Source organism: Mastigoproctus giganteus, chromosome 12 (genome assembly GCF_048544385.1).
Source record: "Mastigoproctus giganteus isolate SK-2022 chromosome 12, ASM4854438v1, whole genome shotgun sequence".
NCBI lineage: Eukaryota > Metazoa > Arthropoda > Arachnida > Uropygi > Thelyphonidae > Mastigoproctus > Mastigoproctus giganteus.
The window spans coordinates 137,220,373-137,364,551 of NC_143586.1; the positions used below are offsets into that span (position 1 = coordinate 137,220,373).

General features: G+C 39.1%; 1 protein-coding gene across 1 annotated transcript; it reads left to right on the forward strand.

Annotated features, from left to right (window-relative positions):
- The first annotated feature begins 20,293 nt into the window (after positions 1 to 20,293).
- On the forward strand, positions 20,294 to 119,694 carry LOC150077449 (LIM domain only protein 3-like). The gene is made up of 4 exons (XM_090386098.1): positions 20,294 to 20,479; positions 108,919 to 109,189; positions 114,842 to 114,967; positions 117,668 to 119,694. Exons 2-4 carry the CDS (start codon positions 108,924 to 108,926, stop codon positions 117,876 to 117,878), a joined length of 603 nt encoding a protein of 200 aa, XP_090242224.1. The 5' UTR covers positions 20,294 to 20,479; positions 108,919 to 108,923; the 3' UTR covers positions 117,879 to 119,694.
- The last annotated feature ends 24,485 nt before the right edge of the window (positions 119,695 to 144,179 follow it).

Genomic DNA, 144,179 nt, shown 5'->3' on the forward strand with positions numbered 1-144,179 from the left:
GGAGGTGCAGTACCCATGCATAAACCAACTTCTTCAATATTAATAGAGTGAGATTTCACTGTCCAATCTCAATCAACATAGCCAGGGCTCACATCTGGTGAGTATGGACTTGGCACACCCAGGGTCTTGAGCTGGATATCATCATTCTTCTTTTTCTTGGTGATTCCCTTCTATTTCTGACTCTTGTTTTCTCTCTCTCTCTTTCAGGGTAACTTAGAATTTTTTTTGCTGGTGCAGCATAAGCCTCAGACTTACTTGCACCATATGGCTAATAATAATTATTAATTTCAAACCAAGCTATGTGTTCAACCATTGTCTTCACACAGCTTTCAAATCCTCTGTATAGATTTTTAATACTGTCTAATAGCAACTTCCTCTTTCCTTAACACTTCCCATAACTTTCTTCTCACTACTAAACTACGACTCGCGATAGGTTTTATGCAGTCCAAGGATATTTGTTATTCAGATATTTAAGAAATTATATACTTAGATGTTTCCCACTGGAGAGTAATATTTTTACCTTTACCTCTCTTTAATATGGCATTCTGAAAGACACGTGGAGAATGGTTTTATTAAGGAAAAATCACGTTAAAGTGCTTAGTAGGCTATTTTGACACAATCACTCATGGGCTGAATACAGGGAACAATTTCGACATAGTTTACTTGGATTTTAGCAAAACATTTGACTCGGTCCCTTATGAGAGATTACTGTATAAGCTTGAACATGTTGGGATTACTGGTAATATTCTAAGATGGATCGCTGAAGGGCAGAAGGTTGTGATTAATGGATTTTCTTCAGATTGGTGTAACGTCAGGAGTTGGGTCCCTCAAGGATCGGTTCATAGACCACTGCTGTTTCTTATTTTCATAAATGACATCGACGAAGGGATAAAAGCCGTGAAGTCAAAATTTACAGATGACCTAAAGATAGGCAGAGTCGTTAATGATCAGTGTCAAGCAACTCTCCTTCAGGATGATTTGAATATACTTTAAAGATGGCCAGAGAAGTGGCAGCTATGTTTTAATGCTGCTAAATGCAAGGTTGGGGAATAGCAACCCCAAAATAAATGATACACTTGGTGGGATTGAATTAAAAACAATGGAGGAGGAAAGAGATCTGGGAGTTACAATATGGACAGATATAAAGTTTTGTGTACAGTGTAAACAGGCAGCCAGGAAAGCCCACGGTGCCCTATCGATGAGTTATCTAAAGTTGTCCTGTAGAGATAGGGAGGTCATAATCCCACTGTATACGGCAATTGTAAAACCACACTTGGAATACTGTGTTCAGGTATGGAGACCGCATCTAAACAAAGACATCGAGCTTCTTGAAAGGGTCCAAAGACGGGAAACTCGAATGGTGAAATCGGCAGAAAGATGACTGTATGAGGAAAGACTGATTATGTGAGGTACAGAACTCGGCAACTAGTCACCTGAGAGGTGACCTGATGGAAGTTTATAATGCTTTGAGAGGGATTAGTAAAATGAATGAAGGCGAAATTCTCACTGTTATAAAGAATTCCAGAAATAGGGATCATATATTCAAATTACAGGGATTGAGGTTTAGATTGGATTGTAGGAAGTTTTCTTTTAGCCAGCGGTTCGTTGATTTTTGGAACAAGTTGCCCTCGCAGGGGTCAACTGGGTAGTTATCTGTGTGAGGAGGGGAGCATATGATTTGTATTTTCTTATCTACTTCTCTTTTTTTTTTTTCTTACTAGTGCAGCAAAAACCTGTGGCTTCATTGCACTATATGGCAAATACTATTTACCGATATTATTATTAATAATAAGAATAAGTTTCATTTTTATTCTTTTTTATTCCAGGCGTAATATTTGTTTATTACTTTTATTTGAATAGGAATGAATACTATGCGTTGTTTCCGAACCAATTCAATTTAGTTTCGTCTATAGAAGGAACTTTACTGCCCTTCGATAGTCAAATCCTCCGATATATAATGAAAATTAATTTCTATTATTTCGAAATCCATTTGAAATTAAGGTAGAAAATGAAGCAAATTTATAGTTGGAACTGATTGACTTACAGTGAAATGAACGTTCTGAAACGAATGCATAATTATTTTTCACTCTTTTTTACCTGAAACAAATTATAGTGACAAAGGATTTCGCTAGAGAAACAATTTCTGTTTTTGAAAACACCGTACATATATTGCGAACAAATATTTTCAAGGATAAAAAACATAAAAATCAAAAATATCGCTCAAGATTATCACACAAAAATTTGGAAGATTTAAAAAAAAAATTTAAATCGAACATATCTCTAAATTAGTTGGAAGAGCTTACCTGTTAACGTGATCCGGGAGTGGAGTCTCTTGGTCCAGTTGGGGAAGACTGGGGTGGAAGTAGTGGATTGGCTGTTTACTGTTAGGTTGGAGTTGACTTGGTGTAGCCAATTGGAGGTTGTTGTGTGGCAAACCTGAGGGATTTTGAATACAGGGATATATTATGGAGGTAGATTAGGATGGTTAAGGGGAGGGGACGGCTCCCCCTTTCCCCCTTAAAAAGATCCCATCATTGATAACTGTTACCCGTCCTCATTCAGCACTACTTCGATCAAAGACACTTGAACAATCAATTTTATATATATCCCTGTATCAAATTCAGATACCAAATTACTTCAGAACTTTCTACAAACTTTGGGAGTTTAAAAAGATGGCTGAGTACTGCGTAACATTTACGTAATGTTATAGGTAATTTTTCTTTCAATGATTAGATACCATATATTGCATGAATGCTATTTGAAGACATCGTGTAAATTTTGTTAGTTTTTCGCAACCCTCATTCCAGATCGAATAACTCAGTCACTGTGTGAAAAAAACCCACAAATTCCTTCCATCAAATATCCTGTACTACCCTCGAAGGCTCTGAGATTGTACTCGCTTCAATAATACTATTCTCGAAGTGGAATAATCTTCTCCAGTCATCATTATTCCAAGGAATTCTTTTCAACTGATGTTTCCCACTGCATCTAGCAACCGTACATTTCTAGGCCCCAGAAATAATAATTCTACGAATTCACTTAAAAAATAAATCGATGTGTTATCTTCTATTAATCATTAGAAAGTGTGTGCCTTTCACCTGATTCGGAATGAGGGACTTAGTACGTGTCAAACCTTCAGGTTTTTTCCTTCCAATTTTCGCTTGCTGCTTGCACAAAGGAACCTGTGACTGCCGAGTATGAAAGTTCAAATACCGAGTGTGAGTTTTATTAAAAAGACTTTTTAATGAACCCGTCAAAATAAATTAACGCATGGTTAACTGCGCCCTCATAATACGTTTTTTTTTTGTTCCATCTCACGTTCATCATTTAATTAAAACTGGGTTTTTCGCCAGTCTGGAATATCGCACTTAAAATATACAATGACTTTTGACATCTTTAGAGGCTGAAATTACAATCTCTCTCGAAATGAATTTTTCCCAACAACCCAATTGTCAACTACACTCTTCTTTACATATTAATAGAATAGCGAAGTTTCCACTGCATTTTAATCAGAAAATAGAAAGACTCCTGCGTGCATTTGGAAAGGTGATTTATCACCTGAAATATCGAGATTAATAAACATTTACACAAAGATGACAGTGAGGCGTTTTGATGGGAAGAAAAAATAAGTTTTTTCCACATTTTATAACTTGTCAGAGAACTACATCCATACAAATAACTTTCAGAGGCGTTCTCCCTGCATTTAAAATGGTTATTTAAAAACGGCATTTAAAGGAACTCTCATATTCTGCCTTTATTTTTAAGTGAAGTAGCAACCATGAAACTTAAAGCCTTCAACTCTGGGGAATGTCCTCCCTCATCAAATGGCGTACTTTAAGAATTGTGCAAGCTGCCGACAGAAAAATGCGATCTTTATATGAGAAACTGCGAGAGATTTTATGATAGCGCCATTGGACATTCGTGCAGTTTATGTGATTCTTGTTTTTCCCCCTTCGCATTATCATTAATGACTATCATTATTATTATTACAGGAAATAGCTAAAGCTGATGATTATACTTAAACAAGCACTATAATAATTTCTTCCCTTCTCTCGCGATGACTGCAATACATGTTCTCAGATTGATTTCTTTGCTTGACAGTGGAAAACGAGTTCCCGGAGGAAATTCTCCCAGCCACACTAAGGTTGAAATAATGTAACTCAGTAATAAAAGAAGTCCATAATAAAAATAAAACTGTTTCTGTTAAACATATGAGAGTATATATATTTTTTTCAGTTCTTAATTTGTGGCGCTATCATTTTCGCCTTGGCTTTCAGTTATTGCGCTACCGCTGTAATGAATTTTTATTAGCCTTGAGAATAAGCAAATACAATAAACTGAATCGTCCGTTTATAATCTAGAATGGCCACGCAGGGTTAGAAAAGTTCCATCCATTACAAGAATATTACTGTATTTTGTGATAGCACAAGGGTTCAAACGTGCTTTATTTTTGAACTTGTACTTAACCACCAGGCCATGAAATCTCGTGAAAAGCATTTTCTTTTGTCTTTATTATGGGATTCCTTAAGAAATTGATTGATTGATTGAGAGAGAGTATTCCGCGAAACAGACAGTTGTCAGCTCATTACCAAACAACAAAAGTTTCCTTTTAAAAAGTAACTATTTGTGGGACATGTTGATCTGGTCGTAATCCAACGTTCCAGTTCATATCACCTATGAGATGAACTGGAAATTCGGATTCCAACTGGAACTGGAACCCGTAGCAGTCCATAGGGTTCAAATCAGAACTCTGCTTCGGCCATTGCAACTTTTGTACATTCATATCCATTAACCATTCTCGAACAGCACTACAAGTATGACTCTTCAAGTGCAGTGAATGCCCTACAGAATAAACCACAAAATTTCCATCCACTTCTCACACAAATCACATCCCAATTATGTCACCTCAATAAAAATAAGCTGATTGTCATGTTTTGCTGGATACCCAGCCACGGTGGAATTCCAGGAATGAGATGTGGTCTGAAATGTGGCATAATCAGATAGCCAACAAACTTCTTGAAATAAAACAAAATCCACAGCTATGGAGATCTAGTTCCCGATTAAACAGGCACGAAGAGATCATGCTTGCAAGAGCACGAATTGGCCATACGCGTCTAACGCATCTGTTTTTACTGATCTGTCGTTCCATTCTTACAATGAAACATATCATTGAATGTGCACACTACGATTCAGCTAGAATCGAATGTTTCAGATCTTTAATTAACTCACAAAAACCCTTGCAACTAGCTCATTTACTTGGAAATGATACCAACCTATCAGAGCTGTTTAATTATCTAAAAATTATCAACGTATACAGTCACTTCTAGAACTAGAACTATTTCCTTTCATATATTGACCAACATTCCAAAGTAATAAGCGCAATTTGGCCATAGCAGCCCTTGCGCCAATAAATCCCACTCCAACCAACTGGAAGTGTGGACTGGGACACTGTCCTGTAGAAACAAACAACAAAGGCCTGTACCAAAGAGCTACTACATCGTAGGGAGTACTGAATTGTCCAAAATGTTAAGATAGGCGTCAGCGTTCATGGTTCTCCACATAAACACCTAATGTCCGAGACTATACCATGAGAAACAGTCACACTGTAACCTATTGCTGGAGTACTTTTTCCAATATCTGGGGTGTGGAAGAAACCCGGCTTTTTCCACACCCGCAGCAATCCATCTGATTGGAATAGGCAGAGCGTGATTTGTAACTCCATTAAACCGATTTGCAATGTAATGGAGTTCATTGCAGCATGCAAGATGAGATCGCTGATTGCCGTGTTATTGTTGTTGGGTTTTATGCACGGCAGTGACTTACAATCATGTTGTACCATTGTGTGTTATATTTGAATAAGTATGTGTTTGTAGGCCGATCTACATATTGTACAGGCTGAAAAACCCGGAATAAATCAGGGGGAACATCCTACTCCTTCTGCCTGAGATCGGCTAATTAAAGCCTTAACTGTAGAAACCTAAAGAAATTCCCCAAAACTGTGATGGGAATCAAACTCAGACATTTCCTGACGAGAAACTTCACTGATTGCTGTTGATCGTTTGGTTTATGTGCCTGTGGTCTCCCACTGAGGCTGTGACCTTCGCTGGATGTTTAAAAGTAATACGGTAAACTTAATTAACCTGCTTTATCTGGAAAGCGAACAACTATCTCTCTCTCTCTCTCTCTCTCTCTCTCTCTCTAACTACGGACCAGTAGGACATACAGGGAACCATTTTACATAGGCATATCAAACTGACTGGGCTTTGAATATACGCCTTCTGTGTGGGCAGGGAACGCAGTAACCTTGGGTCAGACTGATGTTCCTGTTCCTGTTGCATATATCAAAAAAGGTTAAGGGATCACAATTGGCTTCGCCACCGACAGTGAATTGTCAAACATATTGAAAGGATTCTTCATGTAGTTAATTATAAGAGAGTCTTTCTAAACTTAATTTCTGGTGGGTAATTCTTCTCCCAGAAATTCGGACTGTCATCTCGCAAAAGTGGCAAGGCAAAGGTATTACAGATTTGATGATGGTATTGGAAATTTGCCGACGATAAGAAGATAAGAATGTTGTCAACGACGACAACAAAAGCATATTCAAGAGGACTCAGGTAACTTATTTAACTGCTATTAAAATGGTCGTAGTTAAGATATACCATTCGCAAATGCAGGGTTCTGCATTTACAAATGGTACATCATAACTACGATTTCATACTTCAGTATCAGAATCCGTCTTAAGGCCTAGGTTGTTGGATTACATCAAATTGTTTACGAAGAGAAGGGAAGTAATCGAAGAAGCTACTACGCTTTTTATACCAACAAAGAAATACTGTTCAAGGCCTAAATGGATGTCAGATGAAATATTGAGACAAGTGGCAGAGAAGAAAACTGCATGGGATGCAATTAGTCTGTAATCATGTCACAAAGCAGGTTAGGAAATCTAAGGCAGATTATGAGAAGTCTCTGGCGAAGAATGCCAAGATAAATAGCAAAGACTTCTATGCTTATATTAACAGCAGGAGGAAGGAGTTGAATCACATTGGGCCACTTGATGTCTATGGGTTAACTGTTGATGACGCTGCTCAGGTTGCGGATAAATTTAATAGGTATTTTGCATCTACATTCACACATGAAGAATTCTTTAGGGAAGGGGATGACAGAAGTTTATAAAACTCTAACGAGGAGCTAAATGACTTTGTGATAATTGAAGGGAAAGTGGAGGAGAAATTGTTGAAGGTGGACATAAAAAAAGGCACTTGGGGTCGATGGAATCTATCCAGTTATATAACCCTTAATATGAAGGAAGATGGTAAAGGCGGTAAGCAAACCCTTATCTATAATTATGAGAGCATCCTTGGATTCAGGAGCGGTCCATATGGACTGGAGAAGTGTGAATATATCCCCAATTCATAAAGGGCAATAAAAATGCGACATGAATAATTACTTTAAATTCTGTGACAGGGAAATAATGGAGTCACTGGTTAAAGAAGTAATGCAGGACCATTTGAACAGGAATGCAATTATACTGCATTCACAGCATGGATTTGTCAAGGGGCGGTCTTGCCTAGCCAATCTCATAGGTCACTATGATGCAGTGACCCAGATCTCGGATGAAAAAAATAATTTTTAGATCATATAATTAGATTTCAGTAAAGCTTTTCATACTGTCGCACATAAAAGACTGCTGTACAAACTGGAGCAATATGGTATTAAGGGCGAGTTGCTGCTATGGATAAAGGGATGGTTAAGTGGAAGAAGACAGAGTGGTTATCAATGGACACTGCTCTTCGCTGACAAATGTTATTAATGGAGTTCCCCAGTGTTCATTGCTGGGTCCACTGTTTTCAGTATTTATCAATGATATTGATGAAGGTATATCGTGCTTAATGTCCAAGTTTGCAGACGATAGAAAGGTTAGCAGAGTGGTTAACGACAGTCATCAAGGTGAGCTGCTGCAACAAGACCTGGGAAATTTGGATCGATAGGCTGAGAAATGCCAGTTGAAGTTTAACATTAACAAATGCAAGGTACTGCACACGGGCAATCCAGAGTAATTTATTAACTGTGTGGTACTACACTCAGGGTAGTGGAGAATGGAAAAGACTTGGAGTTAATTGTACAGTCAGACATGAAATTCTCTGAGCAATGCAGACATGCTGCCAGGACAGCTCATAGGATTTTGTGAATGATACATAGAAACTGTAGTAGCAGGGATAAGGAGGTGATTATCCATTTGTATAAGGCGGTGGTTAGGCCTCATCTTGAGTACTGTCTACAGGTGTGGAGGCCTCACTTTAGCAAGCATATAGATCTGCTGGAACTGGTGCAGAGAAGGGCAACCAGATTGGTAAAGGGAACAAAATATTACGCTTACCTAGAAAGGCTTCATTTCTGCAAATTGCAGCGTCTCGAGAGCACGCACCTGCGGGGATATCTGATTGAAGTGTTTAATGGCTTGAGTAAGCTGAATGGTAATGGTATCCTTCTACTTGCTGAGACTACACACGAGAAGGCATAAATTCAAGTTGGCGAAGGATGGTTACAGGAGAGATTGTGCGGAAGTTTGCCTTCAGCCAGCGTGATTGATTATTGGAACTGGCTTCCATCTGTTGTTGTGGAAGTGGATGGTTGAATAAATTCAAGGGAAAAATTCTTGGAAGGTACTGATGGGTGAACTGTTTTTTTTTTTTTTTTTTTGGCTGAAGCTATATAAGCTTGTTTTCTTGCTATTGTCAGTCTTTGTTAAATCCACTTTGTATATAATTTTATACAACCGAAAATTGTAAGCCTGAAGATGGATTTCGATATTTAAATCCGAAACGTAGCCGATTTTATTGCTGGGATTGTTTGGGGTATAATTGAGCCAATTGTCCTTTACCAATAAACAAATTAAAACACTTCACATGAAAAGTTATAGTTATTTTAAATCTTACTCAGTAATATTCCACGTAATGACCTTCTGGAGTTTAATTAAATAATTTTATAAAGTTCTTATGTTTATCTTAAAGAAATTGTTTTCTTAATTTCAAATGAGTTTAGAAAAGGTCTCTGCCCCTCTATTATTATACATGAAATTAAGTTCAATAGAGAAGCACCGCATTTCAAATAAATAGCACTGAGCTCCTTTTAGGAGAAGTGTTGTTTATTTTTGGTCCAGCATTGAGGCAACTACTTGCGATAACCTCGCATCCTGAGAGATCGATGATACAGCTATTTGAAAAGACTTTTGTCTTTTCTTTGACACACTGAATTTAAAGAATTTATTTTAGTTCATTTAATTAAGTTCAGTAAATAATTTACGAACGTATTATGAATGAAATTTAAAGTAGCTTTTTATATCACCTACTTGTCTGAATAATAATATTTACGTTTTTCAATTTTTCTTAGTTTTTCTATGTTTGAAATTTTGTGTTTTAATTTGACTGTCTATAAACAAATAAATAAACATTCGCACACACAATCCTACCGCACAAAAGTAATGACACTAAAGTCGGAGTCGTGACAAACATGCCTGCTAATTTTGGGTCGCGGAACACACACATACATGCACAAAAAAGAAAGAAAAACTAAGCACCACGGATGCAGAGGAACTTTGCCAGTGGAGACAAAGAACTGATTATTCCATTGTATACAGTGTATACAGTAATTGTTAGACCACGTCTTGAGTATCCTATTCAGGTTTGGAAACCGCATTTCAAGAAGAAACTCGACCTGCTGGAAAGAGTACAAAGAAGAGAAAGGAGATTAGTTATAAGGTCATAAGGATTTGCTTTTAGTGAGAGAAGGAGAGATTCCAGTTCTGCACGAGTCTTGAAACCAAGCATCTGCAGGGTGACCTGATTGAAGTACACTGTTTAAAAGGTTTACAGTTACACTATACCTCAAGGGTTACACCGAGAGTATCTTTTCGCTTTCTCTACTAATGCACACAAGGGGACGTCGATTTAAATTAAGAAACGATAGCTGCTGTAAGAAAATTTGCCTTCAGCTAAAGAATAATTGGTTGTTGGAACAAAGTCGCACCTAATCTTGTTGAAGTGGAAACGTGTGTAAATTTAGAGGAAGATTAGGTAAATACTAGGATGAAATAGATAAAAGAATGTGAAAGAACGATATATTTAGCGAATTTTATTGCGTTTTAAGCTGCGGCTACGTAAGCTTTGCTACCTTACATCAGTTTTGTCAATTTATAATTTGTTAAAGTTTTATAATTTGTTCCAGCGATCCAGAATAAGATTGATGTGACAGGCTACGTGTGTGTAATAGTAAATCATCACCACGAGCTGCCTCAGCACTGCGTCACAACTAAACAATGCTTTCCTTTCGAAATATACTATTTATTTGTAATGTGGTGCTGCCATCTTCCTGTTTTTGCTTTTCCTCCAAGCAGCGCCATCCGTCCACGCTTCACTCAACAACCCAGTGACGATTTAAATAACAAAATGAGAGATGCGGGTAGTGATTAATGTTTTCAGCTTGGCATAAAGAGAACTGCTCTTTAAAGATTACCTGTTTTCAAACTGACATGAAAGTTGAGAAATCTCTGTAGACCGATGTTTCAAATAACTCTCCAACCAGAAGTCTGCAAGGGATGCGCGAGTAATGTCAATGATAATGTCTTTTTCATCACGCTGCCATAGAAAGACCACTATATTGTTTTAAGTGTATGGTTTAGTTCTGTCCTGTATGTCTAGAGGAGCATCTTCAGGTATTAACCACTCCATGTAGGGATAATATTAGTCTGCGTAAGGCCGGGATTATCAGTCTCCATTAATTGCGAGCTTTTACAACCAACCTCTTGCGTTAATCCTTTCAATGCGTTAATGACTGCTAATAAAGATTGATGTAAAGCGGCACCATATGGTTATCAAAAGTGGGCGAAATTGTTCTTCAGTGCTTGTGAGGATTTTCTTGACTATATGCTGTTTACATTCTCAATCCTCATTTAACAATCCCCATTGGGGATTGTTAAATGAGGATTGGGAACGTAACAATCCCCATTTAACATGATTCTATCACTATTTAATTCTGTTCTATTTAACATTCTATCACTGCTGCAATTAAAGATTCTATTCTATTGTTAAATGCCAGTTGTTAAATGTTATCCCCATTTAACAATCTATTGTTAAATGGGGATAACAAATCAACAAATGGGGATAACAATCCCTATTTGTTAAATGGGGATTGTTATCCTCATTTAACAATCATGTTAAATGGGGATAATTTAATAATCAATAATTATTTAACAATCCCCAATGTTCTCAATCCTGTTTACGGATTGAGAACTAATCCAACGATGGTCTTTAATCTTATCTATGTTTCTGGCAAGAAGTAGATTTTCTCGAAGTTTTCCAAAGGTTTTATTTTGCTACATTGATAATTTTTGATGGTGTATGAGATACTTAATCGAGTAACCCGAACTTAAGAAATATTTGTGGTTTTTTTTTTTTTTTTCAATCTTTCACATTGCTTATGAGTTTCCTTCCTGCTATTTTAAAGTTTTTTTGTGTGATTTACATCACAATATAAATTTAATGTAATTTGAATGCGAGTCTAAATTTAATCTGAATTAAAATATTTCCCGTCTCCTCCCTAACTGACTTTGGTTCAAAAAATCACTAGAATCGGATGACAGAACAGGACGCACGCAAGGGCACAAAGCGATGCAACTGTTTTGTGAAAATATTCTCCATGAACACAATTGTAGCAGACTTTAATACGTCGACTACACGTGCAGGGAAAGAATGCTGAAACAGTGGTCAGGCAGTAGACTTTTTCCCTTGGCAGTAATTCGTGCAAGTAAATCACTGTGGTGTTCAGTGAGCGTACTTGGAAGTGAGAGTACAAGGGTAATTTTGTGTGAAAACAGTCCGTTCTTCACACACACACACAGCCAGTGAATTCAACCAGATACAATGGATTCTCTGTTCGCGAATCCCATTGCGCAGCCTACCTCAAATTGACCGTGGGTTCGGAGACTGAAATTTTAGGCGTGTAAGAATAATATGTTTTGACTTTCTTTTAGATAACCCCCCCCCCCTCGAGACGAATCTAATCGGGGGAATTTTGGGGTGGACGGTCAAATGGAAAAATCTCATAATACGATTGTTATACCAGAGCTTCAAACGTCACCGCGAATATTTCTGAAATATTCGTGGTGATGTTGCATATTAATAAATGGTAAATAATTTAGAAATCGGAACTCGTTTTATTTTAAATGTTTTATTTATTTTGTTATTTTTGTATCGGATATTTTATTCTCGTTTCGGTACAGAGTGGATTCAAAGGTAGTTTCCACAGAACCCCGAAAAGCAGACCGTGTTGGAATTCTAATTAAAAGAAACGAGTTAGTTAATGTACGTATTGCGTGACATTTCAGGAGAGTTCTATTTTTTTTTTCTTAAATTGAATTTTTGTTCTTTTTTGTGATTAATGTAAATGAAAAGTAAATATAATTATCTCCTTATTAATTAACTACTAAGATTATATATGTCTATAGAACACTTAATAAACCTCTACAGTTCTACTTTCTCTAAACTTAGTCGTTCAGTTTAATTACAATCGCATAATATTTATTACTCTTCTCCTATATACTTTTTAAGTCTCTTTTCTCTATATATGTATCTCTTCACAAAGCAATACCAATTCATGAGTCTTACATATCAATATCGCGAAGCGTGCACGGAATGTCTTAAACTAACAATACTGCATTAAAACTCCATTTAATCTATGATTTTTTTTTTTCATACAGTGTATTAAATTGCGGCTTTCTATCTATCCGATTTTAATGAAATTTATAATGGCTCGATAAATATTTTTAAAATGCCCAAATATAAAATTTCATAAAAATCCGTCCATTCGGAGTCTCTTTCTTACATGATGTTACTGCCATGTCCGTCCGTCCGTCCGCAGGTAACAATTAGATTCTCGACGAAATTTTATATTTTGGTCTTTTTAGAAAGATTTGTTAAAATCAGACCAATAATTTTTTTTTTTTTTTTTTTCTCGAGTTCTCTATACACAAATGGAAGTATGTTTCCTATGTTTGATCGTTACTTAACAAGAAAATGTCAGCTTAACACCAAATTTTAAGCGTATGTACCATTAGTTTCTGGGAAGCTTTTAAAGTAATGAGTAACTGGACTACGAGCTGGTTCAGATATGGGTTAAACAGAAATTCTCGGTTTGCTTCTGTCATCAGTTATCCTTGTGTCATTTTGTATCTTTTTATTCTTCATTCATATTTAAAAATCTCAGCCTTGTGTGCTTATATGGAAACCATTATAATGCGATAAATGATACTTATTAAACTCTATCTCCGATTAAGGTCAATGGAGAACTTTCGCTAACGCTGGATCTAACCCCTCCCCCCAACCTCCTTTACGTGATTAGAGACTGAAGGGGGGGGGGAACTATTAATATATCTCAGTTCTTCCCACTCATTTGGGGTCAAAGTACCCAAACTGAGTGATTCCGTACAAGTACTGTTATTCCTCTTAGTCTCCCCTTAATCTGGCGCTCATAATGGTAATGGGTAATTAATGAAACATTCATTTCATCGTAAATAGACAGCCCTTCATTCCATTATTATAATATGGCAGTCTAGAAAGCTGTAATGCGGGCCATATCTTCCTCGATACTTTAATAACGTAATAATGCACTTCAGATGTATTATTCAGCAACACCCGGATGTATTTCGCATACGTGACATTCATATAACTGGATTGCTATTTTGCCTGTACTTCGGTAGGTTTAATTAAATGAATTCTTCCCTTTTAATTCCTTATGTATTCAATTATTGGAAATTCTCCCGTATGCATTTCCTTATAATTTAAAAAGCTTTCCAGTTCCTTGTAATTTAAAAAGCGTTCCAGTTCCTTAAAGTTTAAGAACCGTTCCAGTACTGTACCTTATAATTCAAGAACAGTTCCAGTTCCTTATAATTCAAGAACAGTTCCAGTTCCTTAAAGTTTAAGAACCGTTCCAGTACGTTATAATCCAAGAACAGTTCCAGTTCCTTATAATTCAAAAAGCGAGAACCGCTCCAGTTTCTTAATTAGTGAAAAATTTGCCCCCCAATTCTGAAAAGTGCTTTTGGAGCACAAAAATTAAGTTTCTGATTTTTAGCATCAAAGAGAACAGATGGAAATATCTAAAATAAAATATGGTGTTTTTGTATAAAAGATAGATATATACATTTAAAAAAATGCAAAGACATTCTCGGAAAAGTTTATAAAATGGTATTTTCCCTTCAATACAGTTATTAAGAATTAGTAAATGCATTCAAAGTATTTTTCAAGTTTTATTTATTTTTTTTATCTCGTCGATTGACTGCATTCTTGAATATAAATTTAGAATAAAAGAATTTGTTATGTGAATAGAATATTAATGTATTTTATTATATCTGACGCTGGCGACTTACTGTTATTGCCACTGGCTTTATATCTAAACAAAGTGGATGTTCAAATAAAACATGCCGGAAAACTCCTTCACCCCGTAGCAATTTTATGTCTTTTGTCTCTTCCATCTTCTGCAGAAATATAAAACTTCATATTTCGACTTCCTTTAAATATTTTATAGCCTTTGTGTGTTACGACACATGAAATTGCGCTTAATGCATTAAAGGCAAATTATTTAGACTGCACTAAAAAGCAAGGTCATGCGAACGGATGTTCTCTTAATCCGGGATGCTATTGATTAAATGCGGCAATAATACAGAGAGAGAGAGAGAGCGCTATACAATGACTACAACTATGTATTTTTGTAATTTAATTTTAGTCTTATTGTAAATTTATTTCTCCTATCACGGAGTTCTACGATTGCGCCGTGCATGTCGGGGGTTATTTCATTATGTTTGCTTGCGTTTCGAATTGCGCAGCTCAACCTAACCGAAATGCAACGCTGCTATTACAATATGCATGCAAGTGTAGGGCTATCTTAAAGTATAGCTGATATATCGAATCTATCAATTTTTCTGAAGAATGACTCTCAAAGAAACCTTGACCCGTATTACCGTGTGCAAAGTTATGTCAGAAAGAAGGAATTTGTATATATTGCGCAATAAGTTAAGGGATCGTGGTTAGTAAAATAATAAAATATTTTTTCGTTTTCAGCTAAACGTATGAGCTCTGTTGAAAGGAAATTTGAATTCCCCTAATTTAAAATTCTGGGTAGGCGCTCAAAAGGGATCAGGGGACACTTTTATTGAAAGCACTCGCCATCCTGTTGTAAATGTGTCATAAAAACAATGTGTGATATATGTCACGTGTCGGAAATCCTTAAAAATGGATGGGTAAATAAAATAACTGAAAAGAAGGTTTTTTTTGAAATATTCGCGTGTCATAAGACGTACATTAGACGCGTGCGCAGTACCGATTGTAATAACTGTACAGTTATCTGATTACGTTGATATGTTTTATTTTATTTTTTAAATATTTGAAAAAAAAAATACATTTTATGTTTAAAATATCTGAGTGTCGCAAGAAGTGTACCCACGCATGCTCAATATCTACATACCTGTACAACTGTACAGTTATCTGATTACGTTGACATGTTTTTATATACAGTACTGTATATGAAACTGGATTAATAGAGCAAGCATGAGTTGTGTTTATAAGATGACAGACCAAAATAAAAGTATGTTGGAATATCCCATGATTCCCCTTCCCTTAAATGCACTCTAATTTTGGTTTGTATCTGACTGTAAACGCAGAAATTGGGAGGTTCTGTGGTTTGACATCCATTACTACTTCGTTAAGCCCTTGTGGATGGGGGAGTGGAAGGGACACATTCATTATAAGCCTTCCACGTGCGTCGCTTTCTGAGAGAATATGATTAATAATCTGAATACATATTTGAGTGTTTTTCATTCCTTCTCTGCTGGTAACTCGTTTCTCTTAAGGGGGATTGCTGTCGCTTCTTTATTTTGTTTTGCATAAACAGAAGCCTTGCATTCTTTAAGTTAATCATGCATAATAAAGTGTAAATTTACTTGCTCTAATTTAATAATTAATGAATGAAAATGCATTCAAAACCTTCATTTATACCTTTTAATTTTTATAATACAAAAAGTATATTATAAAAATATCAAAGATGATTTAATTTCTATGAATACAAATAACTGACTTGTTCAAAGATCACCTGACTGCCAAATACGACGATGTTCTTGTATTGCTCTCTTGCGAACTTTTCTAATCGTATATGGCTTTTCAGTAGTATATATATAAAAAAAAATGTATTACACCTGTTTTGAACACAAAACAGGAGACGCTGTGAATTTTACAGCTGCTTTAAAAAGTCAGCTGTAAAATTTCTGGGAATATTAGTGGTTTACGCAGCGTATCCGGGAAAACATTTCATCACGCTATATCCACTGAACAATATGGCGAAATATTAGCTTCACTGTATTATTCAGCAGTATGAAAACTCATAGTGGGTGCGGAGAACTACACATACGTGTGCCACCTGAGTTTACAGAAGTTATGACACGTTCTCTCTGCAGTGTGGGTTACATTAGTTTGAATCAGCAGCAAAGCAACATCTATTTCTGAGTGAAGCCATCAGGCTGACGTCAGTGCATAGTGTCTGTAAATTGTTCTAAGGTAGGTTAGTTTGTGCAGAAAGAAACAATCGGGTAAAATAAAATCCCCGCGTGTTACAGAATTACTAATTTTTTTTGGTGTGAGGGGGGAATATTAGATATGCATGTTATTAGAAATACAACAGACAAATATTACCAATATCTTCTTTTCTTTTTTTAAATTCTTAATTTTGCTTCAGCTTTCAGTCGATTGCAGTTAAACCGATAATAAATTTTCCCAATTTGAGGACAGCAGATATTTCTTTTCGATTATATAGTTTATATCTAAATCGCAATCAGTTTTCCATCGTAGTCTGTCGCCTAGATATTCTCTAGGTCAAATCGCTTAAATGAATGGACCGAAAGATGACAACAGCTGGTGGCTAACCTACTGGCCTGCTGATAAAGTAGAAGAAAAGCGAGTACTTGCTAAAGTATTGATAAACGCCGACCACTTGATAAAATAGAGGAAAATCAATTGACATCGGATTGATTTTTCCATTCAGTTTCAATTGGGTCAGATGTTCGACACGACGCTGGCCATACCGTTCACTTACTGGACTTATAGATCCAGTTTAATTGACTCTCCCTTAAATGTTCCCGGAGTTCAAATACAGAATTTGTATTTATTATTTTTTTTCTTATATGAATACGCCTTATTCAAACGTCTTAATGGTGTAGAAATCCATAATATAATTGATCATTTTTTCTCATCCGAACTGCCCATTTTCTTGTCATAGTGCCTTCGGTAGATAACAATCTCGAGATCTTAAACCTACATTAACTATCGTATTCCAAGGTTCAAGTTATATCTTCCTTCAATAGTTTGCTCAAAGAAAAGTTCTGATTGGACTTAATTCGGTTGCAGGATTGTAGTTATTTACACAAAGATTAGTTTATCAGCTCTTTTCCGAAAACTAGTCTAGACCAACAAAGATTATTGAATTTTTGAAGTACTGTAGTTTTAAATAAATAAGAATTTCTCAAAGTTTAGACATGTACGTGCAGCGTCATTTATTTTTTTTAAAGGTATGCCTGATTTCTTAAATCAGACAATAAGACACACATTTGGGATTGAAGATGAAATCATCACTTTAGTTAAAAGACGGAAAAGAATATGACTTAACCTTAAGTCATATTCTTTTCCCGGTAAACCTTAAACTCTGGAAAGACTCTTTGGCTTAGGAATTCCTCAATATAGCCTAACATTGGCGCATTATGCCCTTGAGCCCTAAAGCCCATAAATAAGCATATCCTAACATTAATATATTTGCTATTGCTGACATTCGTTTTTGGTTGAAGGTTCTAAATGTAGGAGAAGTAATTTTCGAGTCCATTAAGCAACGATTAGATAGGGATTATCAGAAAATCAGCGTCTCTAAAAGTATGCAAAGAGCTAATATAAAAAGGTACTTAATGAACATGCTCGCTGCTGCTAGAAGCCTATCAGATGTTTCTATATATTGATCACGAAAATAGGTATCGTCTCTTAATGCTCTGAGGTAAGATGTGAAAGAAAGTAACTTTTATGGGGGTGTAGAGAATAGTATCGGCCACAGAAATGAGTGAAACAACTCATTGGAAGAAATATTCGCAGAAACTTAAGGCAAATTATCATTACTCACGTGATTCATTGGTGGACTGGTTGTCCTTCGATATATCAGAAATCAAATTTTATGTCCCTTAAATCCACGTGAATGTACACAAAATGTGTGCAGAATCTTTGCACGTGCATCAACCAATAAAACGTTACCGTCCACTAACGTTTTATTGGCAGTGTACACATTTTATGTGCGAAAAATAAGACTTACTTTAGAAAGAAAGTTAGGTAAAAATAAGGAAATATCCAAGAGATACTGGAGAAAAGGTTTTATTCCGCGGAGAAGAGTGCGGAGATAATGCAGACACCTGAAAATGGATTCTAGCTTTCAGGGGGAAACTTGATATGTACAAAGAAAGAATCTGAGATATTTAAATAACGGAGAAAGCCAAGGATCTGTGAAGAGGTGCAATGTACTTTATATCATCTACTGACAGCGAATAGCCAGCTGATTGATGAGAAACTGAGAAATAAGGAAGGTTGCTGGAACTAGTGGAGGACAAATCGATTTAAGAGTGTTGTGTGATTTTAGGGTTACTGAAGGGGCAGGGTACGGGCCAGATTTTTCAGAATACCTTGGGATACAAACGTAGTCAACTTTTAGATTGTGCTCACTGCTTTTTTTTTTGGCATGATTTGCAGTCCTCTTCGAATTAAGATCCTCGAGATATCTGTAAATTCAATTTATAATTAAATATTTTAATTAAAATGTAGTATCGCGTAGAGTAAAATAAGGGCCTAATTAAACGCATTTTTAATTCTTAAAATATAATTTTTTCCTTTCTGTTTTCATTCTGAACACTACTATTAAATATTCATAACACACAACACTTATTTTCTAGCATTTCATTAACTGGCAGTTTTTGAAAAAAACCCTTAAATTGCAATTTTTCCCAATTCGAATTTTCTGCCGTTTTTCAGGAGTGCTTTATTATTTTTTTCTTTTTTCACGTCTGGTTCTTAAAAAAAAAACTTTAATGTACATCGTTAATAACTTTAATTTATGTATTTATAATTATTATTAAAATCGCGAGCACATTTGCATAACAACTGCCTGAAACAATCGACCCTATCGCTAGCAGAAGTAGCCCAATTTTTTAAAAAATTTTTTTAATGATGAGATGAAAAACAGGAATATTATGCTAAACACGAGTCTCTATAATTGACAATCACAACACTAGGTCCTTGACACACACAAAACATTAAATACTAATTTATAAACAAAATTCATATTTATGGCCAAGTAATGTTTTTTTTCTTTCTTTTTTTTATTTATTTTTTGAAGTGATAAATCTACAGGTTTATTTGTCTTAAAAACATCTCTGGAATAAGCGCCATAAAAAGAAAAAAAAAAGTTCGTTAACACCTCTAGAACGTAGAAATTATTATTTTTTATTATGATGGAAAAAAAATAAGTATCAGAATCATGAATAATGGATTGCTGGTTATATTTAAGTTGCAACTACCAAAAAATACAAATTAAAAATATATAAAAACAGTGCCTATTTTATTATTATTTTTTTTTAAATTTAAGCCGAGGACGAGGTGTTTGGTTGATTTTACGTAAACTGATTACTCGCTTAGGTGAGTTTGAGAGAGAGAAAGAAGACGTTTTTTCTGTTCACTAGCGAACGAAGAGGGATCGTACAAAAATTACATTCCAAAGAATTAAAATGTGAATTCTTAAAAATGTTCCAAATTGACTTAACTTTAAATTTACATAAACTTTTAATCCCAATTTCCAATCGCTTAATTTTGTTTGCGTTTCTCTTTATCGAAATGCGATCGACAGTTCCTCTTAAAAGCCCCCCACTCCACTCCCTTCCCCCAGAAAAACATTCTCACCAAAAAAGACTACTCGGCATCTTCTAAGCAAGCGAGGGCAGCGTTCATTTATTTCGGCAAACCAGATAATTTCGTTTCTTCCTCACTAATAGGGCTAAGTGTTATTTTAATCATACGGTCTGGCTCAAGAAAATTACGTCAGGCTCAACCCACCCACCCGCCACCTTTCGCGCAACGTCACCAGGGAATTATGCCAAGAGCGCTGGCCGTGACGTCACCGAACTGCGAAGAACGCCGCGCGCAGGACTACGTGCGGATGTTGTCAGTCGCGTGCACGGACGCGCTGGCAGCGTTCGTGGATCTGCCGCTTCCATAGGGAGAAACCTTATTGTAGCCGACCCGGGTTTTTATTGGGACTTGCCAGTAGAAAAGTGGGCTCTCTTATTTACCGGGATATTTATTTGACCAACGCCAGAGATAATTGAACTCGCCGTAGCTGCGGACACAAGAAGGTAAGATGAAGTTTTGTTGCTACAGTAGTTGCTAGCCGTAGTCTCGAGCGTCGGAGATGGACGTTGTGTTAGCAGGCTGCCGCTGGGTGAAGTGGACCTCCGGACAGGCAAGCGTTTGTTTATTTTCTCTTCGCGATGGCTGTACCTTTTTTTTTTCTTCTGTTTCCTTTCTTCTTCCGAATACGCCAGAAAGTTTGCAGACGAAGGGCAGGGTATGATGAGTAATAGGTCATTGTAACTTAGCTCGAAGACGGACATTTCTGTAGTCGATTTTTTTTCGAGGAATGGCTAGAGAACCTGGTAGGTGCTCCGAGAGGCTTCTGTCGCTGGTGTGCATGGAGACAGATCGTGTGTTACCCTAAAGGCAGTCTAGTTGTACACTGTAGTTAGCAGTCCGCATCATACGAAGCCTTTTTTTCTCATTAAACAGGTTGAGAGTTGTTCGATGCCTCTTTGATTATTGGTATTATTATTACTTTGATTTATTAGATTAGACAGGTTCCCGTTTTGTTACATCCTGTTTATGTTTACCCTCTTATTTTTTTTAAAGACGTTAAAGATGTGATGAATCAGGAAGTGGGAATCGAAGAGACTGCGTGTTTCTATCGTTTTTTTCCGATTGTTCTGTCGCTTATCGGTTAATATTTTGTTGCTAAAAATATCTTTGTAGTTCCAGTGGACGTTAAAAACTTTTAAAATCTTTAGAAATAATATATTATCCAACTTAAACACTCAATTCTGTATAGAAGGACCTTTTCATCGGAATTTACCTCAATTTTCCATAGTTTTGCGTGCTGATTTTTGCTTATTATTATTACTAACCACAATATTAATCCCGTGTAGGTTTGTTTGATAAATGAAAGCAGAAAGCTAAAGAAAAAAACTCCTCAAAATGCACCAACATCGAGCTGCATTCTATATGACATTCTGTTATTCAAATGTAAATGAAACATGTTACATCATTTACGTGGAGACTGCGTATAGACTGCAGTTACTCGACTGTTGCCAAGGGCAACTATCACATGTGTTCTATAGTCGTGTGTGTGTGTGTGTGTGTGCGCGCAATTAGTAATGACAGAAATTGTGCCAGTGCGTACTAAACTAAGCTCCCCTATTATGTAGATATTGATACGTTGTATTCAGCAGACTGACAGCTTATTAGAGCTCTCATCCAACTAAATAACGGATGGGCAGCATCACTTAACAAGATCCTTCCTTAATAAGGTTTTTTAAGAGATGAGGGCAATTAGCAGATCGTTAACTTATTGAAATATAGATAAGCTCTTCGTACGGAACAGCATTTTCAGTAAAGGAAGGAATTCCATCTTAAAACTCTTCCCTGTAGGCATTGTCGGGGGCCCTTAGGGCTCTTCTGACCCGTAAATGCGCGCTAATGTCCCATTCGATACCAGTTACTGATGCATATCTACGATGTGTGTGTGCTGTCCAGAGATAAATCAATAATGAACTGATAATGACCACCTATTCTGGAATACACGTTTAATATTGGAATACTGCTTGTATTTTATTACGCCCTCTGGTGGTTTTCTGTAAAATTCTGTTATTTTGTACTTGTTATTCGTATTAGGATTTGTAACCAATGTTTATCTCAGTTTTATTTTACCTTTTATTTGGATTAAAAACTAAAAATAAACATTTTATCTTATTTACAATCGAAATTAACGATTGGCGTTTCGTCCCTGTATGTTTATTGGTCTCCGAGGTTGTTTCAAAAAAAAAAAAGTAAGTGAACTAATGCAAACTGGCTTGTGAACACGCACATATTGCAACGAGGCCTAAAATAATAATGCGCTTATATAAATAATAACTGAGTCACGTGATCTGACTATTAGGTGTCTCTTTTGAACTTAAATTTAAATCTAAAAATGTAAAAATGAACTTAAAATATTCCGCTGTTCTTTCCCCCCATTACCCCCTCATCTTAATTTGGTGTTTGGTTTAGACCTGTTATCTGATCGTTTTCGAATTCGATGTCATTTGTGACCTCATCATTGTCGTCAGCTGCTTTCTACTTCGGCTGTCGAGTAATTAATACTACGAGGCCACTGTTAATAATATAGGGGTGTCTCTCTCTTCATTATAATTCTCTTCTCACAACTTTACGATCGTAACTTGCAGCGCAATCCTAACTAATTATTAAGTGTTGCAATTGAGTACTGGTATTGGAAATAATCTCTGGTTTCCATCTACGCTACGTGGGCTTTGTTTAGAATTGATTGGTTAGTATTTTCTCATAAATGCTACACTTCCTGCATTCATTTGTTGTACAAGGACGCATGGATCCAGCCTACCGACAGCATACACAATCACGAGATCTTCCTTTCAGCAACAGCAAATCCCTTCAAATTAAGTTCATTTCCAACCCGTCCCCTTAAAGACAGCTACCACAAAACTGGCTAAAGTCGACCGATGCCACCAATTCGCGGTTATTTTTAAAACTTGCAGAACTCTGTGAAGCCTTAAAATGTCCCCAATGATCCTGCTGCGTAGCTCAATGATATTAATCCATCCTACGCTGCCACGCATCAGTGCGCACACAAATGATAGAATTTTAAGATAAATGGCTGCATGTATTCTGCACGGGAATTCTGTCGTAATATATATAATTCAGAGCAATCCATTAATAGAGTAATCAGTAATTCTACGCTGTACACGTATCACATTTTGCGTTGTAGCATAAATAACTGTGGCTCGTGTAACAGTGGTTTAATTTGGACCATAATGCACCCCTGTCTATGGAGATTCAGGTCTATATTTGCTTATTTTGTCTTATCATTGTTGGCTTTTCGGTCACTCCAATTAGCAGAGTTCCTCTTGGCTGAGTTTCTCTCAGCGGAACTGAGAATTTCATTGTGACCTCTTCGCTGAGGGTTAAATTCTTCACCCTTACGTGTCATTCCAGTGTGTATAATGCACAATGTAGTGGTATACTATTAGGTTACGATATATTATTTTAAAATAAAATATAAAAGCTTAGTTATGATCTCATATTTGCTTTTTTAAAACTTTTAATCGACTTTATCGGAATAGACAAATAAAAAAAAAATTGAACTATTATCCTGCAATCTTAGCGTGATTTTTCTACTTTTATATACTCAGCAATGCAGAATATCAATATTTGCCGTTTTATATTTATTTCGAAACAGGCCTTTTGTCAACAATGGATCCGAATAAATATAGTAACAGTGATTTAGGTTTAGTAAATACAGTAACAGTGATTTAGTAACATACGTGATTTTTTCGACTATACTGTATTTCGTAATTATTCTTGAAATGCTTTCCATTATTCTTTCTCATTCTTTTCTTCCTCTTCTTCCCAAGTGAAGCAATTCTTTATTTAACAATAATTATTATATCTAACAAAAATATCAAAAAATAAAAAAATCGTACATTAAAAAAAAAAAAAAACGGAATAACTGAGTAGCTTTATTTAATTATTCATATATATTTTTCTATATAATTTTTTGTTATTATTTTGCAAATTTTACACTGGAGGGGAGGGAAAGAAGGAATGGGTTACCTTCGGGAAATATCGAGGAATTATTTAACAAAATAAAAGTTGCAAATTTGAATCTTATTGGAAAGGATGCAAAGGACAAAAGCTCTTTTTTTTTTTCTCTCTTTCCCCCCCCCCCCCACCCTTTAACCGTAGCCACGCGCTCTTCCGCGTGGTCACGTGAACCATTAGCATCGGCACTCTCTCATTTACATAGCATAATATGTTTACCTTCGCATTTCTGGATTGTCTCGTTTATTCTCTGTTCCAGTGGTGCATCGTTTATTTCCAACCCCCCGCACCCCCCTCTTTTATTATAGGAATTTTGTTCAAATATGCATCCGAGCAGACAAATTAAAATATTTAGAAATGGTCTTGCCGGTGAAATATTCTCTGCAACTCTATTTCTTTTTATTTTTTCTCCTTCCCGAGGCAAAAATAAAGCTTAGGGAAAAATTAGAAGCATCTTAAGTAAACCATCACGGGGTTCATCTCTATTATCTTATGATAGCTGCGTTAAAATTCTTATAAACATAAAATTTTCATTGGACAAATTTTCAAAATAATGGAGGTAAACAATGCAATTACATCGCGTGCGTGGAGGACATGAATGATAATCACGTGCTTTCCGTGCAGTGGAAAATAGCGGTGTCTCGCGCTTTTTTTTTTTTTTTTTTTCCTTTATTTTTCTTTTCTTTTTTTCTTTTTTTTTTTTTTTTATTCTTTCTTCTCCTCTACATACAAAACGACCGTTTTAGGAGCAACCGTTACATGCATAAAAAGATTACTGTGGGAACACTAACAGACATTTTTTATACGCCGGATCCACATTAGCATTTACTTCAAATGACTTTAGTCTTAGCCTTTATTCCGTTCTGAGTCTCTCCATTAAATCGAAAATGGAACAGAAATTAGGTTTTTATTGAACTTTTAAAGATATATTGAATGATTTAAATGTATATATATTCTACCGCTCTCCGAAACGAAGATAATGGTTGTGTGCGTCTGTTTTAGGGTTCTGCAAGGATGAAATTTATTTCTGAGATGGGGGATTTCTTAGTTACTTGCAACGAGATCTGTTCATCCGGATGTTTCGCGTTTTTTTTTTTTTTACTTCTTAATTTTGCTTTTGTTTCTAAGTAGCAGGAGGATAGTCCGGCATATTTGCATTTGAATGATTGTAGTCATGCGAACGATATTTTTAAGAAATATTCCCTTAAATGATGCTACTCCATTAGATGAGGTATTTAGTATGAGGTCTTCATTTAAAACGGGATGGATTTACTAACAAGAAACAGCCCTCTTGTTCTTTGCATGAATTTAATGGACTCATTTGCTTTTCTTTTAAACTCGTGGGTTTTCCACCGTATTCTCTACAAACTGTTGAATTAACAACCTTGTAAAGTAGCCACAAAGAACTTCTAAACGCATACATAAACTTATAAAGCCTGATATTAGCCGGAACTATTTCCAATTTGCTAAAAAAATTAGATTAGGTTTATCTATTCTGTACTGTTCCATGAACTCTTTTTTTCCATCAACGAACGAGGTGAGGTTTTTATTTATTTATTTATGAGGCTGTACTTAATAATTCTAGAGGACAGAGTATCAATTTAAAGTCATCACCCTACGTCGCTCGCTTAGAAAAGCTGGTTGCTTTTCACTCAGTTATTTTTGTGTAGGAGTAACCACCCTAGAGCAACTGCTCTTGCTTTTTCTTTATTTTTACGTCACCATCCCTCAGCTGGCGTGGAATAGACTGGGGTATTAGGAACTGATGGAAGGAACTTATCCAATAGTATTGTCAGCTGAGCCTCAGTGTGCTTTTCCCAACTTCGGTTCTCCTTAAATCTCGTGTAAACTCAGGGTCTCGTTCTTCAAGCGTACGTGCATCTAGGCTGCCTCAACAATTTTGAGTTTTCAGATGAAAAGAAAAACAAGAATCTAAAGTCTTACATTAATATTGCTCACCGTATTACATGATACAGTAGGTGAAAATAAAAGAGCTTAAAAATGTTCATGTCTATGTGAGATATAAACAAATGACTCTGAACATGTTTTGTTTTTTGTTGTTGTTGTTCTTGGCTTATATAGCCCAAGATTGGTTTATAAGCCTAGAATAGCAAAAGACGGTTTGCTCAGCTATCATTTATATCTAACATGTAGTATAGCGTAACAAATCTTATCAACTATAACAGAGAAAAAAACAACAGGCGGTTCAGGTTCAAGGTCACTCATAGGTCTCTTCCACAACGTTAGTACGGAGTGGGAGGCCAAGTGCATGACCCTGAACCGCCTGTTGTTTTTCCTGTAGTAGGCTGGATAAGAACAGAACCCCTGATGGTTTAGTCGTATGCAGAGCAAACTATTATTTTTACAGTCATGTAAGAAACAAAAACTTTGCATGCATAGAACTACATACTGAATTACTGCTGTACTGTTTATCAGAAGTTTGATGTGGCCACCTGACCGTACTTCATTGAAATACATTATTTGATCACCTGATAAGAGTTGGGACTATATTATAATTTCAGTTCAAACCTCAATGATGTCCATTTCCATCCACAGTATGCAAATACCCATTAACTTTTTCTAACTCAGTTATCAATTGCCTACTACTCATCTCAATTGACCAAGTCCCAATTATTCGCCCACTCTGATATTTCTTATCAGAGACTTTTCAACCTGGACGCTCCTCTTTTTGATTTCAACAAGCTTAAAATCTCTGTACCGTATTATGTAAAATTTATCTATCTTCTCCCAATTCCCCAAATCACTTAGAACTTAACTTAAACTTAATCAAATTTCACATAAAAGTCTTCTGAGGAAGTTTATTACACAACAACTGAAACTTCTAATATTTACTACCAAACTTTTTACATGCTGATCTTCAGATCGTTCTCGTTTGGGTATAATTAGCCTACTCCACCTCGGTTCTTTTAAATACAATCCTGTATTATTTCTCCCAAAAACGGAGAAATTGCACTCGTATCATTGGATTTGCAGTTTGTTCTACATACAACTTATATAAAACGTCTACAACTTATATAAATGTTTCCACGAGCTTTGTTTTTCATACTGGCATCTGTAATACCACCGTTTTCTTTTAAACCGGTTAGAACACGCAAACGAACTAGTATACATTGAAGGTTCAACTTCAAGCTCACTGAATTTTCTTTATTCATTTTGTCTCCCTGCAATACAAACAACCTTCCTTCATAAGTATTTCCTGAAAATTACCATCTACAATGGTTGACATTGGCAAGTCCAATGTCAACAAGTTTATTCTGACTTTCCTGTCCTTAACCTAACCACCGTACTTTGAATGCTATCGTTTTAAATAGTCCTTTGTATTTGGGATTACCATAATTTTTTTTGTTTACTTTAACTAACCCTAATAAGCACTTTGTGATGTCAAAACCAAGGGGGTGACAAGCGGATAAAATACCATAGGGATATCGATTTATTTATTTTGCAATTCATTTGATATTGCCCCAGTAGGGAACAAAATAAAATCATAACACTTAAAAAAGTAAATCGCCAAAATACTCCATTGCCTCAACGTCATTTATATGTTTTAAAGTTTATTATCAAAAAGTATCCATCCCCGTATCTCTATAGTACAGAACTGATTTAACTAGCTGAGTTCCAAAGAGAAGGATATGAATAAAAGAAGTTTTCTTGGAGAAAGAAACATGAGTAGCTTATCAGGATTAGTATGAAGTCGAAAACGACTAAAATAATTAGTAACCACAGCAACAGCATCATTAAATGAGAATTGCTTTGCTGTACCTTCTCAGGTGAAGTGAAATAACAAACAGTTTAATATCATCAGCATGAGCAGAAGTGGTGAAATTAAGACGGAAAAGAGAAGGCCAAAAAGAGTGCCACCTTGCGGAATTTCCACAGATACTTTTTTTTTAAATAAGGATGGACTCATTGACTGTAAAAGGATTCTGTGAAGGTGGGATTCCTGTATGAAAGAGTAAATTACTTTGTATTCCATACAATTTTTCCAATTGGCAAAGAAGCACTGATTGGAGAACAGCGTCAAATGCAGAGGGTAAATCAAGGTAAACCAGGTTAAGCTGAATCTTAGCTTATGGCATCGGACTCAAGAAGAGTAGTTTCTAGGAGGTGGTGAGGATAGGAACACCCTTCTTTTCATAGTGAATGAGAGTAAAGAAGAGAGAGAATTTTGTGAGATTAGAAGAAGCAGAATGGATCCTTGAAAATGAGACAAAGAATATACATTTTCTCATAAAAACTTCAGATACATTTCTATGATTTCCAAATGAAATTATTTATCTTCCAACCAGAAATCATTCATCTGAAACATGATTTCCTTTCAGAAATGATTCATATGAAATCGGTAAAGTCAAAGATGGTTCGATTTAAGCGAGCCAGATGTAAACCCTTTAGATGAACTATGGATGGAGTTGAACTGCAACAGATAACAGTCCAATGTCGAGACTGTCAAGAGGTCTGTAAGTCAACCAATGATCACCTTTGCGATGGCTGGCTGGCTGGCTGGCTAGCTCGTTCGATCACAAAACAAGTGTGGGAACACGTGTTTTGTGATCTGTGGATATGTGTTACTCATAACGTAAGCGCCGAAATGCAATATGTCATTAAAATTTTCTTTAGTCATTCTGGGGTAATTATTTAACTACTGTGTCACAGTATTTATCGCGTGACTAGTAATAAACAAGCGGTATCTCCCTAGAATCGTGAATAAACAAAATTTCAGCTTTCGGAGCATCGCCCGATGAAACAGTCTCCAAGTGGGATCTTCCTAAATGTAGTCGTACAATATATTAACTAAGGATTAGGGCATTATTTGTGCTTTATGGATGAACGATGGTGAAAGTACCACTTTTTTAACCAAAAAGGTTGATAAAAACCCTTGAACTTTAATCCAGATCTCTTTGGAAAACCGAGGCTACTACATGGTGGCTTCAGAGGAATGGTCCGTGATCGCATCAGTATAAACGAGACAATGGAATGGCTTCGACGGAACTTCACAAGTGGCATCATCTTGAAGATATTTCTATGAGCATGTTCTGTCGTTCTCCTATTTCTTTTTCAGTCCTTAAAGTATGTACGCTTGGAAAGAGGCAATTTTTCTTGAATGGAAAACAAACATTGAGAGAAACGTGCATTGAACAATGTCCTACTTGGAATGGTCATCAGTTCCTGCAATTCTGATCGATTTGATATTATCATGTACACAGTTATCAAAAATTGAAAATGAGAACTGCTTTATGGCCCTGTAAAAGTTAAAGTTTGATGACATAGTTTCGAACTAGTTTCTCCATAAGTAAAAAAAAAAAAAAAAAAAAAAAGCTTGATTACTGTATCTGTATCATTTATTGAGTTACGAAACTCTTCTATTTAACAAAGGAATATTTAGGACAAAACAGTAGAGAAAAATTAATGAAAATTCAAACGTGAATTTGTCTGCACGACATTGAAGAAATACATTTGATAGCAATCGGAAATAAGGGAGTTGTTATGAGTAGAGCAATGTGGATATTGAAATTTCGAGGGGTGATGATCATTATAGTATTCCACGAAGTCTAAGCAAAGATCCAGAAATAGCTTTAACGCAGGCAGAGAAGTGCGAGTAGTTTTTTTAAAATTATCTATCCTGTTGCCTGGAAAAATTAGGGCCTCAACTGGCTGCTATTTCGGCTTCAGATCCAGTAACCCCCGTTTTCTGATTTTTTCCTACATATGTGGGCTGTTTGAAAAGTAAAGTAACAGGTGCTCTCACTTTTCAAACATCCACAGTATTTTACAGTCGAGTGAATAAAGGCAGCATATACAATATGTAACGGTTCAGTTCTTGTTCAAGACGTTGTACCATTTGTTGACAGGTGACTAAACCAAGATGGCTACCCTTCCTGAAAGATGGATAAATGAAGAGTACGTGCAGCCACTCAATTTTTGCGTATCATAGGGACTAAGCCCACAGAAATTCATCAGAATTTCTTGGACAGAAATGCTAGTTTTGATACAGTCGGTCAGTTCAAACAAGGCCATCCGGACCTTGCCCCTTCTGACTTTAATTTGTTCAGGCCTTTGAAAAAACATCTGACAGGGAACCATTTCGGTGGTGATGATGAAGTTAAAGGATCCATTAACATCTAGTTTGAATGGGAATGTCTCTGAATTGTGACATTTCATTATTCTGCGATTAAATATCTTTTCGGCAAAACATCTTTTACATTACTTTTCAAACAGCCCTCGTATATTATTTTATGAAGGCAATTCACTCACCTTTAAGTCAAAGGTGAGTGAATTGACAGAATATTTCTTCACTGTCACCAGTGAAGAAATATTCTGTTCTCTCCGAATAAGCTAGATTTTTTTCTCTACCTTTAATGATTGCCTATCCCACGTGATGATATTAGACTATTATATTCAGTTGTTACAGCAGTTTGTGTCATTATTAAGTATTTGGGCAGTTGGGAGAATATATTAATAGCAGGGTTAATGATATGCGAGTTTATCTTATTCATGAGGCACACGAAGTCAGCTGAATATTTACTTCCAGATTGGTGAGGCACACACGTACAAACCACGATCAAACAGTAGGGACAAGTTGCGCGTCTACATCCACTTAAGTATGGAAGTTATTGTTTTTAAAAGTCCGTTCTACATCGTTGGTTTTCAATCTCTTTGGTGAAACAGGAACCGCAATTATCTCCAGGCGCATCTGTGTTAACCTACTTTGATAATCTGCGAAGAATAGGGAAGTGCGGAAAGCGAAAAGCTTTAGGAAAGTTTCCAATAGAAAAAATACCTCGAATTTCTTCAACTAACAGATTTTCAGAAAGTCTTAAAACCGATAAGTTCGTCTCTTGAAGATAGAAAATAAGTTAAGCCAATACATTTGCATGATTTATTACTCCATAAGGTAATTTTCGTAGGCAGCGCAGGATTGTTTTAAAGGTTTATTTTTGATTCTATAAATGCTCGAGACCACGCGACAGTTGCCTCTTTTAGCCTATTTCACTCTGCGCCTTAAAGTTTAATATTTTGGCCCCTATAAACCATTCTTTTCAAAAGGATATTTTGTTATGTCACAAAAAGGCGCATTCTTATCGTTTGAAAAAAACAAGTATCCGTTATTATATAGTTCCTTGGGTCTCTTAACTTTAAGTGTCCTCCCCCCTTTTAATTTTCCACCCAGAGTGAATGCGTATTTAGTGATTACATCGTCTGCTGTTTGTTAGTACTTAATCTTGAATGTCCTGGGATTTCCAACCCTGTGGGCGAGTTATTGTGTGCTACTAATGGGGAAGGGGGAGGGTAAAACGAAGGCCTTGACTATGAGTGGATGCGTACTCTTAAGAACTTAACCCACTTCACATTCCTCGCTATAAAAGAGGTAACAGACCACGGCAGTCATAAGAATTAGGCTTAAGTGGCACTTTTGATAAGTCGATTGTAAAACCGTCTGGATATTTGTTCTTTGAATATTTCCTGGAAGATGGAAGGAGAAGGCAGAGAAAAGGAAATTAAAGAGAAAGAAGAAATAGAGAGAAAAGAAGAATGATTGAGTTACATAAAAGAAGTGTCTGTCGGAAAATGGAAGAATAAATAAATATATAAAGACAGGATTAAATTGACCACATATGACTTATCGAAAATTTATTCGAACGGAGCCCTTCTTAGATGTTTTATGTATTTATTTAATTTTTTTCTTTGAGGATGTTCTAATAATATTCCTTTTCTATGCCTTACCCAAGGCCTGGGTTCCAATCCCAGCTTGATAGAGGGAATTTTTATAAGTTTTTTCGTATTGGCCAAGTTAGCCGGTGTCGAGCAAAACTTTGGTTGTCTTCTGGAAAATCGAGTCTTTCATCTTGCGAAACAGACAAACCGACCATTTGAATCCACACAATTTATACACTACCGACTCCTCGTGGCCTTAATTGCCTCCTCGAAAATTAAAATCACGTTCACATACATAAACATTTTTTCTAAAAAAAAAGATACAAGCATTTCCTTAAAGACCAATTAAGGTCTTACATTTTGACTTTTACATTTTGAACTTCCATATTCGCCCCTACTCCATTTCCTGCAAAAGATGGATAGGCGAATCCGAAAAAAGAAGCACCTTGTGTGCGTCTTTATTCGAACAAATAGGAGTAAAGTTTAAAAGATCTTTTTTTTTTAAATTTTTATTCTTTGTATCTTTCAACTACACAGTCAAAGAAATAACCTAAAAACTCAAATAGACATTTTATTTCAACTTTATTGTGGTAGCTGGCCGGGGTCAGACGTGTGCACTTTGTTACAATTTGATTGTATCCGCGATTATTTTTAGATTCTAAGAAAATTCTGTAAAATTTTTATTTATGGGCGCTTTCAGCGACTGTTACATTTGACCCAGCTGGAAGCCCTATTTTCACGCGAAGTTGCGTCCCAAATTCAAACATATCGGTTTGTCCCGATTTCTATAATATATTACTTTTCATTTCTAGATCTTTCTAGAGCGTTGACCTAATAATATAAAGTGACAGAATCGCCAAATTGTTGGCAGAATGCCAAATAATATTTTAGAATAATTTAAAATCAGTTACTTGAACTGATCAATGCGCGAAATACCAGATAGCTCACAGCGAGAAAGTTTTTTTGGGGAAAAAATTTTAAATAAAATAAAAGTTTATGCAAAAGTTTCTCAAAATGTAGGAGTTAAGGAGTTTAGGTGGGGAGAGAGAGAGAGGAGGGGGGGGAATCTTTTTTATCTTCATTATCAAAAGACGAAATCGGAAACAATGAAAATTACGTTGCTCAGCAACAGTCAAATTGTGCATCTGTCCTTTGGACGATGGAGCACGTGACCAAAATGTTATTTAAATACATGTTGTAGTGGGATCTTTATGTGAAACATCCTTGGGAGCACCTACAACCGAGTAAATCTGATCAGTCACGAAACATGCATCACGGAAGTGACGTCATCCGTTGCATCCGACAGAGGCCCAAGATCCAAACCAATAGTCTAATTACCCATTTTATTGTAGACATTTGTTGAACAGTATGACGTCACAATTATACTTCCTACAGTACTAATGCAACAATACAAATCTTTGTCAACAATTTATTTTATCGTCTCGCATTTTCGTTACATTCCATTGTTATTTCGTAATCGATATATGCAAATCAAAACACCTAAAAGAAACAGAAATATTTCTCATAAAACCATCTATCGCGCGTGCTCGGCACACGTACCATTTTATTATTATATTTTTTTTTTTCAGCATGATATTCGTTGTTCAGTGTTATTTTTAGGCCGAAATAATCGGAAATCTCTTGGCAATCTTTTTGTTCGGCGCGAAATAATTCAATATGCGAGCATTTGTGAAAGTAAAAAGAGTGGAAATTTGTAATAAGAATAATTGTACTGCGTGAGGTTTAGGCAGTGTCATTTCTCTCGCTACAGCGTCTAAACAAATTTGTTTGGATTTAGAAGATGAAGCGAAATAGCACTTGGGCTACAATAGCGAGGTACAGATTGTAAGAAAGTCAGATAGTTCAGTCATCTGCTGTTTTTTTTTTTTTTTTCTATAATTTTTAATGCTTTCTCTCGATTTCTTTTGATATGAATGTTGCAGCGCAGTAATGAAAGACTGCGATTTCTTCCTCAGTTCTGCTTTATGTGATTCGGCGCTCTTCTGCAAGCTCCATCTTCTAAAGCTAAATAATATAACACGCAATTGGCCGTTGCTAAGCAACATAATTTTCATTGTTAGAGTTCGTCGTTTTTCCTAAGCATAATTTTCATTGTTGCAATTCGTTCCACTTTATCTTCGAAAGCTGAATAATACAATACTCAATTGTTGGCGGAATAATACGCTTTTTATTCTTGAAGATTCGTTACAATTCTTTTTCTATGTTAAATAATTCAAATGCAGTGCTGGCTCTGCAGCAAGTAAGGGGATATCTGTGGAGTACGATAAAGTTTCAGGTCGTGCAGCCTTATACATGTAAAATTGCCACTTACGTGAATAGACCTGTTTACATTTTGTATTCATTCGCACATACACACACACACACATTGGGAAAATTTGAAGTTCAGTTCAGTGGCCGAATTAAAAAAAAAAAATGAGATAGTGAAAAAAAAAAAAAAAAAAAAAGACTTATAGGCTAAATATACGAAAATATAGTTCCAATCTTCATTCAGTCAATTTTAAACACCTCCAGGCTTCCGTGATTGACAAGTAGTTCCTCCACTTGTCACTAGTTTGGACACGGGTTCTATTTACGTCTACTAGTGGTGGAGTTTCTAAAGTCCTCTTCAATCGGGGCTGTAGCTAGTCGATCTCAGGCTGAGGAAGCAAGGTTCCCCCATGAGTTATTCCCGGTTTTTTAGTTCACTGAATAGAAATCGGCAGTTAACATAATAAATATTAATGTATTTATTTATTACTAATACGCAAATGCAAGATAATCAGTGGCGCCACCTGACGGGGATTTGTGAAACATTGGATTTATTATTTTACTTTATTATTTTTTTTCCCAAGGTTGGTCAGTTGTTTTGAATTTCTGAGAGGCAACTCAGGCCATCAGGTGTTGGTGTATCGTCTTTTTGCTGTCTCGAGGGGTACTGAATTGCGAATTGTAGCTGATTCTTGCCATTGCATGGCAACAAATGATGTGTGTAGCTGATAAATTAAGCAGTTTTGTTATTCTTAATATCCGAGAAGAAAACTGGTTATGTGATCATTGTACTTTTGCCTATCGATATATAAAAAGTATGAGTGTTATGATGGAGGGGGAGGGCTGTAACAAATGGTTCTTTTAGTAGTGCACACTACGGCTTCGCTGTTCGTTCTCTCGGTTCAATATAGAGCAGCGGCGACGCTGTTAATGTCATTAGGCTTAGTACAATAGAGGCCAATATCTTGTAACCGTATATTGAGCGGCCGGTGAGTCAGGTTACTTCCATTTCTTCCCCGGAATGCCTCCCTCTGCCCGAGCGAGTGACAGATTACACAGGAGATCACTGCGAAGTGACGACAAACTCAGAATGTCTATGCTTGTTTACTCTGCGCTCCGTGCCCCCTCTCCCGCTAGTCCTACAGGGCATAATGGGAGCTTCCGGCTTCACAGAAGGATTCTGGATGACCGAGCGAAACGCTAGCACCATCTGTAAGGCGAGAACTTGCGGACCCCCAGCTTTTCCATTTCTCCTGCACTTGTGTTGCGGCCGTCGGGTAAATAACCACGAGAGGACGTTCTTGATGTATTGGCGTCCGTTTGAAACGCGTGCACAGCGTCTACTGGCGGAAATGTTTTTCCTGCAGATTGGATGCAGACATCAGAAGCGTGATAACAATGGTTTCATCAGACACTACACATTATTGGTAGGTTCTTCCAGAGAGAGAGAGAGAGAGAGAGAGTGGGGGGGAAAGAAGGAAAGAAAGAATAAAAAAAGAGGGAGAGCACGCACGCACGTGAGCTTTAGTCACTATTGTTAGAAAGAGAAGAGGCATACAGAGTTGGAGAAAATCAGCTTTAAGGGAGGGGGAAGGAGATGCGGGTGGGGGGTGTGCCTGTCAATTTCTGCTTCTATGCCAGCAGAAGGGATTTGCAGCCAAAGCTTTTAGCAAGCTAGTTTCTGCAGCCTCTAATGACACTTGTGAGTAAGTGGCCTAAATGTGGGGGAGGGAAAGAATGAGGGGGGAAGGGAGGGGATTGGCGGCCGAGACACACCGGCGGCGTGCAAACACAGACCCGTAACCAGCTTTTGCTGATGGCCTCTTATCTTATTACTCCAAAAGAGCTGCATTAGCGAACTCTGCCAAAAGCACTGTTTCAAGGAGAGCTAAAGGGGGGACGGGGGAGGAAGGAGGTGAATGTGTGGGTATAGAGAGAGAGGGGGGGGTGGAAAGTTAGGCTGGGCTTTTAGCCGCTGTGGCCGTCACTTTTCGTTGGAAATTTGTCCGCAGCTGTGAATGTCGTATTGTCGACGATACCCCCGTAGTTTATTGGGTTGCTGATGCCGGGAGATGTAAGTGGGTGAGGGAGAGAGAGTAGACTAACAGGTCTAGCCTCCCCTTGCCTCCATCCGTGGTGTTTGTATAAGAGAGCGAGAAACAAAGCGAGAAACCTGAAATGGACTAATGGCTCAAAGGCTGCCGGAATAAGAAGTTGTTGTTCGCTCTCGGTGTGACTCGGCATTTACTTTTTTGATTTATATAACGTCTCGAGACTGTCGTCTTAAATTTCCCCGTTGGATATACGCGCGGTGTTTAGATGCACGCTGCCTTGGCGGCATTATGGCCATTATGAGACCACGCATTTGGTGAAGTGTCTGTCTACATACGTCACGTTCTATGATGATGTTGGACTCCTCCATGACTCGTCCATCATTAAATAGTGCAGCACGTCTTGCGGTATCTTAGAATTTTTAGTAGTTTCTGCTTCCCAAGGGTTTTTTTAAGAACACGAAGTATGGCTGCACCAGGCCGGAATGTTGCTAATGTTGGATATTGTCGGGACGTAATGCCGTTCGTTTAGAACATTTTTATTCAATTTAGATTTAGATATGCGTATCACTTACGGGCAGGGGCACGCCTGCCCGAGGATGCATTTCGAGTAACTGCGAAGCACGTAGATGAAATAAGGATCCACGAAATTGCATATTTATCTCGTTTAAAACAACAAAAACTCCTTTTAGGGCTTTGAGTTATGGAAATGGCTGACACAAAATTCACTGTATTGTAATTGTTTACCGACTGCAGCGAAACCACTTTAAAATGCTTAAAATTACGCAACAAGACTTCTTGGGAAACATGATTTAACAGGCGTTTAAAGTCTTCTACTCCCTTACTTATGGTCTCGGGAATGAACTTTCTTCAAAGCAGGTTTATGCCAGGAGATTTCGAATAACGAAATTTTCGGATTCCCCCAGTCCTTTTCTTCTTTCGAATCAAGTAAATATAAATCGAATGCTGTGGATAAGATATAATATTTATAAGCACGTGTGCTAATAATCTAAAATAGCGCAGGGGCCAGAAGATGCTTCTTAAGTACACGCAGCATTTGTTGTCCTCTGGGGACGGAACTCATTCCTCAAAGTATCGAGACTTATTTATACTAAAAATAACAAAACAAATCTTCTGTATATGCTCGTGGATCGCCATTTAGGGTCAGAGGAGTTTATAAGACAGAAAGATCTTACCGTATTTGTACCTTCCGTTATCTCATCTCACTTCTTTCAAGTATTTGTCCAATCTCCTCCTGAATTCAGAAAACCCTCCATCTACAAGAATAGGTGGGTTTATTCCAACAATTTGGACACCTCTTCTATAAGTATCTTCTCTCAATTCAAATTTACCCTTCCAATGATCCTTTGGAAGGTCACTCGAATAAGTGTAAAGATGCCCTAGCGTTTAGTTTACCCAACTCTTTTAACGTCCTAAAAACCCCAATGCTAACAAACCGCAGATGTCTGGTTCCCCAACACTACAACTTAGAGAAGTCAATCTTTATTATCACTCTTCTTCCAAGCTTATTGTTCTTTCTTTGTATCTTTTACACCAAGTCCCATTCTTTCTTATAATAGCGTTTGCAATTATGGAATGATCATTGGCAGAACCCCATAAGCTATCAAAGTGTCCTGTCTGCACTGTTCTGAGACTTCATATCAGAACTTCTGACATCCATTTTGCTTTACCTTCAACAAATATCCTTTTGAAAAAACAAAAACGCTTCCAATTTCCATTGCCGGTAAACAGTTGTTGTTGAGGCCGGTACATAAAGGCGGTTCTAAGAGTGAAGTTGGTAACAACTGACTGGTTAGTCTGACTTTAGTGGTAAGGAAAATCTTAAGAGGCAATGATTACAAATGCAATCCGGGGACATTTATATAGATATGTCATTCTGAATAACACGCAACGTGGTTTTGTTAAGGGAAAGTCATGTTTAATTAACGTAGTGGGCTATTTTGACACAGTTACTCATGAGCTGGATGTAGGGACCAATTTCGACATAGTTTATTTGGATTTTAGCAGAGAATTTGACCCAGTCCTTCATGAGAGGTTACTGTATAAGCTGGAACAGGTTGAGATTACTGGAAAGATTCTCGGATAGATTGCTGGTTGGCTGCACGGTAGAAGGTTGTGATTAATAGTTATCTTCTAATTAGTGTAACATCGGTGGGGTCACCCAAGGATCGGTTCTTGGACCACTGTTGTTTTTTATTTTCATAAATGACATCGACGAAGGGATAGATGGCGTGATGAAAAAAATTTTAGATGACTTAAATATTGGTCGTTAATTATCAGTGACAAGGAATTCATCCTTCAGGATGAATTGAACAGGCTTCAAAGATGGTAAGAGAAGTGGCAGCTATGTTTTAATGCAGCAAAATGCAAGGTTTTACCCTTGGGAAATAGCAATCCCAAAATAAATTATACACTTGGTGGGGTTGAATTAAAAATAGTAGAGGAAGAGAGAGAGAGATCTGGGGGTTACGATACGGGCAGATATGAAGTTTTCTGAGCAGTGTAAACAGGCAGCCATAAAAGCCCATGGTGTCCTATCGATTTAACGAACGCTATCCTGCAGAGATGGGGAGGTCATAATCCCACTGTGCAAGGCAATTGTAAGAACACATTTGGAATGCTGTGACCAAGTAAGGAGACCTCATCTAAAAAAAGACATTGAGCTTCTTGAAAGTGTCCAAAGACGGACAACTCGAATGGTGTGGTCGGCAGAAGGACGACCGTACGAGGAAAGACTCCGATTATGTGGTCTACAGAGCTTGGCAACCAGGCACCTCAGAGGTGACCTGATTGAGGTTTATAAGGCTCCGACAGGGATTAATAAAATGAACGAAGGCGGAATTTTCATTGTTATAAAGAATTCCGGAACTAGGGGTCATAAATTAAAATTACAGGGGTTGAGGTTTAGATTAGATTGTAGGAAGTTTTGGGGTATGATTATACCAACTGCCCTTTCCATACCAATAAACTAATTGAAATATTTCACTTGGAAAGGTATCTTATTTTAAACCGCTACTTAGTACTATTCCAGTAATGTCCTTCTGGAGTTTGATCAAGATATTGATCTGCTGTTCAGGCTGTATGTCTGTGAAAGCATTTATTGTAGTCATCACAGTTATCTGGTCTGTTAAATGCTCCTACGCATCAGACTCATGCAAACTTTGTCGAGTTAAATAAAAAAACATTATATAGCATGTTTAAGCCTTATTGTTTTTCAAAGACAGGCAGGTAGCCTCTTTCCTCTGACTTATTGGCTACTGCACCATGTGAGTTCATGGCTGTCGTTTACTTCGCATGCCAAATCGATCCATCAACACAGACTTACTGTGATTAGCCTCGACAACACAGTAAGTCTGTGCTGGCGACGCTGAGCGCATGCTCAATAACTGCTAGAGTCGGAAATAAATAATAATAAAAAAAAAACGTATTGTCGTTTATTCTTTGAAAGTACTTCAAGATAGCTTCAAGGCGCCCTATACCACTATTATCATTACTGACTTGCGTGCCGGTCCTTACCCATAACTTATTTTGAACTGATTTCGTAAAAATTAAGAATGAACGTGATATCCACTAATATTTCAAAACATCAGAAAGAACAGCAGGTTAGGTCATGTTGTTTTGATTATTTAATTAACATATAATCATGCTTTTAAGTATTCTGGACTCAACCTGGACCAGTAAAATTCTAGTGAAATCACTGGAATTTTACTGCTCCGAAAGTTCGCGAGCCACTTGTGTAAACTATTTGATACACCTGATCAACGGAATATGCTAATATTACCAGTCTCTTCCATCTAGACGTTGAACCACGGGTATTGAAAGTCAAATTGTCATCCACACCTCTTACCATTTCCTCCACCAACCCAATTTCTCCAACAAGCATGATGAGTCGTTACTTTAGGTTGGTTTTTCTGTGCATTGAGATTGCAATCTCTGAGAAAATAGCAGGATCCATCGGTTCTGACAATCCGTTTCTTCCTTCAGAGCCCATGTCTAGTGATTCTTAGCCCATGACTATGGTTTCTTTCTGTACATGCAGAGAATAGCAATTTGGACTATAGCTCGACTAATCGTGTGCATGGTTGTACAGGGATATTAGGTTAGCTAGTGTGGTCCCTTTATGAGCTCGTATGATTCTTTCTAACCTCTGCTCGTTTTCCTGGCTATGAGCTACCCATAGTCGTTTCCGCTGTGATACTGTCACTCAGAAGTCTTGACGTTGGAGATAATGAGAAGGCAAGGCCATGGTCGGTAGACTTGACAAGAGGAGACACGTGGCAAAACAAGACTCAGTCGGATTGGTGCCAAAACCACATGAAGAAGATAAAACATGTATCTTCAACGATGATAGGTTCTGTATACAAAGTAGGGTAAGAACATGAACGTAAATCAAGAATAGGTTCTGTTCGAGGCAGGTAACTCAATTATAAAAGACTGCATTGAGTTGTAAAGCAGATATTGTAATAGTAGACAAGGCAGTTAGCTGGCGCCGTCTGTTAAAGATTTCTTTGGCAAATTCTTGGAAGATTTCAAAAGGTTCCTTATTTGCAATTAAATCATGTTCATTTCCAGGAGAAAAATGTTGAGACGTACTTGAGATTTGTTGCCAAAGGCCTTGGTAGATTGTACAATAATAAATCACGTGCGGCCAGTCCTCGATGCCATCACATAAGCAAGAGTCTGTAGACGTGAGATTAAACTGTAGGAACTTCGTATTCAATGATCCGTGTCCTGTTATTAAGAATGATGTGCAGAGACCGGGGAAGAACCATTTATGCACAAATTTCTGTACCAACCTAAAGCATCGACTCATCATCCTTGTTGGAGAAACTGGGTTGTGTAGGAAATGGTAAGGGGTGTGGATGACAATTTGACTTTTAATACCTGCGGATCAACGTCTAGGCGGAAGAGACTGGCAATATTAGCATATTCCGCTGATCAGTTGTGTCAATTAGTGGGTAGATCACTCGCACACAAGCAAGACTTTTGTAGATTTATTGGATGATTGTTTTCTACTGAAGCATGTTCGAGTGGCAGCCAGAGAGTAATACTATATTCTTGATCTGGTTATCAGCAGTGATTATTCGTGCATTAAGAATTTGCAGATAGAGGAACCACTAGGTGGCAGTCATCACAGTGTACTGATGTGGGATTTACTTAAAGATGTAACTACCATCTGGGGTAAAGGGAAGGGTTTTTCTTTTGTAAAGGTGACTACAGTGGTCTCAGACAGTTTTTAAATTGTATACAGTGGGACCAACTGATGATGTTACCAACAGCAAATTCTAAATGGGAAGCATTCATGGAAGTAACTAGGCTTTTCATACCAACTGAGAAATATTGGTATGAAATAAGTCAGATGAACTGATGAGACTCGTGGCAGAGAAGAAAAATGCGTGGGATGCATATAAATTATCAGGAGATACAGATGCCTATGGAAGATATAAGCTAGTCTGTAATCAAGTCACAAAGGAGGTTAGGCAAGCGAAGGCAGATTATGAGAAAGCTTTGGCAGAGGATGCAGAGAAAAACAGCAAAGACTTCTTTACTCTAGAAGGCAGGGAATGAATTAGGTTGGTCCACTTGATATCGATGGTTCGACTGTTGATGATGCTGCTCAGGTAGCTGACAAACTGAATGGATATTTGCATCTACATTCACACATGAAGAATTCTGTAGGGAAGTGGAGGACAGTAGCTTATTAAACTCTAAAAGGAGTTTAATGATTTTGTAATAACTGAGAGCAAAGTGGAGGAGAAATTGTTGAAGTTAAACATAAGAAAGGCACCTGGAGTGGATAGGATCTTCCAGTTATATTAAAGGAGGTGGCAAAGGAAGTAAGCAAACGGTGAGCCATAATTATGAGAACGTTCTTGGGCTCGGGGGAGGACCCCACGGATTGGAGATGTGCAAATGTATCCCCAATTCACAAATGGGATTGGGGTCAAAGGGTGACGCCAGTAGTTACAGACCTGTTAGTTTAACTTCTGTTCCAGGGAAAATAATGGAGCCTCTGGTTAAAGACGCATTGCAGGATCATCTAGACAAGACTAATTCAGACACAGCATGGGTGTGTTAAGGAGAAGTCTTGTCTGACTAATTTGATTGGATACTATTATATGGTTACAAGGCAACAGTATGCAAAAAATAATTTTGATATCATATATTTGGATTTCAGGAAAGCTTGTCATACTGTTGCGCATGGAAAACTACTGTACAAATTGGAGCAGTATGGCATTAAGGGCAAATTGCTACAATGGGTAAAAGGGTGGTAATTAATGGATACAACTCTTCGTGGGCTAATGTTATTAACAGAGTTCCCCAGGGTTTGGTGATGTGCCCATTGTTGTTTTGTATATTTATCAATGGTATTGATGAAGGTATATCAGAGTTAATGTCCAACTTTTCAGACGATACAAAGGTTGGCAGGGTTGTTAATGACAGTACACTACTGCAGCAGGATGTAGAAAAGTTGGGAAGATGAACTGAGAAGTGGCAACGGAAGCTGAATATTGACAAAGGCAAAGTACTGCATATGGGTAGACGCAACCCCAGAGAAACGTACCAACTGGGTAGTACTACACTCAGGGTGGTAGACAATGAAAAAACCTAGGGGTAATTGTGCAGTCAGTATGAGGTTTTTTGAGCAGTGCAGACGGGCTGCCAGAGCAGGTCATGGGGGTCTTGTCAATGATATACAGGAATTGTGCTAGTAGGGAAAAGGAAGTGATTATCCCTTTGTATAAGGCAATGGTCAGGTTACGCCTTGAGTACTGCGTACAGGTCTGAAAGCCTTATTTTAGGGAGGATGTAGGGTCGTTGGAACGAGTAAAGAGAAGGGCAACAAGATTGGCGAGGGGAACGAAGGGGTGCTCTTCTACGAAAGGCTTAAGTTCTGCTAATTGCAGCGGCTGGTGACTAGGCACCTGCGAGGTGTCTGACTGAGGTGTATTAGGCCTTGAATGGGTTGAGCACGCTCAGTGCTGATGACATTCTTCCTCTTGCTCAGATTATGAACCCGAGAGGGCAGAAATTCAAATTGAGAAAGGACAGTTGTAGAATAGATGTTCGGAAATTTGCTTTTAGTGGTTGATTGCTGGAACAAACTTCCATCAATCATTGTGGAAGTTGATAGCTTAAATAAATTCAAGGAAGAACTGGACAAAGTCTTAGAGCGGATTGTTGTGTGAAATGGGATTTTTTTTTTTTTTTTTTTTTTTTTTTGACTGATGCTGTGTAAGCTTGCTTTCTTGCATTACATGCCTCTACTTAGGCTAATGCTAATGTTGGAACAGGTAAAGGAAATGTGAGGTATAAATGGCTTAGTAACCAATACCTTTGGTAGATAAGGATAACCTGGATTGCCAACACTTGGCGAGCAGATTTCAGCATTTCTTTTGAAATGAAATGATGCCAAAATTGGCGACACCCTTTGGATTGCTGTGAGGAAAGGGGATATGTGTGTGTTCGAAATAAATTGTCTACTCAGTGGAAAGTTTATTTCACTGAGTGGCACAACTCGGTGGGTGGACAATTTGATCAACAAAATATGTCGATGGGGAAAAAATACTAAAACACATGTGCTAATTTAAAAAAAAGGTTCTTTGAATAAATAATGAACATGAACTTAAAACGATGACTGATTGAATCTCTTAGTCACATTCAAATACTACTCAATTACTGGGATTGGCCAAAAGAAACAGATTTATATACCTGTTCAACACACCACTTTGTTCCCTCAGCTTTTTATCCACCTGCTCGGATAGCAGTGAATGCAATCGCCATCCTCCCAACATCCAGAGGAAAACTCCTGGGTTCAAATCCCGTGAATGAAGAGAGGAACTTTTATAGGATTTTTCTTCAAAAATTAGCTGAGTTAGTGGGTCTACACAATATACCGAAGTCTTACAGCCTTCGTTGCTTTGGCGCTTAACACACGCCTAATCTAACCTTTATATCCCTACGACTCCAAAAACAAAAAAAGAAGCGCATGATAGTTGGCGACGTCACAAAGGCTGTAAGGCCGACAGGTATCTTTAAAGCTTTTGCGTTGACACCTGGCTTGGCTGGTATGAAATCCCGTTGTGACATCAGACCACGGAAGGAGGCGTTTGTTCACGAAGGAAATAGAGGCGAGGGGGGAAAGGGGCGGGGGGATAATGTAGGAACATTAGTCGTACCATTTCGTTCTGATTTCCTTCTCTGTCTTTACACAGGGGTGAAATACTGCTGGAGGAAAAGAAATGCAAGGAAGTTGATAAGAAAACGCAGTGCTACTTTGTCCCTTCGCATTAACGACTTAAGAAGGGGAATACTAGATTAGTCATGGTTTACTCTTCCACAAGTAAGTAGCTTGTGGAGAAGCAATTACCGCTGAGTCGAGGCTATTTTGAAGGGGGAAATATTTGTAGATCCGATAGTGGAAGTATTTGCTCGGCAACCAGGAGATGGGCTCTTTAGTAGTGCGTGTGTCCCTGACACAGGGTCTCGTGTCAACAGCATCCCTAGTTTTGAATGTATCCTTTATTTTCTTAAGGTAAACTCCATATAGGAAATACTCCATTCCACGCAGGATTTAATTACCATCACTTTCGGTGCTGGTCGTCGAAGTACTTCGCTTTGTGCTTGAAAACTTTCCCAGAAAGTGAGCTTAAATTGAATTAAATACAGCGGGTACGTTGAAAAGGATGAGTAATGCGTTTGTATTTACTTATGTGGACAGTTATTACTATAAGTGGAGTAATAATTACTACTAATATTTTGATGATGATAATAATAGCGCAGGTTGAACACAGGACCAGTAACTGTCCTTCGGTTTGTTGTTACATCTGTTGATGTGCGTGCAGAAAGATGAATTAAAATTATTAGCATTTGCTCGCAGGATTACTTTTGTTTAAAGTAAGTTTTCTTTCAGTTGGACACGTCCAAGAGGGCTTGAGAGTTAGTCTATACACCCAAAAAACGTGTAGATGTAACAACCTTTTTATGAATTTCCAGTGTATTTGGATTATGATATTATAAATAGTTTTAAATCGGTTTATTTTTAGTGTCTTTTAATATACCACTACAATATTTTATATCATATATCAATACATATTATATTGATTTACTTTTAATTTTTTAAAAATATCTTTACGTTTTTAGTAATCATTTTCATTCCTTCCATGTTTAACTGATTACTCCGAGGTTAACAAATCAATTACCACCTCCCAACCTAATTCGTATAATATTATCTAATAATAAAAATAATTTGTGTTTTTTATGGGCGAATTTTTATATCTTTCTTTCTAGTTGGCCATGTTGTTTTAATAATCGTTGTTACTAAATAATCAATCCTTAGATTTTTTTAAAATACATTATTTTTTAGAAGAAGAAACGATCCAAGGAGGACTTTTTCCTGCTAATAATAAAACAAGCCAAAATATTCCTACTGTTTCCATTCTCACAAGGTAACCATCCACTTCCACTCTGAACTGTCCACACTCACCGCCCCTGACATGAAGCAACTAATACTAGTGTTCGGTAATCCACTGTCCGAAGGTGGACTTCATGAGGTCCAGTCTTCTGTTTTTCTCTTGAGATTCGTGTCTTGCCCACTAGAGGAAACTAACCTTCTTCATTTATTTTACTCAACCCCTTCATCACCCTTAGATGTCTGTTGTTATACTTTCCAGTCCACGCCTTCTAAGCAGTTCTTCATATGTGCATCGATTTGCGCTCATCACTAATCTGTCTCCGTTCTTTGAACTCTCACCAGAAGCTGTCTTTTTTTTTTTAGGGTCGGTCTCCAGTCCTGAATACTGTACAGTATTACAAATGCAGTCTAACTATTGTTTTGTGTAGACAGACAAACCGTCTTTCTTCCTACGTGCAACGGTCCTATAAAAATCATAGACAGGACACCATGTGCCTTCCTATCTGCCTGTTTACACTGCATGGAAACTTTCATATATTCTCTCACCCATGACCAATGACCCCAGGATTTCTGTTCCCAAACGCATAACCTTACATTTAGAATCATTAAACTTTTGTTGCCAATTTTCGGACCACATAGACAATCGATCCAAGCCTTTTTGAAGCAGTATGGCCTAGCTGAAATTGTTAACCACTCTTCCTACCTTCAAATCATCACCAAACTTTGACAGCTTCCCTTGGATACTATTCTGAAATTATGAAAATTAGAAATAGGAGCTCTGAGAGACTACGCTGGTCCAACCCCGAAGACTAGAAATTTATGATAATCCTCTTTCCTATCTTTTAGCCAGCTTGTGATCCACTGGAGGATCTTACCAGTAACTCCAACTTCTTCCAGTTTATTTATCAGTCTCTATATTGGACAATATCAAAAGCTTGACCTCACCTTAACGAATCCATGCTGTGGTTTATCAAGGATACCATTTTGTCGAGATGGTCCTGAATACCATATTTAAACATAGACTCCACGATCTTTCTAACCACAGAAGTCAGACTCACCTACCTCCTCTTTGGCACCATTTTTGTGGATTGATGAGACATTAGCACTTCTTCCGTCTAAGGGGATCTTCCCGGAGTGTAATGGCATTCAATTAAAAATTCTAACGGTGCGGTGGTACATTCACGCGCAGCCTTTTTAATTATAAGCGAATATGCACCATACTTCCCTGGAGCCTTGTCCTCCTTTAAGCTCAGCAACTCTTTTTAACTAACGCTTCTCTAAGATCGTTAATATCACTTATTTTATAGCAATCAGGCTCGTTAACATTCCTCAGAGAATCGAGCTTGCTTTTGACTAAAATTTACTTTCTAATATCATCACTTAGAAAACAGAAATAAGGGGTGAATAAGGGGGGGGGGTGAAATGTAAAAGAAAGTTAGATGATGCATGGGACAGTGAACAGAATGGGAATGTATTAGAAAATGATATCCAAAGGAGTAACGCTTTTCATCCCGAATTACTATCAGCGACGAAGGACCCAATTAATGCAATCAATGTTCCTTTTGTGGGACATTTGAGCGTTGAAATCCAGGTGTGCTGGAATGGCGTCTTAAGTCATTTCGGTCTGTTGGTCAGCTGATAAATAGAACTGCACTCGGAGTCCTTTTTACGATTGGTCTGTTCCACCTGGGAGTGCGCATTCAGGCAGCGATGGAAATGTCTAATATTGCAGAATATCCTCGAACGCGGTGACAGTCCAAGCAGGGCCTGTGAGTGGCTGTAAGGTCTTTGTTTCGGAGATATTTTCTCGATAGCAACACCGCCTTACATTCGAATGAAGGATTCTGCCGCTTACAGCAACCCCGAAAAATCAAACACTCGATGAAAACCAACTCGCCCTTTATCTGTGGAGCAGCCGATGAGTCATGGCACCAGTTACGTAGTGCCGCGCGACATGCTGCGGAATATCACGTGTCAGGTCAGGCGCGTTAACAACCGATTATTTACTTTCTGGCTTGCCTGTGGACCGTGAATTATCCTTGCTCGCGAAGAACAGTAGCCGTGCCAACAAACGCCAACGAACGGTGAGAAACGCGCGTTGAGCGTTCGCGCTTGGCTGCGCGGGAGGAACGCGCTGCACGTGGTAGCGGGTGGCCTGCCAGATAACAGGCTGCCGCCTGAGTAATAGTATTCATTGGGGCAATACCGTGTCAGATCGATTTGAACGCTGAATATGTGCTCAATCATTTTGCAAGCGTCTGCTCTGATTTGGCACAGAAACCTGCGACGAGGCTAGGCCCAGGGTGACGTATAGAGAACCTTATTACGTGCCTTGGCCATGGCGTCCGCTTCACTACCCTCCTCCTGATGGGTTTCCGGTTGGCTTCTCGAGTCGCAGATCGGCTAACAGTAGGACCTGTAATAGTCCTTCGCCGGTTGCCATTATTTTACCATTGGGGATCGGCAACGACAGAATCCATTTAGAGAGCTTCCGTGTTGCGGAATAACCCCAGTTTCTTTATCCAGAATAAATCGCTCGGATTTTGTTGCCCGGCTTCGAACACTGGCGTTCTTAAAACTCCAAACATCTTACGAAAACCCCATGTGTCAGTTTTTGACAGGACTGCAGGCTCCGTTGGCGAGGAAGGGCCACACAGATGAGAATAAGGTTTATACAGCGGTAAACTTTTCCTTCTTTTCTTATTTGAACTGTTGTTGTACTTTTGTAACTGATTTCCCTCATCGCCACTCAAAGGTAAGAATGGATTTGTTCCTGAAGCTCGCTTCTAGCATCGTATTTGACGGTAAACACGACCTTCGATGCATTGTTACATTGTCGACTCCGTGAATACTGTAGGTGACAGACGTTGACTAAATTGTCCTGTATTCTTCGGATCCTGTCAGATGTCTCAGTCGTTCATGACATCTGATTAAAATCTGTCGTGTTGTACTGTCACGCTGGCAGAGACATCTCTAGACACTGTCTCGTACCCTTTATAAGTTTTACTGCGAAGAAGTAGCAATCCTTAGGTTACTGAGTTGTCACTTGATGGATTCTTTCTCTTACCGGCAGTCACGCTGAAGGAACGAGGATGTAAACAAATTAGTTCGATTATTTTGAATTCTCTGAGGTCCGATTCAAAAGAGTTTTCATCATTCAGGCCAGCAATATGTTGACATTTGTAGCCGATGAGCGAATAGCCACAGTCTCTGGTTGTACTTACCATACATTCATAGCTGCTTAATACGGTGGTTTTAAAAAGCATTAATAACCACACGATGTCTGCGTGTTGAATCTCGTGCTGATGGTTGCTGCATCTAGAAACTCCAACAGCACGCTAACCCTATTTACGCAGTGCTAGAATCTGATACGCTCTACTTTATGCGCTTGCCTTACGCAAGGCTTCCATTTAAGGCGCAACCCACTGGTTGAACGATGTCCACCGAAGGTAACTATGGCAACAGAGCTCAATATGTTCTTGGACATAAGATGTTTTTCGACTGGTGGCAGAAAGCTGTTTCATAATGGCTGCAGTGGAATTTGAGAAGTACAACATTCATTAGTGCGCTGTGAAAAACCTTGTATAAAGATACTGGAGTTCAGATGAAACATAACTTTATATCATCCCCCCTCTCGTTAGCCCTCGCGGGTAGCTAATGGAGTGGATATAATCATCATCCTCCCACAATGAGTGGAAAAGGCATGATTTTGAATCCCGTCAACAAAGAGAGGAATTTTTATGAATTTTTTTTCATTCACAATAAACTCTCTGGTTCTGGGTGGTAACTTATTCCAGTAGTTTATTTCTCTTTGACTAAGGCAGCTTTTGACGTCCAGTCTGCAATTACCTTTGTTTAATTTGACTCTGTGTGTACCAAGATAGCGTCACCCTAGTAAGAGAAAATATGCCTCCATTATTAAATTCTCTCGGTATTTTTAAGGCCTTGAAAAACCTTAATTAGATCACCAAGAAGATACCAACTTTGCAAACATTGTGGCTAGCAGAACTGACGTCTGTTTTCTTAAGAATATCTTCGTGTAAGAATAATGTAAGTCTTATTGTAGCAATATGCCCAGGTCCTCGTTGTTAACAACCCTGTTCACCTTAATATAATCAGAAAATTTTGACATAAAACTACCAACCACACCAACGTTAGTATTACTAATGAATATTAGAAACTATATCAAAGTTAGTCCTTCATTTCAATACCTTTTTGACTAGCTTTTACAGACAGTATACATGGAGCTATATAGCCTTAGTTGCTGATGCTCCTAAAACCCCCACTATAACAACCGCAACAACTGCATTTGTTAGATCTCTTGTTAATCTGTAGTTATTCTGAGTATCTTCTGCTCTAATGCCAATTTTACTAATTATTTGGTCATCCATATCGGTTTCCACCTTGTACTCTACCTAAAACGGTGTGAAACGTTCAGTCCTGAAACATTAGTAGTGGGGCAAATGATGCAAAGAAGCAAGCTTGTACAGCATTAAGACATGAGATAAAAATCCCATATCATCTTCCATCCCCTTTAATAATTTTTCTAAGTCTTCATTAAATTTATACAAACTACTCACCTCCACAACACCAAACAGAAGTTTGTTCCAACAATCAGCCATCTGCCTGAAAGCAAACTGCCGAACACGTATCCCGCAACCACCCTTCCTCAATTTGAATTGGTAGCAACAGTAAGGATGCCATTAGCATTTACTTTACTTTTTTTTAAATCAGTTTAAAGCCTGACACACTTCAATCAGGTGCTCTTGCAGTTTCCTCGTTTCCAAGCACTAATTTGCAGAACCGAAGTCTCTCTTGGTAAGAGTACCCTTCTGTGTCTCTGATTAACCTTGTTGCTCTTCTCTGCACTCGTTCCAACAGTTCACATTCTTCTAAAAATCAGGCTTTCAGACCAATGGCTTCCACCAATTTTTTCTGGACAGTAATGGGGCTTTATTTCTTTTTTGCTGTTCACGGGTTTTTAAATATCAGGGTCGGAGTCTTTCCTGAATAGAGCTGCATCCCCGAATAAAGCGATGTAAATGATGCGGTTGCAACCTTATATTCCTAACCTTTGACTCTTTGTTTCACTTAATAGGTTTATGCCAATCAAAGCCTCGTTTAATTTTGGCTTGTTGGTTCCACCTGAAAGGCTAGCGATTGCCTGGAAATATAGTATGAGCTTGCCAGACTAGATAAATCAAATCTTCCAAGGACCATTGGTATCTTCTCGTCCTGCCAACAGTGATTTCAGAAGATTGTACTTGAAGTGGCTTTATTTTTATCCTTTGGTCATCTGGGAGTATCGTATTATTAAAAAAAACAAACATAAACAAAAAAATTAGCCATTTTCATGAAATCCGATTGGTACATGGAGGTATTAGAGATGAAATTTTAGATAAGGGATGGATATAAAAGAAAGGGGAATGGGAAACGTGTAGTGAGTTATTGTCATTACAATAATGGAAGGTGTTCTTTAGAACAATTTGTGGTCCTTGGTTTAAAGAGGTGCATGGAAAATGAAAAAGATATGTTACGATCGAAAAAGAGCATAAAAAATTGGTGTGGATTCACTTCAAAATGTATTTTATAAGCCCCTCTTTAACCTTTTATATACGAGGGTGCTCAAAAAGATTTATATTCTTTCAGCAGTAGTTGTGATAAAGATGAAAAAAAAAAATTTGTTTTGTTTCATATCTTTACAGCAACCACAGAAATTTCGGTTTTCGCGTTGAATGAAGTGAAGCGTCACAATGGATAAAGTGGAATATAGATCAATGATTAGGTTCCTCTTTCTACAAGGGAAAACAATGTATGAAAAATGGTTGCTGTTTATGGAGAAGACTGCCAAGTTTACAGTGTTGTTGCACATTGGCACAAACAGTTCAAATGTGAGGAATCTCAGTGCATGATGAAGAAATCCCAGGATACCAAACAACTGCTGTAACAGAAGAGAGTGTTGCAAAAATTGAGGTATTAATCCTAGAAGATAGCCGTATTAGCGTCAAAGAACTAGTGCAGAGTTCCACACTAGTGTAGAGTCTGTGGAGAATATTATCCATCACAGTTACATATGAGTAAAGTGTCTGCTAGATGGGTTCCCAGACTTCTGACCTCTTACCAGAAGAAGAGAACGGGCACAATGTGCACATGAAATGTTGTTGATGTGCCAGGAAAAGCAAGAGGAGTTTTATCACGGCTGTTCACCGTGGACGAAACTTGGATCCATCACCATGATCCTGAAACTAAACAAATGTCAAAACAATGAAAGTATGCAGAATCACCACCCCCAAAAAAGGCAAAGGTGCAACCAAGTGCTGGTATGGTGATGCCGTCAGTTTTTTGGAGATCAGCATGGTGTAGCACTAAGAGATTACCTTCAAAAGGGCTGTACTGTGACCGCGAAGTATTATTCCAACCTCCTCATAAAGATACATACTACCATAAAAGAAAAGAGACGGAGAAAGCTGTCAAAAAGTGTGCGCTTGCTCCACGATAATGCCCCCGCGCTTTCCTCGTATGATGCAGTGAGGTGTGCACACGAATGTAAGTTTGTAATATTGCCGCATCTTGCTTATTCCCCCGACCTCGCTCCGTCGGATTTCTTTCTCTTTCCTGCCCTGACGTCCTTCGTGGAAAACACTTTGCTGTTGATGATGAGGTGATTTCTGCTGTCAAGTCGTGGTTTGAAGGACAGTCAGAAGACTTCTATAAAACTGGCCCACGTGACTACGTTTACAAAGTGCAATGCGTGGCGTTTGTTTCAGCTTTCTATCACAACTATTTCGGAGTGAATACAAATCTTTTTAAACCCTCATCATATTAATTTTGCATTGTAATTAACAATGCAATTCTATTATACAGGGTGTTTCAAAAATGACAGTCAATAATCCATAGATGAAAAGTACAAAGTAAAATAAGCAAAAAAGTCCCAGTGAACATCGGGCCGCAAATGAACCGTTTTCGAGTTGATGCACATTTTCTGTTAAGATCCACCACTGACTATGGGAGCACTAGTTTAGCAAAAAGCTGTGAATCCTTTGCTAAGGGTGGTTTTATTAAACGTAAGTTAATACATTTTTAATTTTTGGTTTAAACACCGCAGGATTTTACAAATGTTACAAAAAGGTGCTGAAAATGCTGTCCTTGCATCCGTACGCAGTTTTATAGTCTTCTCTGCATTCAGTTGCGAATCCTCTCAAGGCATTCCTGGGTCATTTCTGATATACTGAAAGGCTCCTTCAACTCGACGCTGCAATTCCTCAACTGTGTTAATGTCAGAAGTGTACACCAAGCTTTTTACATGACCCCAGATACAAAAATCCATAGGATTTAAGTCTGGTGATTTGGGAGGCCACATTACAGGCTCACCTCTACCTATCCACTGTTGACCATAATGCATAAACCACATGTTCTGACGTTGCTGAAGTGGAACATTGTCATCATCAAGGAGGTCTGGAATAACATTCTGCAGGAACTAAAGGTACAGCTCTCCTTTAGCCTGTTTGGCAGAAAGTGTGGTCCAATTAGACAGTCTCCTAGTAGTCCTGCCCAGACATTCAACGAGAAACGTTGCTGATGCCGTGACTCGTGAATTGCATTAGGATTTTCATCGGACCCAACGTTGCAGTTATGAAAATTAAAAACACCATCACGAGTAAACCCAGCTTCATCTGTGAACAAAACGTTGTTTAAAAATTGGGGGTTCAGGACACACTGTTGTTGCAGCCACTGGCAGAAGTTCACTCTGGGAGGGTAGTCTGTATTGCTGAGACCTTGTACACGCTGGATATGGTAGGGGTACAGTAATTGGCGATGTAAAATTCGCCACACACTGCTATGACTCAGTACACGCTCTTGCAGAGCAACCCTTATTGTCGAAATTCCTGGATTTTGTTCTATTCTTTCTAACACCCTTTCCTCAACAACAAGTGTACTCCATGTGCGAAGCGCCCATGTTCTCTAAGGCATTGATGTACCCTGATGAATGTGTGCCTGTTGGGCTGCCTTCGGTGGGGAAAATGCTTCTTGGTACAAATGTGCAACCTCGAGTGCACTGCCGTTGGCTAGTATGGTATGCCTGCTACGTCTCAGATCATTGAGAGAGGGGAAAGGGAAAGAATGAGCATAACCTAACCTAAACAAACAAGTCAGTGGTGGATCCCAACTAGAAATGTGCAATATCCCGAAAACAATCCACTTAAGGACCCGTGTGTACTAGGCTTTTTTTCATATTGTAGTCTGTACAGTTCACCTTTAAATTATTGACCATCAATTTTGAAACATCCCGGATGAGTAAATAATAATTTCCAAAATATTAGGAAAGATACGTTATTGTGTCAAAATATGTAATGCATTCTCAACTGTACAGAATTTCCCAGAAGGGGAATTTTCTAGAATAATCAGAAATCCCCCATTCCATTCCATGACAATAACTTGGAATTTCCAATATTTTATGCATCCGTCTATAGTACGGGTAAAACCAGTGTATTACATCCATGTCAACATTATTATAAGGCTTATATAGTTATATATAGTTTAAATAACATTAAACATAAATGCTTAGTTATATTTAAGTGGCGCGAAGCAATGGTGAAGCGTACTGCCACCCAGTGCTGCGCTAACTCGATATGTGGGTTTAACCCGACATGCTTTAATTCGTTTACCCATGAAATGGAGCTTTCCGCTAACTAGCGATGAGGTCTTTAAACTGGAAGGACTTTCGCTTCACCCAGGTAACCTGTTGTGTACGCCACGATGATTGTTCACCCATTCTCAACAATTGCATCAACGCTGCCCTCTGCTGTTGCGTGTGCAAATTAAACTTCCATGAATGACTAATGAGGCTGACCAAGATTTCCCAGCAGAGAATTTTCGGAGTGAGAGAGAGAGGAAACCCGGAGATGCGCAACGTTACAAATGATGCTCGCGCACGATTCAGTCAGCTTAATAAGAGTAACGTTCATACTCTAATTAGCACTGGCCAACAATTAAATATGTTAGGAGAGAGGAATTTTTTTTGCGCCCCTCGTGTAGTTGGATAAAACGAATGGATCAAGAGATCGATGATGGCGTTGGGAAAGCCAACAGAGGTGCAAAATGGACGGTGGAGAGTTTTAAATAACAAATAAATGCTACGTTTCAACCAGTTCAATTAAGTTTTAGATCGTGAATACACTCGTGTGGAAAAGTTAAGGGGATTACAGTTTGGAAATATCTCGTCGCCACCTGTTGAGACGTCTATAATATTTCACGTGCGTGGAATCTATTAGAATACAATAACCTTTTTTTTGCGTTGGAACAGTGAACATTTGAAGGGAACACAAAAGGCCCATTACCTATTCACTCGACGATGGTTTTTCACTGGGAGTTCTTACAGATCACATAAAACAAGAAAAAAACTTCCCCCTCCCTCTCTCTCTCTCTGTTCACTGAGTTCCTGAAATCCGGCTGCCTCCTCCGACTCTTTCAGCATCGCGGATTCTCACATATACAAGGGGAAGGAAGAGAGAGAAAAAATAAAACATTGTCTAAAATTTCTCAGGAGTCACAAAAAAGGGGTTAACACAGGAACTACGCTATCCAAGCTGTCGCGGTAGTTTGGAAAAGAGCAGTCATGCTTCCGAAGCTCTCGTCATCTGACAGAGTAGCCATGCGGAGAGTGAAGGGCCTGTCCTTGTCTCCGTGACCCGTAGAGTGTAGCCTGATACGATTATGTTTCACTCACGAGTTTCAGTTGCAGCTCAAAAATGCCCTCATTTTATTTCTTTTCATGCTGACTTTAAACTTGCAGGTAATTTCTCTCTTCTTTGCCTGATTTTTATCTATACTACTTCCTTCTTTCTTTCACAATTCATTTTATTCACTCTTTCTCTTTCATTCTATCTCTTTACATTTTATATTGTTATCTTCCTTGATCCTTCACTCTATCTAGAATAGTTATGACATTATTTTTTTTTTTTTATCGAAGACCAAGGAAGGCAAAAAACTGTAAAATGATAAGTCCTGACTTTTCACAATTTTCGTGATAGTACCTCGTGCTTTGTATTCGTCCTTTGATAGTAGAATCCCTTTCGAAGAGCATAATGCAGCTCAGTTGAATCAGTTCAAACAAAATCAGTTGTTGTAACCAAGCTAACCTGAATCCACTCGAAATAATGTACAACGAAGAATTCAGTGATGTTTCAGGGGTTGCTGTTAATAAAAGAAGGTGAGGGAAGCTTCCCATTCACATCATACACGTTATCTAGTGTTTCAAGGCTATCCTATTGATGAATACCTCTGTCGCGTGATTTTTTTTGTCGTCCCACTGTCACTTCCTGGAGCAATGAGTGTTGTAGGCGTAGCTTACAAACACATGTCGCTGTGGGGATTAGCACGTGCGCTTCCATGTCCCTCATTCACATCTGCACAAGGGTAGTGTATGATCACAACCTTCTATCAGACTCTTTTGTGTGTTTTTCGTATGAAACAGTCGGTAGAGACATCACGATGACACTGATAGTTATAGGCCTATATATACAGGGTGTTCCAAAATAAATATACCAAAACGTTGAGGAGTATTCGAATGATATTCGACTGCTCCATCCTGAGGAATGTTCATTTAAGACAACTCTGTTTTTAATCTCCCGAACAATGATGAAGAAATCCACCGACAGCGCAGTCTCACAAGATTCACTCTTGATTTAATGAGTTCTTATTCTTTATCGCAGCAGGTTAAATCACCCACTCGAGACAACTATATACGTACTCCATTTAGTATTTTTACCGTTCAAATTGACGTTAATGTAACTGATGGTTTTTACAAAGCGCTTATCTTTCCAATAGCTGGCGATAAATTTCTAAAACTTTCTAATCAGATCCCTAAAACTTTTTACAAAGCTGATTGGCCAAAAATAGATGCAGTCATAATACAAATTAATTGGATTACTATGAAAATATATCGGTCGAGGAGATAACTGAGGTATTCTGTAGACTCCATAATGAGAAAGGAACTGGATGCAAAAATAATTTTGATGTTTTATATTTAGATTTCGGGAAAGCTTTTGATACTGTTGCTCATGAGAAACTGCTGTACAAATTGGAGTAGTGTGGCATTAAGGGAAAATTGACGCTGTGGATAAAGGGATGGTTGAGTGGGAGAAGTCAGAGAGTGGTTAGCAATGGACACTGCTCTTCGTGGACTAATGTTATTAGTGGAGTCCCCTAGGGTTCTGTCCTGGGCCCATTGTTGTTTTATGTATTTATTAATGGTATTGATGAAGATATATCAGGCTTAGTGTCCAAGTTTGCAGATGATACGAAAGTTGGAATGGTAGTTAACAACAGTAATGAAGGTATGCTGCTGCTTGCTGCTCAAAGATCTAGAAAAGTTAGGCAGATGGGTTGAGAAATGGCAATTGAAGTTTAACATTGACAAACGCAAGGTACTCCATATGGGTTGCAGTAATCCCAGAATAACTTATCAACTATGTGGCACTACACTCGGGGTAGTGAAAAATGAAAAGGAGCTGGGAGTAATTGTGTAGTCTGATATGAAATCTCTGAGCAGGGCAGCTCATGGGACGGGATTTTGTCAATGATATACAAGTATTTTGTTAGCAGGGATAAGGAGGTGATTATCCCATTGTATATGGCAGTGGTCAGGGCACACCTTGAGTACTGCATACAGGTCTGGAGGCCTCATTTTAGTGGTGGATGCTTAATGCTGGAACGGGTACAGAGAAGGGCAACGACATTGATGAGAGCAACAAAGGAGTGCTCTTACCAAGAAAGGCTTAGGTTTTGCAAATTGCAATGTCTGGAGACTAGGTTGGTCTGACTGAGGTGTTGAAGGCTTTGAATGGATTAAGCAAGTTCAATTCTGATGGGATTCTTCCTCTTGCTCTCTCTCTCACACACACACACACAGAGACAGGGGGGGGGGGGCAAAATCAAATTGAGGACGGTTGCAAAATAGATGTTCATAAATTAGTTTGCCTCTAGCCAGAGATTGATTGCTGGAAAAAATTTCCATCTGTTGCTGTGGAAGTGGATAGCTTAAGGAGAGAAACTATTCCAGGGAATGGATGGACACTAATATTCCATGTACAGTGGTGCTCAAAAAATTGCGTCACCTCATTTTTTAGGTTGTTTCTCCTTATACTGGCAGCTGATTTTTTTTAGAAATAGCTAAAAGAACATAAATAACTAATAAAAATACACATCATTACTTTGCTCTTACTAGGACGACAGGCAACTATATAATCAGAAAACACAACACAGTGCACACTGATATTTTGTTAGCCCACCCCTTGCTTTAATGACTTCTGCATATCGTCGTGGCATCTACTGGATAAGTTTCTGAATGCATTCCTGGGAAATCTCATGGTACCAAACACGGATTAATACCTCCTGTAGCTCTTTAAGTGTTTCTGGTTTCTTTTGCATTACTCAAACACCCATTTTGTTATAACAATTTTCATCTGGATTGAGGTCTGGACTGTTTCCAAGCCATATGTGTACGTATTGATTTATCCTTCAACAATTTTTGCATCTGTGGACAGGAAAGATAGCGAAATAAATTTCATTTATTTAAATACGGTTTTGGCTCTATGACATGGAGTAGACTCGTCTTGAAAAATGCAACTGGCAACATCCTCATTGCGATCTCTAATTGTGGAAGAAACTTTATCAAAAATGGTATCACTGATGCCCTTCACAAATACAAGACGACTACATGAAATACAGCTCCGTGTCATTTTAGATTCAGAATGGTTCACTGCGGAGACGATACAGTCACAATGAAATTCTTTTCTTCTTTGTCTAACAGTTTACTGGCTGTCTGAACCATGAAAGTTCAATTTTGATTCATCGGAGAAAATAACACATTTCCACTGATCCTAAAACTGACTTGCTTGCTCTTTTGCCAACTTTAGACACTTGATTTTCACATTTTGCATCAAAAGGGGCTTCTTTCTTGGACGAGGTGCTACTAATCCAAATTATAAAAGGCTTGTATGTACTGTAGCAGTATTTGCTTTTACTTCTCCCATGCTGTTTAGAGATCTGTCGATGAGGATCTTCTGTTTCGGACATACACAGATGGACCAGAAATCTGCCATGAGCTGTAGAAGATATTCGTGGACGCCCACTTCCTTTCCTTTTGTTCAGACTGCCAGTTTCTGATAATTTTCTTAATAAACGTGGCACTGTTGCTGATTGCAGTGAATCCTTTCAGCTATTTGATGCGTACAATGTCCCTCTACATTCAGTGCAGTAGCAACACTTTTTCCTACGTGGTGTTAATTGTGAAAACTTAGCCATCGGAATAGCACAGAATACTGGGCTCTGTATTTATAGTGACGCAATCATATATGGTAAGTGACATCTAAGAGAGCATGCTAGAGATGGCTGATGCAACAGGGTAGTGCTATTACATTTATAAAATCTCTTGTATAACCACAGGTTATATATTCTTAGTATCTTTAAAATTACTATTTGAGAGACTGTTTACTATTCGCTTTAAATTGAATCATGCCTTTGGTGGAGTGCCTGTCTTGGGTGGAGTAGCATGATCAACCTGACTAAGATACCTACGGTCAACATCATTCAAAATTGTCTGTTAATATGGACTCCATTAGACTTGAGCGAGACTTGCTTTTTGTTGTTTCTAGAGTTTAGGTTTGGGAATAGTTCCAAGTATCCTGTAGATAGACAGACAAAGCCTGTTGTACTTGCATGTTATAGACACTGAACAGTGATCATAAATCTGGAGGTATTCTTCACAGTTAGGTGAGGGAAAAGAGTCGCCAAAAAACATGTCTTTGGTATGCGGAATCTTCGCAAAGCCTTTCGGAGTCAGCAGTTAGTGTATTAAACACCTTGACTGTGTTTGCTGGGAAGCATCGCCGAAGACTGTCAAGCGTGAGGAGTGGAGAGGTAGCCTCGGGCCAGGAAAGAGCCTCGCGTTGGGTCGTGGACGTGAAATTATGTTGTCGATCTTTCGTGCATCTAGCTTGCCGGTGAGAAGTTGAGCAAGCGTTAGCAAATTCCCTTTGATAAGTAGGAGTCTCCAAGGCTTGATGTTGAGGTTCAAGTACAGCGTGGCTCGTAAAATGGTGAAGGAATTCTTGGCCACTCTATTGATCCATCTGAAGAACCAATATTAAAGCTCAAAAACGGCTTTAAGATGGCAGTTAGGAGCAGAGGGCCAAATTTGTGAAGCGTATACGGGACAACACATTTCATGATGTATTTAGTTGTGAGCGCTGGGTTTAGAATTCCTACTAGCTCTACTTGGTGGCCCACAGAGCGGAACACGTTTTGGCTTTCATTTGGGTGAAGTGGGCCACAAAAGTCAGACCCTCATCCCACATTAGCCCAAGGTCCAAATGAGAGGCCACCTTCAAAACTTCACCCATAACCGTAATTGGAATGTTAAGTTTGATTTTCCTGTTAGAGATCTTGAGCTGGGCTGATTTGTTTGGGTTAAGGTGCAGTCCAATGCAATCAAGATAGTTCTCCAGTTTGCGCCTTATCCTACTAGCTTGTTGACATATTTCTTCTGCCGGGTGATGCCAGACGGAATTGATAAAACATTTTAGGTCGTCTTCGTATATCGCGAAGTTGTTATGGTTTGTTTTTAAATGCATTATTTGCTGTTTGTAATAACTGATTGCATCACGATGTACCAAACCTTTTAAAACTGATAGTCTGTCACGCGTCTTAGGGTTATCGTAACGAAGTAGGGTTTGTTGGCTCGTATCTGTTGTTTACTGAACTCATTGAGTAAACAACAGATACTCCACGAATTATTGTAAATGCAATTATGGCGTTACTTGATTAATCGCAAAGCGTTGTGATTAATTACGCTGTATCGTAGAAGACTATTTTAACGCTCTTTGTTGAAATCAATAATAATTTTATAATAGGCATACAGTGTTGGATTGTATAATGCATTTATTTTGGGACACCCTTTATAAAAACGTAATTAGCGTATTGCGGGTTGTCCAAACTTCTGGCTGGCAGTGTAAATCCAAAGTAGAGTCTCATAAGACTATCGAAACGGGGGTGATAACAAAAAAGAACGGGAAAACATCGAATTTTAAGTTGAATAAAAGAACTCGCTGAATAAATGGGAACAAAAGTTGGTTGGGATGTGCAAACACAAACGTATTGTTAGCATTGCAAAGCGATTCGCCGCATTGTGTATTCCAAAGTGACCTGTACATAAAGGATCGCTATTAGCGGACTGGGCTGCCGTGGAAACACGTGTGTATATTTTCCGTCCCTGCCACAATTCCATCAACAACATTAAAGCCGTAAACGATCAAAGGGTATGCGGAAAAATGTTCCTATCCGTTGCCAGTGCCCGGATAACAAAAGCTGAGCGAACGTCACTTGGCCGGGATGCAACAAAGTGGCGAGACCGCGTGGTGAGTGCGTGCTCGCATGCGTAAGTGTTTGTATTGCGTCGAGTTTTTTTCTTTTTCCTCCCTTCTTTCCCTCCGTAAACGCGAAGCATTCGTGTCATTCGAAGCAGCGACGTCGCATCAACGAGTTTCTGAACCGTGGCGCAGGATGCTACAGTGGTGAGACCCAAAGTCGTATCCACCGGGCGGGAAAAGGCAATCAATCAGTCACTCACCCCCGCCTACATTGTTGGCCGGACACGGACGAAAATTTTCCAGCGGAAACGAAAACGCATGGAAGTGTGCGAGGTCACACATTACCACCCAGAAGAATCACAGAAGAGCGGGTGACTGGAAAGCGTTTATTCGTCGTCGAGGTCACCCGCCTATGCGGAAACTGGCGTTTAAACACCTTTAATTGTCATCGCTCGAAACGACGCACTTCGGGCAACGGCACTCCTGAGGGTTTTCTTCGTCACGTTTGTTTTATTTAAATATTTATTTAAGTGGGCTGCGATCTTTTCACCCCTTTAGTGTGATGAGGGACAAGGCCAGATTTTACTGAAAGGTGGCGTGACCCTCCCTTTTACAAGACGAGCAATTCACTGCAGACTTTTTCAAGCAGGACTGAGTTAGCTGGTGAATTTTTCCTTTCGCTTTCTCCCTTATTTTCATCCCATAAACTGAAAAATCTGTTTTTAGACACGTTACACAGGCAGCTTTGGTGCTAATCAAACAATCCAACTCCTCAATGAACTCTGTCCGATGTCCCACATCAGATGCCTTAATACATCTGTAGAAGTCTCGCTCTCGACCCTTTTTAGTGCATAACGAGGTTGTGCATCATCTATATTCTGTAAAAATAACTTTAGTCCACTCCATATGTGTTAAATGTGTCCAAGTCACCCCAAAAGTAATGTCCCGCAATTTTTTTATAAAGCTATATTTATTCTATGCATAGTAAATTGCACATTATATACATGGCCGGCGTAGCCGAGTTGACATGCGAAAGGTACATAAGTGCCTTGAGTGACCGGGATACATGTCTGTGACTGATAAAAGCGGTGCTGTTTCTTGTATTCTCTCTCTCTCTCTCTCTCTCTCTCTCTCTCTCTCTCTCTCTCTTGTGAACTCCTGACCGTGTGGTCGTCCCAGGGTATAAACAGAAAAATTAATTTTATAGGGGCATCCTTTCCACTTCATATTATGCTAACAACAGTGTCACGGTAGCCTTCATGAATGTCTGGAGACAACTGTGAATCATTCAGATCTGCGGTTCGTTTTTTGCAGACGTTATTCGCTGGGCGCGGCGACCAATTGTGCTGCAGTCGACAACATCATTCCCATATATCTTCTGAAATCACTTATGGACGATTCCAATAGACCAATCGCACACTATTTGTGGATCACTGCCACTGCAACATTTTCTTTTTCTGTACGCAAATAGACCCTAATAAGAGTCCTGAAAGATATACCTATGCAGTGTGCAAGCATCAATACTGTACATTAAATATAGCCTCCTAAATATTGTGGGGCATTACTGTATTGGCTTACTGTTCGGAAAGATTCTTTGTTGGTTGATGGGTTTACCAACCTTTGAGTAGTTCGGTTTCTTGGTTTATTCTGTGTTCTGAACGTTCTCCAGCCTTGAACTGTATATTCTAAGATATAAAGCTAAATGGGAACATTTCTGATGCTCAAATAGACCACCAACCAACAGCTTAACCCGAGTTGATTCCCTCGTTTCTTTTATCGACCAAATGTTTGGGGACACGCCTTAAAGGTTGCTATATACGGTAATTAATGTGCGGTGTCATTGCACTATCTCGTATATCACTTTGCCTTTTCCGGTTACGGAATAACCTGGGTGGAGACTGCCACACTATGTTCACGCGTGCATCCAACCTTTTAAAATGTCACACGATCGCTGACTTATTAAATAACCGTGGCGATTTTCTTAAAAGGTAACGATATTGCTTTTATGAAGGGCTTACGTGCAGAAATATAGTATTTCCTCACTGTGCTGGTCATTGGAATTTTCATGATTTTCCAACATGATTATAAAAGTATAACCAATCTGGAAATTCCAGAGTGGCTCTGGATGACGTCAGGAATAAGAATAAACTGCGGATTGCAGTGTGTGACCCAGTTTGCTTTAAATCCTGTTTTGCTCCCATGAATATCACTAGTAACCACTTTATAATCTTCCTAATCTTTTTAAGTGATAAAAAGATATTGATGGACAAAACTTACATCAGTAAGTAAACTTAAATATTTAGAACGGTCACCGAGACAGTTAATTGGGATAACGAGACAGATTGTGAAGTGTCAAGAAATTCCACAGAATTGTTCCTCTAGAATATAGCAAAATTACTTAGAGTAAACTAGGCACGGATTAGGAACAAGAACTTTATAATCTCTGATTTATTCAAGGATTTATTCAAAATTGAACACATGGATTAACCGATAAATTACGCTGCCTAATGATAGAATGGTCTTTATGAAGTACTTCAAGGTTCTGTTCTTTCGCCTGTTTTTTTCTTTTGTACTCTTTCTTTTCTTCTCACTGACAAGAAAGCGTGGCCATAATTTGATGGTGATCACACTTTATATGAGCAACCACAGAAATTTGAATATCCATCACTTGTTCCATAAATGATGATCTGTAGGATGGATATCTTAAATCCTTCTATAATTCGCTTTGGCATTTTATAATTTGCTTTGTCTCCAATAATAATGGCAGCAGCGAAAAACAATCCCCATACCCATGTCAATAATAGCTTATTTCTGTGGATATGGTATAGCAATGAATATTTACATTCCTTTATTTCTTCTTCTAGCTTGCGATTCTCAAAAGAAAAAAATCTTTTTAGTTTGGCCTTGATTCTTTCACTCAGAGTCAAGGAGTTACGCAGCATTGTAGTACTTTTCAAACAAATAATGCTTCCCCAAAGAAAACGTTCTTTACATTTATTTAAATGGTGTCACAGTCATAGCAGCTCTGATCGACAGTGCTCCTGCCTCATCAGAGAGTGGTTGAATACCAGTGATGAATGACTCTGAGAGATGGTATGTAGTAGTACTCTAAATCTGTTATTCCAAAATTGAAAGATTAATGTTACTATCATAATGGAAAAATCATGTAAGAAGGCGAGGCTTGGATGTTACCTTAAAAGATACCAAGGGAACTGTAGCTCTATTTTACCCAAGTACCCATCCACACTTCCTTAATTTTAAATTCCTGTGTAAAATACCTGTACATCATAACTGAAACATCATATAGGCCGCCGTAGCCGAGTGATCAGGCGCGAGGGTACATAAGTACACGTGCTTTTAGTGGCCGGGTTTCAAGCCCGTGAGTGTTGCATTACCATTAGCAGAGGCATATGATGCAGGACAGCAAGCTTACATAGCATCAGCCAAAAAATAAAAAAAAGAAAAAAACACTTTTCCAATCCCTCCGCTACGCCAGATGGAAGTTTGTTCCAATTATCAACCACCAGCTGGCTAAAGGCAAATTTCCATACATCTGTTCTACAATTGTCTTTCCTCAATTTCAATATATTTCCCATCAGGTGAGTAATCTGAGCAAGAGGAAGAATCTCCCATTAGTATTGAGCTTGTTCAAACCATTCAAGGTCTTATACACCTCAATTAGTTCACCTTGCAGATGCCTAGTCACCAGACGCTGCAATCTACAGAACTTAAGCCTTTCTTGGTAACTGCAACCCTTTGTTCCATTCACTAATCTCGTTACTCTGTACTCATTCCAGCAGCTCTACATTCTTCCTAAAATGAGGCCTCCCGACCTGTATGCAGTACTCAAGCCGTGGCCTGACCATTGCCTTATACAAAGGGATAATCACCTTATCCCTGCTAGAAAAATCCTTGTATATCATTGACAAGACACCACGAGCTACTCTTGAGCACGTCTACACCATGAGCGTGTCTGCACTACTCAGAAAACTTCATATCTGACTGCATAATTACTCCCAGGTCCTTTTCATTCTCTACCACCCTGAGTGTTGTATCATACAGTTGGTATGTTACACTGGGATTACAGTACTTTCATTGCCCATATGCAGTGCTTTGTATTTGCCAATGTTAAATTTCAGTTGCTATGTCTCAGCCCATCTGCTCAACTTTTTTAGATCCTGTTGCTATTGTTATTTGTTTTTTTTTTTTTAGGAGCATTAGCAACTAAGGCCATATTGCTCCAGGAATATGCGGTGGTCATTCCCTTGACCTTTCCGCATCCTCTGTACGTATTTGGTGGTGACGGGCTAGAACCCCGGTCTAATCAAGAAGCGTGTACTATGCACTGCTGCTCCTTTCCACCTGGCTACGGAGGCGCCTAGATCCTGTTGCAGTAGTGTACTGTCATTAACAACCCTGCCAACCTTCGTATCGTCTGGAAACTTGGACATTAACTCTGATATACCTTCATCAATATCACTGATGAAGGTATATCAGAGCGAATACAACAAGGGGCCAAACACCAAACCTTGGGGACTCCACTAGTAACATTAGTCCACGAAGAACAGTGTCCATTGATTAGAACTCTGTCTTCTCACATTGAACCATCCCTTTATCCATAGCAGCAATAATAATTAATAACTTGCCCTTAATGCTGTACTGCTCCCATTTGTGCAGCAGTTTTCCATGTGCAACAGTATCCAAAGATTTCCTGAAATCCAAGTATATGATATCAAAATTATTTTTTGCATCCAGTTCTTTTGTGACCACATCATATAATTCAATCAAATTTATCAGACGAGATTTCTCCTTAACAAACCTATGCTGTGTCTGAACTATAACTGCAGTCTTGTCTAGATGATCTTGCAGATGCTTCTTTAACCAGAAACTCCATTATTTTCCCCGAACAGAAGTTAAACTAACAGGTCTGTAATTAGTCGTGTCACCTTTTGATCCCCCTTTGTGAACTGGGGACACATTTGCCATTTCCAGTTCATGGGGACCTCCCCTGAGTATAAGGATGCTCTCATGATTATGGTGATGCTCTCCATGATTTTTTTTACTTCCTTTGCTGCCTCCTTTAAGAAAGCTGGATAGATCCCATCCACACCAAGTGGTTTATCTACGTTCAAATTCTACAATTTCTTCTCCACTTTGCTTCCAGTTATTACAATATCATTTAGCTCCATGTTAGAGTTTAATAAGCTTCTGTTCTCCACTTCTCTAGAGAATTCTTCATGTGTGAATACAGAATACTCATTCACTTTGTCAGCTACCTCAGCAGGATTATCAACAATCTCACCATGGATGCCAATTGGACCAATCTGATTCATTCCATCCTTTTAGAGTTTACATAAGTAAAGAAGTCTTTGCTGTTTTTCTTTGCATTCTTTGCCAAAGATTTCTCATAATCTGCCTTCGCTTGCCTAACCTCCTTTGTGATTACAGACTAGCTTATCTACCACCCTCTTCTGTGTCACCTGATAATTTATATGTACCGTATGCATTTTCTTCTCTGCCACGAGTCTCATTAGTTCATCTGACCTCCCTTTAGGCCTAAACCTAGAACAGTATTTCTTAGTTGGGACAAAAAGCCTAGTAGAGTCCAAGATTACTTCCTTGAATGCTTTCCATTTAGAATTTGCTGTTGGTAACATTAATGTGAATACGGGGCTGTTTCATGTATTTTTTTCTATTTTTTGAACTGCTGTGACTTTGTGGTCGTCCCAGAGTATAAAAACAGAAAGCAGAAAATAGTTTGTTCTGCATGTTATCTGTATTGTAAAGACAGCTTTGCGTCGGATTGTACAATTACTCCTGACTTTTCATTTCCATTTCATTAATTTCCAACTGGCTTAAGTTTTAAGGATTAAGTAATAAGAGTAGGATTACAATTACCCAAATGTAGAACTTGGCATTTCTTTAGAATATTGTACTTTAATTGCCATTTCCAGCCCGGCTGAATAATTTATCTAGGTTTTGTTCAAGAGGCATACCTTGATTACTAACATTATCTACCATTGCAATCTTTGCATCACTAACGAACTTACACCTTCACTAATGTCATTACCAAGTATCAGAAGCAATAAGGGACCTTCGTGGGTAGCACAATTGGTAAAATGGCCGTCCTTCCAACACTGGACGAAAAAAACCTGAGCTCGAATCCCGTCGATGACTTGGGGAATTTTTATAGGTCTTTTTGACAACATGGCTGAGTTAGTCGGTCTCAGGTGAGGGTATCATGGTTTTTGATTCCAGCAAACAGAAAATCACCATGGGACACACGGAATTTACAGATAATATATATGGCGCAGTATGGCCTTAGTCACTAATGCGCCTGAAAGGCTCTACAATAACAACACGCAATAAGGGATCCAGTAGTGAATACTTTGCAACCCTGCTGGAGATACCGATCGACTTAAAGCAACAGCCACTTATGACTACCCTTCCTCCTCTATCATTTAACCAAACCTTTTATAAACCATAGTATCTTCCCACAAATTGTTAATTTCATGTGGAATTTCCTGAGTTGCAGCAGTCGTGAGTTCCTCTACCCTCAAAGGTTGCTGTTGTTTAATATTGACCTCAGGTGTATGTGAACAACCACAGGGCCTTTGGTATTCAATTAAGGATGCCTAGACCTTTCGGGGAAATCAACTTCATTTTTACTTTTCAAGATTCAAATAGTTACATTTTTGTTGTGTCCTGTTTTCATTCATATGTTGGGAAGGTTTTGTTGAGAATGCCTGTCTGTCCTTCCGTATGTAACAACGAGACCCCCAGCGGAGATTTTCATGAAATTTTGTATTTGGGCCTTTTTAAATATTTGAAGAAAATGCTACTTTCCTTCCACAAAATTCTTCCTGAAAAATTAATGCCCACAAGAATTCCAAGACTAATCTCCACAAGTTTCTTTTTGTTTATTAATCCTCAAACTATGTAGTGCCACGGATGGTTTCAGGGTTAATGAACAAAGAAGGTCAAAGATATTAATACTCCCCTATGGAAGCAGCTGTATTCTTGGAGGAGTGTTGTATTTGCAGTCTAACCGACAGTATGCAAAGTAGGATCAGTCCCCAAAGTGTAAAGGAAGCACTACAGATATTAGTAGTAGTTAGGGTATCATGGTGCTGGATCGTAGTGCAGCACCTGTGGTTTAAATAGGATTTGATTTGCCCCTTCTTTCTTCAGTTTTACTCCTTTCTGCATTAACAGCGACTACAGCGTGTATTAATGTAATGTAACCAAAAAGTTGAATTAGCCTGACTAAGCACATAATTGTGGCCTGCATTCTCTGTAAATTTTTGGGATTATGAGGAATGGCAGTTTAGACCAGAGGAACTCCCCTCCTTTTTGATTGTGTAGATAACAATCGATTTAAACGAGGATTAAGGTTGGTTGCTACAGTGTATTTGTTTCGAGAGAAGTTCTCAACTCGTATGGATCTGAGTTTCAGAACCTTTACCAACACTTTTTGCTGGACTACCAGTTGTTGTTGTTGTAGGGTTTTAGAAGTATCAGTGGCGAAGGACATATTGCTCTGTATATACTGTCTGTAGTGGTCGATTTTTTGTTTTGTTGGACCGGAAACACGGGTTTTCCCCGTGTTTCCGGAAGGACAGACCATGCTACCTTCGCCTGAGACCGACTAACCCTGCTACGTTGTGAAAAATGGTCGCAAAAATTCCTCATATCATCGACGGGACTCGAACTCAGGTATTTTCCACCCGGTATGGAGAAGCCGGCGATTCTACCAACTGTGCTACCCACGAGGGCGCCTCACCAGTGAGCACGTACCCTCGTATACCAAGATGGGTATGTCTTCAGTTGTTTTAATATAAATTCCTAATTGTTCAGACTTGAAACCGGTAGATCAGATTCCCAACCTTTGATCTCAGATCCTCAAGGGAACATGAAACTAGTATCTGGATCCCTGAGATGTTTTCAGTAGAGTAAACTTCTGATTATCCCTATGCAGATAATATGGATTATGCGGATTATCCATGAATGATTTTTTCATTTTAATTTTCCTAATTTGAGGAATTTTAATGTATTTTATATGATAGAGTAAAATGGAAAAAGACAGATGGAATATTTAAAAAAAAAAAAGGTCCTCGAGGTTAAAATAATAATAAAATTGTCCTTCTTGGTAATGAAAAATGTTGAAACCAATGCTGTAGACAGGAGAACAGCTTTCTCTACTTTCAGACCACAGTAATATCTTAACATTAGTCTTCACGTTCGATGAGATTCATTTGGATCGAAGGATTGGGAACATCCGCTCGCTTCTCAGCGAAAAAATGGAGAATCTTGAGGTGCTTTTGAATAATGTATTTTTGATGATTCCTGCATTTAAATTTGAATTTTTTGATAGCTAAATCGACATAATTGGAATAAAATCGCTGAGAGATCCGCAGAAAATGAATTAGCATACTACATGTTTGAGACCCTTAGTCTAAAAAATTAGAAACCTTTTGCAATTGTGTCAACAGTTAAGTGAACGTGCAGTATGCAAATGTAAATTGTCACATGGTATGACCACAAATTCCTTCCACATAAATACTGTATGTTTTTCTGGAACTTCTTGGACGATCCGGCCATGGAGAAGACAGGTGATCGTTCTGGTTTTCCGAAAGGTGTTATTGTTGGGACATGTTTAACAGAGACACGAATGGAAGACAAAGAAAGTCACTAGTGTGTCGAAAGAAATCATCTCAAAAGTATACAGTGAGTGGAAGACATAAGGAGAATGCAGCTCTAAAATGGAGAAATGAGTGTCGGTGTTCAAAGAACGAGATCGCAGGAATTTAAAGCGAATTATGCGTCGGAATAGAATGTTCAGTAAAACAAACGACTGAAATTCGATTTAGGCAAAGAACGACCCATTTCCAATGCGGCGGGAGTTCAAGAATCTTGGATTTGGTAGTTGATTTAGTCTCGATTTAGATTTTTTTGTACCAGTGGGTGATTGTGGCGTGATCCTCATGAAGCCATGTGTCCATCACTCAAACGATTGGAGATTGGTATGGTGTATGTTCTGTTGGTGGTGCTTACTGAGTCTACTCATACCGTTAGACGGTCGTGTTACCTCCGATCCAATGAATATCTTTCTATCGTTTCATTTTCACCTGGATCGCGATGGATCCTTTCAAGGCGACAACACAGCCATCCACCCTGCAAAAATTATATCTGAATGGTTAGAGGAACGTGAAGCTTTCCAACGTCTGTCTACTTTGGCCGCCTTATTCTTCAGATCGGAATCCAGTTGGGAATGTTTGGGATAAGTTGGAGAGGGCAGTTCGGCTTTGCAGTTCTTTACCGACTACAGTCCAGCAGTTGTCATTTGAACATCATATCCTGATGGAAGCATTATCAAACCTGTAGATAGACTCCTTCAGACACCTAGTGGAATCCATGCTACAACATGTACGGGCCGTAATTAATTCAGTCAAAAAGTGGTGCTACTAGATATTGAATAAAGGTTTCTAATTTTCTGGCCAGTGAGCGTAGAAACAGTGCTAGGCAATAATGTAACAATTCGCTTTAAAGCAATAAAAATAAATAAATAAACAAACATATACCCTCTATTCTCTATAAAGTGAAGTTATCCCAGTGTTCGCGTCTTCAGTCTATCCTTTCTGCAGTAGTGTGGTGATAATTATGAAAATTTTATATGGTTCTTGTCGTTTGGAGTAATTGTACACAACACTTCCTGTACCTCATGTAGGTCTATTTATAATGGTATATACAGTATATAAATATATATAATAAAAACGCGCGTGTGTGTGTACATAATGTGGTTTCTAAATATTCATTTATTAACTTCCCCCACTAACTGTGACCCCTCACTTCTTTCTTCAGTTTTACTCTTTTCTGCATTAACACCGACCATAACGTATATTAATGTAACGAGCACCATCCGCGCTTGGTGCACGTGCCTATCCACCTTCTCATTGCAGCTACCACTGCGCTTTACTCACAAGGGTAACAACCAGCGCACGCGAATTAACTGCAACCCAGAACTTAGTGGGCTGTGTAATGGGCGCACTTTGTGAAGGTCCATTATCCACAACTTCCTCACGCAACACACTGTCGGAGAATAGGTTATCGGTACGACCCCCCCCCGGTAATAATATACCGTACTTAGTGCGTTCATTCTTTCCTTCATTTAATAATGCGCTAGACAGAAAAGTCTTTAGTTAAAATCTAGCCTTATTAACTAAAATCCTGTTTTTAGGCTGAAACTGCAACGAAACTTTCGAACACCTCCCCCCCCCCCCACGAGCGATGTTTTGACAAACGAATTAAGTTGTAATCATTGTGGGACGGGTGCCACAATATTTCGATGGTATAGAAAAAAGATGTTATATTTGGAATGTGGTTTCGCTTTGCGTTTCTTTGGATAACGCATCAAAAGCTGCGATCATGGCCTCATGTTGCTGTCCCTAAATGCGGATACGCCCATCATGGTAATAGAACGGGATTCATCAGATCAGGTGACCGATTTCCACACGTTGGTGGTGACGTGCCCATGCATGGCGCAGTTTCTTGTGTCTCACATTGGGCATGGGCACCCGTGAAGACCGTCGACTGCCATAGCCTGTATGAGCCGATGCACAGTCCATGTGGATGTGTGGAGTTGGAGGAAACCCCCGGGACCGCAGGACTGTAACACTAAACATTACTCCATGTGGATGTTGGTTATCTTTCCAATAAATTTCTAATAATCTTTCTGTAAATTGTATTCACTCGTTGATTTGCATGTGGAATACAAAATTAAGAATTAATTTTGGACACGGACTAAAACAATCTCTGGTGATAAAGCCATTATTAAGCTTTTTCAATTAGCCACACGAATGGAGCCCAGACTTTTCAAGGCGGATAATCAACGGAGAAGCCATTATGTCCTTAACTGACCATGCCATCGATATATTTATTTAATCTTGTTTGAAAATAAATCGAATATCAAATCTGTTGGAAGTATTAGATCGATGCGAACAGTGATCTGTTCACATTGGAACTCAATGAGTATTACTCATGTTCCAGTGAAATTACGGTGAAACTCTTAAGATATTTTGAGAAGGGATGAAAAACTTCGACCTTCTTAGGTCGGATACCATCTTCAAAGGATTCCACTGTTTATTTCTTTTAGGCTTAGCGATTATGTTAGCCAGTCCCAGGCTGATGTGGATTTTTGCAGACATTTTTTCCGCGAATTATTTTATTACGAAACGGACAAACCGAGCTTAGAACACACTCAATTTTCTGCTCACGCGAAGACCTAAGGATTTGAATTACCTTGGCGTGAAACCAAACAGGCATAATCTTTTTTTTTTATTCATCTTTCTGCTATTCTTTCCTTTTCTCTGTTTGATCTCCTAAACCTTTTGAATCTATATTTTCTCTTGGCTTCCATTTGAGTCCGTCTTCATCTCATTTTACTTTAGCTAGTATTGTAAAATGTTTTCCTCTCTTTCGAGTGTAGTCTCTTAACGAATTCCGAGGTTTGTTCTGTTAGAAATGAAGGTGTCTCAAAACGGCCTATACAACACTGTTGGATATCACATACTTAATTCCTATTACGTTTTGTTAAATGCAGTGGATTCCTATCTGTTGTAAACTTTAGTCTCTTCAGCCGTGCGTCTCAATAAAGTGGGAAAGAGAGAGAGAAGAACCAAACGAATGAATGTGATACAAATATGACGTCATGGGCGTACCTTCTCGCTGGATAGAACACGCCAAAGAAGGTACCAAATAAGTCCATGATTTTTCTTATTGCCTTTTTAACTTCCCAAAGGAATTAAATGAAAAGTATTTGTAAAATAACTACTCCGTCCCTGGGGAAATCAAAAAACGTGCAAACAAATTACCAGCAAACTTAGTAATTGCTTTCCGCTGGAAATTAAGTGTGTAATCCCAGCTGCATCCTTATTCAATGTTACTATTTCTTCAGTTGTGCAGAATACTGAATGTGTCTTACAACAAACATTTTGCTGAAGTATAAATGTATTTAGTCAATAGAAGACGGGAGAAATAACGCGTTAGTCACGTTTATTGGTTATTACCAGGTGGCGCTGTGAGCCATTAAGTTGTTTGTTCGCTATTACCCTTTGATACGTCTCCAGTCCATGCAAATGTATCCGTGGATGCCATGTTTAAGGCATTTGATGAGGTGAATTTTGTCCCCGATGATACTCTGGGGGCTCCTTCATTGTTACCAGGTTTTCCCCACCACACAGGCACGCATGAATTCGGCAGTTTTTAATTGAAAGACTTCTTTAAATAGCCACTCTACTTTTCAGCTTTGGAGTACACGTATTCCAATTACGCTTTAGCTCGTTTAACGTAATTTACTTTACGATTTACGCAATTGCTAAATATGAGTGCAGACTCAAACAACAAAGAGCAACTGCACATTTACGAAGTTTAGAAAATGCTAAAATGTCCTCAACTACGTGGTCCCATTTTTTAGATTGATATCTGTATCTAATTTATCAAAGAAAAAAATTCTAGTGAACTGGTGAGCGTTATAAAATTACATGGTGCATTTTTAATTTATAAATTTAATTGTTTTAATCCTTCTTAACGCGATTATTATACCATGTTGGATTGGTTTCGAAAAGGTTTGTACAGATGTGCTTTAGTTTTCGATGAATATTTATTTTTTAAAAATATAACTGCTTGCAATATATTTCATCCCTTAAAACTTCCATATTTGTTCTTTGCACTACTACTATTATTTTGGTAAATGTAATTCTTTAATAACTTTACTTTTGAGAAGAAAGGAAATCTCTGTACTATAAGAAATAGTGGGGGGGGGGGGGGGAAGAGAGGAATGTATGATGTTTTAAACACCGTGACCAAGTTAACTGGTCTCGGTCAAATATTGGTTTTTTTTTTACCTAAAATACTTCAATTTGTTTCTCCAGATCTTTCTGTTATAATATAGGTTGGGCAACAAGGCACCGAAAATCCAGTTGCCTTGTTATTTAACCTATATTATAAAAAAAATCCAAAAAAAACAAATTAAACTACTTTTAGTGATAAAAACTAATAATTGAACGGGACCGATTAACTTGGCCACTGTGTTTGAAAGGTCATAAGTTCCTCTCTTCGAGACGGGATTCTAACCCAGGGCCTTTACACATTGTTATGGAGGGACAGGATAACACCACCGTACTAACCACAAAGGGGGAGGTCACCGAAGAAGAAATTGTGCTGTAGAAAGCTTGTTGGCATCTTCAAGATCGCTGTCTCCTGCAATCGAACTACTCTTGATAATGTAGTCAAATAAACTTCAATATCCAAGACATACCAGGATTCATATAGCGATGTGTAGAAGCAGTATTCAATCTGCAGGGCAGACGTAGTTTATTTCGTCTGCAGACAATCGACTCTTTTCATGGAACACGATTTAGCGATATGAACTCTAACAAGTTGCGGGAGGGGGGAGTGGGAAAGGAAAAATGGGCGAGAGAAAATAGAAAGACCGAAGTGGGGGGGGGCTGCATTCTCGCTTGTGGCCGACTGGCCGCTTCGACAAGAAGAACAACAACAAGGCGATGCACTATCTATAAACAGCGCGGAGAAATAACTGAGAAACCTGTAAGAAACACCGGCTGTGCTGTCAAAAGACAAAAGGAGCGTTCTCCGAAGAAAACTCCGATTCCATACAGCTAGATGGACAGAGGAATAGTCTCTCTCTCTCTCTTGCCAGCCGCCTTCCGCTAGCGGTAAACGATGCCGCAAGGGAAGCCGTAGCTCTTCTTAGTTGCAGTGAGAAAAGACTAACGGCTGGCTTTGTACACTACCATTACGGCAGGCAGCTAAGGAGCGCGGATTAGCCGACTGACGAGAAACGCGGGCGACAATCTTTTCCAGAAAATGAATTGCCTCATAACGGCCAGGCGATCCGCGCTGGTGCGGCTTAGGTACACGTGGTGATTTATCGCGCAGGAGAGATTGCTTGTTTAAGCGGCTTTGCCTTAGCCCTTCCGTCCGTGGCATAATGCAGCCGTCATTAATATGGCCACTGTAGTAACAGTGTGATTGCCTGCGCACTTCGATCTAACTAAACCCTCGCGCTCCTACAAATCACCTCCCGTTAAAGTAATATTTTACTTTCGCCCTCCCCGATACCCCCCTCCCGTTTCCGCTTCTCTCTCTCTTTCACCTCTCTGCATCTCCTTTCCTCTCCTCCCCCAATTCGGAAGCAAGAAAGAAGGGTGCTTAGTAGATATAGCCGTAGTGAACTATAATCTCAACTTTTTTCTTCTTCTTTTTTTTTATCAACCAAAGATAGGCTATCCCCATCACGTCCAGATGCTAACGAAGCGATAAATGGAACAAATTATGGCACACCGACTACATCACCTGAATTACCCATAACTGCCAACCATTAGAGTTGTAGGTTCGCTAACAGCAGATCCAAATGAATTAGAGAAACTGGGGCGATTTGGGACTCGGCAAACAACTCACGCCACCCGTATCGGCACGTATTTTCCACCTCCAGCGTAACATACCAATAAGACTCTTTCCGTTAATTTTCCAGCCGTCCTACGTGCACAGTGCGCCAAAAAAGAAAACAGAAAAAAAAAATTAACTGGCGTCTACATTTCTAATTTATTTTTATCTGTATATCCAGCAGCAGATTTCGACAGAAAATGAGTGTTTAAAACGAGTTTGTTTTACACTAAATGCGACATTGACACGTTCGTTGCGTGCTGCGTAACTGCCTACGGTTTTTTGGAATACCGACAACCAGTTTTGTAAACTTATCCCACTTTCCCCCACACCACTTCTCGTCTTCTCTATTTCTAGAGATCTAACTATGTATTGATGGTTCCGTACGCATTTAGAAGTAATTGGGTTTATTAACACGAATGGAAAACGATTATTTATAAAAATATGTCCTTCAGAATCATTCCAAAGTCTCCTTTGGACAGGAGGATTGAGCAATGTCTGCTGGATACCTCTTTCATTATTTTATATACGTTAAATTTAAACAGAAAGTTCTAAACTTAAAAACTACAATAGGAGCCAGCAGTTTAATTTCATAAAAGTATCTTTAATTTTAATTAATAAAACTGACTTAAATTTAATGAAATAGGGATGCTTGTATTTAAAAAAATAAATAAATTTGTTAATTATTCAATAAAAATCAGGATTACTGTATATATAACAAAAATTGGCAAAAGTACAGTAAGACGGATTCCATAATCTGTAGACTCACCATCACCTGTCAGTGGTAGCGTGTTTAGTTGTTAGCCCTTATATAGGACATAAAATATAAAGGAAAAACTCATAATGATTGCTACAACTTGTATATAGGAACATGCTTTATTCGAAAGTAAAATTTAGAGGCAGTCAAGGTTATGCATAAAGAATGGTGGCGGCCATTTTGAACTGCGTCCAGCGTAACTAGAATGGAACAATTTCCCAGTATAGAGAGGGAATATTACGTGGTTGTTCATAGTCTTCTGCCCTCTACAGTTAGTAACAGCAGGCAAATATTCCTCGATTGGGCTTGATGACAGAATTCAATATGGAATCCATAAACATTGCCATTTATGATATTGCGTGGGAGTTTGACTTACTGTAATAACCAGTCCGTTACTTACATATAAATAAAGTAAACTGGGCCTTATTAGGGGAGGTTAGACAGATATTAGAGGAAGGTGAGGCAGAATAGTGTTTAGACATTTATTAACAGCAATTATGCTTTCTTTCCTTCCCGTTAGACAGCGTACATAACATGTGCTTCGTACATCAGATTGCTGTCGAAATCATCAGTTTATCTTACTACACCTTTGCCAAAAAGTAATTTGCGAGACTCGCCAGTGCTATATCACTCTTAAGCAATATCTGGATTCGTCTTCTGATGTAGCCTTCATTACCGATCTGCATTTAATGCATCATTAACCGCTTAATCAAATTACTTCGAAATCGATACGAATTCGGGCTATTGTAGTATTCTAGACATCATTGTCTGTAGGCTGCTGCTGCTGCTCTGAGCGAGTGCATACAGACATACAGCTGTTGTGGTTTATTTGTTCGTACATAAACGACCTCATCGAGCCAGCAGATCGTGAAATGCATAGCGTGCTCGTACACCTACGCCACGTCATGCACGCTTTTGTATTTTGACTCCTCGTGTCTCCGCTGATGTTCCAAGTATCTCCAAGCATCTTTCCAGCCATTCTAATTAGATACCAAATTTAATTAAGCTAATTAAACTGATTAAATTAGAATTCCCACTAATGATCTCTGTCGCGGATAATCTTAGCTCTAGTTTTTTTATGTGTTTTAATGCAATTAATGTAACAAATGATGGACGATGCCAAAAAAGCTTGGGTTTTGTCATAACGTGCGGCTGAAATATTCCATCAATGTGAGATATTGATGACATAAGAATGGAGCGACTTTTAATAAAATTTATTTAAAGAGACTTTCCCTGGAGGCAAACAAAAAAGGAGAGGTGTAAAAATCAGGATATGTTAATTAAAAGAGAAAAATAGCCTTAAATAGAGCGATCTTCGAGTGCGGCACACTTGAATGATTTAAGGATTGTTTCAACCTGAACGCGGTTGAACGTAACGTTCAAATGAATGCGCGTGCCTGAGGATACGAGCTCAGCGTATTCTGTGGTTTGTTTGTCTTTATGAGGAAAAAAAAAAACCTATATAAAAAACCATCCTTCCATACGCCAATGATCAAATGCTGTCCATCATCGAACTGAGAAAGCAAGCCCAATGTCATTTGGAGATTTACCAGAATGCGTTCCGAACTCGTGAATAAATGGCGCTCAGCCCACTGTTCTACTTTCAACTCTGTCCCTTTTAGATCATGACTCTAGCGTTATTAATTCATCTGTATATAAATTGTAAATACCATTCTTGAAATCGCTTTGGTTATTTGCAATGTATACCCTCCTGGACCAACGAAGTTACGTCGAGGTTGCCCATGAATGCGGAAATAAAGGATGTGAAGAATAACACCAATAAGTCAATGTTCTTCCACAAGTTTCCTATTGCCCCTTAAAGAGAAATTTTCCTACGTGGTCTGTTAGCAGAATGGTAATGAAATGAAATTGGCCTGAGTCCTATTCGCCAAGGTACCACTGGATTTTCAATATGGTTTACCTACTGAAAAGAACCAAGGAGACGTACCAATGTCCAGTAAGGAAAATATTGACTATTTATTGAATATAAAGAGTATTTTTCTTGGGCGAGATATAAAATAGTATTAGAAATGGTCACATCGTTTTGGCTTTAAATGTTTTTCTCCTTTTTATTTCTATTTAAAATGCTCCTGAGGTCTGTCGTTCGCAATTTCAGGGTTATGAATTTTTAAGGGTCACCGGGGTGAGAAGGCAAGCAGTTGAGGTAATTTAGCCTTTCGTATTTTTTTCCCCTCCATATTCTAGTAGGAATTATTAAAAAAGGAAAATAGCTCGCGCCCTTCTTCTCGAATAAGGAAGGTTTAACATTCCTTAAATCTCAAACCTGCTTTGCGTATTGTCCAAGAATTCTCGTATTTCGAGAGCTCAACTATCGATGAAGGTCTGAAGAAGAAAAAAAAAAAAAAAAAAAGCGAACGAAATGCGGAGTAAGTGAAGGAAGTAGAGAAACTTCTTCACGTCAAATATATATATGAGGAATGTAGCAAACTCAAAACTTCAGGAAAGCTTTGAAAGCACCTATTCATTAAGTCGAGGCTGTCATTTCCTTTCTCGTGCCGAGATATTCGCCCCCTTCTACCCCCACCCCTGGTTTCATTCCCTCTCTATACCACACTCATAAGTAGCCATGACTGAGCTAGAGCTGATAGTAGCTACGAGAGTGATTTCCGGCGCGAGCTCACGTGTGGCTATAAATTTCTACTGCACACTTACCCAATATCTGTCTCCCTCGCCAGTAGTGGCCTGTGGCGCCTCCGCTGTCACGCGTGGGCGGTCCTCCCCACTGACACATTGATGGCGACACCAGCTCTTGACCATAATGTCCTGTCTCGACATCAGGAATACGGCCATTTCTCACACAGCGTTCCTGGAGAACTTTTATCTGTCCGTGCGATCCCCGACGTCCGCTGATATGACACAATGGTGCGCTGGTCTGTTATACGGGGGGTCATGATACTGCACGAGAGGATATTGACCGATCTCCATCGTAAGGACACATCTAAGGCCGCGCTACTGCCTCAATACTTTTGCTACATGAAATTTCGAAGGGGGAGTGTACATGAAGGGGAGGATATTAGTTCTCTTTCAAGAAGCCCTTTTCCTAGATGCGTCCGTTTTATTACTTCAGCTGACGTGGCTTGAAATGTTGGAATTGCAGAGCAATTACCTGACTCTCTGTGGCCGTTTCCTCCCTGTTAGAATAGTTTTTTCTTTCCCTTTTTTTTCCTTTCCCCACTTCTACGGTAGTCAGAATTAATCCGATATGGAAGGCAATTTATTAATGGCAGTGTGCTGATGTCACAATAAAGAAGGGCAAATAATTACACGGGGGAATTACAAAAGGAGGGATAGGGGTGGGGATGGACGGATATCTCGTAGTTCGAATTCTACCGAGTTCCAGTTTTTTTTTTTTTTTTTTCCTGATGCTTCTGCACGCTATTAAGTGGACGAGGGATACGAATCGTTAAGGGGATTCCAATTATCCTGCCAGAGACACAACTGTCCGAGAGGAGCACGCAGTAACTGATTGGGATGTATTCAGAAATGCTGAATCATTCTGGGCAGTTCTCTTAATTATAACTTCGGTAACAGTCACCAATTTGGCTTTCTGTGGGCCGGAATCAATTTTGGATTCGCGATTGTTTCCGCATTTAAATGAGCATCATTTGGCTTCACTCTTGACATCTCTTTGTTCAAGAATTTACTTCGTTCTCTTTTCTTTTTTTATTAATTATACGTGTACGTTGTCATGCACGTACACCTCAGGATTAGATTTTGCGTAACCCAATGTGTAGAGCAGCTTGTGGAATTTGTACATGAATAAATTAACCTTGCATCAGATTAATCTTCAGTTTCATCTTGCTCTTCCATTTCGGATTATCTTGTTGTAATTAACGATTATCTTGTTGTAATTAACACCTTAATAAGGTACAAGTATCGTAGACTATACCTAGCGGGTTTAGTGCCCTTCAGTACAAATATCCAGAAGATTCAACAGAACGTAGGAAAACATCTTTAGGAATGAGAGTACTTATCAGCATCCCAATTTACGTTGCCCTCTCCAGTAGTCCCGGACTTACCAGATGTTCTGAAAGGTATGACAATGGAGTGCTATTGCCTTTTGCTTTATAAACTTCCTGGCTGCCTCTCGAGACTCTAAAGCAATTTTCTTCGACACAGCCGAGCATGAACTCTGACTCTGTATCTTTGATCCACCCACGCTGAAGACTGACTGTGTAGGGTCTGACGTGGATTTTCTCTTCTCACAAAAATTATGTGGGATGGGAACCTCTTTGAACTTGATTTCTCAACTGATGACAGAATCGTGAAGAGGTCTTTGCTCTTCATCCGCTCGCACAGATGGATATCGTCTGACAGCTGCTCTGGACCCAGGACTCTGCACTCAAACTAGTTTATTATTATTGTTTTGTGATGTAGCGTACATGTTGTCTTTTATGTTTGGTCGGTTTTCTGGTGACTTCTTTTTAACCTAAACCAATATACTCGCACTAAAATTTAAATTAAATTTTTCTTATTACACTGGACTACTAGATGAAGTCCAATGACCACGATAACTTTGGTAACTTGCCCATCTAATTACTATAGTAATATATGAATATACTGTATTGTCAAGTGATAATATGAACGTTGAACAACCAGGTCATGAACCCTTTAAGCTTCCGATTTTGCCTTAAATTGGGACCACTGGTCAGAAGGAAGGCAGCGATCAATTGGGCTTCTCTTCCTATCCAATAATGTACTCTAGAAAGAAAAGCGAATTGACCAGTCACTGTTATAACGCGCCCACAGGAAGCACGTACCGTGTATTTGTGGGCGAATGCAGGCGGGAACCCGCAATATGCGGAACTGACAATACAAAGAGCCCCCGAGGTTGTAAAAACATGTTTCATTGTCAAGATTACAATTTTCTGCTTTCTCCATAAAGGCCTTCTTGTACTGTCCATAATTCAGCTTTATCCACGCTGCTGTAGGCTTTTCAAAAAACTGGAATAATCCATTATCCTTACGAATATCTTCACTTGAAGTCTTGTCTACTGAATGGTCTATGAACAGTAGAGATTAATATTGCCAATACTTTTGTATTTTCTTTTCCGCATCAGAAAGAGAATAATTTTGTTTATAGTTTCCGACCACTGTTTGAAATTATTCATTCGTGTAGTATTCGTATACTGGCTGCCGATTGCCCATTCATTGTGGTAGAGTATTTTTCACTCGTTAGGAAACTGTCAAAGACTCGTAACTTTTGCATAATGAAAGCGCTCAAAGGAGTTGGAAAGAAATAAGAGAACTGCTGGATATTAAATCTCAAAGTTGGGTCGAAAATATCCAAAAAAAAAAAAAAACAGTTTTCCAAAACCGTCCTGTATTTCTTACTAAGGACCAATGGATGTTGACAAGATTTGTCACCACAGCTCGATCTAGCGACAGAGCGGAATCAATTACCTTGGGAATCTCTTTCGGAGGAAGTAAAAATGTTCCCTGATTGCCCCTCTCATAGGATCGATAAGGGCGCACTAATGACTGATGTGCACTTGTATAAGTAAGGGGGCTGAACGCTGTTGTTGTCAGTTAGAGTGATCCTTGAACTCGACGTTGCTGTAATTTTTGACCTTTTCCGCAACCCCCAATCTTTCTAAATCCTGGAGAACAAGAATCAAAGAAGACTCCATACTTACACTGCCAAGGTAATTATTAGAAATCTTTTCCGAAGAAATACTAATTAAGTTTCGGACCCCATACTGTATTTTCAAAGACTGACATCCATTCAGGATTTACTTAACAGATCTTAACGCACAAAGTCTCGCAAAATGAGATAGGGAGACATATTCGAATCACACAATGGAACAAAACCTTGGAACGATACTGTCTTAAAGACGTTTCCTGCCTGTAATATCATTAATCAGTTTGACAATGGGGCTGATCATCACCATTGTCTAAGTGATGAATAGAAGTAGGGCACTATTAATTGCTCTTTCGATGTTTTAACTAACAGGCCGAAGCCACAATGGTTTCCATCCACTACTTAATAATTGGAGTAGAGCCCTCTGTACTTTCCTTCTCTTTCTTTTACCTCCTTTTCTCCTTCGTGTCTTCTCCTTTCTCTCTTTTACTCTAATTTTTTCCTCATTTATCCGTCCATTTAAAACAAAGTTAAAATTTCTGTTTTAAACCAAATGCAAATAACGTTCAGTTATTTGTCTGTGTTCCAAAACTGATTGAGCTGACCTGAAGAGAAGGAGAGTCTCTTTCTGAGGTCGGCTCAAGAGGAGGTATCAGTTCAATTCCATTGAGGAGTGGAAGACTTTTAATATTTTTATTTATTTTGTTATATACATCCCCTACAGGATAATCCTCAATTGCAATGTATGGGATAAAGGCTGAAAAAAAATTTTCACCGTGGCCATGTTTTCCGGTCTCGGGAATCATTTGCATGGGTTTTTCATCCCGTAAATAAGAAAACAAGACAGGATATCTAAAGGTATTATCAGTCAGTCTAAGGGTAGGGGCAAATAGTTGTTATTGTTATTTTTTTAGCAGACACGTATCTACCTTTAGACAGTCTTAGTACTTGAGATCACAGGGAGTGAGCGAATTTTCCACTGTTTAATAAAATAGTCCATTTACCGCGAACTAACTTAACTGCACGCGCAGGCAAGATAAAAAAATAAATGCTCTATTAGAAAAGTGCGCTGTAATATCGTGGATATAAACCGTTTTCTTCGATTACCTAATCCCCATTCCCGTTCCAGTGGCTTAGACTCCATTAGGACAGTCAAGAAATAAAGAGAAGAGAATGAAATGCTGACACTAAAAAATAGCAACCACCAATACGGAGGTTGTAGGTGGGAATGTGCCCTTTGATATTCCACCGTAGTAGCAGATAGCAAAGTAATTGTGACCGCTGCTACCTCCCGAAGTACTCCAGATAATGTGTTGCGTTCATTTCTTCTCAACCCACAGCGTCCGTCGTGTTTCAGCACATCTCGCTGGCAGATAAAAAGAAACAAAAAAATGAGACAAGGGAAGGAGAGAGAGAACGACAGAATCTCGGGGGGATTTGAGGACACAGAACATTATAAATCAGAACAGCTGTCGCAGTTTCCAGAAGCTCGTAATAGCAAGGGGAAGCAGAAACATTAAAAGACCTTTGGACACGGATATAAAAATACTCCATTTTTTTGCGGTAAATTGATCATCCGTGAGACAGAAGAACGGAGTCACGAGGAAGGTGCGGTATTAAAACAGCAGAGAGCGTTGTTTAAGTGAACACACACGGAAAGAGAGAAATGCTCTTCGGAACAAAATTCCACGCTGTTCTTCGTCCACCCTCTTTTAATACATTGCCCTTGGGAGATACCTTCTGGACCTGAAGATGGACGGAGCGCACGTGGACTTGACACCAGGAAAGTGAGCGAGGAAAATGAAATGATCTTTCTTCATTTGTGGCCTGTCGGCACGAAACGACACGGTGGACAAGCCGACAAAACCGACGCCAGAAGGCACTACGTTACTTTCTGTCTTCAATCAACCGGTACGCGGGCTGAAGGACAAGAGATGAGATCTGCCCCTTTTTCTCTCGCGCACAACACACACACACACCAGCGAGATCTGTCTTCCCCAGTGTTGTGTGTACTCCCATCTAGCGTTGGTATGCTCATCGCTGCCGTCAATAGTACGACGATTTCCAAATATTTCTTTTCGTTTTTCTTCGGACTTTCTGAATAGTTTGAAGCCTTAGATTTCGAAGACTTTCTTCCAAAAATGCGACTCCTTAAAAAGAAAATCCTTAACATTGAGACCGATGAACACACCTAGTGTTTCACGAAATAACTCTGTTTTCCCTATTGGTTTTTTCTCCCCCTCTTCTTTGGGTATTTTTAGACATATTTTAGAATTATTTCGTATAACACTGGGCCGAGATCAAATTGTTGAAAATAACTCCGAAAATATGAATATTTGATGCGGATTTTAATTTAAATAGGTAGATAAATAAATAGAAGAGAACTCTTCGCCAAAGACTAATCGCATTGACTCTGGAAAGTACAGTACATTATGCGACTCAGTCTCCCAATTACTAATGATGCAACTTCATCAATGTTTCATTAGCCCAGCTAGATTAGCAGCTTGTTTAAAGAAATTATCGGAAATCGGTATAGACTGTCTTTTCTCGTTGTGTTCCATTAATTCCGGCAGCTACCATAAAGACTTAAAGATTTCTTGCAGTTAGACAGCTCAATAAAGATACAACTTAAAAATATTGGGTGTAACTTCTACTGCTCACCCTTTAGATACTCGCATTGTCACTCAAGCGTAATGAAAACTTCCAGAGGATTGTAGCCAGTGTGGAAGGATCCAGCTGTAATATTGAGACATTATTGCAATGTATCGACTATTATTATTGCAATAAAGATTTCTACAAATTTGAAACCATTAATTCTCGATATATGATGTTCAACACGATGACCTCCAAAAAGGTTCAAACTTTGAACCTTTTTGGAGAAATAGCAGAACTTCGCTTGAAGTTTAACTCCCACACATGTAACAAAGGTACAAAATTCCATAAAATCCTATGCCACCTTGGCCGTCTCGTGCTGTCTGTATATGGTCCGAGCTGTTTAAGGAGGCACCCTATCTTTCTTAGATTCCTGAGTGATATAAAATCTCCAATAAAGAATCTCAGTGTATTTACTTCCCACCCTTCTATTTTATAACACACAGGTCTACTATTACGAGGCATTACATTATTTTCAGGTTATTTCTTTAAGGGGTGGAGATCTATGGGGGGGATATGCTGTTCCATGCCAGTGATGGAGAAGCAGTGGCGGCTGTTTGAATAACACCCTACACATACAACGGATGTTGAAATTTCGAGTTGTGTTTTCTATCGGGGCTGTGCAAACATCTTGAGTGCACAAACACACACACACACACATATACACACAGCTGCATAAACAGAACGCAATACTACATCACCCCCCCATCCTCATACAAGCACTGGGTTTTTAATGGGATCTATTGAAGCCGTCCTGTTGACACAGTTGTCTCTATAACCTTTTGCTGTCGGCAGAAGTTGAGCTCAGAGGGGACCTAACAATACATTCTTTTAGACTTTGTCATTTATCACGTGTTCATGTGTATGACGTCAGAGAAACCACTGAAAGTCGCAGAAGGTGCCTTTTGATTGACCCCATTTGATTATCTCTTTGCTTTATTGGATGGCCATCGAGTTTCCGGGGCCCGTTTCTCCTAGTTGCACGTGAAAAGATCTTGTTATAGGCTACTTATATAAGCGTTCCTAAAATTATACAGATTATAAAATTTGTAAGAAAATATTCTCTATCTTTTGTTTACGGACTGCTGGATTTGAATTTGATTAATTGCTAGCAGGTAAGTGAAACTTACTGTTTTGGAAAACTAATTTAAATTTATTTCTCACGTGCCGTTATTCCACCTGCCCTCATAAATGTTTCATTTATGTGGAATAAAGAAGATATTCTGCCTTATTAAATAATTGATCGTAATTCATTTTGGAGTCTTGATATAAAGAAGTCCCAGTGGTGACAATTTGTTTGTTCAAGAAAATATTGGTATCAACCCATATTCCGAAGAATTTGGCGTCCATTTCTAGCCCAATGCAGTTGAAGCTTATGTTCAAGACAGCATAGAGATTTATACTGGACTAAGCATCACGTATTTCGATTTGCTGGGATTTAGAATAAGTTGATATTTTATTGAATCATTCTCTCAGCTAAGAAAAATACGTAGTTGTTTTGATTGGTAGTGGACCAGGATCTTTGCGTGCCATTAGGATTGAGATAATCTTACTCAACTAAGTGAAGTTTCAGTGGTAACATTCTTTTCTGCAAAACTTGCCAAGGTTAGAGGAGTGATTGATTTTTACGTTGGGACTATTAATCAGTAATCACTAGATGATGCCTCTTAAGCATGATTGGGCAACTACCGAGAGATGTAGTTCATTTTTGTAGTCAGTCTTTCGATAAGTCAAGGAACAAAGTCATGTATAGTGATCACCTTTAGACTGACTACAAAGGAGACAAAGTTTGTCAGTATTTAGGTTTAATAGCCAGCTTTGAGTTCTTCACATTTATAAGAAATGAACTGGAACTTAATTGGTCAAGGCATGCATTTTTCGTCCTATTGGTGATCTTGGTTTTCTGGTAGCGGACAAATTTTGTCCTGTTGGTGATCTTGGTTTCCCGTGGAGACTGGTGGGCATAAGAACCATCTGCGTTTCGGATATTGCTAGTTCTATGCTGCTTTTAACTTCTCTGAATAACCAACCTTCTAAAGTGATTATTTTGGTAAATTTTGATTTTTGTAAGAAACGTTGGGATCCATGGCTCTCCTCTTTCAGTGTTATCTATGAGAGGGTTGGTTAATTTTCTTTTATTGCATTCAGTTTGGTACCACTACGTCTGACATCCTTTTTTTCTTTTTTTTTTTTTTATTCCATCCTAACTCCAAACTCAATGTACATTGAAGATTATCTTCAATCAGGTTCAGAGACTTCACCTTCTTTGTATCAACTTGATTCGCACTGGTTTCTTTTACATTTCGGAATTTTTATGAAAATAATATTCTTTTAAGAATTGGAAAGAGTGGGATTCGTTCCAAAAGTCATATCCTTAAATTTCATAACAAATTTATTATTGCAATAGCTTAATATATTTGCCTCAATATTCACTTCAGGAATATGGTCTCGTTTCTGGACAGCTGGATGCCAAAGAAGTCGTCTGTATTAGCTACAAATACATCAATTATGATGTATGAGTTTACAATGTTCCAAAGACAGCAGTCAGTGTTCAGCAATTATAAAATATGAAATTTAGCTTGAAGTTGCAGTAACTTGGAGATAAAATCAAAATACAAAGGGGACATTGCAGTAATCAGGAAAATCGTGGTCATTTCCTGCAGGGAAATTCGGAACTTCTCTACTGGGTAATATGTCCGTTCCTGGTGTTTCTTCTACATCTGTACAAGGATTTACATACAGAATGATTAGATTGCATTATAAAATCCGATTTTTTTTCTAATGGCCCACATCGTTGATGCAATGATGCCAGAATCATTGCATCAACGATGTGGGCCATTAGAAAAAAAATCGTTGATCCCAGAATCCTTGGTTCGTTGATTCCCAGAATCCAGAATTCCGTTGGCCCGAATCGTTGATCCCAGAATCCTTGTTTTGAGAGTGAGGATTTTTAGAAAGGATGTAAGGCTACGTCTTCATCTACCCAGTAAGTAGTCTTTTGCTGACATATATTTTTGAATGTTTAGGAAATTTATTAATATCGATTAATTTAATTCCGGCTTTCTACTTTCAACGATTATATTTAAATTACATTGGTTGATCTCAACTGAACAGACAACCAGAAGTAATACCGGGTGCTGTTTTAGTCAGATGTGCCAAATGTGTCGGACACACCTTAACTAACAAGGATTCCTTGGGATAATATTGCAAGGCCAGACGTTGCCCTCTTAACCAAGTTGGTTTTAATCTTCTTACCGCAAAACTCATTCGAGCAGGTGTTCTCGAAATATGGGAAGGAGTGTCTTATCGCGTTTAAGCGCCTAGCAAAATGTCACCCGAGTTTCTTCTGTCAAAAGTAATCTCTGCTGTCCCGGCCATATTTGTTCCGGTTGGCAATCGTAGTGGCAGGTTGTCTAATCAAAGAGGATTACTCTGGGACGCAGGTAATTTAGCAAAAGAGACCACGCCCAGGCTAAATATTGTGAGCCTGATTGACTCCTGTAGCGAAGGGAGATATATCATTGATGTCATCACTGACCTACAGGTGGGCCAACTCGTCAGCTCCGGCCGGGAAACAGGTTTTCATTAGCCGCGGATGTCGACGAAGAAAATTAAACCGCCTACTGAAGTTGACAGGGGACGCGTGAAGTTAGGCAGGAACACCCGCACAGTGGGCGGCAGGATGGGCGGGGTGGCTGTAACCTTGCGCCTCTGGAGGGAGCGTTAAGAAATATCTGAAGAAACTTAATTCTTCGCCTATCATTTCACGCTTTATGATTTTTAAGAGGGCGTTGTTGGTCTTAAGCTGAAGACGGGATCGTATTAACTACATGTCGCTGAGTGGAACTGCGTCCTTCGACACGGTTCGCTGTGCTTCTTGACCCTGCGCCGTATGTAGGCTCCCATCATCTTGTAGCCCGCGTGTGTGTGGTTAATTTGCAAATTTCCTGTTTTTGAATTCTGTTTCCCCACCTCAAACACACACACACGTCTTCAGCCAATCCCAAGCTTATTTGGGGGGGGGGGGGAGGTAGAATTTTCTGAGTAGATGGTTAAAAGAAGAGGAAGAAAAACAGATTAGAGTTTCGATGAACTTAAACGAAGTTCCGAATCCAATATAAGCAAATTGAGTTTGTTTCTAGCTCTTCGTCTTATCAATGAGAATTACCATTATTTTGAAAGGGGATGGAGGAGGGTTAAATGAATATATTATAATTCATTTATTTATTTTTGCCCTCCAGTCTCCTTAAACTGTGAACTTAAAGATCGCCGACAAGGGCCACGCTCTGCAGCGTGCAATTAACATAGCTGTCTAGAGTTCCGTAATGTAAACCGACTTGTTGGGATGGCTGTGCCACGTACAGTGTGTCTTCGCATATTCCGTATTCAGACCGAGTTCCAGAAGGGGAAGAAAGATCATTTAAGACACTGCGGTTACCTCCCATGACCACAAATTTGCGGAGCATTCATTATTTTAGCTTCCCCCAGTTAGCCATCCTTGAAGATGCAGCTGTTGGCAGAGAAGGCTCCAGTTTCCCGTATCACGCAATTCTATTATTTCTTAACAAGATGCCTCTGTTTTCTTTCTCTTTTTCTCTGGCGAGGGACGTTAAGGGTAACCCAATGCATTATCCATTAACCGTGATTTCCATGAGGGCATGCAGGTGCTGCTGTGTAATTTTAAACGCTCGTGTTTTACTCCTAAAACATTCATTACCTGAATCGGGCGCAATTTCCGCTGTTGGTGAATTTATTATGGACGCTACCTTGGCAAATTCGGAACGTACGGTTGTGCCATAAGCCGATAACTGCGCCAACATCGAATACACTCCACCTTCTGTGCAACGACGGGCAAATCTGTAGGACTAAGCACGGACAAAAGGCGACCCTCCACTTATCTTAGTCCCGCTAATACCTTTCTCAACGATTTTGCAATTAAACAGCTTAAGCTTCTCATCTGAAAATGCCCGAGAAACCGCACGACAGCGCCCCCTTATGGAGGTTATCTGCTCTCTTCCTCACCCTACAACTACCTCTTCTCCCCACTTCTCTTTTCTTTCTTTCTGACGAACAAAAATTCCGCTATCTTCGATGGAAGAGGAAGCTAATATGGAATTAGACGCACTAATGAAGTCGGATTCATTTCTCAGTGTGTCTGTCCTCAGTGTCGACTGATTTTATGTTCTGTTACTGATGGGGCTTCGTACGTCGAATGAGCGCAGGAAATTATCGTATTTTATGCTAGACTGAATGTAAAACCTATACCAGGCAGGGACATTTAGCTGCCTTACAAATACGGACATTAGTGGAAGATAAAATCATCGCGCTATCAGGCAGTTCGCTCGTCATATCGAACATTGATGGTGGGACGCAAATAGATTATTTTCCACTAATACTGGTAAATTGTTTGCGACCATTGGGAGGGATTCGAAGCTGGAAAAAAAGACATCAAATACATTAGGAGGAAAACTTTCATTCTGTTATTTTTTTTAACCCTAAATACACGCCAGTATGATTCGTCTTTTTAACATAACTCGCTATTTTTGCAGTTTAATCCTACGTGTTTTTGCTCGAGTATTTTGGTATTCAACAAATCCAGATCAATTACTGTAATTTGAACAGATTTTACTCTTTGAAAACCTTATACGAGCTACTGAAGGTGTGTTTGTTAAGTAATTAAATATGTATGTTTATTTATTTATTTTTACATCCGTATATAAGCCACAATACAATTACCACGCCTTAGATTCAGTCTATATAGTCCTAAGTTAAATATAAAGAACAAAAGCCTAACTTTAAAAGTAGACCCAGAGAGGGTTTTGCTTTTTTATTAATTTGAGGGTACATGTAATTATGAAATCCAAAGAAAAATTGGTAATCAGTACCCTAGTAGTGAACTGGAAAGTTTTCTTTGACGTTTTCTAGACAATTATTAAAAAATCTTAGTAATATACACTAGTGTCCAAAAGTTAAGTTACAGCCATGTTTCCTTTATTCGTTAAAATGTAATCGCACGTTTTTATATGAGATTTTAAGTTCTTATAAATCAGAATATGGCATCGGAATACGATTTTAAGGTACGCTAAATAAAAGTGCTTTCTACAGCAGTGCCACCTGTTACTATTCTAGTACATTAAAGAATGCGTCTGATTGCAGCGCCACCCATTACTGTTCTAGTACATTAATTCAGTAGAAATTTCAGTGTATTCGGATCGGTGGACGGCTATTGATAGCGTGGTGGCAGAACACCCACTGGAGACATTAGGAGGTGTCTCAAAGGCAAGTTCAAAGTTGGTCAAGAGTTACAACGTCATAGGATGACCGCTGTTCGCCTGTAATATGGAGATACCCTAGGGAGTTACAGCTAGACAGTCTCTTTCTCTCTTTCATTCAGCGGCAGCAGGAAAGGCAATTTCAAGGCAAATTCATAAGAAAGTTTGGGGAAAGGGACTCTCTGAGAGACAGCCAATGGCTTGTGTTCCCTGATCGGCTCCCATAAGGCAGTCTGCTTAACTTAGTGCAGCCAATGTCACCAGAGCCAAAGCCACTGGGTCAACATTCTGTTTACAGATGAGCCGAGAGTGCCTTGGAACTGATTCCCGTGTTCTAATGCCAAGGAAAGGAGTATCATTATGTTGGTATTCTGGTGGTCTGGGAGAGCATCGTGATGAATTGCCACACTGGTCTTTCACCATGTTTATCCAAACATTTGTGGACAAGGTTCTTAAGCAGCTTGTAATGCTTTTCAAAGATGGAAACATCTAGAATTCATTTTCACCGGCGATGTTTTTCTAAATTGCGTTCACTTAGTCGAAGAATTCCTTCAAAATGAAGAAATTCTTCGGATGAAGTGGTTAGCCAGATCTTTGGATATGAATCCGATTGAACGTGTCTGGGATGACTTCGGGTTAACCCCGCAATGTGTAAGGGCTGTTCTGGTATAAGAGTGAAAGGATATCATTGTAATGTCATGGTTGGTTTATAAAAAAATTGGTAATGCCGATTTTAATGCAGATTGGGCATCAACAGTAGAATTATTAGTTTGTCGTTTTAAATTAAATTAATTTATTTATATTTACAGTTCTTTCAATGGGATGGACATTATATGGTAATTCTATTGCCGCGTTTTCATCCATTGTTTATCCGTTTAATTTTATCCACTGGGCGGCATCTGCCAATTGAATGAATAAAGAAGCAGTTTCGTTCCAGTACTCCTTCGTTCACTGGTTAAAGGATGGTTGAACGACCTCCGCGTTTCATATTAACTCCAAAATCGGTTGTTGGTATTATTTTGTTTACTTTCGGGGTTAGCAAACACTGGAAGTAAACAAAACATCTTTCAGTTGTTTGCTGTACATCGAGCTTAGAGCTGTTTTCATTACAAAGCTTTCGACGCGATCTGTCCATAAATGTGGGCAAAAAACCGGAGTACCCGGAAGATGACATCAGTCCACAATTAAGACGCAGCCATTCCAGATATAATATAACTCGATCGTCCTTCGTTTATTAAAACACCTTAACATTCACACCGGAAGTGGCTGACAAGGATCTATTAAACCGGAAGCGCTTACTTTTCATCTTTTCTCTAATCTTTTACATTTCGCTTAGAATCTTATATTTTTTCTCTTCCGCTCGTCCTCTGATAACTTTTCTTTGCCTTTCTTTCCATCTTCCCTCGGTGCCGTTTCAATTTTTACTCGCCGGCTTCCTTTAGCATATATTTGCTGCTCCCAGCTGATCACAGCGGCACATCGGTAAGGATGGCGCAACCACCTAAACACGTATGTGATTATATATATTTTTTCTTTCGTCAAGACGACTGGCGCATTGCGTTCTGCGAGGTTTCTCTCGGCATCAGTGACATTGACAAAACTGTTTCCGGTTGGAAATTGATTTCAAGTGGACTTTCAGCCTCCGGTGAACGCTACGGATTCAATCGGGCGATCGGATTATCGATTCCCTTCTCTTGCCCTCCGTCCCCTCTCCCCCACCCTTTTCTGTCTCCCGCACTCCACTCGTTTGTCCGTTGCGCGCGCGAGAGAGAGAGAGAGAGAGAGAGAGGGAGCCCGAAAGAGGCGGAGGCAGCGGCGTTGGCTAAAACGCGCTATATTTCTCACGATTGTTATTCACGTGACATGCGTACTATCTGAGCGTGTCAGAAACGCGCGCACGTGCTTTCCAACGCTATTAATCACCGGGCTGTTGCCAGCGTTTTGGCCGAGAACGTATCAGTATTGCTGCAGCGTACCAAAGGGGGTTCGCAATAACGCGGCAGCGAGCGTACGGCGAAATCTGTGTATCCGTCACTTCACTATCGTTAACACGTTGCTCCAGGACGCGGCGCAAGTGACGGATGCTGAAGGAAATATCTGTCTTAGTTGGTGTATCGAAGTAGCCTTCGTTTAAATACCAATTCCTTCCCTTTGTCGTCTTGTCAAATTATCTTCAACGCTCACTCTAATGTAGACAGTCATGCGAGGGAAGTATCTGACGGGATTCGCTCTCCAGTCACGTCTGGCTTCCCCACTCTTGTATTTGTGCCAATTTGTAACGCAGTTAAATGCTTTTACATTCACTCTTTTTTTTTTTTTATCTTAAACAGTTCCATTTTATTTTCGGGACTCTTCGGCACTAATCGTAGTGGCCAGCGCTACTATAAATCAAAGCCAACTCCATAACGCTTAAGAGAAAAATCAACAATCATCTGAATCTTTAAAAACACGTTTCTGGCTTGAAATGATAAACGGTACTGTCGAGATGTCCTTGGTTTATGTCAACTGGCAGACACATATCCGCGTGCGTAGCGCACTTTCCTCATCTATTTACCGAAGCTATCATCCTCTGCATTACAACTACGTTGCTGTGAGGAGGTTACACACACGCTTATACCATAAAAAAACCCCCAAAAATAAATAATAATAAAAATTCACATCCATTTTGTAAATTGTTCCCCTTATGTTGGCCAAACAGTCATGGTTATCTCATTACGAAACCAACTGAACAAGAACAGAGCCGTGCACGAAGTTCCATTTGTTTCTGTGGGGGGAACGGAGTACCCGGAGGAAAACAAACGTGTTACCAGCTCGGAATAAATGGGGGAAAAGTCCTATTAAACCTGTCTAAATGTCTGATAACAATTGACTCTATGACCACCTCCCCATTAATCCTAAAACCCCCGACAAACTCGCGTGCGCATGCGTGGCTCATCTCCTGGCAGCCATGTTGCCCTTATTTGTCCATTATCTCCTTCGTTCGAAAGTAGTATCGACAAGTCTAATTAGCTTAGTAATATTAACAGTTATCCGAGCGCCTGTCCACGTGACCCTAACAACTTGTCCTTGTATTCTTTAAAGGTCACAGAAGCACGAGCACGTTTGTCCCGTAACCCACCCTAATCTTACATTTTCTTTGATAAGCCACCGTTAGAGGGAGTGCCAGTAGTCTATCAATTACAGAATAAAACGGTTTCATAATTAATTACTTTAGTCTGGCTAGAGGAAAAGCATTAGCGCTCTCTTAATCATTTATCCATTCTTTCTGCACAACAATCTCTTTCTGTGTCCCCATTTTTCTTTGGCGTAGTTGAGGAAATTTTATCCTCTTCGGTTCCAGCCGTGGATGTTTCATTGTTAGCGCCCTCACCGCATTCAGTCTTCCACTCAGGCGTCATAGGCACTCTGGTAAGCACGAGGAGCAAAGAGATGCCAAAGAGACTGCTAGAAAATGTGACAGTTAATGGACACAGAACAGCCCACCCTGGTCGTCACTAGCGAACAGATGCTATTAGTTCATTAACTGTGTCTCGTTTCCTAATAGCTCCGTAGGCATCCATTACTCCATTAATTTTGCTTCCCGCAATCCTATTTGGCATCCACTAATGCAGGTGAGTATCATATTTTATTTATGGTTGGCGCTCCCTATCTCCAGACATGGCTATCAGTGGTTAAGGTAACAAAGCGCACTGGTAAAAGGGTCAAATCTGTCCTTAGCACTGGCAAATGATTTTTTTTTTTCCCTTTTAAATCTAATCGGCAAGTTGTACTCGCTCTTTTTGCTTCATTTTTTTTCTGTCCTGTTTCAAAGTTGTTTGACATCTTTTACAAGATGCCTAATTGCTTTTCGGGCTTAAAATGGAAGTAGAATGTGCAAGCGAAACTCGGTAATCTGAGACTGCAGAGGAAGAGTCTCTGTTGAGGACGAGGGTATGCGAATTAATGGATTAATCTTTCTAAAAATAAGCCGACTCTCTATGTTTGAAATCGTAATAATAGTATTTCAATAAAAATTTAAATAATTTCATTCTGTACGACATCCACTAATTTGAATTCTCTGGAATAAAACTTCGATTTCAGATTTTAAGAGTTGAGTTTTCAAAGTTGAGTCCCCGTGACCACTAAATACGCTATTGTTGTTGTATTCTGTGTCTTCTAAGTTCCTGTGGCCATCCGGAGAGTATAATCAGAAATCTGTTTCGTTTATTATACTCATATTCATTACGATACGTTTTAAAAATGGCGGTTCACGCTGTGGTGTTCAAAACGCTGTCGTTGTTTTTAGGGGACCATCACCAAGTTCATATGCAAACAACCAGAGAATGCCATCATTGTTTTGGTCAATTATTATATCCAGCGTTGTTCCATACAAACAACCCTGGAACCTATTTTGGCTGCTGTCTAATCTTTTCGCAGCGCGTGGCGTGTTTAGGACATTAAAAAATAGACCCTTTTGGTGTTTTAGGTAAGAAAGGTTTGTTGCATTGAGTGAGGTTTATTTATGAACTTGAGATGAATACCAACAGAGCATCCATTGATAATATTCTAGAGAGACAGCCTTGTATCGGATTCAAAAAAGCATTGAAAATTCTAGTGGACCTAATGAAAGACCTGCAACCTTCCACTTCATATCAAATGAAGGTTAGCAATTTCTAAGGAGTTAAACAACGGGGCAATTGCTTTAAGTCCACCATCTTTGCAATTCCAAGTTTATTTAATGCGAAACTCAAAAAAGAAATATTAGTTGGGCCACTGATAAGAAAGTTAATACTTCACACGAGAGATTTGAATCAAAGATGAACACAGTCTAAAAAGAATCATGGATTGGCTTTGGAAATGTTATTCTCAGCATCTTAGGGAATAAGAAAGATGTCAGTTATGAGTATCGTTGGAAATATTTTCAGACAATTTCAAAAATTAGGATGTAAAAAGAGCCTGAAGATTAATTTCCTACGCTAACAGAAGTCTTTCTGAAAAATCTTGATTGTTCTTTCAGCAGGGAATAGCCTGTGCGATTCATCAAGATATAAAAGGGATGGAAAGAAGACACGAGGGAAGATAAATGGTATTACTCCATTTTATTTTAAAAAGGCACAGAAATTGTTATTTGGATACATTAAATAAATTTATAAGATTTTCCTTTATACCAATTCGAAGACCTGCGTAATTGTCGCATCTGATTCTTAGAACCAGATTCACTACGCTCCTTGTCATACCACCCATATTTGTATATCTACCATTCCACACAAGCAATCCAATTCAATATTAGATCGAGAGGATGCACCAGAGCATCCTTATGGATGTCTAATGTACGATGGCACCTGGAACGTCACTTCAACTCCGTCATGTGATCACTGTGATGCTACAAGGATTCTGCAAAATAAGCCAATGCGTGAGTTATTATTGTTTGAATATATTGTGTTATTTGACCTCTTCGCCATCAGGAAGCAGAGATTACCACGAAAGCAGTTTGCCAGTGTCCATCTCCCTAATCAGGTGGAGATGGGTCAATTTCTTCCATTTAACGTCCAGAGAAGAACAGAATTCCACAACCTCTGGAGATAGTGCATTACCAATGGGTGCCATGAAAACAACTAATACAAGAAGAAACAGAACATCCTTAGAAGGTTTCCAGAGGACTTGAGGTCAGGACTGTGGACTGACCGTGTTTTCTTGAGAGCATGTCATAACATCTGAGTATAGATCCCTCAGGAAGAAGGATTCACTTTCTGAACCAACTTCAGCAGTGGAGGTCACGTATTATTTTAAATAACTGACTTCCAAGTGGGAGGGAATTCTTGCTGACAGTGCACTCATTTGCAGTTCTTCATTGGTTACAGACTCCTTTATTGGGCTGCAGGGTCACTGATTGTTGTATCTTACGAACTACATATTCCAAATATGATTGCGGATTGTAAATTCGTTGTTACAATCCTTTACAATCTTTTTATTTATTTATTGGTACATTCCACAAGGTTCAGTCCAGAATGGTTATTTTTACATAGATTCTTCTTTATTTTTTGGTTCACTGCCGTCTAGTTGATTGCCTGGGGTAGCAAAATAGACAAATCGAATCTAAAACGCCCCGTGCACTTTTTTGCCTTCTCCTGCGTTGGCTTTTTTTTTTTTTTCGAGAAGAAGCCCCCTTCCCCCACACAATATGAAAACATCTAAACAAGGTTACTTTGTTGTTATAACTGCGAATAAGTTCCTTTGTTGGTTGGAGTGTTGAGAGAATCGCGCAGGTGCGCGTGTCCCGTGGTGGTATATTAAAGTGACTTTTTGATAAGGGCTAACTCCAAATGGAGTAAACCGGCAATAGATCCGTATTGTCGAGCGCGCGCCCGCAGAATAAATGGACAAGATAAAAAAAGAAGAAGGAAGTCAATATCTATATACATATTGTAATACGCTCCCAAATATAAATATATTGGAGGAATAGACCGTGAATTTCAAATGCGTCGATAGTAATCATATTTATGTGGTTTGGGGGTTGTTTCCCCTGCCCTCTGGTGGTATTCTTGGGACCTACTAGTACTTGTCTCGGTAATGAACCGTAAGATTTTCGAAAGATATCAGAAATGATACCTCGGAGTCAGAATATAAGTCGATAAAATTTTATATCGCGCGCGGCATAAGTAATGGAGTTTACATTTTTATACAGTTTATTTCCCCCGCACTTGGACACAATGTTTGATTCCGAGTCCCAGCTGCTGTGGGCGAGTTTCCGCGTCCGTTATGATATTTGCACGCGTTTCGAGTCAAACAAAACAGATAAGGAAGCGTCCATTTTTAGCGCCAGAATAAAATTACGCCTATTTGTTCAGGGACGTTTGGATCAACAGTGGAAAAGGAGACAGAAAACGTCCAACAATGCAAACGGATCTCGTATTGTTGCGTCAGTGTGAGGGAAGCAGACGAGGATGTTTTTTTTTTTTTTTTTTTTTTTTTGTACAGCGCATGTCGGCAAACACGGCGTATGCAGAATGAATGACTATTCCCGAACCCCGCAGAATTTTAACCACCTGTCATCCGTACAGGTACTGTTTGTCTTGCATGTGGTTCTTTCAGTAAACAAGCAAAGATTTTTCTTCGAGTTAATGGCCCACTTTGACTGTAATGTATAGCTGCGTGTGCCTCCTGTGGTATAAATGCAGGAATCTTCGTGCTTTCGCTCTGTGTACTCCATCATCTGGTTTCTTTTCACTCCACTCACCCCCCTGCCTTTCGCATACAGTGGCTGCCATGCAAAATACCGAAATGCTCACGGGGATTATTGCATTTTCGCTTTATTATCTCTTTAATACCCCTCCCCTTGCCCCCCTTTCCACTCACGTTTTGTGGGGCGATGTTGAGCTCGAGCAGAAACGTCTGGAAACGTGTTTTTCCTATTCGGCCGATGTAACAGGACGCTAGTTATGTTAATTGGCATCGAGATGCGGCTAATTAAAATGCTCCTTCTTGGTAACAATAAGACAGTTATCTCTCGCCTTCTTGGCTTACAGATAACCCCTCTGGTGTCGTCTTGCATCCTTTTACGCTCTATTAGTACGGTGATTAGTTCAGATCCGAAGCGTTTCCTTAACTTTGTTTTTTTTTGTTCGATAAACAAATACAGAAAAACTGACATCTTTATGAACAAGTGATTTTAAAATTGGCGCGTGCTGATTCCGTTAATTTACATTCTAGCTCGGGGTCAAACCAACTGCAGTTATGTCGCAACCCAGTCTGGTGCTGCAGAGCTCCCAAAATAAAAAATAAAATAACATATATATTTAGTAGTCTCCGAATTTCCAAGCTTTAGCTGTTGGGGTCATCTCTAGGTGGACATCGTTGGTAGAACCGCCATCTTCCCCACACCGGGTGGGAAAGACAGGAGTTCGAGTCCCATCGATGACATGAGGAATTGTTATGGACCCTTTTCACAACAATAGCTGAGTTATTGTGTCTCCGGCAAGGGTAGGATGGTGTTTTCTCCCGGAAAATCGGGTTTTTCATCCAGCAAACAGAAAATCGACCCCAGAACACGCACAATTTACAGACAATATATACGGAGCAATATGGCCTTAGTTGCCCATGCTCCTACAATAACAACAATATCTCTAGGTGAGTGTGCCTAAGTAATTCCTAAATTTGAGTGCTTGGAACTGAGCCCACGAAGGAAATGTAAACCACTTAGTCTAAATAGAGCTTTTCCGGCATACTAGTGACTGTGTCAGTTACTTTTCAGTTAGAAGAGATTTGGGTTCGAATCCTGTCTGTGGCAAGAAGCATTTATTGGGACTCTAGTCGATTGGGCTGAAATGTACACTCCATTTAGGGATATTATTACGTTTTATTTTTAATCACACAAAAACTAGCCTCGGAACACAGCTTACAATACATCGATACTTTGTGGATTGAATAGCTCTGTACCAGATTTGATATAATCGAGTGGTCAATGAGTGAGTGCGCCTGTACACGCTTTTGAGTTGACTCTGGTTCGAACCCACGACCTCTGAGGGACAGGGTATCAGCTCGGTGATTTTACAACTTCCACCTTACACGAATCTGTAATCTGGAAGCGAGAAGACTTCTTAAAGTGGTTTGTTATCACTTTAAAAAATAATAATTTTCCAGTTCAGCGAAGATGCAGTACCACATTATTTTAAACATCAATTCTGAAACGTCTGGAATCCTCAATAGGTAGGAAATGCGAAATCTGGATGGAACAGCTGTGTTCAACCACCAACACGAGTTCTACCTCATAACTTCTGGAGGTAGTGCGTTATTAATTACTATTATTAAAAGAAAATCCTCTGAGTCCTGGTTAGCCGAAAATGTTCCTTTTCACGCTCCCCCCATCCTACCATTCTTCTCCTCAAGGGCACAGAAACATTTTCTAAGTAATTCCCACGTGAAAATCATACTTTGAGCGAACCTCCCGGTTAGAGGAAAAGGGGAGTATGGGGGGGCTGATTTCGACGATCGTGATACTGTGGTGATTTAAGAGAAGGGGTCAGCTGGGGAAAGTTATAAGGAGTTAGTTTAGCGTGACTTATTTTCCAGATTGTTATGAATGTGGACAAAAGACTTAATAAACATCCCGAGGTAATGAACGAAGCCCTGCCAAGTTACGGGGGTCATTACAGCAGACAGTGAGTAGATTATTCATATTTCATGTGTGGTGGACTCTCCTCCCCCTTTATATTTTGATGGCTTTGTTTCACGCCCGCTTTGGGCACATTCCATCCAGCCGACAGTCCGGACATTACCTTAACTAGGAATTCTTATCTTTTGTTTCATCCCGAGCCACCTGTAAACGATGAGAAATCTAATTTAATGCTTGATTGCTGCTGCCGGCCCGTCCACCTGGCACGCTGCGGTCATCACACCGAATTATGACCGCTCACGTTATGAATTCCGTAGCTAATTAACCAACAGATGGCCAACGGGGTGTCCTAGACGGGAGAGAAACTGACACGCACATGCCGCGTTGGGCTGAGGCGCTGGAAGGGTCCTCTGCCCGTTGCGAAGAGTTCTCCTGGGTGGAGTAACAGGGCGACATAGTTGTATTACCCTAACTGTATAATGGAGGTCAACATGCGTTGAGTTTCAATGGGTTTTTGACCCCCGTGTGCTCCCTTTTACATATTATTCACGAAGATTCCAACTATCCCCGTTGGTTTGTGTGAAACAACGGTTTTGAGATTTGTTATCCTATTTTACCACTCTGTGCGGGCACATAGGAGCAGTTATGATTGGTAGATGGATCCCCATTCCTCCCAAATTAGAATTTACCAAGTTGGGTGTACCAAACAATAAACTTAGTTTGTTGTTTTATGGAATTTGATTGGCCCACTGTGTAAAATTACAATAATGTTTGATTGTCGACTAATATGTTAATTTTAATAAAATCACACGATACGCCTTTGTGCATCGTCTGTAAACTGTTACATCTAAAGGTTGGTTTATCTGTTTTGCGGATTGAAGAACAAAAACTGCTATTTTCCGATGGAAAAGCTGTATCGTGCTCTCTCAGACCGGTCAACTGAACGTCTGACAGAAATCCTTGAAAGAGGATTTCTAAGTCTAATTTCCTTTTAACTACCGGATTCGAAACCGTGATCTTTCGATTCTGCCACTACAAGTCCTTCTATCAATTAACTCGAGGAAATAAATCAAACTCTCTAATTAAAATTATCCACCCACATATACTTTACAAATTACCTGTTGTGTAGGTGACTATATTTCCTTTAGAATGATTACTGTTTCTTAAGAATGCATTTTCTCTTTTCTTCGTGGTTTTTATGCTTATCAAAATATGGGACAGCTCAGTGACTGGAGACGGCAAACACACTCTTACACTATGCTAGCTTGACTTATGAATAGGATTAAACGCATTTTCGTCTCCTTAGTGAAACAAGATTACTCCATTTATTTTCGGTCATTTACCTCAAGGCTCACTATACTGTTCTGGAAGTGAGCGCGAGTTGTGGCTTGAAGCATTTTGCTTAGCAGCTAAAAGTGGCTTTAAAACAGAGTTACCAATTTCAACTCTTGTGTAGATGGAGAAAGAGTAAACTCCAACCTTGAAAGAACATGAAATTAATGTTATGAAATCGGAAACAATTTTATTATAAAACATTTGGGTAATTAACGATTTAATATATATACTGTATATGTGTTTTGGTGCGAGGTGGGGGTTGAAGTGGTCTATGAGAGCACGGAGATTTGAATTTAGAATTTGCTCTGAGGCCACCATGGGCCGAGGCAGCAATATAACCCGGCTGAAAATTGTATTTACTCTATGATCATGTTTTTGTGTTTTCAGGGATGAAAAACCAGAACGTAGACTTCTCCCGACTAATTAGATTATGGCGTGAAAAAAATATAAGTTCCGTTTCTTCCGAGGAATGAGACTCAGACCTTTTTGACACTGTGTGAAAGAGCAGTTAGTGAAGATGCAATTCAGTTTTACAGTCTGAATCGCATCTTTGCTGTGTAGAATACTATCCAACGTCCAAACTGGGATTTGGGAGCAATTTAAGCTACTTAATAACGTGTTAGGTCTTTCCAGTCCCTGAGCAAACTTGACCTCTCGTGCTATCGATTCCACGACACAAGAAACCAAACTCTACCATCCATGTTCTCTGCAAAACTTCTTTTCCTTTTTGACTTCATCCCAGACGATCCCAAATCCGAAGAGTTTGAACTGCTTAAAAGGACCAGGCCTTATAAATATTCCTCTGACTACGTCTAAACACTTTTGGTCCCTTGCTAAAGTATACCGTTCTGATAGAGCATTAATGGATGAATGTGATTGCAGTACTGTCCAGGTAGATAGATTTGAAGAGCCTGCATATCTGAGGTAGTCTATCCATTGACCATCACACATCTGCCTAAGTAGCACCTTCACTAGTCTAGTAATATGTGGTGCTTGTCATAATGTTAAGTGAGAACAATCTGGTATAAGCAGCTAACCCGGTTGTGTTTCCGGTGTCTGGATTACGAAGGCCTTCATCTTTAACACATTTCAATAATACGCAATGTCTGATGTCACAAGTTGTTTCACAGTCTTTGCTTCGACCGTATAGTGTTTCTCTCTTCTAGACACCCTTCCGTATTAATCATATGTTTGTGATATGCGAACGTCCTTCTAGGGTTTCTCTATTCCTTTTCACGCCCGTGATCTTTATTGGAGGTGTCGCCTGTTATTACCGCCACCTCCTCAATTTCCACTTGAATTAAACGCCGACCTATCTTCATTATTATGATTTATTATTTCGTTAAATAAAAGCAATATTTGCGCTTTAGTGGATCCAAACAATTCAACTTTGATCTCTGCATATCCTCTGGTAATGCAGTAATGTGATGCCAGCATAATTCTCTGTATAATATATACACTCACTGGCCAAAAAAATCAGAATCCATTTGCAATTAGCATCTGCATATAATTAGACGTTACGGTGTGCAAATGTAATTTGTAACATGGTGTGATCACAAGATCTTTGATATCAGATAAACACTGTACCCTTTCTCGCGGGTTCTTAGTCGATCCGTCATGGGGGAGGACAGATGGGCTTTCCAATTTTCAGAAAGGTGTTGTTGTTGGAACATGTGTGGCAGGAACTACAGTTGAGAAAACAGAGGAAACAACTGGTGGAAAGGAAGAAGAATGCAGCTCTATAAGGAATATAGATGGATGAATTTGTTCTTTCATTTCCATCCGAACTGTGCGGTGGGAGTTCAAGAATTTGGGATTTAGTAGTCGCGTCCTTATACGAAAACCACTTCTTTCTGTAAAATATGGAAAGATTCGAATGGAGTGGTAACGCCAAGACTGCATTGTAGAAAAATGGAAAATGAAATGTGATATGACGAGTCTTGCTTTAGAATTTTTGCACCAATGGTTGAGTGAAAGTGTACATGAAACCATGTACCCAGAGTGTCTCGTGTCAACCACTCAAACGGCTTGAGGTGGTATGATGGTTTAGGATATGTTCTGTTGGTGCCGACTGGGTTAGCTTAGACCATTAGAAGGCTGTGCTACTCCCAATGAATATCCTTCTTCGTTGGATTGCAAAGGATTCTTTGGAGACATTGCAACTATCCACCGTGCAAAAATTGTATCTGAATGGGCCGAGGAACATTCCCAAAATTTCCAATATCTCGCCTGGCTGCCTGATTCTTCAGATCTAAATTCACTGAAAATGTCTGGAATATGTTGGAAAGGGCAGTTCGGCTTCGCAGTTGTCTGCCGACCACAGTACAGCAGCTGGCAAATATCGTGATGGAAGAATGATCAAATGGGGAACTAACTCATTTAGACACCTAATGGAATTCATGCCACGATGTGAACGGGCTGTAATTCGGGCAAAATAGAGCCTAGTGATGTACCCATCTAGCTCATACGGAGGCAGAGAACTGGGAATGAAAATGCTGACTCCAGATATGCCAGAACTGTTGTTAGATGGAGTAATTTCCAAGCTGTACGTCATTAGTAGTACATTTAAGGAGAACAGAGGAATAACGAATGTCATGACTCAGTAAGGAGAATTGTTAACGAAAAAATATATAAAGAAACTTTTTTAAAAGAAATTATTAGATGTGGAGGCGTCTACGGACATTTATCAGTGGGAAGACGTACGAAATTTGCACTCAGTGGATCTTAACTGGAGTGACAGATTTATTATTAAAAAATAAATAACTTTAATAGTGGATATCACTTTTTGACCAGTTATGTTTTACTATTCTGAATATTGTGAACTCAGTTTGCTTTAAAAATGAATTAAATTTAAAACTTCCGCTTGGAAATATGCGTTGGAGCTTGGATGAAATGCAGTCTTTCTTCTGTAAACTTTATTCCAATTATAATATCTTGCTTTCCCACCCTCCCTTTCGCTTAAGTTTTCTTGTCCAATAAAAGTATACAATATTAAATTCTTCTCTCTTCATTTCTTACGATTCCACGTACCACTAGGTTAATATCCTTAGGGCACGTCTACTCACTTTGTACAACTATCTTGGGGTTATGACGGAATGTACTTCCTTTATTTAATTCTGCTGATTTTCTGTTTATTTGAACCACCGAAGTTCTGTGGCATTCTCCTTGCTTGGATGCATTAAGCGCTGTTTTCTTTCCAAACTTTTTTGTTTGGTTCCTTGTCTTGCTTTTTGATTGGTTGTGGTTTGTCAACATCAGCGAGTCCTCGTCCTTCTTTTTCCTACACCTCCTAGACGAACCTTTCTTTTTTTAAACCTGTGGCTGAGTCAGCCAGTTTCAGTAGATGCTTTTCTACGCTAGTTCCTTCAGCCCGAAAATAGACAAACCGACCTCTAGAACCCATTTGGTCCATAGACGCCGCACATAAAATTTATCAATACAATATTAGTTTGTAATAATAAAAAAAGAGTTTCTTTAAGGAACTCCATCTCAACTTTTGACGCTGATCTTATGACCTATATTTTAATTTATTTAAAGTTTTATTTTAACCTGCCACTATTTCTATTCAGATCTTTCAGTTCTGATTAGAAATAGTTCTTACCTTCCAATGAAGATATTGTAGAAACTTTGACTCCGAGTTTACGAACTAATTGAGTTGAAAATCCAGAGGTATAATATTAATTCGTACTCTCTGGACATGAGGGGTTAATGGACTCCCAACACTTCAAACAGTACTGGAGGTGTTGGGTTATTGTTTCCATCGGAAAATTGCATCTCAAGGAGCCTTCAAAATGGTGGTTGAACTGGTTAGAAGCCGGACAGATTTCAGCTTCTAACCAGTCCCCAATCAATTCAGAAATATCTATGAGTTGTATCCAATCTAGTAAATGGCTCTGATACTTGGACGTGGTATCTTATCCACATCAAATAGAACTCAACTGCATCCCACATTCAAATAAATATTAATTTAAGCTGCTTTTGAAAATAGGAACGTGTCGCTTCTCTGCAGACAGGGGTTTTCGTTTGGGGGAAGGGGGTCGTGCTCTACAGAGTTCGGAAGATAAAATATATTTTGTTTTTCCATACTAAAGCAGCACCATCCTTGCCCATCATGCATAATCTTGAAAACGACGTATGTTAATGAAGTGGTGGGTAGGTATTGGACAGTGATAAAAGAGCCTCGGATGAATTTGTTCTTTCCATCCTCCCCCGACGGTCTTTGTTCTTGCTTTTAAAATCACTTTTAATGATTCCTTCTTTCCAATTTTGCAAAGTGCGCATGCGTGTGTCGCCGAAGACAAATGTCCAGTCCATTCTCGTTTTCGACAATTAATCCATTCTAATCTGGTTATTAGCGACTGGTCTGTGTGGGCAAGTTGACGTCGAGACAATGACATCCTTCTTAATGTGATTATTATTTCGTAATCACAGAAAATGTTTGCAAAAGTTTCAAAATGCTGCTTGTAATTATTATGGATGTCGGTAACTTATTTCTATTATGTATTCCCGACGGGATAAAAACACTCTTTCAAACTCGGCCGCTTTCGAGTTAATTTACAGCAGCAATTTATCATAATTTTATGCCGTGCAAGCTAAACAGATTTATTAAAGGAATAAGATTAAGTAATCCTGCTCAATACATTAGACGCATCGGTCTAAGGCTGCAAGGAAGCCGGGCGAGCAGCCATCCTTCCAATATTCCAGAGTCAATTACTTTTGGGATTTAATTTTATCTCATAATCACACATGGCTGGGGTAATTCTGATCTTGCTGTAATGGCATCACCCAAACAGGCAGCCCGACTCTTGCACACAAGTAGGGCTATTAAAAGTGCTGAATTACGTGTACAAGGTATTAATACTCGCTAATGGACCTGCAGTTTTCACAATAAGGGGGATAGAAGCGAGTTTAAAATTCCTTAAGTGCTACGCAGCCCCCCTTCCTCTTTCCTTTTAGTAATGGTGCCTGGATGAGGACGCTGGAGGGGATTTTTGTATGACAGACGGCAAAGGAGAAGAAATCGTTGAAAAAATTCTGGTCAGTGAAGTAAATTGAGTTTTCTTATCGAAGACAGACTGGATATAACCGTCTTACCAGTATTAAATTTGATTATAGACAGTACGGCGAATCTTAATCATCTGCTGTTTAGTTATGAGGTTACCGGGATAATTTGGAGAGCGGTCTCAATGTTTGTGGGGGCAGTTGGGGGGAAGCCTGACCGTATTTCTTTTCTCTGGGATCTTAATATACTTTATTAGTGCGAATTAAAGTATTTGACGCCCGAGAGAGTTTTAGTGTTCAAAAAATGGTGCGGGAGACTGCGCAATGCGTTCGAATAATTGATTTAGAGTACGGAATTTTTAATAAACGAGGTCTTTGTAAAAACAGTGAAATCTTTTATAAATAAATTAGGAGAGCAAACCATCTTGAAGTAATGAAGGAGGAAAAATGCTAGAAAATTCTATTTTAAATCATTTAAGCCAATGTGCCGCGGCATACTGGTATACCGCGTAATTCTTTCACAAAGGACGTTTTTAGTTATAGAAATAAGGCATCGTGGACGCAAACTGACCGTGACCCCTTTTTAAAATGCGGTTTAAAAAAAGCCTAGAACGCTGCAGAGACACTTCACTTAAAATAGAGCTTAGACTACGTGTCCGTTTAAATAAAGACAGAAGGTGGCTGTAAATCAAAGCGTGATGAGCAGTATGGGAGAGAAGGGGGGGGCTATGATCAGTTTATCCTTTAAGAAGAAATCGCTGCGGAATACATTATGGCTAATGCGCATGCCTAACACACACATGAAGAGAAACAAGAGTATGAGATGTTGATGGCTGTTCCTCTTTCTCTTTGTGCGCTTCTTGTATGCATGCACCAATTATTCGAGACTTCTGAAACGGATCTTTTTGTTTGTTTTTACAACACTTGTCTACGTCTCCTTAAATATAGAAAGAATAGCAACTGCTGACAAATGTCTAAACTATTTCTGAAGTAAAGGGAAGGTTATTCTACGTTAAAGTCCTTTATTAATTGCATTAGCATCCACATTTTGTCCCTAAAGCCAGCAGTTTGGAACTCCCAACAGCTTTCATTAGTCAAGTTGCACGTCTGTTGAGAAGTCGCAGTTAATATTGCTAGCAATGGCACGTAGTCCGTAGAGAGCTCATCAATAGGAGTGAAAAAGATGTTTTTTACTGGCTCCTGCTCCTTATTTGCTTGTATGGAGTAAGCAAAACTTTAAGATGAACTATTGATAAGTGAGCTGATGTGAAATATAACACCCCGATCTCCTGTGATTATTACGTTTCCAAATACTTGTGTGTCTCACTCTTTTTCTGTTATATTCCTGGTAGAATAACTTTTTTCCCAACTCAAGTATTCATTTGGAGCATCTGTGATTTGTACCTGAGAGACTGACGCCATATTAGGCGAGCGCGAATTAAAAAATAGAATCCCCCAAAGCAATAAACTATCGGTGTTAAAAGTTTGATTCAGCCATTGATGTACTATTAGCACATTCTGTCATGATCTCATTCTTTTCCGTCTGTTGACACGCCAGCTCAGAACATCGACTACCTAACTCAGCAAATTTAGCACTCAATTTTCTGGAGTCTCTCTGGAGGGAGGTTGCGATTCAAAATTTGTAGCGGGAATTTTTAAACTATGGGCAAGAGAGAATCGATCTCGAAGTTGCCACGCAGAACAAAGGCAATTAACTGTTTGCAGAAAATAATGGTATCCTGAATGTGGAAACAGTGGCTATTGTTATTAATGGGATAATAGCGAAAATTATTCTCTTGTTACAAGTAGTGACGTCACTTTTGGGAATATTACTCCTAGGTACCATGGGAATATTTAAACTATACCGATCGGATCTTTATGATAATTAGTTGGATTAGAGTTTCATCTTTTATTGACGTAAATGAAGGTCGGTGAAGAGATGCAACAGAAATCTTCCACTGTCGAATACGATACTTTATAAAATGATAGTGAACAAGGATCTGGTTACTACCTTGACGAGATAATGCACCCAACATGTACCAGTCCTTCAATCACTAATATTAATAGGCTTTGTACGACCAGTTATGTCTGGTAGTTGTTATCCGAAACCAACGGATCATCATAAAACTCCTGCCATTGTGATTAAAAAGGTCGGAATATTTTAGTCACGGTTTCATGTCACGTGCCACTGGTATATTTGCGTCGTTTGGCTAATGTCAGTAGTTATCCAAAGGAGGAAAACGATAGCAGACATTCATGGAATGAGCCCACGCGATTTTCAGGATGATTATGTGGTGGCCCGTTCTTTACATTATACTTACAGTATTGGATCCATTATGGTGTCTGGCTGTGCATGTAAGCTCAGAAAGTACGGTAAAACAAACATGGTATACCTTCGATGAATTTGGAGTTAGCTAATCAACCTTATACACATCGTGGACTATTCTACATGTAATGATACCACTACAAGAAAGGGGAAGAACTTGCTACATGCATGAATGCAATATTAGTTTACATGTTTAGAAGCACTTTCTCATTTTTATACTTCATAATGCCCAAATTTTATAGATGAATCTTAACAGTGGAGCGTATATATATCGTAGTACTCTGTGCCAGCCACTTCTTTTAATGTGTGGAACTTAAGTTCACACCGTACCAAGGAAAATAAAAATTGATGCAATCAGTGAGCAGTTATATTGTCCGTATGTAAATGAGACTGACTTTATACATCTATATCACGAGGGGAAAGGGTAGGTTTCCCGAAAAAAAACTCGACTACACCGAGTCACGATATCAGAGTGACAAAGCTCTAAACAGAGTTGATACTTCATTTTTGAAAGGAATATAACATCGCTGTTCTCCATGGATTTGCTTTTGTTGTTTTGATAAAATAAATCTGTTCAATCTTTAACGAAATTAATTAAACTTATTCGTTTCTTACAGGAACTATGATGGACTTGAAGACCGAAGGGACCCAAAGGAAAAGGGGTCCTTCGTCCTCCGTCACTGCATCTGTAGGACCAGCGTCACGTGAAAATCTTGAGTGTGCAGCTTGCCAGAAGCCAATCAGAGAGAGGTATTTATTGAAGGCTTTGGACCAGTTCTGGCACGAAGACTGCCTCAAATGTGCCTGTTGCGACTGTCGATTGGGAGAAGTTGGTTCAACTCTGTTTACGAAGGCAAATTTGATCCTCTGTAAAAGGGATTATCTCAGGTGGGTTATCACAATCTTTATTTGATTTTAAAAAATATTGATAAAATTAATTCACTTTACTTTGTCGCACTATCGATAATACTGTTGGCAACATGAAGAAATGTCTTTGAGGCTTGTCACAGATATTGTTCCGGATATGACAGCCAGGGCCAGGAGTTTAAAACACCGACAGAACTAATACTTCGGTTTCACTTGTGAATTCAGTGGGCTGAATTTCGGCAATGTCCGGTAGTTCTGTAACATCGAGATCTTTTACTTGCACCTTGCCAAAAGTGGGACTGTTGATATACACTGTGGGTTATATCCCCATGACAAGGTCAGCAACACTGTATCTAGTGTATTCGAGGTGACTATTAACGTCTGAACCAAAGTTGAGCAGGGGTCGAGGTATGGCGTCCTTTTGACGCAGAGGTACAGCAGAACCTCTGTATTTCGAGGCAATATTAGGTGGTAGATAACTCTCATCACCCATTGCGATACCGCCGCTTTGCTTATTGGAAGTTTGAACTGATGTAACCCATTTTTAGTCTCCAGAGCAAAACTCTGACACCTAGCCATCTCTCTTACCGTGCAGTTTGAGTCATGCTTTTGAGGTTATGATGGGCATCATAGCCGCATCTAAAATTCTTAACATTTCGAGGGCTTTAAAACGATTTTCGCAGGCCGGTTGGTAGATACTCCACCAGACCGAAACTATCGGTAACGCCCTAGGAGGTATCCATATCAAGTAGTATATAATCTCGCTGCTCTTTCAGCTTCAACCATAGTCAATACATTCCACTCAATGCTTCCTGTGGTCTTCTTCTGACATAAGGATGTTAGAAGTATTCTGAACATTCTTGATGACATTTCTCCACTGGTTCTTAAAATCTGTTATCCTGAGCTTACTCCTGTTCTGTGTCGCCTTTCTACACCTCATTCCGCTGGTGTTTTTCCTTGAACTTGGCTCTGCTCTTTTTTAAACTAATGGAGAAATCCATTAATAGCCAACTCTTGTACTGTCTTTCCTTCTAATCAATGATCGCTAATATGGATTTTATACGTGTCGATTCACCGGTGACTTACGGGCTTATGTCACCACTAAGAGTTTGATAAAACTCAAGCATTTGCTCTGGATATTTTCAAGGCTTTTGATCATATGGATTGCCATCTGTGGTTATCCATATGATCAAGTTTTCTCTCTTACCGTTCGCTGTGGGTGATGGTAGATGATGGCCCTCTATTTTCTAACTTCTCAACAAATGCTGGTAGCCTCCATGGTGCAGTTCTTTCTCCCACTCTGTTTCTCTTGTATATTAACATCTTCCCTCCACTGTTTGCAAGTCTTATATTTAGTTTTGCTGATGATAACACACTCCATTTTACCTTCCAGTCTGAGAACCTTCCCTAGCACGAACGGCTTTCACTTCTGGAATATCCACCACCAATTCCTTAAAGCGATTCCCCAGTAATCTTCCAGGGAGGCAGAGAAAACTTAGTTAACTTCAGGCTTTCTAAAACGCAATCTTCTCTTATTTCTCGCAAAAAAGAGTCCACTGCTGCTCCTTTGAGCATATTCGATGACACTTAGATTTCTAGACAAGGTCGCATATTTTTATTTGGATTATCCTGACTCCTAATCTCTCCTGGAAGCAATAACCAGTCTCTATAGATACTCTGCTGCCATGAGCACTGTTCTTCTGAATTGGCATTTATAATTCTCCTATTCTCTTCCAAACCGGTCCGAACCCATGTAAAAACTAACCTGGGGGGAGGTTAACTTCGTTTTTTGTTGCCATTGGGAACCTCTGAGTTAGAAGAAACCAAGAAACTCGTTTTAAATTTAACACATCTTAAAGCGCCATCTGAACGCCGATCTGAAACTACAGTATTTATTAAAAAATATAAAAAACCCAGCTTCTGCTTTTATTTTATCAATTAATGATATTGTTGCGTAGAGTGATATAATTTTAAGCTACTCATTGTGGATTTGCAGTTCATTTATCGACATGGTTGGAAAGAAAGGGGGGAACCCACTAAAATATAAATACCCGTGATATAATAATGTTTAATTTTGTAAATCATATTTGGAAAAAAAAGAAACACGCAGCTATGTGTACCATTTTTCCCTCCATTTCCAATACCTCAATCTGACGATGTTCCGTCTTCCACATAATGATGTAAAAATTGCTAGCAGTGAGTCATATTGACGCGTGGATTACAACGAAATCCCTACCATAAACGTGTTCCAGGCTCCATCCATTTTCGTCTGCTTATTTTTAGGTTTTTGGACTGCTTGTCTTCCAGAACGCGTTTCCTCGTTGTCACGTGCTGTTCGCTCATTAAACGTCCACCCTCCTGCCACACACACACACACAGCAGGCCTGCTCTTTAATGAGGTCCGTCTCCTAAAATCGTTTGCCGTCAAAGATACGTCGCCCGATAATGAGGACCAGATAGTCCCGGGTCAGCTAATGCTTGCAAAATAGATGGCGCTAGTTCGCTCTCGGTTGTTAATTACAAGTAATGCGCTAGTCCTGGGTTAGCAATGTGAGCCTCAATGCATGCACTTAATTGGACAGCGATACTGCGTGCAGATAATCTTTCCCTCTTCAATATTTCTTGTCATATTTTCTTCATACTGTTTTGCATTGTACAGTAATTCCAGAGAGATCTTTTTTTAAAGAATATCAACTTTTTCTAGATGTGGTTGCTTTTTTTTTAGGTATTCGTAATTAAATACCCTTAAGAGAATTCAGTTTGCACCTTGGAGTGGCCTGCTCAGTCATATTTAAAATAAATTCTTGGAGAATTTATCGACATATGCCCTAAGTATGTTATGTTTCGCATGGTGTACTACAGATCGGTTTTTCTCACGATAAATGTTTTAGGTGCTTTCATTTCTTCATTACTTGAATCTGTATCCTGTTTGGTTCATTTCCGTTATCAGGAGGCAGTTTACTTGCAATGAGATTACCCAATAAGGAACATTTTTAGTTATATATTTGTTTGTTTGTTTTGTTTTTAAAAGCGAAAGTTGAGTCTAATTGTAATTTCCTTGTTTCTGATTGGATGTTGATTTGGGTAGCTGTTCTTAATAAAGTCATGTCAGCAAATGAAATGCAATTTTCGTCTTTCTCCTTTTCCAATTCAGCAAAATTTAATTTAAAACGAAAACAGAATCGAATTAAGACTGTTGCAGGATGTGCTTGTTCGTGTGTAGATGAACAAGAAGACGATTCACTCTTTTTTTTAAGTCCTCGTGGGTTCCACAGTTGGTAGGATCGCCGTCCTCCCACACGGGTCGAAAAGACCCGAGTTCGAGTTTTCTTCACAATGTGGATGAGTTAGTCTAAGGCGAGGGTAGCATGGTTTTTTCTCCCGGAAACTCGGGTTTTACGTCCAGCAAACAGAAAATTGACCTTAGAACACACGCAATTTACAGACAATATACACCGAGCAATATGGCCTTAGTCACTGATGCTCCTAAAACCCAATAACATCTTTTAATGTGTTTGATACCTCTCTGCAAAGAATATGCACATCAGATGTTTGGATTTTTATTACAGAATGTCTCGTGGAATTGTAAAAATGATTTTGGCTACACGGCAACGTACTAAAATAAGCATACGCTCTTTGGAGAAATCCATGTTACGCACCGCACTTTCAAATGCTGTGCTGCTCCTCAAATACTACTTCCATCACACCGAAAGTGCCATCTGTGACCTGTCTAAACACATCTCACTCCGTATCCATGGCTCTGTTGCCATAGTTACCTAGGTACACGTCACTGATCTTTCTAAGTCTCGTTTATTTTGTCTCTTCGACAACCGAGCTATTCCTGCGACCTACTCGTGTAAATAAAGTTTAAAAAAAATAAAAAGAGATGTGCGCGCGCATGCGCTTATTCATTCTTGCTTAGAACCGATTATTTGCAGTGGTTAAGTTAGTCATAAATATCGTTATTTTATGCTTCCGATGGGGTGCTTGCGTAGATCATGCGGGGTTCACTGCAGAATGTCGTTCACCAAGCAAAGTTTTATAGCAGTGGCGATTCTGCGAAAGTCATTAGTCGCCTTCGCACTCCGTTCATATATCTTCGTGTCTTTCGTTTCTCGTCATCCCCTTGTTAAAGCTGTCGGTTTTAGGAATGTCCCGAGTTCTAATTGGATTATATATTAAGGATTGTTCTATCTCCAAACATATTTTATATAGATGGCGCCCCGTGCGCGGAATTAATCGATCCGGGTCACTGATTCGGTTATAGCGGTTTTAATGAAATTAGAATTATGCCTCTGCGCAAGATTTCGCTGGCGTCTTTGCGCGAGAGACTTAAGACGGATATGTGATAATAGTGTTTGTCAGTGGCCCTAAGAATTTTGCGAGTGGGGAAGACGAAAGGGATTAAAGTTGATGCCTTCATCAATCACACCGAAGAAAGATGACCTTGCGTGGACGCATTGGCTTTGTAAAAACATAATTGCCGTATATTTCTGGTGTTAAGTCAAATGGGGCGAAACCTTTATAAACCCGTTTTCGATTCTTCATGTTTTGTTATGTGAATATATATATATATATATATATATCCTGTCTTTTTTCCATGTTTTTCCTCTCTGTGTTGTCTTCGTGTCTAGTTTTGGCTTCCCCTTTTCTCATCTTATTTTCCTTTTTTGGTGTCTCTTAACTCTCTTTTGTTTTCTTTTTCTCTCTTCTTGTTCCAACGCGTTACGCTTTTTCTTATACTTCTCTGTCCTTTTTGTCTGTCTCTTTATCTTTCTGTGTGCCATTTTACCATCTCATTATCGCTCTCCATTTCCTCCTATCTTTTTTTCTTTGGTTTTTCTATACGTGCCATCCTTTTGTCCAATTTGCCTTTAACCTCGTCAGTTTTAGTGTTAGCACTAATAAAGGCTAACTGATGCAAGGAAAAGACCTTTTTATTCCCCAGCCAAAAATAAATACAAGATAAAATTAAATGAAATGAATTATTCAGACTCAATGGCTCTGCTACTTTGGGAGGCAACTTATTTCAGTGTTCCATAAACCCTTGCCCATAGGTGAATTCATGAGATCCACTCCTGTTATTCTCTGACATTATTTGTGTCTCATGGTTCGTGTCTTACTCACGAGGAAGAACAAACAAGCCTTCCTCATTCATTTTACTCAAATACATATCACTGAAACTTTAGTTGCCATTTTTCGGATCAAATATGCAACCGATGCGTCTTTTTGAAGCAACCTGGCCTGGCTCGAATTGTAAGCCTCCCTTCCCACCCTCAAATCATCAGCAAACTTTAACAGCTTCCACTAGACACTCTGCTCAATATCATTTATAAAAATTAGTCATAGGACTGACCATTTATGATGTTCCTCTGTCTTCTGTCTTTCAACCATTCTGCGATCCAGTGTAGGATTAACTCCAATTCTTTCAATTTATATAAAGCAGCCTTCCATAATGGACCGTATTGAAAGCTTTACTAATATTAACTGCCTTTTTTGTTGTGTCGTCTCTATTTTTATTTTACTCTTTCTTTTTCCCTTCTCCTCTTTTCTTTCTCTCTTTCTTACTTCGTTTCGAAGGATTTATTTCCTGCTAGCAAACCATGTTTTGAAATTAATTTCCACCACATTCTTCCAAACTGTTGATATTAACGGATTGATCTGATATTTCAGACTCTTCGGGACAACAGGTCTTTGTTCAGCGTGCAACAAAACCATCCCAGCGTTTGAGATGGTGATGAAAGCTCGAGGAAATGTTTACCATCTAGAGTGTTTCGCCTGTCAGCAGTGTAATCACAGGTAAGTGCAGTCTAAATACAATAATCCAAACACTGGTTAAAAGAAAAAATCGCACGTTTATTGCTACATCTATTGAGCTTTTCTGTTTTTACGTTAACTTCTTAAGAAATTAAGAATTGAATTCACTTTTTGTTTCAAGGGAAACGAATAAATAGAAGACCAGCATAGATATTTTCTCTAGTATGATCTGGATTAATATTTCCACACAGACGACACTCTTCCATCAGCTTTTAAAGTATAATATCTTATTTAAAAGGTGCTTAAAGGATAATTTTAAACTGTGGGGTGGATTTGAATTTTATAGCGCATGCCCATCTTAGGCCATGAATTCTTTTTGCTATTAAACTGCATATACATTTGCACTGTAGCAATTAGGCCATCTGTAGAGAAAGTGGTCATCTGTTGAAGACGGTTTACTGAAGATCGTGATAAGATAAGAAAGCCCGAGACAGTCTGATAGCGAAAAGATTCGTAAGATACGATTAAAGAAACACCGATTCTTAGCCACGTTGGCAGGACAGAAGAACATTCGTTATGTGGTGTTGCGTCATAAATAACTCGGGAGGCAACCATTCTCCTGCAAGGATACAGAAACTTGTCTTCATTAGACCCAGTGTAACGATAGATAAGAGTTCATTTGGAGCTTGATGGATGAACGCAAATGCTTATTTGCGCATCAATTTAGATATTAATTAACTGCTGAATGCCGTCCATCAAGCAGATGAGTCTGTCATTTGTAAGGCAGCATGCTGAATGTTAAAGGCGGAAACTTCATCTGCACATTAAATGTATAAATCTTGCTTGACATCCATAAAAACTCAATGCACACATAAACCAGTTGTCGTGCAGCTGAGATTACTTAGGAAACGTTTGTTTATACAGGGTGTTCCGGAAAAATGTTACCACACAGTAACACGCTCCAATGATGGAATATTTACATTTAATTTTGATATTGTTGCATTTTAATGACGACTGGTGAGCCTTTTATAAAATCCAGTGAAAGAAATATTGGTTGACTCGTTAATGCAGACAAGATGGCGGCGGAGTTGTTGTCTTTGGGCCTATGTAGATAGATGGTAAAGCACATTTTTGATTTTATATCTATCCACATCGTTCTGAAGGTGAGTTTGTACAGTATATTGCCCACAACGCTCCAATGAGAGGGACTGTCACGGGGGGGGGGGGAGTTGAAGCATTTATGCTTGTTTTCCAATTTCACATCTGGTTTACCTAAAAGAGACCATGTAGACCGTCTTGAACAAGATTCAAAAAGTATCGAAGGCAAAAGTCTGGTGGACCCAACGAAAGTCTTGTCATTTCCACTTCATATTAAGGATGGTAACTGCTTTAGCATCTTCGCAATCAATTTCTGAGAATGCTGCGGAATTTCTGAGGAATGAAGATGCGAAATTAAAAAAAAGGAGGGTTTTCATTGTCCAGAGAGAAAAGTTAAACTTAGGCAAGCAGTTTGTCAGAAAAACATGATGACCATAGGTTTATGTCAGCAGCATGATGATGGGTAATGAAGACCATACTTAAACAATAAGCGTGGGTCGGCGTTAGGGATGTTGCTCACAGCTTCTTATGAACAAGGATGACAATTGTGAATGTATCGTCAAATATGCAGAATAAACTTCAAACATTAGGACGTAAGATGAGCCTGAAGAATCATGGATGTATTGAACTGTATAGCAGGCAGGCCAGTACGTCGGGAGTAAGCCACTTAGGCTAACTCTGTATATTGCTAAATCAGCCGCTGAATATATAGATCTTCAATTTATAATTTGCCTATTGGGACATAAGTTTGGAGGAAAGAGGTAGGCTGTTCATCTTTCTAAGAGTGGTCTGGAGTTTTAAGAAGATGAATCATCGCAGAGACTGGACCCGTGTGAGAAACCAAATTTCTCTTTTGGACATTCAAGAATTCAAGGGAAATCTGTGCAATTCGTGGTGGACTTTGAAACAAGAAGAAACTGGGACAGCAGAAGAAGACATGATTTCAGGAAATCCCTACGGCTATTGCTGTTATGGAGCTGTTATCTGGTCTTCAGTCCTACTCGTTAAATACAAACGTTGGATGAAGTTGTGGCTTAACAATATCAAGCCGCGCCATCTCCATGACTCAGAAATTGCATAACCGTACACCATTTTCAAGACATGGAGAGTTGAAAACTAACTCTAAAGAAGACGTACACGATACCAGAAGAGCAAATATGGGACCCAGGTTACTTTAAATGAACTGCTGCAAACAGTTCCAAGGAAATTGGTTAACCTTATTTGTTCTGTGGTTTACCAACAAGAGAGTGCACTTAAATATAAAAGATTCTGCATTGAAAGTTTTTATATAACTGGAAACATCACCATTTTTTAACTGTGAAAACAGACAAACTGTTCTTCAGATCACACCTAGCAGACGCTATACCCATTTTGTATATATTTAACTCAATATTTTAAATATCCATAGATTCCCTAATACTTTGAGGCTAAATCTAATTAAAACAGTTTTATATTATCAATACAATGTTTTATTCTCTTGGTGTTGTATTCTTATGAAAATGCGGTATTATAATAAAGCAGCAGCCTCTCCTGACAGTGTTGTTTCACCGCACTGGTTTTTGAAAAACTGCAAACAGCACTGAGAGAGAATCCACAAGAGAGGCGTGTTTCTGGTTTCTTAACTTTTCTGTTTTTGCATTGCAGATTCTGCGTGGGAGACCGTTTCTATCTCTACGACAACAAAGTCCTTTGCGAGTACGACTACGAGGAGCGAGTGCTCTTTGCCAGCCTACCCTACACCTACAACAGTCTGGACCAGATACAAAGACAGACAGACAACCTGACTCCCTTCTCCCAAGATGACGCGTCGAGTGGCTACGGCAGTCCGAGCTCGTTGCTAAGTGATGGCAAGTAGCCCCTGCCACATGCTGTTCGCCGACCCCCCTCTTAAAAGTCTGGACGAGACTGGGAGGACGACTTTGCAGGCCGCGTTGTCCACATGAGGCCGTCGGCCATCGCAGCTGCAGATTATTGCACGTGACAGCGGGGGTAGGAGTCGTTAGGTTACACGTGAGTGACATCGAGTGGACTTTTTGGAGTCGGAGTGCACGGTACGCGTCTTAACAATCGGTGTGTGTTTGTGTGCGTGCGGCAGTGGGGCCGACGGACGGATCGAAAAATGTTACAGAATTTCGCCTTCGAGCTCCGTCAAATGTCGACGGTATCGGAAAGGGGGAGTTAGGGGGAGTGAGAGAGAGAGAAAGTCTCGCCTAATTCGACGAGCGCAGTTACAATTTTTTTTTTCCCTCTCTCTTCTTCTCCTCTTTCCCCCTTCGAGAATCACGAGCATGCACTGTGTCCTTTTTGTGTGCCAGCTGTCAACATTATTTACCACCGCTTTCTTTTCGCCGTACATCTGCTACTGTGAAGAAGATGCACGTGCCAGGGTTAAGAAATGCGAATGAAAGAGGGTTAGGAATTGAAGAGAGAAAGCAAAAAAAAAAAAAAATGTTAGAAAAGCAGACGATCAATATTATAACCAAACTGCTTGTTTTTTGTGTACTTTAGTTTCATTTTCTGGACATCCCTACCAGCGTATCGAGTGTGAAAAATGATATACAGTTTTTAGTCTTGTTTGCTCCATTTCTTTTCTTCTTCAGTACAGCCATTTTGGACACACACACACACCCACACGCCATCGTGATTATTCCAAACGACATTGTCATCCACTGGTCACGTGCGAACAGCCGAACTGATACTAGTGGCGCGATTATATCCTTCAGTATACGTGCAGCAATTTGTCCGATAGCAATTTCCACTAAATCGTATTGAAATCCAGAAGAGGCCAATCATCAAACGGAAAGTGGAGTGAGCATCAGCAGAAGAGGCTTCAAAATGTCTTCTGACTCGTCCCCTGCCCATTGCAACACACAGAATGTAAATACAGAGGAGACAGTAATGTTTTAAACGCCATTACAACAAGCGCTTGAATGCGCAGTCGCCGTACAGACAGGTTGAGACAAGTCGCCGTACTGATTGAGGTTGCTCTAAGAAGGTGGCGCTGGTGTATCCATTGGACATTGAGAAAGCGAGTTTTTTACGATGAGTTGCAATCAAACTTGACTGTATTGTTCTGCGGTGGTTGCATTTAGAACATAAATGTGGACGCCAATGCACGTGACATCACGAGACTTTGTATAAATTAGCAAATGCACTGTAAATTTCAAGTATGGTATTGTAACTATTTATATGGGGTAGATAATTATTCCTTTCAGTGTAGAATGTCGGTAATTTCTTTCTTTTTTTTTTTGGTTCTTTGCGCCCAATGTATCTTTACGCCCAATGTATAAATATCTCAAATAGTAAACATAGGCGGCAGCTGAATTCTAGTTTTCTAACGCTTTATAAAATGGATTTTGAAACAATTACTACACAGTTTGCATTGGAAATATTTCTTTTAGTTATTGGGTGTCGAGTTGTATTCTAACGATAACCTGCACTTTTATTTTTGGTGTTTTCTTTTATTTTTTCCCCTCATCCCCTTTTAATGACATCTGTTTCCAAGGAACTTATAATAGTCATCGTTCCTGATAATCCATATGTGTATAGTGTATCTTTTGGGCTCTGCATAAATAAGACTCGGGGAACGACAGCTACCTGCTGGTATTGGAAACGTGTCTTCCCCGGATGTGTTATAGGCAAACTGTAAAATAAAGGAAATAATACCATTCCTCTCGGGGACTGTTTTTATTCAGCTCTTAACACTAAATACACAACATTCACAAGTTAACATATATTTTTTTCAGCACCAAACGTTCCAATAATACATATACAATCCATCTTCAGAGTAAAAAAAATTTAATTCTGCATTTTAGACGAAATACAACATATTTTTTTCAGTAACGTTCCGATGATATATATATAATTCGTCTTCAGAGTACAAGAAATTAATTCTACATTTTAGATGAAATACGGCATTTTTATGCTTCTTTTATATACAGATCTTGTGATATAGATTGAAATACGATTATTGTTAAGGTGCTCTAGCTTCTGTGTTTCTTAGAAGGTGACAAGTACTTGAGAGTTTTGCACTATACGTTCTTTGGGTTTTCAAAATAAACTTAACGTTCTTACCACTGCAATCAGCTACCCAACTATTGCTGCGGAGCTTAAAAAGTTTGCACTGATACCCTGTTGACCCGTGAGTGTCTGAAGAAGTGGCAGGATACGAGTTTCTTGAGAATGGAGTTGTTCACACTTTGCCTTCGTCGGGGAATATTTCCTACCTTTAATAGCCTTTCCTTGTCTGCTGGATAACAGAGTAAACCTCTCACGATTTTCAGCACTTTATATACACTCTTCTTCTATTTAAAATTCCACTTAGGGATTAACCAAGTCCTTTCTCTGCATACCACTAGAAAGTACTGCTTTTTCTTTTTTTCCTTTTTTACCTAACGTCTTTTAAAGCAAGAAAGTTTTCTTTTCGGATTGTTTGTGCTGGATTCGAGTAAGTCCCAGCAACCAGGAAAGGCTCTTTTTTTTTTAAATTTATGACAGTAATTTAGTGACTTGAGTATATAACAGGTAAGTTACAGATTTGACAAAGTAGCTGTAGCTATTTTGAGTTAATAGCTGGGGACGCCCCACACATACACCCCCCTCGCCCCCCACCAGTTAATATTTTACAATATATAGATTATGTTATTATACATATAAACGGTTTTTAAGTTCGGAAAACTCGGAATATTATCCTTTTCTTAAGTTTAAGGAATCTCACAATTCTTCAATGTGAACAGCACAAGAAACGTGATAAGAAAATGGAAAATACTAAGAAAATACTCATTAATCGACTGCTTTCTTCGTATTTCACATTTCATTATAACCTTGAAGGTTTAGTGATGTGGTTTTGCCGTCTTTAATTGGAAGCAACTGACCAGTAAAGTCAGCAGTTGTACCCATCATTTATGAAATAAATCGATGTGGTCTAAAGAGAGACGTGTGTGGACGTCTTTTTGTAAGGGGCTGCTCCTAGAACGTCTGTTCAACTCCTCTTATCTCTGTAAAGGACAGTACCACTGTAAAAGGGCCGGAAATGTGAGTAGTGTGTGTTCTGTTGTTATGTTCTGGCCGCTCGGTTACCCAGAAGCATCAGTCATCTGGAGAGATGGTTCTGGGTACTCGTCCAAACCACGGGAAGGTGGGCCAGTCCACTTAAAACGCGCGCTGTCTCAATCCGAGACTCTGACTCACCCGACGTTGCCAATGGGTGTGCCAGATTCCTCTGGGGCCCATAAAGGGGAATCTGGCCCACCTTGTTTGGATTTCAAATTGAGATGAAAATACTCTTGTCCCATTGGTGCTAACTAGCTAAGTGATCATAGAAGAGTGAAAGAAATTGAACGGTGTGCTGATCAGGATCGGATAAAGGGGGAAGGGGGTTTTTATAGCCCTCATTAAGAACAAAACAAGGTATAGAGATAAACGTAACGATTGATGAATACCAAAATTTGGACAATATTTTTCTTCTTTGGAAAGAATCCATTAATAATATGAAAATTTATTCTCAGAGATTCTGTCTCAATTATGAACACGAATGATGCGCTCGTAAAATATTTCATCAAACAGCGAAAAATCCCCCCCCCCTCCCTTCTCGCTGGTTTCCTTTTGCAGGCAGAACTAATTTTCCAACCACTGTATCAAATGACGGAAGCCTTGATTTATGAAAAATAGTTGTACACACGGCCTGAAGAATTCCGAAAATGGCAAGCATCCTGCTCGCACAGAGGAAATCGCTAAATACATAATCCCAAAATATTCATCTTCTGCATCTCGAGTTACTTCGTGCCTTGAGAAGCGTTGCTACAGCCTGCCGTTATCAGAGCGAAATAACCGACTTGACACCCGCAGTTCGGGCTGTCCGCTTGCAACTGGACAGGAGCAGGAGGTCAGATTCCAGCGGTAGAGATACCATCTAGTTGTCTTCATAATCCATCAACCGTCGTGCAAGGCTCTCACGTTTCACGAGGCCTTAAGGAGCGCATGCGTATATCACGCTCTACTGACGAACGCTGGTGCGTAGCCGCTTTGGAGAGGTCTCATTTCCTTTATCTGCGTTCCGGGTCGAGACTGAGACTCGTAGACGACAGTTATCGGACTGGGATCAGGCTAAGCTCGGCCCATTAATTTTCTCTTGGTAGGAGTCTTAGGTGTACCTGCGTTCCGTTTTCTTTCTCCCCCCCCCTCGTCCTCTCACGTAAAATGTGGGTCTGAAACAGCCACGGTGTCTTGCGTGTATCTTCTATAGAGACAACTTGGAGTTGAATACCTCGGAGGTGGAAGAAGGGGGGAGAAAAGGGCGGAAAAACTTGTATGGACGAGTCGGTGCCATCAGCCGACCTTTAGCAACAAGTTTTTTTTTTTTTTCTGGTGATAATTTTGGGTGGTTCCGTGTAGGAGAACTTGAATGGGAGGTCACATGACTGGGGCTCATATAAACGTAATTAAACTTTTGATTAATTATATCCCGGGGATGGTTAATACAGTGTTTGCCGTGCCTTCTGTATTCTAAAGGCCCGCGTTGCAGGGGAATTCGGGAAGGGGGAGGGTGGGAAGGGCGTTGCGTATGTCATTCCTTGCAGTCAGCCATTTGGTTGTTAGGCCGACAGAAGATTTGCCGATAGTGAATCGTAATTAGAACCAAGGAATGGTGGGACTGCTTTGTAATCTCAATGAGAAACTGAACAAGTACGATATAATGATCGATAAATTATGGCTTTATATACTATTGGTACCATCTTAGTTCAAAAAGCACCACCAGACAGTAAAACATTCAATTAGAAGAGCAGAACCAAAGAGCTCTTTCAGCCAGCGAGTTGTTAATCGCTGGAATAGGCTACGTGGGTGGCTGAGGCTGACAGCTTGGGGAATTTAAAGGTCAGCTTCGTACGTGAGGCGGAAAATACATAGGTTGTTTACTTTTTTTTACTTTCTGTTTATTTATTTTTGTATTTGTTTTTATTATATATGTATTCGACCTTTTGGAAAATCTGTACTCAACTTTACGCCGAAGAGAATGTTTCGGAGGAACACATTTACTGGTTTTCAATTACAGAACGCAATGAGCTCATTTAAAACCTGATTCTCCAATGTCGTGCTAATTGAAAACTGGCAACCAGTCAGCAAACCGTGAAAATATAATGGAGAGCAACGTGAGGATTTTCTGAACAAAATTCGTCAAATATGAAGTATTCCTTGGTCGAATAAAATCACCTGGAAAACTAACTTGGGATGTTAAACCTAATTTAAAACAACACTCGTTTTCGATGTATATAACATATAACCAAGACTAAAAGCAATGACATACATCTTAATAAACTGTCAGCAGAATTAAAAGAAATGGAAAAAAACATCGGAACTATATATTTAATGCAGAAAACCAGAAATGTGACTCCCACTTTCCACCAGATGAACAAGCCTTTTAGATATGCGAAGTTCTGACAATCGCTTGAGGAACGTCTTTATACGTCTTGGTTAAGTTCCCTGATTGTTGGAGCCAGTTGAAACATGGCTTTAAATAAGTCCTGCTAGTGCGTGGCTGTCCAGGGATTAAACGGTGATCTGAAATAGAAGAAATAAGTTGCAGTCCAATCATGTTCTGTATGTGCTCAATAAGAGACGAATAAGGAACTTATATAATCGTGGGTGCGAGTTTAACTTTCCAACCTCATTTCATTAAAGTTAAGACAAACTTTTATCATAATGTGGAAAAGCAGGGAGCCCAGCAGTAGGTAGTACTCAGAATCTTGAATCCTTGTTGTAATGGCTAATTTGGTGAAGGCGAGGTGGGTAGTGTTCTTGTCATGGCTAGGATAAATAATGCGCATCATCTTTAACACTATTGAAACTTCGGCACACCTCGCTGCATATATTCGCTATTTTGGAAATATCTTCCGGTAAATTTCCCTGTCCACGCATTTATCTTCATGGAGCTAAAGTGTTGATATCAAAGGAATTTTGTAAATCTTTATGTCAGTACAATAAGAAACTTTCACGTGCATTAATGTACTTGATAGCAAATTCGGAATTTGTGTCTGGATTTATTAGCATTAGCAGTCGCATATGATGCAAGAAAGCAAGCTTTTACAGCTTCAGCCAAAAAAACCATCCCATTTCGCTCATCCATTTACTCCAAATGCTTGTCTAGCTCTGCTTTAACTTTATTTATGCCATCAACTTCCACAATCAAGTACCCGCTGGCTAAAGGCAAACTTACCCACATTTAGTCTCCAGACACCGCAATTTGCAGAATTAAGCCTTTCTTGGTAAGAGAACCATTTATTCCCCTAACCAACCTTGTTGCCCTTCTGTGTACACGCTCAAGCAACTCTACATCCTTCTTGAAATGAGGCCTCCAGATCTTTATACAGTACTCCTGACCATTACCTTATTCAAAATGATAATCACCTCCTTTTACCTACTAGCCAAATTCCTGTATATCATTGACAAGACTCCATGACCTGCTCTGGCAGCCTGTCTGCTCAGAAAACTTCATATCTGCCTGCACAATTACTCCCAGGTCTCTTTCATTCTCCACTACCCTCAGTGTAACACCACCCAGTTGGTACATTTCTCTGGGGTTACTGCTACCCATATGCAGTACTTTGCATTTGTGAATGTTAAACTTGAGTTGCCACTTCTCAGTCCATCTGCCCAACTTTTCTAGATCCTGTTGCAGTAGCACACTGCCATTACTGTCATTAACAACCCTGCCAACCTTTGTATCATCTGCAAACTTTGACATTAACCTTGATATACCTTCATCAATATCATTGATAAATATACAAAACGACAATGGGCCCAATACGGACCCCTGGTGGACTCCACTAATCACAATAGTCCACGAAGACCAGTGTCCATTGATTACACTCGGTCTTCTCCCACTCATCCACCCTTCTATCTATTAGAGCAACTTTCTCTTAATGCCATACTGCTCCAATTTGTACAGTAGTCTTTCGTGTGCAACAGTGTCAAAAGCTTTCCTGAACTCCAAGTATATGATATCAAAATAATTTTTTGCATCCAGTTGCTATGTAACCATATAATATCAATCAAATTGGTCAGACAAGACTTCCTCTTAACCATGCTGTGTCTCGATTATTGCTGCAGTCTTGTCTAGATGATCCTGCAATGTTTCTTTAACCAGTGACTCCATTATTTTTCTTGGAACAGAATCAAACTAACAGGTCTGTAATTGCTCGTGTCATACTTCGATCCCCCTTTGTGAATTGGGGATACATTTGTGCACATCTCCAGTCCGCTGGGACATCCCATGAATCCAAGGGTGCTCTCATAATTATGGCTGAGGGTTTGCTTAATTCCTTTGCCGCCGCCTTTAAGAATACCGGCGTGAATTAGTGTTACTTTGGTTATTCGCCTTGCAAGTAAGAAAGTGATACACTTTTGCATTTCAAGCTGACCTTGTCAAAAATTATCGTCTTTTTCAGAATGATTATCGAAGGTTAATGTTGCTCGTCGTGTAATATGCACTGCTTAATTTCTCCTGGATTTTCAAACTAGTTCTCTTCAAGAATATTGCAGAAGGCTATACATAAAGTAGCGCATTCTGTACACAAAACGTAGCAGCTTTCTTCGTATCTTCTTATGTATCCCTTTGAACAATTGTTTTTCCTAGAGCCTGTGTTAAATAGTTGCTTAAGGGTAATGGCTTCTGAAAGGATATTTTCGTAAGAATAACAGCTCTGTGCTAATTACTGTAGGTGATTGACACAATCAGCTGTTATTAGTATTAAAATGCATAACGATGCCGTGAATCGAACTTATTTTGCATTTGCTGAAAAAAAAAAAAAAAAAAAAAACAAAGAAAAACATATTCCCATCATCAAAAAGTGACTATCCAGTTTCTTGTATAATTTTGTCGAACTCTACCTCGGCCATACTTGCAAAAAACTTCTTTTTCCAACGTACAATAACACACTGCCCGAATGTAAAATTCATATCTACAGTGGGTGGGCAAAATAATGGAAACACTTGTTATAAAAGTTATAGGCATGCACTAACACGATGCTCGGCCACCTTTTGATTTGAAAACAGTTTGTATTTTAAGTGGAATAGATTCAGATAAATCTTTAACTATCTGAAGAGAAATATTGGACCATTCTTCACAGAGGAACGTTTCAATCTCTTTGAATGATGAAAGCGGAGGAAATTTGCTTCTCACGTTCCTCTCCAGATATGCCCACAATGGCTCAATATAGTTTAAGTCTGGTGATTGTGCTGGCCATGGGAGATTATAAACCTCAATTTCATGCTCTTCAAATTGGACACATCTGGCTGGGTGTATTGGAGCATTCGTTTGTGGTAAACGACGTTTGCACCAAGGGATGAGCCTGGTCACTCGGAATATCAAGGTAATCAGCGGCAGTAATTTGTCCGTTCAGGTTGATGACAGGACTAAATAAGACAAAGATACTGCTACCCAAACCATCCATGGTCCTCCTCAATGTTTGCCGGTTGGCCCAAGACAGCTACAACGATGCGCTTCCTTTGGCATTCGAGTTTTTCCAAGTTTTTGTTTTCCTAACACCACGTTGCATCCTCTTTCTAGCATTACCATCAGTAACGAGTGGCTTGACAATAGCGGCTCTGCCATAAATTTCAGCTTTTGAGGTTCTTATCGAACTGTTTTGCTATAAACTGGATTGCTGAGACCCACATTAAGTTCTTCAGTAGTTTTACGTTTTGGACTACAATCCTTTTCAGTGTCCGCTGGTCTCTTTCAGTTGGCTTCAATTTTCTTCCACAATTCGTGTTGTCAGATTTTGTTTTCCATACTTGGTGAATGCAGACATCACTTTCGATTCAGTTGTTCTGGAAACATTAAGCCAATCGGCAGTTTCAGTCACCGATTTCCCTGCTAAACGTGTACCAACAATTTGAACTCTTCAATTCAGACGAGTCGGTTATTTTCTTCAGGTAACTTTTTATATCACCTCTAAATAAATCACCTTTTATTGTATTTCCTTCACAGTTTTACCTGTAAGAACAACAACTACAAAAAAAAAAAAAAAAAAAAAAATCATCACTGCATGCTCATAAATACATCAAGCAGACATTACAAAAACTATTACTTTTATATCAGGTTGTTCCATTGTTTTTTGTCCACCCCTTGTATTTTACTGTTTATACGTCACGTTTTATAGCTATGCCCTCTGGTTCTTGTCTCTCTCTCTCGCCAGTGAGAACGTTCACCTCTCCTTCGTTTTTACTAATCCCCTTCAGGGTCTTCCGCACTTCAATCACATACCCTAGGATATGTAGTTGCTAAGCTCTGAACATCGCATCTTCTAAGCCACTCCTCAAAGGACTAATGCTTGGCGTTCTTCACCAATTTAGTCGTCTTTATTTTCACCTTCTTCAGAAGTTTTATATCTTTCTTTTGACGCGACCTCCAGACCTGGATACAATATTCCTGGTGCGATCTCAGCATTGTCTTATGGAGAGTAATAATGACCTCTTTCTCTCTACTTACAAAATTCTGATATGGACAGAGTTTCTTGTGCCTTTCTTGCCACCTTTACTCACACTGCACGTTGAATTTCATGCCTTTCTGTATCTTAATCCATAAGTCTTTCTGATTCTGAACATCCTGAAACTCCTCAAATATTTCTGATTCCTCTCCACCTAGTCTACAAACTAACTACCCTTGAGTTTGTTTCCAAAGGGCAATATATTAAATTTCATCTGTCATTTTCCAGACTTGTAGTTGGTCCAAATCCTTTAGAAACAGCACAAGCTGGTTCTAATCGTCAACCACCTTTCAAACCTCGAGACAGTCTATGGTTATCACCAGATTTGGTGATAATCCGCAGGCGGTCTCAAGGAAGACTACTTTTGCCACCTCTAGGTAAAGTAACCAAGAAGTTTCAAGACTCTCATAACCCCGCTCCCGATCTAGGTTTGGTAAAGAGTAAATATCTTTGCTTCATCTACCACGACTTCAAATTGCAGAGGCCTGTCAAAAGTTAATAAACAACCTTCAACCAATCTGAACATGTAGCAACATGTTCCAAGAACAAAATCCTCCAGGAGTGCTAATCTCTTCCAAATCCATGGGAAGAGATTAGCACTCGTGGAAGATTAGCACTTTAGCACTATGTTCCCAATCCATGGGAAGTTATGGTGTAGTCTCCAGTAAATTGCAAATTATTTTCAGAACAGTGTTCAATCATGTACTCAAAAAAACTTCCATACACCATACGTATGATCGTTGTTCAAAACGATCATACCGAATACCCCTTTCTTCGAGTTCTTTAATTCTAATTAAGTGTTCTGTTATAAAAGGAAATAAAAATATCCACTTGACATTTAATTAATGTTATACTAAAACCGAATCCAGACCGCGATAAAATACATTTTTTGTAATACGGATAAAATTTAAAGAATAAAATAATAATTATTATTTATGTTTTAAATGTAATTGCTTATTTTGTTTACCGCGTTGAGTGGCTTATCGATTGAGAAGCTGAGGTGCTGTTTCCAGGTCATCCTGAATCTGTTTTAATACGGAGTTGAGGTCTGGTGATCAATCACCGGACGACCTTTCTGCTTGTCTTCTTGGGATCAGTGTCACCACGTCTGTCTCATTCAGCGTTATCAGGGAATGTGCAGTGCGCATTATTAGAAAATGACCTTTAACGGTGTCGACAATGAATCTGTCATCTTAAGTTGGATCTCCTGATTTGTCATCAGTTTCAGCTCATGCGTTTCGATGTGATTAATTATTATCCGTTAGCCAGTTAAGACCTTAGAATACGTCTGGCAGCAGAGCAATGCTGAAATTTTTATTATCAGCGACTGTACATATTTACTTTTCTCTTGTCTTCTCGAAGAAGCAATTTCTAGGAGTAATCCTAATAGGACACCTAATATAAGCTATCTTTCCGATTGCTACAAAATTAATGAGAACGTCTTTAGACTCCGGGAAGATCCCCTTGGATTACAGCAATTCTAATCTCTTCCCAATCCATGGAAAGAGATGGTGTTAAAGAGGAGTTGATAATTATAAGACACTGAGTTTGACTTCTTTGTTAAGGAACGTGAAGTCTGTGGTTAAGGAAGCTATTCGTTATAAATTCGACAAAAGCTGCACCTTAAATAGATCCTAGCATGAGGTCATCTCTGACCAATACGATAAATTACTGTGATATAGTCATTAAACAATTGGATACTGTCCCTCATGGATTGCTGCTATGTAAACTGGAAGAAGTTAGAGTTACTGGTAAGATCCTACTCCAGATTGTAAGCTGGCTAAAAATAGGAGACAGAGTTCTCACGAATGGTTAGTCTTCAGGGTAGACCAGATAACGGGGAGTCTCTCAGGATCGGTGTTTGGTCCCTTCCTCTTTCTAATTTTCATAAATGATGTTGACGAGGGCATCCAAGAGAAGTTGCTAAAGTTTGCTGATGATTTGAAAGTGGAAGGGCAGTTAACGATTCTAGTTAGGCCATGTTGTTTTAAAATGATTTCAATCGGTTGCTTATATGATCCTAAAAATTGCAACTAGAGTTTAATATTTCTGAATATAAGGTTATACATTTGAGTAGCAGAATTCCTGAAGTTACGTATAAGCTAATGGTAGAGGAGTTGTAGTGGTTCAAGACGCAAAGGACATTAGGTATTACGATACAGTTTCACAGGAAATTTTCTCTGTATTGTAAACAGGTGGCTAGGAAGACACATGATGTCTCTCCATGATTTATAGGACTTTTGCTAGTAAGGAGAAGGACATCATTATCCTTCTATACAAGACGATGTTTGGCATCATTTGGAATATTGTATTCAGGTCTGGAGACCTCACCGAAAAAAAAGACAGAGAACCCCTGAAGAGGATTCACATAAGGGTGGCCAGATTAGTGATGAGCGCAAATCGATGTATGTATAAAGATCGGCTTAGAAGGTATGGACTGCAATTTTGAGAACTAGACATCTAGTGTTTGGAACTCTGTGCTCGATGATTGGTTGTCCTCCACAGTTCACAGCTATTTCTAACATGTTCAGATGTTAGCATTTGCGGATGACGTACATTTTTTTTATGTGGAAACCACAAGCGAGATTTAGAGGCTAAAGAATTTTTTTTTTTTTTTTTGTAAATTCTCTGCTGGGATCGCTGCTAATAAACTAAACTTAAGGTATCGACTACAAAATAAAAATTTACAATCTTCCATGGAAAATTGGATCACAATAGACATCCCCCTTCCGTAAAACTTAATGATAATCCCTTACCGCTGTGCCTACCTATAAACATCTTGGGACTACACTTGATGAAAAGCTCTCCTTTGTGTTGAGTTTCTCTAGAGTTAAGTTTCTCTACCATGCTTTCCAGAATTTGAAGCCATGACTGGAGCCTTAAGAACACCTTAAGAAATTCATCACACCGTCTTTGTCTCCTCTTACATAATGTGCTCCTGACGTCTGCTTTCATAGATCCAAATTAAAGCCCATGCAATCTAACTACATGGTGTAAGTAAGAACTCTTCTTCTTGCCCTCTTGAGAGTCTGCAAAACTGCACCCAATTCTGCTCTGCAGGTAACTGTCGGGGTACTGCCTCTCGATTTATTAGTTTTCTAAAAATGGCCCTCTTATATAAGAAATGGATATCCTATTAGTTTTCTGGATTTACTTGTGCTCCTCGTCCAACCCTAAAGAGATAAAATTCAGTAATTTTGATCAACTAATTTTATAAAAGGATTTACTTGAAACCTTTATTGCTAACAGTTTTATTATTTCCAAAAATAATCGAAGGTAGTTTATGCCTGCTTTTGTGTCTTTGTACGTTTTTAGCGAAAAATTTATGTTTTTAGGGAGTTCATTATACCTGCTGTGTTCTTGGAAACGTTATCTTTGAACATTTGAGAGCATTGCAATTGAAAAGGAGACTTTTCCAGAGTGGACAGCGTGGCTAGATTTCCATTTGCTTTGGTTGTTATAAGTACTTCAATGTATAGCAGTGGCACTTTGGCTAATGTCGTAACGTTGTAGGATAAAATTCTGTTGCCAGAAGATGTCAATTAAAATGTGTAGGGGTATTGGCTGCCTTATTGGTTCCCTACGTAAAGGAAACCCTGCGTCTCTGAATTTCTTATTGGCCATGAAGGGCGACTTGTTGCATCGTGTTTTAATGCCTGTACTATGCAACAAAAAGTTATTTATTTTTCTCGGTCGAAATAGTTTCTTATCCTCAAAATTGGTTATGTATACACCCTCCACTCTTACAAGTACGTCATCGGGGGTGTCTGGGTCTCCTGTGGATAGGAAGTGTATGTTCCTTATACAGGAATTTACTACATTTGAGCGACTGCTAAATATTTCTTTCAAACGTTACACCAACTGTGGGTAGCACAGTTGGTATAATTGCTATCCTCTACACACCGGGTGGAAATGACCCGAGTTCGAATCCCGTCGAAGATGTGAAGAATTTTTATGGGCCTTTTTTAAGTCCTGAATGAGTTAGTATTTTATCAGCGACAAAGCAACAGCTACACTTTTTTTATTGGTGTCAACTGAACATACGAAGCCATGCTTACACCTCCGCAAAACAGGATATTAATGAGCGTGTATACCCTTCCAACGCCTTATTTATAGAAACGGCTGATGCAATACCTTGCAATTACTGTCTGATGCAATGGTAGCGTTATCTGACGCAATACGTTTGCTTTGCGACAAACAATATCCTATACGTTTTACTACAAATGTCACTTTTTTTATGGTGATTCAGTTTTTTTGTCCGCCACTGTATATACGACGCAATACGGCCTAAATTGCAGATACGCCTAAAACCCTACAACAACCAAGACCACCAGGCCTTGGTTGTTATTTGCAAACAAAAAGGATAAAGAAAAAGAGTGAGCAAAAAAAACGACTCCACAGAAATTTTGAAAAAAGAAAACAAATGGAAAATACTTCAGTAGAAAAAGGAAGACTATTTGAACGTAGGTAGAAAAGTAGAAAAGGAAATGTAGTTTTTATAAATCTCAAACAAAAACCGGATGGGCAATTCAAAATTGAATAAAATCGAATTTTTACAAGAATTTTAGCCTTCATTACAAGATTGGGTAAAAGGATCTTTTCTATAGCAGTGAATCCCTAATAGAACTTAAGGCATAAACAAAATTGGGATAAATTCTGACTATATATCTTTTAAATACGCAGCCGTGTTGAATTTGACCGTATCCGAGATGATTCAAATCAAATTACATTCGTTGTTTGTCAAATTATGACAACAACAAACAACTCCTTCAGCCTATGGGAAATTGAAAATCGATTTTTTATTCCTCTGCACTAACAATACACAGGTTGTTTATCATATTGGCAAAAAAAAGAATGTGGAATATTTCGCAGGATGCATCAGTTTATTTGCCGCTATTCATCTCCAGACACGACGCGTCTTTAGAAGAATAGAACGGTGCTGAAGGCAAGCTATCACTTGGGAATAATCCAAGCAACCTCCTACACTACCACGATGTGGGCGACTTCTACACAATGGATATCTCACGCGGACGGGCTGTGGGTGCCCTCTAACTCCACGGGACACAGGAAGTACCTGTAATAACTGACGCAGCACGCATTGTGTAGGTGAATGCATGGACATGCATAGGGTTAGGGTATCAATACGCCACATCTTCAATACACAATGTCGGCCATTATACACTTCTGAATAGACACGCTGTGGAACACAAGGCAGTGTTCGCGCAGATGGATATAAATATACTCGTGCGTGGACATATTTCTTGCTTTTTGTACGACCAATTGACTTAAATATGGCGCTGCATTTCCAACAGTAGATTAGGATGGGGGTTAGACACAAAAGCACTTAATAAGCAAATTTTTAGAGTACTGTCTTTGAGTTTTTGTCAAGTACAGAGCGTGCTTCTGCCATTAGTACTTTTCTGTATTAAAAATTTAATAAATAAGAATTTTTCTTGCATTTCGAAGAAGTTGACTGTCCTTTGGCCTTTCTTGGTGAAGGACAAACAAATCAGGGCTGATGTCTCAAGCGTGGATAGTGACAGAAGAAAAATAATTCGCATAAATTTAAAACCATTCCAGCTCCTAATAATTACATACTTTAGGAAACGGTACGATTATTAATTACAGTATAGTGGTTAATTATCAAAACATGGAGAAAGTAAGCTTAAAGTAACTTCCTTTGATGAATGAAATGCAAATTTTGAGTAGAAGCGCATATAAACAAAGAAACCTGGTGGATTTGTTGAACATTTTGTGTTCGCTCGTTAATGGCTTTTAAATAACTGAAGGTTGAAAGATGTCTTGCACTTATCATTTGCTATTACAGAAATGGTTCTTCTGCCCTGGAATGCTTTGGAAGTCTATAGAAGAAAGAAAAGGATAAAGAATGATTCTTTCCATGCTGGACCAACGTACTTGTTGCCCTCGTGAAAAATATGAAAGGACTGGAATATTGCATGATACCCCTAGAAGTAGTAGAACAACAGCCTTTGATGATATAACTAAAGAAATATCCAAAACTGTCCAAGAAATTGCAATATTACGTTTAGGTATTTGTAATGACTGGAATATTGTTCGAAAAGTGGACATTGCAAAGAGGACCTTTTAAAAGTCCAAAAGTGGATATTCCAGAGAGAGGACAATTATAAAAGTGATCAGTTGACAATACCACGATGCTTTTCAACAGAATTACCTTAACGGTGTTGATCACCTCAACAAATGCTAGACTCCGTTTAACATGCTGTAAGGAGCGCGAATCCTGGACTGCAGAGCAGTGGAAAACAGTCCTATGGACAGACGAGTCTAGGTTCGCCCTCTACCAGTCTGATGGCCGTTACTGGGTGTGGCGAATGCCAGGGGAACAGCTCCTTCCTGATTGTACTCTCCCAACAATGAAGTTTGGTGGAGGCAGTGTCATGGTATGGGGCTCCTTTCATGGTTTGACTTGGGCCCATTAGTCGTTATCGACAAAACCATGAATGCTGTGCAATACCAGGACATCCTGGACAATTATGCACTTCCAACATTATGGCAATGCTTCGGGGAAGGTCCATACCTGTATCAGCAAACAACACGCCATGCCATACTGCTCGGGTCATAACAGAGTGGTTTGAGGATATGGGTGTGGAAAAGTTGGATTGCCCAGCTCAGAGTGCTGATCTGAACCCTATTGAGCATCTTTGGGATGTATTGGATTGTCGGGTACGTGCACATCGAGATCGCTCAAAGAACAAGGCCAAACTGGTGGCTGCGTTAAAGGCTGAGTTGAGGAACGTGTCACCTGACATTTATAAAAAAGCTGGTTGAGAGTATGCCGCGAAGATTGAAGGCCGTAATAAAAGCAAAATGTTTCAGTACAAAATATTAAATGGCACAATAAAAACTTTTTTTTTTTTGTCTAAACGCAGGTATCCGGATATTAATGGTAGGACAGTGTATCTGTAAATTGCATGCGTTCTGTGATTTATTTTCTGTTTGTTGGAGTTTCCAAGGTAGCACGGAGAAGAAACTTTGCTGCCCTCTCCTGACACTGACTAACTCAGCCATATTGCGAAAATGACCCATGAAAATTCCTCGCGTCATTGCCAGGATTCGAGTTCAGGTCTTTACCACCCTGAGTGAACAGGACGATGATTATATCAAATGTGCTACCAATGAGAGCACGAAGAAGTTAGTGGGATACTCCAAACAGTGTTCAGAAACTGGCAAAACAATCCTAACATGTCTTTTCAGGAGAAAGTCATGTCAGGATTGTTTTGCCAGTTGAAAAATGTACCTGAAGTCTTCTGTTGAACTAATTTTGAAAATCGTTAAATTAATATTTCCACGTAATCAGGGGGAGGGTAGTCTTCTTTATACTGCAACAGATACACGTGTTTGTGGAGCATCTGGCTAGCTATATTGGCTGTTCTGCGCATGTCAATCTGATTAAGTTACTGTTAGAACGCCACCTGTTCTGTAGGTTATGCTGTACTTCAGAAGGGGGATTGCAAGTACAGTACAATAATAGACTGAAGGTTAATATCAGTGCACATTATCGTGTATTTATGTGGACCAATATCTACGTGATTTATAAATTCTTTGCTGAATACTGCTTTTGGTACAAATCGAAATATACGGATTGTTTTTCGTATAAAAGTTGGGTACAAGTTTACTGACACTCTCTCTCAATAAAATTTTGATACGAATGACCTGAACCGATGTCGGTCTAACATAAGGAGTTTCTCTTCGTTTATTACTTATAGTATAAAGTGAAATGGAGTGCGGGTGGATGGTTTGACACTATCTGGGGTTACTTTACAGCAGAAAACTTAGAAAAATAGTTGTTCCACCTCACTCCGTGTTTAATGAATGAAATAAGCGCTGAAAGAAAGAAAAAAGAACAAATTGAAGAGGGGAGTCTGACAGAGAACAGGATGGTGGTTGTTCTCTTTGTGAGGAGGCCGGGTGGAGTTATCCTAACGTACCTCTTTCCCAACACAAATTCAAACAGACCAAAAGTGTGTGTCCGATCATTTCTGTGTCCAAGATGGCCGCTGGTTTGTGGTGTGAAGGCTGCCTACTCAGTAATCTCAGTTCTTTGTACAACTGCGAGTGACTTTAATGTACAGACACGAATCGACACCCCAAGATCGATGTCAGGCCCAGAACTATTAGGATTCCTTAATTGTGTTGACCAGTCCAGATAATTAATGAGGTAAGCTGTTTAAAATAGAAATAATCAGTTCATTAATGAATTAGACATCATCTCCATTAACCACTGTTAATTAAATTTCTGTTAATTGAATCACTGATAATGAATTAACAGTGCTATTAGCGTTGACTTAAGAGTATTATTAATTTCAGTGCATTGAACAAATGAACGGGTCAAATGGGCCGTAAAATGCGTCACATATTTACTAATAACGATCGTTAGTTTGCTATTAAATAAATCGGGGTTTAAGATTGAATAACCTTTCTTCAAAGTTGCCCGTGGTGGCCCGATTTCGTGCGTCTTAGGAGTTGGTAAAATCGGCATTATAAACGAAGGTAGGGAATGGTAAGAGTAGTGAGATATTAAAGAAGTATTAGTGAATGCTAGTGAGATATTAAACGAACATTTTAAAATAGAAAAAAGCGGTGGCCTACTGCTAGTGACTACTGCCAAGGTTACATTTCTAAGTTCAGTTCGATTACGGCATGTCAGGTTCAGGAGGATATTTAGCGAGTGATGAGTAACCCTCCCCCCACCTCCACTCTTTTCGTTCCCTATTGTGAGCCGTGTGTTATCTCCGTTAGCCATTATATTTACAGAGCATCCACTCACTAAACTCTTCCGCTGCTCCCTGTAGACTGCCGCACTTTACACCCAGATGTCAAGTGCAACTGGAGATAAGGGCAACAACCCTTTGTTTGCTTAGGGAGAACTTGTCAGTCCGTAGGAGGCCGGGTCAACTCCCCAGATATTCCCGTATACGTCGAACGTGAGAACTGTGCTTTCAAACATACCAGGACAGGGAAAGAAGTTTGCTGGCGCATAGTGATTATCGTTGGGTTCTGTAGCACTCGAGACCCACCCCGAACTCTACTTATTTTTCCCACTTTTGTCCCCCCAAACAACAGTATCATTTACATCCACAATTTTTGTTTTTATACGCCCTTGTTTTCTTAACTAAAACATGTTTGCTTTTTAAAAATGTTAATATTCTTTGTTAAAATTAATATTAGTGAAAATCCCCACACGTGTTTGGAGTTTCTATTTGGACAATAAATATTTCCAAAAGGATTGTAAACAAAACTGTCTTCAACAAACAAATACTGTTAAATAATATGCCGTATATCTATTTATTTTTAAAAGAAAGGTCTTATGATTTACAAATTTCTTCAAAATTATATAAATTATTATTTGATTATAACACATTTAATTTACATTTCAGTGAAGGTTAGGTTACCTAAAATTTGCATAAGTACCAAAAAAATTGAAATATTTCTGTAATATTACATTTGTTATTGATTATAAATAAAAGAAGTTACGATGCGTTTCTTTGGCATGGAGACTACGGCAGATAACGTTTTCTTCTTTTTTTTCAGTAGTTTATATTAATAATTACATAACTGATTTCCATTCAAATCATATGCAACAGTTTCATTTTATTACCTTGGGCCAAGGAAATTTTTTGGACTAATATCACTTGCGGTTTGATTGATACACGCATCAAAGGATTTTCAACCAATCATCCAATAATGTCGTATCGTGATATTGATTAATATCGGAAAAGACGCAGCTTCGAGAAGCAACAACTTAGGGTTAATATGTTACATATGCCGTTAATTTTTTGCTTCTAATTAAGATTGTTTGCGATGTACACCATACCCTCAAAATATGGGACACCAGTTGTTTTCAACAAAATCGATATTTACTCAAAATAATAAAGCGCGTGCTCACATTTGATATTAACGATTGCAGTGATCCATCTGGGGATATCGTCGATCAATTTACGGTGGTAGGCAGACGATATTTTGCTGAATCCCTCGCTTCAAAGGAATCATCAGATGCGCAAAGGGAAGCGTGCAGCTTGTGAACTGAGCCATAGTTAACTGGCTTTAAAGGTTTTCCATGGGATTCAGGTCAAAACATACTGCAAGGTCACTTATTCAACCTCTTCTCCAAACCCGTATGAACAAACCTAGCCTCTTGGCTCAATATATTACCATGCTTGTATCATTTAGGATCTGCTTGTGGTAGATTTATCACGTGGTTAGTAAGAAATTGTTATTGAAGGGATATACTGTGACATTTTGGCCAGGAGAGTTATTGATATTGCGTTAACGACCTCAGACCATTAAAGCTCTCCTTCCCCGAGACATTGTTGCTCAGTGGGAACTCTTTGAAATTCCTTAAGCTTTCCACTGAGATCCATACTATCTGTAGATCACCCCTAGGTACTTTTTCTAGCATCATCTACTTTGTATTTTAAAGATGCAAAACGGAATGGGCTGTTTCTAAGCTTTCGAATAGGAACATTCTCTGTCAGCCTGATAGAACGAACCGGGGGTGGGAGAGAAGGGACGGCGATTGTCATCTTTCTATAACATTATTCTAAAGAGTTGCAGAAATGCTCTTTGAAAAATAAAGAAAAAAAAAAGTGGTTGCGCAACTTCTATTCATAACCGGGCACACGAAGTTCCATACTCGAATGCACGCACACTTCCCCACCAGTGCACGAGCAAACAGTCTGGTTAATAAATCAAAGAGAGTCGAGGTGAACAGCTAAGCCTCTAAAAGTCTCCAACTCATAGTCACGAACAAAAGTGTTTCTTTTTTTTCTTTCTTTTCTTGCCCCTCTACAGACAGGCCCACGCTGAGAGAGTGTTTTAAAGAAACGGCTGCCTTGACGAAGCATCTCCCACCTGGATTATTAGACAGCTATATATGTTGTGGTTATATATGAACAGCTGTCTGTTGGGTCAGTAATTTATTCCCTCGCGCACCTACGATAAATTTTTTATACCTATTCGACTCACCTACCCATCCCTTTTCATATATGTTCTTTCATTCCATCCCCAGGACCAGGGAAGTTGAATATAAATCTTTCTCATCAATACATCGTAGTAAAAACGTCTGGACCACACCTTGACTGAGATGGAGACAAAAAAGACCAAGAAAAATATACACGGGCTTTCGAGAAATTCGCCAGAATAAGTGCTGAATCACAGAATATGTTATTAGATAGGTCTACAACAAACCTGACTGCTGGAGGATGATGGGTCATTTCTGCTTTTTGCAACGTGTAAAAATATATAGGTTTATTGCTCCAGTGCAAATGTCAAAGTAATGTCTGCTGAGAAAACCGTTTAGTATTTATCGATCCTAAACGTGTGGTGGTGAATGCTTAATGAGGAACATAACTGATGGTATCAGATGTATTCATTAGTACTTTTATTAACGAATCCCGAATAAAACCTTATAAAGGAGACCAAATTCCCCATGATACTTCGCTTTTACGATCACGTATTGTACGTTTTTTTTAAATTCAATTTGTTTCTCTCCCTGACCTCCTCTATTCTTTCATTTCTATTTTCTCAATCTTTTCTCCTGTCTCCTGACCGTGTTTCCATGTGGATTGCTTCCTCTTCCACTTCTTCCTTCTCTCTTATTTATCCACCAGTCTTCCATGTCACTCCTTCGCTATGATTAATACCGAGGTATCTGTCTCCAGTTATAACATCTTGGGGTCGTCTACTTTCCAATATCCCGTGTCAGCTATTGACGGATCCTACCCGCTCTACGACTGTGGGCCAGCAGGCGCCCTATCGGCGTCCTGCCAGACGCCAAAGGGAGGGAGAATTCAATTAGAGTTGTGTTGACAGTTTCATTCCTCATCATCCATTTGTGAAAGATTTTACCCCCCTAAAACGTACGGCTGGGTTGGTGATAACAGGTCCTGAACTCCGTTACCTCCCCCAAACCCTCCTGCTACTCATCAGCAAGTCGGTGTTTATAAAGGCTCTTCATCTGTCAGTAATCGGAGAACTGCTTCACTGTAGGGAGGAATCTGTCAACAGGCGGCGCTGCCTGCAGACCAGTTGGTTGTCATTAGGTAGTCAACCGAACGCGGGACCTTGTCTCCTATTTTGTCAACACTCCTCAGCACATGGCGGCAGTTTTACGCTACATCCCTTCGTTAGTTGCTATAGTGACAAGATGAATACGAAAATGGCCTTCTTAAGAAGGTAAATTGGTTCCAAAAGAGAGGAAAAAAAAAGTTGGCTATTAGTTAAACTGAATCAGTGCTGGCCTGCGGTATCCTATTAGCAGATGAGCCAAAAATCGTATTAAAATACTATAATATAAGCCTGTTTTTACTCGGGGAATTTTAATTTCATATTCACTCTTTCGAAGACTGAAATTTAATTTGACTCTTTTTGATCGTTTGCATACTTCAGTACGGTTAGGCCTAAAGCTGGCATTCGATAAACTTCCAAACCAATTATACAGTTTTATTAATTATTTTTACTTCTGGATAGATTTTTATTAATTATTGTTATTAATTACTTCTGGCTTGATTTTTATTATAGTTTATTTTCATATTTGTAAGGTTTCTTAACTCCTAGAATGTTTATTATTGCGCATGTGAAATGCTGCATAATATCGTTATCCGAATAGACCCGCTATTTCACTTTCAGATGTTTACTATTTCCAGTAATGGTAAAATTGGCGGATTTCCTAAGGCATCTTATGATTAACGTTACTAAATTATATTTAGATAAGAAAATGCCAACGGACGAAAGCAGAAAGGCTTCGGCATTCCATAGAAAACTTGCGTGCTGGCTTATATGGCTGTTTCACTTAGGAAAGTTATTAATTTGGCTTCAAAATTAAAATTAATTTGCTGCAACGTGGTGTGTTATACGTGGGTCTTTCAAACATATTTACCTTAATTGAACACTCTTAATTAAAAGTGGATTAAATCACGAACGTAGAAACGATTTTATTTAAAGCGCTTGGTAGTTCTCCAAGACGGCGCTAGGTGGCTCAGATTTATAGATCAATCTTAAGTGCGGCCTGGAAGAAACATTTTTTCTGTGTAGAAATAAGAGGCAAGCAGTTTTGTTTGTAAAAAAACAAGTGTTCGAACACCCTGGACCCTCAAATTAGACATTTTTTCTCTCGATTGTAAAAAATATCCGAAAGTCACAGCGAACAGAAGAATTCTGGTACCATTTCTCACGTGAATAAGTTATTTGCAAAGCTACAACTCCATCAAAGGGCCAAAAATATCGTTTGTGTTCTTCCAGAAAGATTATTTTAAATCTTATTACCCGTGATATTCCTTAAATGCATTACTATTTGCAGAAACTCGATCAGCTCCTGCGCCAAGCCAGTACAACACGAAGGATTTCTCAGTTACCAGAATTATTTAAATACCAGGCATTCGCTGAGCTTGGATTTTTGATTTATTTCTTTTGTACTAGTCTTCGGGGCACTGGGTGAAATTAGGCGACTATATTGTAGTAAATAGAGATAAAAAGGACTGGGATCACGTCATAGGATTAAAAGTATATAATGTTTAGCAAGAATTCTGCAATTTTTTGTAGGATTCTTTCGGAAGACATAAATGGTACAGAATGCAGTCTTGTGTGATGATGACGGGTCCCCGTGCTTCCTCCTTTCCCTACAGTGGGGACCGAGGGCGATATAAAACCTCTTTGGTACTATTTTTCCCTCGTGAACGTGTGTTCTTTTTTCGTCTCTCTTTGCACATCTCGCCGAGATTTCCTGTTTATTCTTAATATGAGAATTACTCCGTCTCCTGCCTCCATTGCACAACAGCTTTTGTCATTTTACGCAGTCCTTTGTACCGCCGTAAGGTCTGTATAACTGCTACTTAAGTCCCTCTTTCCAGTGGAAAGTGTTAACGGTTGATGATGATTAGCAGACCCATCTCTTGAGCGGGGACATCGCGCGAACTATTCAGATGGACGCCGACATTATTTCTACTCGGCACGGCCACGAATAGAAATTCGAGATTTAAGAGTTAATACACCACCCAGTGAGAGTAAAGAACTCGTTTCGGGCAATGGTGGAGGAGACGAGCGAGCTTTTAATGTAGTTTTTTCTTTCGGGTGATCATCATAAAATGGATGCCACGAGACATTCCTGTTTCTGCTGGCGCGACATTATGATTTCGGTGAACAAATACCAGGACATATAAACGTAATGGAGATTTTTATACAGACCGCCTTTGTCTCGATGTAAATGGCAACCCGGTAATCCTAACTATGGAGACTGGGGATTTACTTCGGTGGCTTAATGGCGAAAGGGACACTACGCAAAAGGATTCGTGTGCACGTGAAAGCAACCGCAGGGTTTCCGACATGCAACTTCCAACTAATGTTCATTTTTCCCCTGTCTTTAACAGAGAGTCATCAGGGAGGATATCGGAAATTTCAGTCACTTTTAATGAGAGAGAGAGAGAGAGAGAGAGAGAGAGAGAGAGAGAGAGAAAGGATCATAAGATGGAAAGACAAACCCCTAACTGGGTATACAAAGGGCTTCCAAAGGCGTTCTTTGAACAAGTATTGAACTCTGTACGTGTTCCAACTTGTGTTAGGCTCTCTTGGACCAATTTTTGGTTCTCATTTACCTATTTTTAAAATGCTGCTTTTGGATTTGCAGATGTAAGAGTAAGACAACACTAATTTGCATCATCTTTCTGTTGCTAAATATTTTAAAGCAACGCCACTCGCAGTTGGAGAGGTGTGGGTTCGATTCCCTAAAGGCCTCTTCAATCCAGGCTTAGTTAGCCGATCTCAGGAGGAGGTCATAGGTTTCTTAGTTCGCATAAAGTGATAATGACCCCACGAACACACTTCTACAGCCAAAAAAAACTTATGCGGATATGTTATTCTTGATTGAGGTTAACCTTATATTATGTTATTCAGCGATCACCAAGGACGATTTGAAATATCGTTGGTATTGCATAACAAATCCCTCAGCTGTGGGAGAGTGCAAAATCACAGAATATTCATTCAAATCCGTTTTATTAGAAAATTTGACATCCTGCACGCTCGTTTTGTTTTGTTTTAGTAATGACTGAGGAACTGAGTGTCAGAGATGGAGCAATTTTTAAAACAACTAAAATGGAAACTATGCTATGTGGAGAGGCTTTATTCGTTGATTGTGATCGAAGGACGGAGTTTGCAGAAATTATTCTTGGATGGCCGGAGGACTGGCAAAGACTTCTTGAAGAATTATTTGGTCAGACAAAGCGATCTTTCTCGTCGGAGGCTTCGTTAACAGACACGACAGTCATTACCAGGGACTACGTGATCCGCAGAAAACAACGGAGAAGAGACAAAGCTCTCCCAGAGTGAGTATGCTGTGGTGTGGAGTGGAATGGAATGACGTATGGCAGAATTTTCGGTTCATATATTTCACAAGATATGATGAGTTAAGGAAGGTACTTCGCTGTGGTTCAGTTTTATTGTTTTTGGTGTCGTGCTTCGCTCAAACGTGTAGGAAATTATATTCATGCAGGATGGTGCTCCAGTCACACTTCAATATTTCTGCTCAGACTTGCTTTCCTAACAGATCGAATGGCAGACTTCGGTTAATAGAGTGAATTTGCAAGAATTCTGATTGATCCCGATGAAGATTTTGTTTCTATTATGGTTGAAGCCAAGGAAACAATTCACAAGAGAAGGCCAAGAGCCGTTGAAGAACTGGAAGAAATCATTAGGAAAATAACCAACAGGTCACTTATCCTTTTTCGGCTGAGTAGGCTACATTAAGTGACCATATATGCAAAGGTGGGCAATGTGATGTCGAATATACGAAGGCCTATGAGAAAGTTCTCAAGCTAATTCAAGAAGTACACTAATAGAATTAATCGTCCCAGAACATTTTGAAAGACCCTCATAACTTAGTTACCAACATAACTACCATATTAAGAAACTTCAATATTACAAATACTGTGGTACACTTCAACGTAGGAGTATAAATCGGTATACCTCCCCTTAATCATGCTGTTTTCTGGGAGGTCCGAGGTCACACGAAAACAGGTCTCTTGAGGCCTCTATATAGGACCTTTGGTACAGACATTTAAGTCAGTCTGGGACTGCCTGAAAAGCTGCTAACGAAGATTACAGAGAGAGAATTTGCAGCTATTCACTCTCTAAAATCATTTTCTAGTTACACTGTTATGAGAAGATTATTACATGACAAATTATGGCTAATTACCGCCATATAGTAGACTCCTTTTCGTAACTATCTGTAATGCTGCAATCAGTTTAAGCTGTTCACTACCAAGCTTGAGATTAATCCATCAATTAGCTTTTCACTTGCTTCTCCCTCTGTCTATAGACGAATTCCCTTACTCAGGTCCTTGTAAGTGGTGTGAAAGAACTATAGCCAAAGGGAAGGGAAGGGGGAGAAATCTGCCCTATATCTGCGTGAGACGCCCCACAACGTGCCACTCTCATCAAAAAATCATTAAGAAATCGTTAAGGACTTATCAATTGTGGTAAGGTACAGTCAGAGGAGGGAGACAGATGGGAGGAGATCAGCCCACAGGAGATAAGAGCGGGGGAAGAGCACAGGGGGTGTGGAGGAAGAGGAATCGAGAAACCTAAGATGGTCGGTGGATTATCGCTGTTAGTTGTAAATGTGTCGCGAAGGGTCAAGTGAC

Excerpts from the sequence above, each read along its gene's own strand:
- LOC150077449 (XM_090386098.1), top strand. The coding sequence starts at position 108,924 with ATGATGGACTTGAAGACCGAAGGGACCCAAAGGAAAAGGGGTCCTTCG. Across the intron at positions 109,190-114,841 it reads TGTAAAAGGGATTATCTCAG|ACTCTTCGGGACAACAGGTC; the intron begins GTGGGTTATCAC and ends CTGATATTTCAG. Across the intron at positions 114,968-117,667 it reads TGTCAGCAGTGTAATCACAG|ATTCTGCGTGGGAGACCGTT; the intron begins GTAAGTGCAGTC and ends TTTGCATTGCAG.